The sequence below is a fragment of the Neomonachus schauinslandi genome, chromosome 5 (genome assembly GCF_002201575.2).
Source record: "Neomonachus schauinslandi chromosome 5, ASM220157v2, whole genome shotgun sequence".
Taxonomy (NCBI): Eukaryota; Metazoa; Chordata; class Mammalia; order Carnivora; family Phocidae; genus Neomonachus; species Neomonachus schauinslandi.
Window position 1 is genome coordinate 65,029,032 of NC_058407.1, and position 131,807 is coordinate 65,160,838.

At 49.9% G+C, this 131,807-nt stretch overlaps 2 protein-coding genes across 5 annotated transcripts; one reads left to right on the forward strand and one right to left on the reverse strand.

The window, feature by feature from the left end:
- Positions 1 to 10,532: 10,532 nt before the first annotated feature.
- TMEM106C (transmembrane protein 106C) lies at positions 10,533 to 15,865 on the reverse strand. Of its 4 annotated transcripts, XM_021704835.1 has the most exons (9): positions 15,733 to 15,819; positions 15,455 to 15,565; positions 15,021 to 15,232; positions 14,055 to 14,118; positions 13,407 to 13,566; positions 13,175 to 13,315; positions 12,677 to 12,726; positions 12,159 to 12,212; positions 10,533 to 11,278 (listed from the first exon to the last, which is right to left on the reverse strand). In XM_021704835.1, exons 3-9 carry the CDS (start codon positions 15,202 to 15,204, stop codon positions 11,182 to 11,184), a joined length of 750 nt encoding a protein of 249 aa, XP_021560510.1. In that variant the 5' UTR covers positions 15,205 to 15,232; positions 15,455 to 15,565; positions 15,733 to 15,819; the 3' UTR covers positions 10,533 to 11,181. The 4 variants fall into 4 exon arrangements, with proteins under 4 accessions (XP_021560510.1, XP_021560511.1, XP_021560509.1 ...); XM_021704836.1 differs by lacking the exon at positions 15,455 to 15,565 and having other exon boundaries at positions 15,807 to 15,865; XM_021704834.1 differs by lacking the exon at positions 15,455 to 15,565 and having other exon boundaries at positions 15,733 to 15,834.
- A 48,001-nt stretch (positions 15,866 to 63,866) lies between these two features.
- Positions 63,867 to 120,177, forward strand: VDR (vitamin D receptor). Its single transcript, XM_021704879.2, has 9 exons — positions 63,867 to 63,914; positions 88,263 to 88,410; positions 98,983 to 99,113; positions 105,699 to 105,883; positions 106,136 to 106,256; positions 109,373 to 109,544; positions 115,558 to 115,709; positions 115,929 to 116,045; positions 117,366 to 120,177. Exons 2-9 carry the CDS (start codon positions 88,265 to 88,267, stop codon positions 117,623 to 117,625), a joined length of 1,284 nt encoding a protein of 427 aa, XP_021560554.1. The 5' UTR covers positions 63,867 to 63,914; positions 88,263 to 88,264; the 3' UTR covers positions 117,626 to 120,177.
- The last annotated feature ends 11,630 nt before the right edge of the window (positions 120,178 to 131,807 follow it).

A 131,807-nucleotide genomic window follows, 5' to 3' on the forward strand; every position in this document is an offset into this window, starting at 1 on the left:
GGGGGGGGGGGAATCGGAGGGAGAGATGAACCATGAGAGACTATGGACTCTGAGAAACAAACTGAGGGTTCTAGAGGGGACGGGGGTGGAGGGATGGGCTAGCCCGGTGATGGGTATTGAGGGCACGTACTGCATGGAGCACTGGGTGTTATACAAAAACAATGAATCGTGGATCACCACATCAAAAACTAATGATGTATTATATGGTGACTAACATAATAAAATTCAAATTAAAAAAAAGAAAAGCTATCTCATAATTTAAAATAACCCTTCCATCTGCCAAGAGAGCTGATGCGGGCAAGGGGAGAACCGTGGGGTATACAGCTGCTTCTGAAAACTCCTTGGACAAAGGTGGAGCTGAGTGGTGGAACTGGGCTCCGCCCCGTAGCTCCCTCCAGGAATGCACACCGAAAGCCTGCAGCGGCTGCCTCGGTGGTCAAAGCGAAACATACAACCTTGGCTGCCAGTGCTGTGCTCCCTACCTCCGCTCCCTTGTCCCAACTTAGCCGAGAGGGGAAGGTGAGAATAACCAGCTTTGTTACTAATTCCTGTGATCCCTGATGCCCCAGGAAAGGCAAAAGTTCCCTCTGCTGAGAATAGCCTCCCTTGACCCCAGCAGGACTGAGTGGACAGACCTGGTTTACTAAAATGAGATCCCTCGGGGCGCCTGGGTGGCTCCGTCCGTCGTTAAGCATCTGCCTTCAGCTCGGGTCATGATCCCAGGGTGCTGGGATCAAGCCCGGCATCGGGCTCCCTGCTCGATGGGAAGCCTGCTTCTCTCTCTCCCACTCCCCCTGCCTGTGTTCCCTCTCTCGCTGTGTCTCTGTCAAATAAATAAATAAAATCTTTAGAAAAAAAATAAAATGAGATCCCTCATATCCATACAAATGTATGGCGTTAAAGGCTTTAACTAGGAGCTGGAGCTCAGATTTCCTCAAGTCACCAGGATCCTGGGTAAATCACAACTTCTGAAATTGGGTCCCCTTCTGACCATGTGAAGGAACACAGAGAGAAGGTTAAGAGTGCTGTCAAGGTGATGAAGGATTTTACTTACAGTTAGTTCTGGGGAAGACTGCAGAGTAAGAGGACCGTAAGCTCACCCTGTCCCACAGATACATCTAGAAACACCCACATCACTGTAAATAACCCAGAAAAGGACACAAATAGTAGTAGAAGAGACTCTGCATAGCTAAATGTAAAGAGGCCACATCAGAAACGGTAGAAAGGGCCAAGATGTGGTCCAGAGCTAAACAGATTTACAGGACTGTCCATGCGAGGAAGGGACACCAGGGGCATGGAGACGGGAGAGAACAGACCCTCACATCAGAAATCCCAGGCGTGGGGAACACGCAAAGGGAAAACAAATTCCCATAACATTTGGCTTTGAAAACCACACGGGCAAAACTTTGTAGTTCTTTACAATCAGCAGGAGCTTAATACCTGGAATTTAAAAATAAGCAGGCTCAGCTCTGGGAGAGCCGGGAGGGTGAGAGGGAATGGAGTCCCCACCCTTAAAGAGACAGCACACAAACAGCCCAGCTGAGACACAGCACAGAAGCAATAGTTTGAAAGATGCCTGGGCTGTATGGGAGGGAGATTCGTTTGCTAATCTCAGGGCATGTGCTGGAGGAGCACATCTTTGGGAGATCTTTGGGAGACTTCTCTAGGAACAAAGGAGCTAGCAGGCAGCATTTCCCTCCCCTGCCTCCCAGCCTAGACACAAGGACACCTGAGGGAACCAGTGTGACATCAACATTCTCCACCTAGCTTGCTAACAATGTCCCCACCCCAGTGTTCTCCTGTGGATATGCCCCCTCCAACCTGACTGGCCTTGGCCAGAGTTTTGAGCAGCTGCATATCCTCTCCCACAGCGGGAGGGTGCAAGTTACTGGCCATGAGCCCTGCTCCCATGCTGTCCTGTGGACCTGCTCCTGCCAATATGCCTTTGGCCAGAGCCTATCCAAAGTGGTGCCATAAGCCTGACAGTGTGCAGACAGCCCCCAGAGGGGCCAGCACCACTCTAAAGGGACTGCTGCCCTGGGGGAAGGGGAAGATAACCATACACACTAGTCCAACTGTCACCCCAACAGCGGGCTGGGGGCAGACAGCTGATGTGATTGCTGACCTCACCCACCAACAAAAGCTTCTCAGGGGACAACACAAGGAAAACACCCTGCTGTTTGGTGCTACCACATCACTGGCAAACATCTAGACTGATTCAAGCCCACGGTGGCCCCAGACTGGCCCCCTAACAACGCAGGGACCAAACCCTACCCACAACAGACAAAGAAAGCCACTGCAGAACCAGACTGAAGGCCAACGTGGCTCAGCCACAACAGCAGGGCTCACGCAAAACACATAGGAGACACCCCTGAAGCACCAGGTTCTGATGAACAGAGGACATTGCACTGTAGGGCACTGTAGGACCTCTTCTTCATAAGGCCACTACTTGCAAGAACAGGAGATGTAGCTGACCTCCCTGACACAGAGGAACTGACACAGAGAGTTAGGCAGAATGAGGAGACAAAGGGATATGTCCCAGATGAAAGATCAGGACAAAATCACAGAAAGAGGGCTAAAAAAAATTGAGATAAGTAGTATGACTAAGAGAGAATTTTAAGTAATGGTCATAAAGATACTCACTGTACTGAGAAAAGACTGGAGGATCTCAGGAAGACCCTTAACAAAGAGATAGAAAACATAACAAAAGAACCACTCAGAGATGAAGAACTCAATAACTGAAATTAAAAATACACTACATGGAATAAATAGTAGACTAGAGGAAGCAGAAAAATGGATCAGCAACCTGAAGGACAGAGTAATGGAAAGCAAGAGAGCTGAATAGGAGAGGGAGGGAGGGAGGAAGGGAGAGGGAAAGAGAGAGAGAGAAAGAAAACAGACTTAGGGAACTCAGTGACTCCATCAAGCATAATAACATTCGCATTATAGGTATCTCAGAAGGAGAAGAGAGAGAAAAGAGTGCAGAAAATTCGAAGAAATAGTAGCTAGAAACATTCTGAATCTGAAGGAAGGAAACAGAAATCTAGATCCAGAAGGCAAAGAGAGCTCCCAACAAAATCAACCCAAGAAGGTCCTCACCAAGGCACATAGTAATTAAAATGGCCAAAAAATAGTAATAAAGAATTTTAAAAACAGCAGGAGAAAAGAAAAGTTATATACAAGGGAAACCCCATAAGGCTATTAGAAGACTTTTCTAGGCCAGAAGGAAGCAGTGTGATATATTCAAAGTGTTGGAAGAAAAATCCCTGTAGCCAAGAATATTCTATCCAGCAAGGCTATCATTCAGAATAGAAGGAGAGAGAAAGAATTTCTCAAAAAAAAACCCCACAAAAGTTAGGGGCACCTGGGTGGCTCAGTCAGTTGAGCGTCTGACTCTTGGTTTCAGCTCAGGTCATGATCTCAGGATTGTGAGATTGAGCCCCGTGCTGGGCTCTGTGCTCAGTGGGGAGTCTGCTTGAGATTCTCTCTCTCCCTCTCACCCTACTCTCTCTCTCTAAAAAATAAATAAATCTTAAAAAAAAAAAAAAACCAAAACCCCAAAAGTTAAAGGAGCTCATGACCACTAAGTCAGTCACACAAGCAATATTAAAGGGAACTCTTTGGGTGGAAAAGAAAGATAATAAGTAGGAATAAGAAAGGTAGGAAGCACAAAAGCAGTAAAAATAGGTATACCTGTAAAAATCAGTCAAGCGATTCACAAAAGGATATAAAGTATGACACCATAAACCTAAAACGTGGGGTTGGGGGAGAGGAATAAAGAATGGGTTCAAACTTAAGCAACCATCAACTTAATATAGACTCCTATATGCAGAAAACATTACAGACAAACCTAACGGTAAACACAAATAAAAAACCACTGAGAGATATGCAAAGAATAAAGAGAAAGGAATCCAAGTATATCATTAAAGAATGCAAGCAAACTGTGAAAGAGAGCAAGAGAAGAAAGGAGCAGAGAAGAACCACAAAAACAAATATAAAACAAGTAACAAAATGGCAAAAAGTATATGCCTATAAATAATTACTTTGATTGTAAATGAACTAAATGCTCCATAGAGTGATGGAATGGATAAAAAAGCAAGACCCGGGGCGCCTGGGTGGCTCAGTCGTTAAGCGTCTGCCTTCGGCTCAGGTCATGATCCCAGGGTCCTGGGATCGAGCCCCGCATCGGGCTCCCTGCTCGGCAGGAAGCCTGCTTCTCCCTCTCCCGCTCCCCCTGCTTGTGTTCCCTCTCTCGCTGTGTCTCTCTCTGTCAAATAAATAAATAAAATCTTTAAAAAAAAAAAAAAAAGCAAGACCCATCTATTTGCTGCCTACAAGAGACTCAGTTCAGACATAAATACACATGCAGATTGAAAGTGGAAGGATAGAAAAGCATTTATCAGCCAAATGGAAGTAAAAAGAAAGCCAGAAAATAGAGTAGCAATAATTATATCAGACAAAATAGACTTATGAACAGACTGTAACAAGAGACAAAGAAGGGCACTACATAATCATAAAGGGACAATTCAACAAGAAGGTATAACAATTGTAAATATTTATGCACCCAACATGGGCGCACCCAAATACATAAAGTAGCTATTAACAACAAAAAGGAAGTAATGAAGAGTAATACAATAGTAGTGGAGGACTTTAACAACTCACTTACATGAATGGACAGACCATTCAAACAGAATGTCAACAAGGAAGGAGCTTTGAATGACATACTGGACCAGATGAGTCTAACAGATATACTCAGAACATACCATCCTGAAACAGCAGAATACATATTCTTTTCAAGTGCACATGGAACATTCTCCAGAACAGATCACATATTAGGCTACAAAGCCAGCCTCAACGTATTCAAGATCAAAGTCATGCCATGCATCTTTTTTACCACAATGCTATGAATCTAGAAATCAACCACAAGAAAAATATCTGGAAAGAACACAAGTACGTGGAGGTTAAATAACATGCTACTAAACAGTGAAGGGTCAACCAAGAAGTCAAAAAGGAAATAAAAAAATACATGGAGACAATCAAAACACAAGGGTCCAAAATCTTTGGGATACAGCAAAAGCTGTTCTTTTTTTTTTTTTTTAAAGATTTTATTTATTTATTTGACAGAGAGCGAGCATAAGCAGGGGGAATGGCAGCAGAGGGAGAGGGAGAAGCAGACTCCCTGCTGATCAGGGAGCCCGATGTGGGGCTCCATCCCAGGACCCTGGGATCATGACCTGAGCCGAAGGCAGACACTTAACCGACTGAGCCACCGAGGCATCCCAGCAAAAGCTGTTCTAAGAGGGAAGTCTATAGTAATACAGGCCTACCTCAAGAAGCAAGAAGAATCTCAAATAAACAACCTAACTTTGCACCTAAAAGAGCTAGAAAAAGAAAAACAAAAAGCCCCAAACCAGCAAAAGTGAGGAAATAATAAAGATTAGAGCAGAAATAAATGATATAGAAACAAAAACAAAACAAAACAAACAGATCAGTGAATACAGAAGCTGGTTCTTTGAAAAGATCAACAAAATTGATAAACCTCTAGTTAGACTCATCAAAAAGAGGGGGGGGGAGGGAGGGAGGGAGAGAGAGACAGGCAACCTAAATAAAATCACTAATAAAAGAGGAGAAATAACGACCAACACCACAGAAATACAAACAATTGTAACAGAATATTATGAAAACCTATATGCAAAAAATTGGACAACATAAAGAAATGCATAAATTCCTAGACAAATATAACCTCACAAAACTGAAGCAGGAAGAAATAGAAAATTTGAACAGGCCAATTACTAGCAATGAATTGAATCAGTAATCAAAAAACTCCCAACAAACAAAAATCCAGGACCAGACAACTTCATGGGTGAATTCTACCAAACATTTAAAGAAGAGTTAATACCTATTCTCAAACTATTCCAGAAACTAGAAGAAGGAAATCTTCCAAATTCATTCTAAGAGGCTAGTATTACCCTGATACCAAACCCAAATATAGACACCAGAAAAAATGAGAAATATAGGCCATTATCTCTCATGAATACAGATGCAAAAGTCCTCAACAAAATATTAGCAAACCAAATCCAACAATACATTAAAAAAAATCATATACCATGATCAAGTGGGATTTATTCCCAGGGTGCAAGGGTGGTTCAATATTCAAATCAATCAAGGTGATACATTACATCAATAAGAGAAAGGATGAAAACCGTATGATCATTTCAATAGACGCAGAAAAAGCATATGACAAAGTATAACACCCATTCATGATAAAAATCCTCTACAAAGTAGGGCTACAGGGAACATACCACAACATAATAAAGGCCATATATAAAAAACCCACAGCTAACATCATACTCAGTGGGGAAAAACTGAGAACTTTCCCCCTAAGGTCAGGAACAAGACAAAGACGTCCACTCTCACCACTTCTTATTCAACATAGTTCTGGAAGTCCTAGCCACAGCAGTCAGACAAGAAAAAGAAATGAGGCATCCAGATTGGTCAGGAAGAAATTAGACTGTCACTATTTGCAGATGACATGATACTATATATAAAAAACCTTAAGTCTCCACCAAAAAACTACTAGGACTGATAAATGAATTCAGGAAAATCACAGGATACAAAATCAATGTGTAGAAATCCATTGCATTTCTTTTTAAAGATTTTATTTACTTATTTGAGGAAGAGAGTGAGAGAGAGAGAGCACAAGCTAGGGGAGGGGCAGAGGGACAGGGAGGAGGAGACTCCCCGCTGAGCAGGGAGCCTGATGTGGGATGACCTGAGCCAAAGGCGGACATTTAACCAACTGAGCCACCCAGGTGCCCCCCCCCATTGCATTTCTATACACTAATAATGAAGCAGCAGAAAGTGAAATTAAGAAAACAATCCCATCTACAATTGCACCAAAAAACTAAAATATCTAGCAATAAACTTAACCAAAGGGGTGAAAGAGCTATACTCTGAAAATTATAAAGCACTGACAAAGAAAATTGAAGACGACACAAAGAAATGGAAAGATATTCCATGCATAGATTGGAATCTATGTTCCAATAGATTGTTAGTATATAGTTAGATTTTATTTACTTATTTAACTACTAACTACCCAAAGCAATCTACAGATTTAATGCAATCTCCATTAAAATACCAACAGAATTTTTCACAGAACTAGAACAAACAATCCTGAAATTTATATGGAACCATAAAAGATCCTAAATAACCAAAGCAATTCTGAAAAAGCAAAGCAAAGCTGGAGGCCTCACAATTCCAGACTTCAACTCACATCATAAAACTTGTAGTAATCAAATCAGTATGGTCCTGGCACAATAACAGACACAAAGATCAATGGAACAGAATAGAAAACCCAGAAATAAGCCCACAAATACATGGCCAATTAATCTTTGACAAAGGGGGAAGGAATATCCAGTGGGAAAAAGTCTCTTCAACAAATGGTGTTGGGAAAATTGGACAGCCACATGCAGAAGAATGAAACTGGACCATTTCCTTACACCACACACAAAAATAGACTCAAAATGGTTGAAAGACCTAAATGTGAGGCCTGAAACCATAATCATCGTGGAAGAGAGCATAGGCAGTAATTTCTCTGACATCGGCCGTAGCAACATTTCTCTAGAAAGGTCTCCTGAGGCAAGGCAAACAAAAGCAAACTATTGGGACTACATCAAAATAAAAAGCTTCTGCGCTTTTTTTAAAGCGAAGGAAACAATCAACAAAACTAAAAGTCAACCTACAGAATGGGAGAAGATATTTGCAAATGACGTATCTGATAAAGGGTTAGTATCCAAAATTTATAAAGAATTGATACAACTCAACACCCAAAATACAAATAATCCAATTAAAAAATGGGCAGAAGACATGAACAGACCTTTCCCCAAAGAAGACATATGGAAGGCCAACAGACACTTGAAAAGATGCTCAACATCACTCATCATCAGGGAAATGCAAATCAAAACTACAATGAGGTATCACCTCACACCTGTCAGAATGGCTAACATCAAAAACACAAGAAACAACAAGTGTTGGCAAGGAGGTGGAGAAAAAGGAAACCCTCTTGCACTGTTGGTGGGAATGCAAACTGTGGCAGCCATGGTGAAAGACAGTATGAGGGTTCCTCAAAAATTAAAAATGGAACTACGATATGATCCAGTTATCACATGAGTGGGTACTTACCCCCAAAATACAAAAACACTAATTCAAAGGGATACATGCACGCCCACATTTATTGCAGCATTATTTACAAAAGCCAAATTATGGAAGCAGCCCAAGTGTCTACTGACTGATGAATGGATAAAGAACATGTGGTCTATATACACAAATGGAATATTATTCAGCCATAGAAAAGAATGAAATCTTACCATTTGCAATAATATGGATGGAACTAGGATAATGTGAAGTGAAATAAGTCAATCAGAGAAAGACAAATGCCATATGATTTCACTCATATGTGGAATCGAAGAAATAAAACAAACAAGCAAAGGAAAAGAGAGAAAGCAGGAAATAGAGAACTATAGAGAACAAACTGATGGTTGCCAGAGGGGAGAGGGGTGCAGGGATGGGGGAACAGGTGAAGCGGGTGAAGAGTACACTTAGGATAAGCACTCAGTAATGTATAGAAGCATTGACTCACTACTAATGTACACCTACAACTAATATAACAGTGTATGTGAACTATACTGAAATTAAAACAAAGAAGCTTACTTATAAAGGCAAAGAATAAGAATTACTTTGCCCAGAAGAAGTATCTGGGATGCTTTAGATTCATGTAGAGCTTTTACAAATAGGCTCAGTTTTTAATTTTCATTATTTATTCATTTTTTTAAAGTAGGCTCTACACCCAGTGTGAGGCTTGACCTCACGACTCCTGAGATCAAGAGTCGCATGCTCTACCAACTGAGCCAGCCAGGGCGCCACCAAATAGGCAAAACTTTTAAAGTAATTTGGTTCACACCCGAGGCTAGAGTTCCTAAAACAGCTGATCCAGGGATCTTGGGGATCCTGCTTTGGGGAAACTGGGGTTGCAGAATAGACTGTGGAGGCAAACTGTGGCCTATATGGGGCCTGGCAAATATCAAAAGCTTGTGATAGATATACTTCTAGCTATGATTCTTGACAAAACGCATCAGACAAAATGCCATCCTTGGCGTACAGCAGGTGCTCAATAAACGTTTTTCTGGCTTCAGTAAGTGAACAAATGGAGATTTCCACCAGGTGACAGAGAAGTAGTTTGAGAGCAAGAAAGATCAGAGTACAGGCCAAGCCAGAAACTACAGAGATCTCTAGTAAAGCCTCATCTCTAGGAAACATATTCTCCCCAAATCTCAGGGCACTAGAAAAACAACAGTGACAACAATGATGTCCAAGCCAACCGCCTGCCCTTCTATTTTGGTGTTGCTGACAGCAAATTACATGCATTTATTCAGTAATTGGCAGATAGCATAATAAAACTATGCAGAACTTCCCAAAGTGTCATTTGGGATGCCAGGGATATAAACAGGCACAAGAATGCATATAGCATTACGCAGTCAGATGTGTTTAAAAGTTGTAAGTGCTCTCATTTGAATATCGTAGCTGAAGCCTAAGGTACTATGTAGTAGAAATGCTACTGAGGCACACGGCCATAAAATGTGACTCAAAACTGAGTAACCTTTTCAAAATTATACGGAAAATATGCTAGAGGCTATTTGGGAAATGGGAAGACGAAAGAGAAGACGTCTAACTGTGACCATCTTCATGCGTTCAGGGCACGCCCTGTTTGGGACAATGTTCTCACAAATGACGACGTGGTCCCACACCGCTGCACCCAACACGCATCACTATCGCGTACATACATACACACCACCGAAGGATCCGGTGGAACATGGAACCGCGGCTTTCAACCCTCAGCCTTGGGTGACTCAATCATGGTCAACATCGGCCAAACAGTCATGAAATTTAATGGTTGTCTGAAGGTTCAGAGTGCAAAAATCATTAAGCAAATCGTGAGCAGCGAGCGACAGGAATGGGGCAACAACTAATAGAGACTCCCTGCCACCATCTATTGCTCTGTTAGGAAGCCCACCTCAGCCGAGTTCTGAAACCTAACTACTCAACGGGATTCACTGCAGTCATGGGGCTGCGGCCCATTCCTGGGGCACCAAGAGGGTGGCCACACTTTAAGCTTTCAGCCTCAAACTAGGTCCTCTCAGCGCTACAGCCAATGGGTGCGGGAGGTTATTCCTCCGTAGGAAAGCAGCTTCTCACTCGCCAGGCGTCTGCCCTACTGCTAGCTACCTCCCGGGGGGAGCCCAGCACTCTGTCCCGGAAGGGCAGGGGGGCGCAGCCTGTCACCACCCCAGCCAGATGGAGAGAAGCAAGGCTGCTTTGGCGGGAGGCTGCGTTCTGCGAGGGGTGCTCCCGGGGACAGTGCAGTCAGGGCTCCTCTCCCTCCCTCCCCTCCTGTGCTGACCCACTTAGCAGGCAACTAGTCTACAGTCCCCCGGAGGTGGCTCCTAAGACATCCAGGCAATCAGAGGAAACGCAGATGAATCAAAAGCAGGTTTTATTTTTCTACCAAATCCCCAATCCATGTTCCAGCCAATGGATGAGGGGTAAATCAAGCCTCACATAGACTCTTGGTAAAAACAACTGTAACTTTCTACAGGAAAAAGTTGCCTTTTTTTTTTTTTTTTTTTTTAAAGTTCCTAGGCATTTGAGAGCAGGCAAAAAAATTTCCCATATTAAAGGGTCTGTGCTTTCTTAGGTATTCCAACGTTCCCGCCCTGCTGCCTCTTCTGTGCAGAGGAGTGGGGCCAGTCCGCGGCTGCCCTCACAGGCCAACCTCCATGTCTCTCTCATGGTCTGCCAACCTAGAACCACGGTAGGATTTCAGGGCGCAATGCCCCAAGAACAGCTGAAAAGATCGGAATTCAATTCTCCAAACTTGCTCTGAGTGCCTGCTATTTGCTGGGCACAGGCTAGGCACTGGGCAGTGATTCTGCTGGTTCTGAGAAACATGGGTGGTGCCACTGAGAGGAGTTCTCCCCTCAAGTAGCAGGAGGATGTTTGCTGGGGACTAGAGAACCAATTTCTCCTCTACTTCTACCACCAGGGATAGGTATGAAACTCAGGCCCTGGGAACAGATGCTGTGTCTCTTCTGGCAGGTGCTGCCATGGAAGAACCAAGAGCAGTTTCTAAACAGCTGTGGAATTTGCTCCACAATCCACATAGTGATGGGTCTCCAAGGAGCTCTGGGTCATGTGGCCAATGTACGAAATCTTCACTGAAGTTCTAGGTGGGAAAAAAAAAAAAACAAGAAGAATAAATTCTGTTTTTGAGATGAAGTAAGAACAGTAGCCTAAATAAATTCTTGCAAGCTCAGGCAACAATATCCATGGGTCCCAGATGTGTGTCTTCATGGTTACATAACCAGGAGGTCAGAGGATCTCCGTACCTTCACAGAAATGCTATGCCATGAGGTGACCTTCTCAAGAAGTGACTCTCAACCCAGGACAATTTTACCCCACAGGAAACTTCTGGCATTGTCTGGAGACATTCTAGGGGTGTTACAACTGAGGGCGGGGGGAGGTGGTGACTGTTACTGGCACTTAGCAGATAGAGGCCCAGGATGCTGTTAAACATCCTGCAACACACAGGACAGTTCCTCACAACAAAGGGTTGTGAATCCTTTGCTGAGGCTGAGAAACCCTGCTCTAGACCCTCATGTTTCAAATGCCCTCAGCAGGTGCTTTTCATTGGTAGATTTAACAGTCATGGTTCTAGGCCGAACCCTGAAGATCCGTGACATAGGGTCACTTGTGTGGACAGAAAGTAAGCTAGCCAAATGCTCAGTACTTACACCTTGAGAAGCTTTTCCATTCTTTACTAGTCTCACTAGGATTCTAAAGGGACCACAAAACTAGACCCGACTTCATGGAGAGAACTGTCTAGCTGCTGACTGTGAATCTGGGGATTTGTGATTTGGACCCTGCATCTAGAGGACACCCAAGGGTCTACTGTATCTGTATGGCACTGGGTGTCCTCTCTTTGGTTAGGTGCCTCTGCCTGGTGGGTCACACGGCACCTCCCGAGCAATGGTGGCGAGGTCACACAGTTTGATGGTCCAGAAGCAAACACGAAGGCCATGGGGACAGGAAGAAGAGCCACATACCGCATGAAGATCACTATGTTGTGCACCACGATATCGGGCAATGTGCAGAAGAAACTTCCAAACAGCAAATATGGAGACAGTCAGTTTGGTTTAAAAAAAAAAAGAAAGAAAGAAAGAAAAGAAAAAAAAAAGAGAATCATCAGAAGAGTGCTGAGTTACATGGTCAGTCCTGCTCGGGGCCCCTTCCCTCCCCTCCCCACCTAAGTGCTGCCAAGGCTCACTAGCTCTGAGTGTCCCCCCACAGTGTCCCCCTCCACGGTGTCCATGCACCCTCCCACATCATGATCCTTTTTGTTTTTTCAAACCCACCATATAAATGCTGGAGCTTGGAAATGTTTCTAGTGGCTTAATGTTCTCTTAGAAATTCCAGCAAGTCAGTCGCATATCCAACAACATATCCTCCAAATAAACCTCAAGATGGCCAAAGCTTAGGGAACCTATGGGCCAACATCAGCTGAGTATACTCCGAATCCCTTTCACCCAGCAGAGAGCACACATACAGAGAACACAGTCCTTACTACACATAGGAAAACGGTCCTCCCATGTCAGCCTTCACAGTGAAATTCACCTGAAAGTAAGACAGCAGAGTCAGTCTGTGGCCAGGCAGGCTTGACACAGAACAGTACTATTATTGGCACTCCATACACCTGGGAGCCTTCTTCCGTCACATACAAAGTACTTCCCCAAGACTGTCCCTGACACACATCATGTCCCTCTAACAACGCCTGCAACCTCTTCCCTTCTGGGAGGCCAATGGACCTCAGACTGTAATACCTCCTCTTCTTGATTTGTAGCGAATTGCTTGCTCTTATAAATTCTTTTGTTCCCCTAATACTTAAATGCTTATTTCCCCCTCTAATTTCTCATAATTACAGGGCATGTCAGATCTTCCTCACCAACCAGTTCCTACCAGTGGGAATGAGAGGGGAAGCAAAATCATGAGGCTACAGCATCCCACAGCCCTTACTCCTCCTCCCTGAAGCCCGAGGAGCAAGGACCCTAAGAGAACAGCATACCAGTTGCTCGCTCCGAGGTGGAATGAGGGAGACGTTAGCAGTCACATATGTGCCAACCACTGTGTTCATGTACTGAACCTGGCTGGACAGGCTGGTCACTGCCACGGAGTAGAAGTTGGAGTTCCTGATTTTCAGAGTGGCCTGCATCAGGGCAAGTGAGGAAACAAGGATGAGTATCCTGGGTCCAAGACCTGCAGGTGCACGATCTGGGAAGCAAGGCCCTACGTCTTACCGTGATGGCAAGGATGACAAGGGAGTCCTGCTTATTAAATGTGACTTTCACCACTTTGATGCCGTCATCATCTACAAGGACCGAATGTGGAAACAGGAAGAAAACCACCAAGCCAGATGCCAGGAGACAGAGCAGGACAGACAGGAGGACGTACTGCTTGCTGCAAATGACACAGCACATGATTGGCCAGGCAGTCAGATACCAAGGTCCAGTTACTCAAGATTAAATGCAAAACCAGGAATGAGGGGAAAGGGAAGGTACAAAGAGCCAGGAACCACAAACCAGGCAAGAATGACTGGAGGGGGAGAAGTCTTTAAAACCCGCTTGAATGCTGTCATCTGGGAAGAAAAGCTGAAGAGAGGAGCTCTGAGCACAGAAACATTCCCTCACCTCCCACAAACGATACCCCTGTTCTCCAACGTCTTCCAAGTCAACTCTTTCCCTTGGCCCTTAGAATGTTTCTAGCAGTTTCTCCCCCAGATTAGGATAGGGAAGAGATATCTTGCTTGAGCACACAGTATTAAAGGAAATGGGACATTTACAAGAACAGGTAAAAGTTTTTGAAAAGTTAGCTGGTGCTCATAAATATATGGGACTGGGGTAGAAGGACAGAAGTAGGCATTGATAGGAGAGAGGCACGAAACTCACGTTCTCTGAGGGCGCAATCTCTGATCACTGTGTGGGATCAAAGCCACCAACTCATTTACTTGTTCTAGGAAAGAACCGAACAATTATTTTCGTAAAAAAAAAAAATCCCATGCGCTGGTGGCACTCTCTTTTACATCACACATCAACCTGCCGCAACACATGCTTGTCTGGAATCAGACATTTCTATAATACAGGTTTCACATTTTGGGCCTAAGGAACAAGAAACAAGTACATCTATAAAGTGTGCCACAAATTACAAAACATCTATCAGTCCTACCAGGACAGTGACATGGAGGCTGAGAAATCTAGGATCCTGTTCTGGTATTACTACATGGCCTGGTGCTGCCGAATGGCCTGGGGAAGTAATCATTACCTCTCTAGGTCACTGTCTCCTCATGTGTCATATGAAGGCTTGGGAGTAGATGGTTTCTAGGGTTCTTACCAGCTGTAAACATCTGTGACTCTCCATCTAAACTCTTAAGATTTTCTGAGGGCCAACTTAGTGACAGATGATCCTGTCCTTAATCAAGGCCCCACGCCTGAGCATGTTTTTCTCTCCCCACTTGAAATATTTTCCAGACCTTAGGCTGTTAATGATTTACTACCTGCTTCCTTGAAAAGAAGCTTCCAAGATGGCTCCCCTGCAAAGCTGTGCCAGGCCTTATGAGTGAAAGCAATAAAAAGATGTGCCTGTCAACAAATCCCACAGCGCAGAGCAAATTGAATGTTCCAAAGCAAGGAAACAAAGAACAAAAGAGTGGAAGTGAAGAAAGGCTTTCAGATATAAGGAGACCAACAGAAGTTGTGGAACCTACCCAAATTTATCAAGTCAGCTCAACTGGCTCCTGTTCAGGGCACTGTCTCTGACTATGGCACCACTGCCTAAAAGAAAAGCTCTGTCTGGGAGGCTGGAGAAGCCCTGTGGGTACCTTGGGAATTCTTCCCATGATTACCAAAGATTCTCACCTGTTGGAATGTAGCCTGTCCCCTGGCATGTGAGACAGGTGATGCTATCTCGACCAGTGAACTCCACATAGGGGAACTGAGCAATGGCTTCTTCCTGCTCCCTGTCGGCCAGCAAATCCTCCCTGTCCTCTTTCTCTCGCTTGCAGTAAGAGGGGCGAGCAGAGGTGGAATGGTGGGACCCCATGGCCGGGACGTGCCACTTGTGTCATGTCCTAGGAGGTACAGAGGCAAGTGAATGCAGGTTAGTGGCCACACCAAACCAGGAGAGAAGAAACTGCATCTTTCTATGAGAAAAGTGAAAACACAAAAATGACCCAACTGCCGTCCCGTGATTTCAAACAGCTGCACAATTTCCACCAGGATCATTTTGCAGCAACGTTCCCCACCTCCCTCCCACCGGCTACATAAAGCCAGAGAACAGCCCCCTCGCCAACCTGTCCAGCTCCTCACGGCCTGCGGACTCGACGCACCCCAGCTCCCACCTGGTCCCAGCCTCGCCCCTTCCTGTCCTCTATCTGCAAACTCTGTGCTCTCCTCGAGAAAACCTTCCCGGACAAACAACAAGCACCAAATCAGTAACAGGGCTTCGAGCTCCCCATCCCCCTCCTCTCCCGGCCCCGGGAGGCGGGCTCAGGTCACGCCCCCTGGCAGAGTGACACTCTGAGCCCACGAGAGTCGCCCAGGCGTGAGCGGAACGCCGACGTCCCCGGACCTGCTGGGCGCCAACTCCTGGCTGCTCCTCTCCGGGCCGCAGCCGCCGCCACCTGCCCGCTCCGGCGGGCTTACCTGCCTCGTCAGTCCTCGCTGCTGCCGGGACTGGCTGCGCACGCGCCGAAGGCCAAGCGCCGCGGCGAAGGGGGGTGGGGGGGAGGGGGACGCCGGCGTGCGCTCGCGCGTGCGCTCTTCGCAACCCAGCTGCGGCGCCGGCAGAGGGCGGTGGAGAGCGGCGCCCCGAGTGGTTTGGGGGAGGCGGACTGGGACAGAGGGCGACACTCCGCAGTTCCTCAGAAACGCCGGGAGGGGCCTGAGTCAAGTTTCCCGAGCCGCGTTGTCTCTGCCTAGGGACGAGGAAGGAGCCGGCGGCGGCCAAAGCCGTTCTCAACCACTGTTAGAGTGCAGGGGCTGTGTGGACGCCGAGGGTACAAGGATGCAGAACACACGGAACCTGCCCCTCTACTGCTTTTAGTCCTCCCCTTCGCGAGTCGTCCACACACACAAAGGCATGCACAGAAGGGGTTAGAGAACACTTTTTTAGGGGTGGGTTTCTTTGTACGGACTACCCGCTTGAGCTTAGCCTGCAGCAGAGGGCAGACATTAATCAGGTGACATTGCTTAAGATGATACTGGGGAGAGGAGAGATTCTGAACTGGGTGGCAATGGGAGCCAAGCTGGCGACCTCCGAGGTCCGCCACCTCCGTATCTCTCTCCTCATTCTGTGGGGAAGGCTGGGTGCTCCTTCTGTTGTCTAGCCACCTGCCCAACTGCTGGTCACAATCGGTCCACTGAGCCTTTTAGAGTAAGAAGGGCTAAAAAAGAAATATCGAATGACACTTGTTAAAGACGGTGAGGCAGACTCTACTAAAGGGGGCCATGGCAATGGGTGTAGGAACAGCTGCAACGGGGACTTGCTGTGGGGGAGAGGGATTGGGCACAGCTCTGAATACAACATGGGCAGGTAGGAATTTAGAGCCAAGGAGCAGGGTGGGGGTCAGTGGATGGAAAATTACTAAGAGGAAACATTAGGGGTAAGGAGAATTCTGGCTAAACTGACCTAACAGGATTCTTGCTGAAGACAGGACAGAGTCATCAGACATTTCCTAGGGGATGGTGGAGAAAGATCAGGTATCCAGAGTTGGGAGTTTTCTTGCTAAAACTGGATTTTACAATAAGCACACCGATGGGACTATGAGAAGTTTTAGGAGCCTGACTAAAGTTTGGTCAAGCAAAGAACTTTATCAGAAGCAACAAGGAGCCATTGTTCCTCTTTTTCTACCTCCAGCCCATACCTTCTCCTTCCTGAAATCTGGTCTTCACCTCTCTCTTTGCAAGCTCTATACCAATTTATATGCTTTATACAAATCTGATTGTGTTTGGGAAAACAATATTCTCAATTAAAAATATATCTCCCAGCCTTTCTTGCCATGTGACACAGTTTGAGCCAATGAGATATAAGCAGAGGTTGTGTGGTGCTTCCCAGAAAGCTCCTTAAAAGGGACGGAAACTCAACTGGTCCTTTCACCTTCCTCTTCCTGTTTGTAATTTGGACTTGATGTTGGAGACAGGGCAGCCATCTTGTGACCACGAGGCAAGAAGTGCATGCTATGGGAGGCTGGGTAGAAGCATACAAGGAGCCTCAGTCCCTGTAGCATTTGGAGCCACATTCAGGCCCTGGACTACCTATCTTATGACTTCGTATTACATGAGAAAAATAACCACTCCCCACCAAAATTGTGCTTTTTGGCGTGTCTCTCACTGTGGGGTGCAATCCTAAAAGATACAGACACAGACCTAATTAAGGGTAAAGCCTGGGTTTTAACACAGGCAGCATGACGACTTTAGTCATACACTACATAGGCCACGCTTAGGTTTCTATCCTCTTCTAACATCTGCTTTTTTTTTTTTTTTAAGGTTTTATTTATTTATTTGACAGAGAGAGACACAGCAAGAGAGGGAACACAAGCAGGGAGAGTGGGAGAGGGAGAAGCGGGCTCTGAGCAGAGAGCCCAATGTGGAGCTTGATCCCAGGACCCTAGGATCATGACCTGAGCCGAAGGCAGATGCTTAACGACTGAGCCACCCAGGCGCCCCTAACATCTGCTCCTAGTAGGAGGGAGGCCTCTTTCCTGTGTGAGGCCTTTCTTCCAAGTTCAGCTTTCTTGTCTGAGGACCCACTTCTGACAGGGAATTCACCTGGGGAATCTGGGGTATGAGCCCATCCTCTTGTCATATGGGTGTTGCCTCACCTTGTGGCCTCTGTTGGAACCCTGCCAAGAACTGATGTCCACACTACAGATGGACATTACAGAGGGTCCAGGCTGTCCCAGGAGCAGGGAGGGTGAAGAGGCAGCAGCCTGATTTATACCAGCTTAAGAGGAGGTGGAGACCAGAGCAAGATGGAGGGCTGTGGATGCTTCGAAAAGGGTAGGGAACAGGCTAAGCACTTGGGCCTGTGGTGAGGATAGAAAGGACTTTGGGTTGGTAGGGGCTGTGAAGGGGGCTGGGGACTCAGCCAGCAGAACCCCTGAGGCTTTCTGACAGTCTGCTTCTGACAGTGTGTCTGGGACAGATAGACTACGCTCTCCAGTGTGGCTCTTCTATCTCCTCATCTCCCCAGCTCCCAGCTCGACACCTGCGTAGTAGGCTCTCGATAAATGCTTGCAGGATGGCTCAGCCTGAAGGCTGGCCAGCACTGCCTGGGGGAGTAGTCCCAGCAACCGCCCGTGCCATCCGGGAGGCAGTTTTAATTGGGCAGCACATTCCTGAGGAGCCACCCATCACTTCTCACCTTTGCCTGGCTTCCAGGTTTGTCTCACCATCCTGGTTATGAGCAGTGAGGTCACTGCAGACATGAGCTCACTGGGGCTCTCCGGGTGGGCCAGGGCACAGTGGGGCCACCTGGGGATCCCTGCACTCCCAGTGTCTCCATGTGCTCTAGGGAGCCCTGGCCTCCCAGGCTGAGGGCAGTAGAGGTCCAGGGGCTGCTCTCCTGCAAGGCCCCGAGGGAGAGGGGGAGGTGGGGGACCGGCTCTGCTCAGCCCCGTACCCTCCCCTCACACCCACGGCCAGGACCGTGCAGGGGAGTGTGTAGGACTCTGGTAACCTCCCTCCGCACTGACATGGAGGCTGAGGGTGTAGAGCTAGGAGCACTCTTCAGGGTCTTCGTTCTGCTCCCTTTATTCACATTCGGGAGAACGTGCTTGAAGTTAAGTGACACCCGGTACGTGAAAGAGTCGGCACTTGCTTCATTGAGCCCCGGAAGCAGGCCAGCGCCGTGTCACGCTCTCCGTCCTGTCCTCGTACAGAGTGCCACGGGCCTCTGGTTTGGGGGATGTGACTGCTTTCCTGGGCCGCGGGCATCTTTGCCTGGGCTGGCGGAGCTGGTGTCCAGGGACCGGCAGGCCCAGGGCCCGGTGCAGCTGTTCCCTACGGCGATGCCAGGGCCTAGGTCTCAAATCCTCACGGACCGTCCAGCAGGCTGGCCGGCCGGAGCTCCCTCCCCTGCCTGGCGCAGGCCGCGTCTCTCCCTGCCCACCCCATGATCTCCCCTTTCCCCTCAATGGCACTTCAGGAACACCCGGTGTCATCTCTCCAGAGAGCTGAGCCATTGAATAAAGACAGCTGAGGGGATTTGCTTAAAGCAATCTTTTAAGAACTATTTCCACCCCACAGAAATCAAAGAAACCCAAAGGACCGTTATCTCTTTGGAAGGCAGGACTGTCATACAAGGAAAACCGAAACACAAGCTAACGTCTTAAAACAAACACCAGAACCAAATTCCCTTGTAGGGGGACTTGCAGATTGAGGAGACGAATACCTGGCCCGCGGACACTGGTAACAACTGTCCCCAGGGTCCGTGTGAGGGCTGTGGGGGTCTTGGGCCTTAGTAAATGCCAAAAGGCCCTCCCCCGCTGACAACCTCCGAGGAACACACGCTGAGTCACGCCTGTGTGTGCTATAAGCCCGTGACGTACATGCCTGGCCTCCACCGCTCCAGGACCTGCCACCCCTCGGCACCCCTGCCTGGAAGTTCTGGACCTCCTGAATGGACACTGTGTTGGGAGCTGGCGGCCTCAGGCCAGATGTGGGAGGAAGTTGCCGAGGCCGGGGAATCAGGAAGCTGAGGGTGGGCTTGCTGGATTTTAACTCCTCAGCAAGTGTTTGATGGAAGGCGAGCAGGAGTCAGCCAGTCTTCCTGGTCAACCTCCCCCAGCACTGCCTTTCTCCCCCCGCCTGTGCCAGCCTCAGGGGCAACCCTGGTGGCCAAACAGATCCACACCTGATTGTTGTCAGAAACTGCCGTTAAACTCTTGTCTGCGTATGCCGCTGTGCTGGGCATTGAGCCTCTGCCCCCAGTAGCCTCTATCTGAGACCCACCAGACGAATGGAAGAGGGACGAGCCGTGAATGAGTGGACGCTCCGTGCAAAGCAGGCAATGAAACCTGTGGGCGAGGAGTGAGGGAGCCACAGGGCAGAACCTGAGGGCAGACGGCCGAGGTGAGCTCCAAGAGGATTTGAGAAAAAACAAAATGCATACTCAACCCCATCCCCAAAGTCAACCGTCTGAAATTGCTCTTGGTGTCTTCTCCTCTCCATCTACAGTCAGGCCGTGTCGATCTTTTGCCAAGGCAATGCAATGGCCTTCTTAGTAGGTTTCCTGCCTTAAAAAAAAAAAAGTAATAGTTTCCTGAGTATCTTTCAGGCACTGTAGTAAGCACTAGCTTCACGGTTGGTTCTCTCAACAACTCTGCGGGCTGGGTATCAACACTCCCATTTGATGGATGGGGCATCTGTGGCTTGGAGAAGTGAAATGACTTGCCCAATGTCACCCAGCTGGAATCCGAACACCACACCATGTCTGGCCACCTGCCCTTCCGGCTCTTCCCCCACACTCCATTGAGGGAGTGGTCTACTCTTGTGGTCCTTTAATAAAATGCCAGTGGAGTCATGTCATTCTGTTTCTTTTTTTTTTTTTTAAGATTTTATTTATTTATTTTTGCGAGAGAGTGAGTGAGAGAGAGCCAGCACAAGTGGCCTGGGTGGTGGGAGGGGGTGGAGGGAGAAGCAGGTTCCCCGCCGAGCAGGGAGCCCGATGCGGGGCTTGATCCTAGGACACTGGGATCATGGCCTGAGCCAAAGGCAGACACCCAACCGGCTGAGCCACCCCGACGTCCTTTTTCTTAAAACCTTCAGAGGCTCCTCACAGGCTTCAGAAAAAGACCCAAACCCCTTCCAGAGCTTGCAAGGCCCTCTCCACTCTCCTGCTGCTCTCTTCCCACTAACCACACACTCTGACCACAGAGGACTATTTGCAACTCCCTGAACATGCCGGCACTGTATGTGCTTGCTCATTCTGTCCTCTCTGTGTAGGACATTCTTTTCTCCCTGCCCCACCCCACTCCACACCCCATTTCCTGCACCCACAGACATCCTCCACGCCATCCAAGCCTAACCCCGATGCCACTCTGCAATCTTCCCTGCAAACCGATCTCCCGCTGTCCCCGTACACACCCCGCTCAGCGTCACTGCCGCCGCCGTCCCATCCATCCGTGGGACTCGTCTCCAGCACCTGTGCTCTCCCCGCTTTATGATAACTGCCTGTGAACCAGGGTGGATGTCCTGTTAGACTGTACACTCCCAGAGGGCAGGGATGGTGTCCCTGAAGCCTAGAAGAAAGCCTGGCAGAGAGTAGGAGCTGCCTAAATATTTTGTTGAGTGAAATGAGTGAATGAGTCGGGGGGGGGCACCTTAGGGCAGGGACAGTGTCATAGTCACAGGACACATTTTGTGTCCCCATCTCATGGCATGTGCTTGGTACCCAGTGGACGTGCAGTCAAGGTGAATGACTAGAGGCAGAAGGAGAGAGGACAGAGGGCAGGAGAGGGGAGGGAAGGGGGCACTTAGGTGGCAGTACAGGCCTGGGCACAGCTCTGTTCCTTCCGCCAGGGGGCGCGGGAGGCCCAGCACCCGAGGCCTCCACCCTGGAAGTTCTCTTCCCCTTGAGGCTCAGCCTTAAAACCTGCAGAGGTCTGGCGTTGTTCTCCTCCACAGAAGGGTCCAGGAGGCGGCCAGCTTCTAAGGGAAGGAGCCCACCCAAAGCTGGGTTACTGCAGCAGCAGGCCTGGGACTGACTGGCCAGATGGGACAGCAAGGCCCACCTTGGTACAGATAGGGGCTTGCAGCTGGTGGCTATGGCTGGGGCCGAACTGGTTCAGAGCTGGGAATGGGCTCAGAGCCCCTCACATGATGGGCATGGGGGTAGCTAGTTTGCACAAATTCCTGGACGCTAGCAACTCGTTAGAACTCACAGCTCTGTCTCCCTGCTCTACCCCATGCCCGTGAAGCCCAACCCAATCTTTCAGGGAGTCTGGGGTCCCGGGAGACAGTGACGAACAGGACGTAGTCCCCACCCGTCAGGTGCTCCCCATGTTCTCCATGAAAGCCCGGCACCTGCCTCCTTCCAGTGGCTTCTGGAGCCATACTGCTGCATGGGAATCCTGGCTCAGCCTCTCACTAGCTGTGAGACCTTGGGCACTGACCTTAACCCCTTCCGTACCTCAGGTTCCTCATGTGCAGCATTGTTAAAATGATGGAATAAGTTATTCCATGACAGACTCTATCAGGTGGTAAGCATTCAATAAATCACAGCTATCGTCATGACGGTGATTCTCTATCAGCCGGCCCTCAGAAGCTTACGGTTGAAGGCATACGGGAGAAGAGCTAGACCTGTGTCCTGCAGTATTGTCACCATCTTTGGACTAGCTTGGAGCATCCCCCCAGCTGGTCATTCCAAGTCCTTAGGTGTGGACAAGAGGACCCAGGGACTCTGAGCTCACGGGGCTTTTGGATCTGAAAGGAAGCACGCCAGACAGATCCAGAGAGAGAACTGAGGCCCAGAGACGCCAAGTGACCTGGTAAAGGTCACAGAGACAAGTAGAGGCAGGGCAGGGAGGAGGGTCCAGTCCACTGACCCACTACCCTGTCTCTTGGGGTCTTTGGGCCACGTGGCTGTGTGGCCACTCTAGTGGGCCATCCGTCCCAACCAAGATAGCTTGGTGATTTTTGTCTAACTTAAATGGCACCAAACATTTGTATTATAAAGAGTTTTTGAGTGTTCTTGTTTTGTCTTTCACCCCTCCTTATGGACAGGTTTGTAGAGGACAGTACAAAGAGTAAGAGTGAGAGACCCGGGCAGGTAAGGGAGGTGTCAGAGGTGAGAAGCAGCCGAGGGTGCTGGAGAGGTGGAGCGTGAATCCAGATCACTGTCCACAGTGGCGGCCTGGCATCCTTCTCCTCTCAGCCCTGGGCTGCTGTGAGGTCAGCCTCTTGCGTCATGGGCGCCATGCGTTGGGAGCTGGGCCTCTTGGGTCCTGTTTCTGCCTCTGCTCGTGCCTCCGCTTTCTCTGCTCTTACGGTGTATCCCTGCCCCTGAGCTTAGGCCCTCAGTCCCGCTCTCCTTCCAGAAGCAGCACATGTGTTACTTCCTCCATGAAGCACTTCAGTCCTGACCCTCTGCCAGGGACGATCTCACGTTAATTTGTTTATACTTCTGTCCCCCGGGGGGTTTTGCCTCTCCCCTTGCGTGATCCTAGAGAGGCAGCATAGCCCAGGGGCCGAGAGCTTGGATTCGGGGCCCCCTGGGCACAGAGCCCGACTGATATACCAGTTGTATGGTGGTGTGTGAGTTTCTTAACTTCCGTGTGCCTCAGTTTGCTCCTCCGCAAGATGGGGATAACAATAGTACCTTCCTTACAGGGTTGATAGGGCTTTGAGTGAGCGGATGCGTGTGAAGTGCTTAGACCAGCACCTTGTGCGCAGGAAATCCTCTCTCAATGCAGGCTGTTGTCATTGGTATGTTCGCGTCTGTGCCCTACCTCCTCCTTAAGCCCACAGCTCCTTGAGGGGAGGGTCCTCCTCTTTTACTTAAGCCAATTTGTGCCTCCCCCCGCCCCCGCCCCAGCAGGTCCTTGCAGACTGTTTGTGGAACGATGATGGGACCCGAGTGGCCTCTCCCCCTCCACCAACCCCGCCCTCTGAAGCCCCTGGGGCTGTCTCCGTGGCTGGGGCCCTTCCTCTCACAGCCCCGCCCCAACTCCGGCAATTTTCCCTGGCAGCTCCCACGTTCTCCACTAACTTTAGGGTTGGTTTCCAGCTGTGGTTGGATTTTTCTGTTTGAAAAAATATTTTAAGCAGCTGGTGGGGCAGGGGTGGAGAGGTGGGAAAAGAATAATAAATAAACTAGTGAAAGGAAGATTGTCCAAGTGACTTGAAGCTGCCACTGCCCACAGCTTGGTCTCCGGGTCGTGCCAAGGACTGGGGAGCTATCAGGTGATTGGGAGTGGGAGGCGACACCCTGGTGGCTTCTCAGGCTGAGGAGAGAGGCTCCTGCCGCTCACAAGCACCTCTTGCGTTGGCTTTCGCTTTATGTCGCGCATGAATTCTGAAGATGCAAGAACTAAACAGATGGAAAGAGTTGGCTCTGCAGCAGGCAGGATTGAGGTTAGACACTGAGAAGAACTTAATATCAGACCCTATCCCTGAAATCCACCCTTATTTCGCCCAAGACCTGTTTTACTTCAGAGCTCGACTTCCTTCTCAGCCTTTGTTACACAATATCTCAGAGAGCCCCCACGCACCCCAGTTGCTTTTCATTCCCCCCAACCACACCCCGTGCTCCTGAACTTCAAAGAGAAGTGCCATCCGCCCATAACTCCAGCTTCATCAGCGGCCTCTTCCCTCTCAGTTCTGTTCTGCCTCTGAGGCCCACAGGCTCTTTTCCAAAATTGTCACCTTAGTCACCTCCCCACTGGGGGGTGGGGCCTCAGCCAGGGCGACCTCCTCAGCTGGCAGAGGCCCAGGCCAAGGGCCAGAAGCAGGGGCCACAGGCTGCCCCACACACAGATGGAAGGTTCACGCTGCCCCTATGCTGGCCGGGGGGCGGGGATGGCTGAGACAGAGACCCACAGAAATTCAGGGATGGGAGAGAAAGTAAATCACAGAGTTGAACAGAAGCCGAGTCAGAAAGAGACAGGGAGCAAGTCAGATGTGAGGGTAGGGAATTGACAGCCCCTCGGCAGTGCCCCTGGCCAGACCCACATGGAAATTCCTGTGGCCTCTGATGGCAGGGTGGGCTCGGCCCTGAGGGCTGCCTGGTGCCATCGGGGGCGGGTGGCCGGGGGGGGGGGTACCCAGCATGGGGTCTCAGGCCTGGGCGGGCAGGGAGGTCCTGCCCTCCACGCCAGGTTCTCCGGAGGGCTCCCTCCACTGGAGTCTGTAAGGAGGGTGATGCCCCTGTGCAGACTGGGCTCTGGAGCCTTGTGGAGCTATGGGGGGAAGAGTGCCTCGCAGTCTCGGGGAGCCAGTAGCAGGGGTAGGAGAGGCTGGGGGCTGGTGGTCTGCCTTTTCAGGCGCGAGGTGGGGTGCCAGCCGAGCAGGACAAAGAAGTGGCCAGGCTGTTGAGGAATAAGGGGTGGTGGGTGGCGGTGGAAAGGAGGTCATCTGGGTTTCAGAGCGCTTGGCTCCTTGCAGGGTGAGGATTACTCTGGCCAGGAAGTCTGGGTGGGAGGATGTGCCAGCAGTGCTCAGCAGTCTGCAGGGGTGAGGAACCATGGGGAAGAGCCGGCTCAGGACTGTGAGTGGACTGACAGCTGTATTCAAGACCTCCCTCATAATGATGTACACCCCTGAGGCCCATCTGCCCTCCTAGGTCTCCCCTGGCAAGGAAGACAACGCAGGTCTAGATTTGTAACTGAAATCGTCACTGCTTAGGTGATCCTTACTGCTTGGCTAACTTGGACCAGAGCAAAATTTAGAGTCCCAGAGGCTTCTCAGGGGGTATGAGAATGGGAATTTGTACTTCCTAATACAATTTTATGTTTATACTGAACATGAAACTTTGCAAAGCATTTTTTTCTTATTAGGAAAAGTAATATACTTCTACTGAACACATATGTAGGGTTCAATAAATAATTTAAATCACAGACCCATGTTTCCACAGGCCAGGTCGAGAGATAGAATACCATCAGCACCCCAGAAGAACTGCGTGCCTCCCTCATCAGCCCCACCCCTCCACCCCGGAGGGAACTGTCTCCTGACTTTTGTGATCATCATTTCCTTGTTTATCTTCCAAAGCATTTAGTCTTTTTAGATAGTATCATCTTTGAGTTTCACAGTAACCTTATTATTCCCACTTTACAGATGAGAAAACTGAGGCTCAGAAAGGTTAGATAACAAGTCTAAGGCCACCCAACCAGTAAGCGGACAACCAGGAGCATATTTGGATTGGCTGATGCCTGAAGAGGTTTCTTAGTCAAATCAGAATCCCTGGGACAACCCCGGTGTTGGAGAGCGGCACCCCAGTGCCCAGAGCAGGGGGAGGCCCTCTTCGAAGCCAAGCCAGATGCTCCCCTCCTGGATCCCTAGGGCCCTGCTCTATGGGTACCTGGCAAGAAAAGATGGAGGCCCAGGGGAGAGTAGCCGGAAGTTAGGGAAGCTACCCTCTAGCGAGAAGTCCATCTGGGATGGGATGGATGCCTAGAAAGGGCCCTGCCTGACACATGCCAAGGGAGCCCGGGACCATGAGGATATTCCTGAGCCAGGTGTGTGCCCAAGTTGTTGCCAGACTTACCAGGTGTGTCCTCCTTGGTGGGCCAGGTGTGTTTGGTGTGAGCACATGCGTGTGAGTATGTGTGCACCTGGCATGTCTGTACGCCCAGCTCTATCTGCACACTTGGACTGCTCGGAACCATTCCCCCCACCCTCAGCTTTTTTCTTTTCATTAAAAATTATTCATTGTAGTTATAGAAATTTCAAATACAAAAGTCTCTCCTTTTTTCTAATTCTAATCCAAGTGATCCCAGACATAATTTCTTTTAACCATTTGCCCCATGTGTTCTTCCGTACTTCTTCCATACTGTTCTAAGCACATTCAAATAGTTATTTAGATTTACATATCTAAAGGCAACTGTTGTTAATTAATTAATAGTTGTTAATTAATAATTATTTCTAACAAAATAGCATCAGAATCTACATATTGTTTTTCAACTTTTTTTCCACTGACTGTACTTTGGTCATCTTCCCTGTCAGTACGTATGGATTTATTTCACTTTTTTATAACAGCTGAAGAGCACTCCACTAAACAGATGTACCCTCATGTGTCTAACAGGGTTGGCCCCTCTGTGTCCCAGCTTGCCCAGTCTTCCTGAGGTGGGGAGTATGGTGCAAGGGGAGCAACGGACCAGGAGACTGGCCTGACCCTGGGACCCAGCCCCCTCCCAGCTGCCTTTTCACCTCCAGCCACCCTACAACCCCACCCACCCCAAAGTCCCCTGTCTCCATCTCCTTCCCTTTCTCCCTCCTGAGCCTTGACCTCTGCCTGGTGCTGCAGGCTCAGCAGCTGCGGGGTGAGCTCCTGGCCTCTGAGGCTGTCCGGTCTCAGAGAGCTGGGAGGAATTGGGGCTGGAAAGGCCCAGGGTTCAGAAGACACTGCACCGGACAAACTGCAAGGTCAGCTTGCCTCCTGCCAAGGCCACCCCAGGAGAGGGCACCGCACGGATGGTGAGGCCGGCACTGCCCCACGCCCGCATGGCAGCTTCCTGCTTCCCAGAGGGCATGGGCCATGGGAGCTGTGCCAGATAGGCCAGGTGCCCCTGCCCCTGCCCAAGTGTCATGGAAAATCCAAAGCCTTGATCTTTGTTCTTGATGGCTCCTCCCCGATTTTTACAACTGGAAACTTGCGGCCGCTTTGTTCCCATCAGCTTAGGAAAGAGGTGTTGTGGGGTGGGGGGAAATGGTTGAGTCAGCAGCTGGTACAGATCTCGGGGCTCCCAAGGAACCCCCCACGATCCCTTCCCTCTCACTCACATTCGCTGTGCACCCATAGCCAGACCACACTTCCGTGCTGGGAGGCAGAGGGGGCGGGGGTGGGCATAGCTTTTGTGTTCCATCCGGACAAGCTGCCTCCCCCTCGCCCAGGATCAGCGCCCCCAGGGGTCCAGCCCATGACTCCCCTTGCTCCAAACACCCCTACCTCTTCTGATGTCCTCGGTGCGAGCGGTGCCCAGCCCTTCTCATTCCTCAGGTCAGGTCCAGCGTGTCTGTTTACCATGGGATTCAATTAGAAGTTTATGGTAAGGAAACCACTTTGTGAGGTTGCTTCCCTCCCCCTGCGCTTGGCCCTGCTCCTGCTGCCCTCTCCCTCCCTTCTCCCCCATAGCCAGAGTTCATGGAAACTTCCCAGGTCAGTGATTCTCACCTTCTTTTCCTCCCCAGCAGAGAGGGGCCCAACCCCCTTCTCTGGAGCCTGGCACCTTCTTTCGCTCAAACCCCTGCTTTCCTCAGACAAGGCCTGCCGCGGAGGAGGGGCAGACCTGGGAGCTGAACCCAGAGCAGAACGTCCCCCTCGGGCCTCGCTCATCTCCTGCCATTGTGGGCGCATGAGATGTGATCTTCGAGGTGAGCCTGGGCAGCCTTCGCCCCAAGGTGAGAGAGGACAGAGGTGCTGAAGCTAAAAGTGAGAAGGCCCAGATCCTGTCAGCAGCTTCTGCACTCCCAAGGCAGCGCACCCCTCAGTCCATCGCAGATGCTGTGAGGCCACCTGAGGAAGCTGTAATCTAGCCGGGGTGGGGGGTTGGGTACGTGACACAAACTTTGGGACCTCAGAAGACGGAGGCCTGTCTCCTGGGGGCTGGATGGTGAGTTAGGACTTGAGCAGCTGGGGTGACTGGAGAGGGAGTGGCCCGTGGGGTCGAACAGAACCCTGTACTCAGGCTCCTCTGCCTGGCCGGGGCTCGGTGGGGCGCTGCCCTGTCCATCTGTCCGTCTGTCTGCGTGGTGAGCTTGCCTGGGGCCTGGAGCAGGCAGTGGCTGTCGGGCAGAGGGAACCGAGCTAGCTGGCCTAGGCACCGAGTGCGTGAGCTCGGCTTGACGATGCTCTGCCTACCAGGCTCCACTGCTCCTGGCGGGGCTGGGGGTGGGGTGGGGCGCAGAGTAAGCCTGACAGGAACAGTGCTTGCCCTGTGGGCCGAGGAGGGATGCTGGGGCTGAGCGACCACAGGCCGGACCTCTCCGCCCCCCGTTGGATCTGCCTCACTGCCCAAGTGGGACAGATGATTTTTGCTCCTTCAGAGTCTGCTGGTGCCTTTGCCCCCCTCTCCAGGAGTTACTGAGTTACCAGGGTCAGTTTTCTATTTCCAGGGCAAGACGGGCCCTCTCCTCCCAGCTTCCTTTACCCCAGGCCTTGGGCACTGCCCCTCCATCCCACTCCGGGGAGGGGCCAGGTGCCTGGGTCTGGGTCTAGGGGCAAGGTCGCCCTCATCCCTGTTGGGGGGAAGCTGGGCGCACCTGAGGGTGGGTTAACCCCTCTCTCCTTGCGTCTTTCCTCTCCATCTTCCTGCCAGGACCTTCCTTCCGGTCAGCATGCGAACATGCTGGAGCTCTGGTCTTTAAAAAAAAATCCTCTCCAAGACCCATGCCCTTCCAGCCACAGCTGCACAGCCCTGCCACTTCCACGGTCACACTCCTCCCAAGAGCGGGCGACAGTGGCGGCTTCTACCTCCTCCCCTGCCATTCCCCCTTCCCTCTCCCCCCGAGTCTGGCTTCGGCCCCACCACACCCACTTGTAAGAAATTTGCCAAACCCAACTTCTTGGCCTTGCTCCCCCTCCGTCTGCAGCTTAAACTCAGCTGGCCCTGCCTCGATGTGCTCCCTCTCTGGGTTTCCCCACACAGTGCTCTCCTGGTTTTCTTCCTGCAGGTTCCTCTCCAAACTGGCTCGAATGCCCGTGACCCTGGACCCGGTCCTGAGCTCCTCTCTCCGTGGTTCCATTGCTGTAGGCACCCCAATGTGGTGGCAGGTCCATGATGCTGACTGGCCCATTCCTCCTCTTTGAGCTCTGACTCCCAGAAACAGACGTGACATTTTTACTTGAGGTCTCCCAGATGTTTCCAACATCACCTGTCGCAAGGAGAACTCTTGATTTTCACCCTGTTACGCCCCAGTCTTGCCTGCATCCCCTCCACCTCCCTAGTTGCTAAAGACTGTGGTCCTTGAGTCCTCCTTACCTTTCACATCCAATTTCCCATCAAGTCCAGCAAATCCTTCCTCCAAAGCGGGATCCTCCGCTTGTAATACCCCATGTCTCTCAACTGCCACCACCCCGTTTTCTTTTAAACTACCATCCTCTCTTACCTGGACTCTGCGGTGGCCTTGTAACTGGTCTGCCTGCTTCCAGCCGGGGCTCCTCCATTTCAGTCTCAATGAAGCATTAAGAATCATCATTCAGACCATAAACCCTTTCCCCACAAGCCTTTCAATGTGCATGCATGTGTGAGTGTGTGGTATGTGTGTGTGTTTAGAGCAAGACCAGAGCCTACACTGCCTCAAGCATTGTTTTGTTTTGTTTTTCTCATTTCCCAGCTTTGTCTTGTGTCCTCCCCACTGGCCTGGCACCTGGGGGGTCAAAGTTCTTTTCCTGCCTCGGGGCCTGGAATCCCCTCACCACACACACAGCCAGCCCCGTTCTCATCCCTCAGATTAGCCTAGGTGTCTCCCAAGAGAGATTTTCCTGTCCTGTCACCCACTCCAGACCAGCCCTCCTCTTTCATTTCAATTTCAACCCTCTACTCAGTTTATTTTCCTAATCCCTGGTTTACTACTAAGCTCGTAATCATTTTATTGCTTTGTTTACTCTAGAGTATAAGCTCCATGGGAGGCAGAGACTGTGATGTTGTCACCATTGTGTCTCCAATGCTTCCCAGAGGCCTGGGGGCTCAGTAGACAGACACTAACGTCGGCTGAATGAGGGACTTAGTACATGCATGTGTGAGTGGTCCCGGCTGTTACAGAGAGTGAGGTTCTGGTGGGCTTGGAAGAAAGGCATGAAGGACCGGAAGCCTGAGGTTGGTAGAATGACCCTCCCTACGTGGCATTGCCAGATTAGCAAATAAAAATATGGAACACCAGGTTAAAGTTGAATTTCAGATAAACACCAAATCATTTGTCAGTGTAAGTATGTCTGAAATTAAAATGTAATTGGGCATCCTGCATTTTATCTGGCAAGCTGGTGAGTGAGGAGCGGGCTGGTGGAAGAGGGGTCAGAGCCTGGCGTATCATGGGGCCGAGGGGCAGTGTGCAGAGCAGGGGGCCAGCTGGAGCTGAGACCCGATCAGTCAGGAACAGAGCACGTCAACAACACACCAGTGTACAGCACCTGCGGGGGGAGGTAGAGAGGAAGCTCTGAGACACTTGGGCTGAGGTCTTGGTCGGGGTCGGGGGGGAGCTGGGTCCTGGCGTGGCAGTGGGGACTCAGGTCCTCGACCTTTTAAGGTCATAGGCGGAACCTGTCACACCCTTCTTTTTCCATGACCTTCTGACTTGTCCTCAATTTTTGTTCATTTCAACACATACTTACCGGATACCCTAGGGCTTGCTGGGCACGGGGCCAGGTACTGAGGGCATAAAGATGAGTAAGACTTGTCCCTGAGGACTGGACAACATGATCTGGCCCTGGGAGGAAAGCCATCACCAGTACCCACTGTCCCCAGACACAGGGCTGGGTGCCTTCCCTGCTCTATCTCATTTAATCCTCCAGACTCCCACACAAGGTAAAGCATTATTGCTGCCATTTTATAAACAAGGACATACATGTTCAGGTAATTCTGTAACTTAGTGAAGGTCACAGAAGTAAGTGATGGGGCTGGATGCAGGCTGGGTTTTCTAATCCCCTGGAAGAGGACTCATCCCTCTTGGAGCGTCTCAGCTGTCAGAACCAGATTAGAGGCTAGTGGGGCAGAAGGAGGCAATCAGAGGGAGGACTCACCCAGACAGTGCTCCCCACAACAGGGGGTAGGGCACAAACTTCCTAACAGCTTCTTTACACCGAGGCCCAGGGGAGCTGGGCACATGGTAGGGCAGGTCGTCAGCACATGGCCACTGGCATCCTGGTCTCACCAGCCTCTCCCAGTGACATTAAACATACGGTCTAGTGACCTCAGTCCTCCAGAGGTAACTAAGCGCCGGGGGCTAGAAGCAGGATGGGAGAAGGTGCTGGTGAAATGTTAACCCCACCCTGACCTCTCTTCCATTCTGGGGGTCCTGTCCCTTCTAACTTGGGCCAAACCTGGGCTCACATTCCTTTCCCTGAAACCCATGGGTCATAGACTCTCAGCTCAGGTTGGGTTCCAAGAGGGCCATTCTTGCCTTCCTTCTCCCTCTGGGAAGGCCAGGCCCTTCCCCCACTTTGCCAAGGAGGCTCTGGGGGCATCAGAGATTCCTGGAAAGAAGAGGTGGCACAGCCCATCTTGCTTACCCTCCCCAGGGCCTTCTATGCCTAAGGAGTAGAAACTTCTACCCAGTTTTTTCCCTCCCAGTGGTGTTTGAGGCGGGTTGCTGTAGTCCAGGTCTCTGAGAAGCAAGATGACCTCGGAACATTCTATTCCACTCATTCTTTTTGTCTTTCCTGTTTCCCATGGTTCTGCCTCTTACTTTCCTTTGTGTCTACGTTGCCCCAAGGAAATGTAGCTTGGATGTGGGGAATCCCCTCCTTGAGTCTTTTACGGGACTGACACATGGGATTTCCCAGCATTGGCTCCAACACCTAATGAATGGATCTAGACGCACTTGACGCATTTTCCTAATTGCATTTGGTCTAATTCCCAGGGCCGCTCCCTACCTGTGCGTGTCACACACGTGCACGCAGGCACATGCACATCCTCTCACCCAGGCTTGTGTGTATATTCACACACACACTAGCACCTGGATGCTGTCCATCTATTTATTCTGCAACAGAAGGCGTTGGTGTGTCAAGAAAGAGTCCACTGTCACTGACAGTCTGTGAGAGAATTCATCCTGGGCCCTCTGTTGAACAAACATCACGACAGGCCATTTGGGTGGTGGAGGCAGTCGTGGAATGGGACAAAGAGATACCCAAATAGGGATTTGTGGGGGAGAGCCGTTTAGCGTAGGTGGAACTTGGATGAACAAGGAACCACACACAGTAGGAGGCTTGAGCCCAAGTCAAAAAAGACAATTCTGCATGGTGGAAACGTGGAGAAAGGGAATAGTTGCAAGCCTTTTAAGGACAGAGATTCTAGTAATCAATATTATGATCTATTCTATTGTGCTGCAAAGAACTGCCCCTCGGTCATGTCCACGTCTATAGGGAAAGTCTACTGCATCCACTGGTCTTGATGAGTGATGTTTTGGAGAAATCATGGAAAATGGATTAAATTAGATGTTTGATTCAATGCAAGTAGAGAGTGGATATGTGCACAGGAGACAAGACATAAGAGGGAGAGAACCTTCCACAGATGCAGGAACTGAGAGCCAGAAGTGACTGGGTAGGTCAGGGAACATAAGGCCAACCCCAGTGCTATCCCAGACATTTCTGGCAATATTGAGGGGAACCCTGAGTTTCCCACCACCTGTGGGATGAATGTTGGAGTCAATATTATTTCCTCTCAAAGAGCAAAATGACCCAAGTGGAATTACATGTAAATAAATGTATGTATTAAAACCAGTGTGCGTTCACACTCACATGAGGATTTCTTTCCCTTAGGGCGCTCTCAGTGATTTGGTAAGTATCAGGTTAACTTTATATAAATGGAGATAGCCAAACCAGAATATTTGGGTTAAAAAATTGACCTCTGGCCTGAATTATCTGGTTTGGCCATCTAGACTTAGCAAATTAACCAGAAAATTGCCAAAGTCCTGCATTTGTGTTGGACAGACACAGGTTTTAGGGTGGCCTGTGTCTTGCAGACACAGATAGTTCTTCACACATTATTATTAAGTGTATCTCTTCGCATGTTATTATATCTAATGTATATTTGTAACCACCCCGGTGATGGCTCCAGTTTCCCTAGGATCAATCCTTCATATCAGGCTGGTTTTTTACAGCTGCCTAGCATGTGACTGAACCATGGGGACAAAAACACTGAAAAAGCAGCACATACCAAGCAAAGAAAATGCCATCATTGCTTTGGTTCTTGTTCTTGTCTTCATTTTCTTTTCTTTTTTTTTTTTTAAAGATTTTATTTATTTATTTGAGAGAGAGAGAATAAGAGACAGAGAGCATGAGAGGGGGGAGGGTCAGAGGGAGAAGCAGACTCCCCGCCGAGCAGGGAGCCCGATGCGGGACTCGATCGCGGGACCCTGCGATCATGACCTGAGCCGAAGGCAGTCGCTTAACCGACTGAGCCACCCAGGCGCCCCTTGTCTTCATTTTCTAACGACGTGCGCTCAGGAAATGCAATGAAATTTACCATTAGCCTGAACTGCACATAACTGGCCAAGAAACCTGCCTTTGAAACAGAACCCTAAATGAAAAACACCAAATATAAAAATTAAAAAAAAAATAAATAGGAAGAGGGCAGGTGTAATGGAAGCCTTTTGAGCCCAAAGAGAGGAGACTTGGGTTTGTCACTTCAGTTTTGCTGGCAACTTGCCTCTGAAAATTTGTCCGTGTCATCAGTTTTACCACAATGGGGTAGGAACGGGTGCTTCTGAGAAGCTCCTTCCAGCTCAGAACTACTGAGACTTCCCGAGGGTGTATAACTCAAGGAGATCCTCAGATGTTTGTGAGGAATGGTCTGATAGGGTGGAAATAGTATTTCTCGCATTTTCATGTGCATATTAAATGTGAATATCCTGTGAAGATACCGAATCTGTTTCACCATGTCTGGGTTTGAGACTCCTTATTTCTAGCACGCTCCCGGGGTAGGCTGATGCTGCTGGTCCGGGGACCACCCTCTGAGAAGGAAAGGCATAACCGATGTGGGGCTGAGCGAGAAGTCCCAGCTCTGCCCTCGTTTCTTATTTTTTGCTGAGCCTCAGTTTCCTCTTTTGCAAAATAAAAACAGTCTTAAATACATACTCCCAGAGGATGTTGCGAGGCCAGAGCAGATGACACATTCGAAAGCCCTGTCTCTGTTGTCATGTGCCTCACCAATGTGTGTTATTACTGTCTGGGGGTTGCTGGTTGCCGCTGACATGGTAGGTAGATGAGGGCGAGATAGCTGCGTGCGTCCCTGCAGCCCGTCGGCAGCACACTCACGTGAAGCCCTTCCCTGGAAGCTGTGAACTTGCAGAGCCAGATGTTGTGTGTGTGTTTCCCTCCGCCCTCTGATTGCTGGTTTGCTCGTGCTCCTGGCCCTTGACCCAGAGAGGCCACACGGCTTCCAGCAGCACTGGGGCGTCCGGAAGCATCTGGCTCCCAGCCTGTGGGCTCTCCCTTTAGCTCACCAACAGTTCAGGACTGGCCCTGGGCAGAACTCTGCGCTGGGCAGTTTTAACGCCCTGTTTTTCCCTCAGACAGCCTGTGTCCTCACGCCCTCCCGCCCACCGGCCCTCAGCTCACTCCACCCAACCCGCCCCCATCAAACCTCAAGTCAGGAAAGCATCTGACACGCAAATTCACAGAGTTCACAATGGCTGATAAGGCTTCGGGGTGACCTCTCTTTAGGGGACAAAGCCAAGTTGGGGGTTAGAGCCACAAAGGAGTGGTTCAGGCCTCAGTGCCTGGAAAGGGTAGTGTTTTGGGAAGGGGTTGGGAGGCCTCTCGACTACCTCTGAAATCCTAGACTTCCGCATCCTGCATCCTTGCCAATTTCCACGTCTAGCAGAAATATTCCATCCTTGCCTCGTGCGTTCTCGATCTTGCTCCTGACCCACTTTGGGTGTTTGTGCAAACTGAGAGCAACTCTTTGATTTCATAGACTGATGTGAAAATCTGTCAGATCCAGGTTTCTGGGCCATACAGAGCTTGGGCACAACCATCATCATCAACCAGGGGTTGTCAAGCACCCTGCCCCTCAACAGCTTGGCAGACATGTGGGACACAGTCTCCCGGGCATCCTGAGCAATGAACACCCCTCCCTCCCCTGCCCCAGCCCTGGCCAGATGAAGTCTCTCCCTCATCCCGGCTCGTCTCACCCAAGTAAGGCAGAAAACTATTACGATAAGGATAACTTTAATTTGATTATTATTATTTTTTAAAGTATTCCTAAACTTGGGTGCTTTATTTAACATTAGGAACAACCAGTGACATGCGAGCCTCTGTTGAGAATTCTGCCCACAAACTCTTTTTGTTCCAACACTGGGGCCAGCGACTGTCTGCTCAAGAATGGGGTTTGATTTTAGACCACAGACCCACTGAATACCTATTATGTGCTAGACAGCCAACCTGTGAAGATACAAAGATGAATAAGACACGGAGAACACGCGCGGCCGGCTGAAAAGCGGGAGGGAGATGTGATCCCCCCCACCCCCTCACGGCCAGGAGAGTCCTGCAGGCTTTGTCCTAGCTACCTCACCGCTGGTCGACCTGAAGGCTGTTTCTGCCACCCCCTTCTTTTTTATCCCTGGATGAATCTTGCTATTTTATTGTTCTTTTCAAGTCTGTCAGGTTAAATAATCTCAGAAACCAGCTTTTGAGTTTGTCTCCTGATTCATTTGTTTTAGCTTTTATTTCTGTTTCTGCTCTCTTTGAATGTCCTCTTGAGTCTATCACTGAATATGTAGTCTGTTAACATTCAGTCTTACATGATGATCGATATATTTTAAGCTGCACATTTTTCAATAAAGACCATTTCGCTGCATCCACGTATTTTGATGTGTATCGTTTTCATTATTATTTGGTTATAACTTCTGTGACTATAATTATTTTTCTTTGACCTATAAATTATTTAGGAGAGTACTTGAAGTTTTCCAGATAAGATTTTGAGATTGGGTTTGTATTTTGCTTCATGGTGGTCACAGAATATATAAAAAAATTTTTTGGTCTTTTCTGAGACTTGCTTTATGGCCCATTTTTGTAAATATTTTGTCATGTGTTCTTGAAAAGGACATGTATTCTCCAGTTTGGGCATGCACAGATTTTATATATATCAATATTTGAATTCTGTTTTTGTGATTTATGATTTATGTTCATTTTCAGTTTTTGACTTCTTTAAGATTTTATTTATTTATTTATTTATTTATTTATTTATTTTGAGAGAGGGAGAGAGAGAGCATGAGTGCAAGCAGGGGGAGGAGCAGAGGGAGAGGGACAAGCAGACCCCATGCAGAGTGTGGAGACCGACCTGGGGCTCAATCTCACCACCCCGAGATCACGACCTGAGCTGAAACCAAGAGTCAGATGCTCAACGGACTGAGCCACCCAGGGGCCCCATCAATTTTCGACTTCTTAAGCTTTGAGTTTCTGGAAAAGATGAATGGAAATCTCCCACTCTCGCTTTGGATATTTTATTTTATTTATTTATTTATTTTTTAAATTTTTTTTTAAAGATTTTATTTATTTATTTGAGACAGAATGAGAGAGAGAGAAAGCACATGAGAGGGGGGAGGGTCAGAGGGAGAAGCAGACTCCCTGCCGAGCAGGGAGCCTGATGCGGGACTCGATCCCGGGACCCCAGGACCATGACCTGAGCCGAAGGCAGTCGCTTAACCGACTGAGCCACCCAGGCGCCCCTCGCTTTGGATATTTTAATTTCTTCTTGTAATCCTGTCAATCTTTGCTTCATGTATTTCCAGACCATATTGCTAACTGTATGCAGATTTAGTTATTAGTGTAACTTCCTGGTATAGTTTCTTTAAGTAATGATCCTCTTTGGTCCCTGTAATGCTTCTATTTTTCTTTTGCTTTAAAATCCATTTGATACTAATTACTAATTAATGATATTATTATTGCTGATATTAATATTGTTATCTCAACTTTCTTTTTGTATCATTTCACTTTCAATGTTTCTGCGTTATTATGAATTATGGACAAAATATAGATTGACTTTTAACAATCTGAGTCTCTGTCCTTTAGCAGATACACGGGGTCTGTTAGCATTGTCCACATTGACTTTACTAGGGTCGGAGGCATCCAGAGGAACCGGGAATAACATCACCATTCCCAGAAAGCCAACGTGAATTACTTTCTCACACATTTCTTGGTCCTGGCCCTGGAAATCACCTTATCTGCGCCTTTATCTTCCGTGTAAGATGCAGTCATCCTTACTGCCTGCTGCATCTGTTGACCCTGGATCTGTCCTGTGTACCTCTGTCCTCCGCTGCCTGGCTCACACAATCGACAGGAAGGCTTTGTACTGGGGGTGTCCATTTCTTTTAGCACAAATGTGTGGTCTTGTTTCAGCACCGGCACCTTCAAGTCGGAAGCACACCGTCTGTTCTCCCAGGCTTTGTCCGCCTGGATCTTCCTCTGTCCTCCTGTACTTGTGTCACTGTGGTTTCTCCTATCTAATATTTCCCTCCACAACTCCCCCTTCTTGCATGCACAGGCGCCCACGCACACGCGTGTGTATGCACACACACACACACACACACAAGTTCCTATGCTGGCTCCAGTGTAAACTGGTTGGGGGGAATTTTGCTCTGATGTTTGGGGTAAGAGTGTGGAGAGGGGAAGGGCAGGGAGCAACACTGACCTGGTGTCCAAATGGTGTCAGTGCAGGAGACTCATGAAGCCATACTTACTTCGTTGTAAGTCCCGCGTTTCCTGCCCACAACGGGGTTGGGCTTGAGGTGTCCAGGCTCTCTCCCCATCCAACCTGAGGTTAGACCTCAAAAGGCTGAGTTGAGCATGAGTGGAGAGGTGGCATCATTTCTGAAAGTCCCACCCCCGTGGCTTAGGGGTTGGAAACTGGAGGCTGTGTCTGTGGTCTGGGGAAAGCCCTGACAGGTAGGAGCCAGGGGCCCCGCCATGCCCGCAGCAGATCAGGAGTCTGCAGGCGGTGCCGTGTGGGCCAGTCAAAGGGGGCCCCAGGAGACCTTGGGAGCAAAAGAGCAACCTCGCCTTTCCACAGTGCCATGCTACCCTCTGGCTCAGCAAGGGCCTGATCGCATGCCAGGTGAAGTACAGAGACCCAGGGAGATGGGATGACAGAGTCTGGGGGTGGGAGTGATAAAGGGGACATTGTGAGTATCATCAGGGCCATGGCCACCATCCAATCCACATCAAATTTGCAGGATCTGAAGACCAGCTCATCAGAGGCCCCTACTGGGGGTGGGGGTAGGGGATGGCTGCCATTGCTTGAAAGCCTTCCTGCTGGGGTGGGGGAAACAATCTAAGAGGCCAGGTTTTCTTGGTAACAAGAGGGTTCTCAGAAACTATAATCTATGCTTAGGAACCAAACAAACCATTTAAAAATATATGTTCACATAAATCAGTGACCTTTGGGTACACTGAAACAATTTCTAAACAATGACTTACGGCCCATAAACCAATTTTTCAGTCCTCAAGGGTGGGATAAAAGGCAGTAACTGTGTGGGTGGACCCATCCATACAAGACCTTGCACTAATTAAGCCAAGAGATCAAAGCTTCCACAAGTACTAATCCCAAGTGAGCTTTTTGGCTCTCATTTACAGGAGTGGGAGCATATTCTCACCTGGCAACTTCCTCCTCTACTTCTGTTCGTCCCCAAGCACATGCAGCTATAACCAAGCTATTGAGCATCAGTTGGCCCAGACTGACCTGGATGGACAGAGCTAGATAAGGACAGCATTCTTGGCCGTGGGAGCAGGGCAGCAAGAACCCCGGCCTGGGCGCAGCAGCCCTCGGCATAGGGGGGTATGTGTCTCGGGCAGCTCAGCACAAACCCCAGTCTCTCGGTGGGCTCTGTGCAGACATCACCCTTGTGTCGCCCACGTGCTTGGCTGAGGCAGATTCAAGGTTTGTCTGTAGCATCTTGGAGACAGAGAAGTGCTCTCTGTCTCCCTTGACTTGCCTTGAGCCCTATCTCCTCTGGTGGGGTGGGGAGGGAAGTCTTTGGGAACAGAGGGCACACTGAGTTCCCAAAAAGCACCTAGGTGTCAGTCCCACTCGGAGGAGGGAAACAGAACTCTGGAAGAAAGTATCTCAGCTGCGGGTGGGTGGGCGGGTCCCTTCCTCCTAGCACCCGGCAGTTAGAGTAATTGCCCGATTACTGATTCCCGCCATGGCAGGTGAGGTGTATAATTGGGCGGGGGTGTGCGTGGTGGGGTGACCTGAACTTAGCAAAGTGAGGTTAGGAAATTGAAAGCTGGTTTGTTGGCAAGGAGAGCACCCCAGCACCTGGTGCCTCCAGGAGAAAGAATCTGCTCCTTGGGAACCTTAGGGGCTGGCGTTGGGGGTTAGGGCAACAAGGATGGAGGCACCAACGGTCCCCAGAGAGCTCCAACTTTGTTCCCAGAGGGCTTCTCTTGCTTAGAGTGAAGCTAATAAACTCTCAGCCACGTCTGGCCCTTAGTTTATCTTTGGACAGCAAACCAGGGAAGATCTAATGATGGCTGCCATCCCTGGTCAGCCTCCCCGCCCCCCCATCTCTCCAGCCTGCATTTAATGAGTACAGAGTCTGGCTGAGGGCTTCACGCCAAGCCCATGGGCTCCGGGAGTCCCTGGGGAGCCATAGAGGGCCGGATGGAGGGGCTATGACGCCTCGGTGTGTGTCTCGCCTGCAGTCTCAGGCAGGCTGCAGATACCACAGGGCAGCGTGGTCTTGGGTTCGGCTTCCACCCTCCCCACTGGCCAGGCTGACCCGGGCCTCCCACACTCGTCTTGGCCTGGTCCCACTGTGTCTGGGGACCTGGGGAAGAGAGCCCGGTTGTGTAAGTTTGGGGCCAGACCTCTGCTGTCGGGGCTTTCTTTGGACTCGAGAGGGAATTGGGGCCATGGGGGTAGAGTAAACAGGCTGTGTTCCTGGGAAGAACAGCCCTGGCCAGCTGCTTGAGGTTGAGGGAGAGGGCCCAGTGTCCAGACCCAGAGTCGGTGGGCCGGGCCACACAGAATCATCTGGAGGCAGGAGAGACTGTACTCAGCCGAAGGGTGAGTCCTCTCCTCTCCTCTGCCTAACACCTTCCCTGGCCCTTCATCTGGGGTTTCAGTCTGCTTTAGCTTTGCTGGAAGTCCGTCTACCTGGTCCTTAAAGTCCCACGGGGCTAGAGAGGCTTGCCTCAGTGAGCCCGGCGGACTGGGCCAGCTGTGGGGTTAGGCCAGAGGTGAGAGATAATACTTAAACTTTCTGAGCCAAATGTTGCCAGGGAGAAGGGGTTGTCCAAACCGGACAAGGAAGACTGGTGGTACATGTCGTAGGGTTTGGGTGGCTCCAAGACTCCCTCTGTCCTAATAACACTGACTGTGGCTCTTCACCAGAATTCATTTTAAAGTCTCTGGTTGGTCAGAAACTTTCCTAACATCATTCTAAGCCCAAGGAGAATATTTTGGGAAAAGAAAGTCCTTATTTAAAGCTGAAAAAAAAATGTGATTCTTGCTGTTCTAGTAAATTTATCAATTCCCTATAATTTTCTTGACCCAAAGGATAACAAGCTGGGCCCCAAAAGAAGGACTTAACCACATCCTTCCCCTATGTGATCTCTTTGCTGACCCTCTCCCTCCAAAACACAGCCTTACAGCCCTGGCAGAAATGGTCAGTGTGGCCCGCAGCTCTAAGCCTGATTTCCCACCACTCTGAGTCTGTAGACCCTAAATAGTTCAGGCTGGGATCTCTGGAAAGCCCCTGATGTCCTTGGGCTATAAGCTCCCACAGTGACATATGATACCCCTGTGTTTGTTCCCCCAAACCTTCTCCTATTGTGGGAGGTGATTGCACTCACAGAGGGCCCTGAACTAGAAGGGCCAGGATGTGAGCTTTGCTGTCATGGGATCTTTCCCCCTTTCAGATTGTCCCTCCTCTGGGCCCCACCAGCACATAGAGAGGATCCCGGGGTTCAAAGTGGTTATGACTGAGACCATACATGGCCTAGGTCATGGCAAAGTCAATGTCACAGCAAGGCCAACGAGCTTCTTGTTCTCCTTATACACTAAGTATTCTCTGTTCCTCACTCCTACCTGTCCCCTGGATCTGTTCTCCATCTTTCTTTGTTCTCTTCTATGCCCCAGGAGGCTGACCCCCTGGACCTCATTTCCCTGGGCTCTCTCACCTATTGGCTTCTGACTGGGTCCAGCTGGAGAGGCCCTTTCAAAGGATCAGAGGGAGAAGAAAAAGGCTGGGTATTTCTCCCTGCTCCTTTCTACTTCAAAGTACTTCTCCGGCAATCGTTCTGTGCCTTTGTGGCTTTCAGTTTCCACCAGGTGGCTGGCTCTTCATGGTTCCAGCTCCCATTGGGCTCTGCTTACTATTTCTTCCCTTATCCCTTGGGCCATGGAAGTCATGGTGGCAATGATTTCCTGCCATTTCCACACTCCATTTTTGTCCCCTTCACCTTGCCCACACATCTGCCAACTGACCTTTCTTCAACATCTCTTCATTTGACCCTGTGGGGGTGAATTACATTTCCTATTAAGGCCCTGACTAATGCATCTCACTTTCCGGATTTTCTGAACAGATAGCACTTCTCTGACTAATAAGAGGCTTGAGTCAGTGCTCAGAGCCTTGCTGCCCATACTTCTTCTGTTAGGGTCTAAGTGAGACCCCCCCCATCTTCTAGTCCCAACGCTGTTCCTTCTGTTTAGGGAAGCTGATTTCACTCCCTCTCACCATCAGCCAGTCCCCTTCATAAGAGCTTTGTGGTGGTCATTGGTGGAGTTGGGCGGGAGGTCATTGTCAAATCTGTGGCCACATAGTTATGTCTTCTTCCTACCACATCATCAGGCAGGACTCCTGGGCATCCTCTCACCTGAAGAAGAAGAGCACTAAGAGTGAAGAGCAGGTGGATATTCAACAGAAAAGAAAGAAGCATAAAAAACTGTATGGACATCCCAGACATTAGTCAAATAAGAGGAGTATTTCCATGCTGGGCAGGAGATGACGTAGCTGCTGGGGGGTGGGGGAGGGGACGAAGAAGGTGGTGCTCGAGAATAAAGCCCAAACTCCTTTTCTTTTCTTTCTTTCTTTTTTTTTTTTTAATTAACATATAATGTATTATTTGTTTCAGGGGTACCGATCAGTGACTCAACAGTCTTACACAATTCACAGCGCTCACCATAGCACATACCTTCCCCAATGTCCATCACCCAGCCACCCCATCCCTCCCACCCCCTCCCCTCCAGCAACCCTCAGTTTGTTTCCTGAGATTGAGTCTCTTATGGTTTGTCTCCCTTTCTGGTTTTGTCTTGTTTCATTTTTCCCTCCTTCCCCTATGATCCTCTGTCTTGTTTCTCAAATTCCTCATGTCAGTGTGATCATATAATTGTCTTTCTCTGATTGACTTATTTCGCTTAGCATAATACCCTCTAGTTCTATCCACATCGTTGCAAATGGCAAGATTTCCTTCTTTTTTTTTTTTTTTTTTTTAATAAAATCCAAACTCCTTGACAGGCATGAAATGCCATGACTTTCCCGATCTGGCTCAAACTCAACTTTATAGATTTCCCATGCCCCTCTGTGCACTCTTGCACCCTGAGTTTCTGAGCTACTTGCTCCATCCTGCTCCTGCTATTCCTTCTGAATAGAAGACTCTTCTCTTTTCGATTTCTATTGCTGGGTAATAAGTATCATGTATGCAACCACTTAAAACAATGCCCACTTATGATCTCCCTGTTCTTCAGGTCACAAGTCCAGGTGGCTCCATTGGGTTCTCTATTTAGAGCCTCACAAGGCCAAAATCAACCTGTTGGCCAGGGTGGGCTCTTATCTGAGGTTCTAGGCAAGAATCTGCTTCCAGGCTCCTTCAGGCTTTTGGCAGAATTTATGTCCTTGTGGCAGAATTCATGTCCTTGCTGGCTGACAGCTGGGGGTCTCGTAGCTCCACATTCTTTCTCACGTGGTCCCCCACCCCGCTCCCCGCCATCTTCAAAGCAGCGACGGCATGTCAAGTCCTGCTCGTGCTTTAGATCGTTCGGACTTATTCTTCTGCTGCCACCTGGATAAAATCCTCTGCTTCGAAAGGACTTATGTGATTAGATGAGGCACACTTGGCTATTTTCCCCTTTGCCATATAATCATGGGAGTAGCAACACCAGGGAGTAACGGTCATGGGGACCATCTTAAAATTCTGCTCACCATACCTTCTCTCCTGAGTTCAAATGTCATCACGTTGTAAAGCCTTCCTGGTCTCTTCATTCAGAGCTAAGTGTCTCTTCGCACTTGACTGGCACTCCATTGGTCTTGATGAGCAATTTGAGAATAGGAATCTGTCTTATTCATCTTTGTATTTTCTATTGCACCAATGCCTACCACTTAGTAGGTACTCAATAAACATTTGTAGAAAGAAAGAAAGGGAGGGAGGGTTGGACTAGGTAGAGGCTATAAGGACCTAATGACAAGTACCTGAAAGGTCACCTAATCTGAAGGATACACTTCCATAAAGATATCAAGGATACAAGGACCACTTCATTTTTTTTTGAAGTTTCTTCTGCTTTTTCTTCCCCCTTCTCTTCGTCCTTTTCTTCCTCCTCCTTCTTCCTCTTCAGACTTGATTTGCAGTTTTCACATTCAACACTTGTTTACTACCCCAGGGGGCAAGAACTAATGTTTCTATACCTTTGCTTCCTAGCAGAATGCGTGGTCTATTCATCAAAAGAACCAATTCAAGAAGCTGATCCTGAATTGTGTATGCCCAGTGGTCCTTCCCACATTTACAGGGCAGGGACCAAGAGGACAGGCCACAAAGGACACAGTCTGGGAGCTGTGGGAATTTTTCCAGTTCAGACAGATAAGAACCAGGCAAGGTCTCTGAATTTAGCACCAAGGTTCTGAGGGAAATGAGAAAAATCCTTTTCTTCAGAGGATCATACTTTTCAACAGTAAGGTATAAGATTTCCTGCTTGTATTCTACCAGTCAAGGAGAAGGGGGGCAATGATCCCATTAATACAGTTCTTCTCTTTTTTTAGTAATAAGGTATGGCTTGCCACATACTTCAGATAACACCAGTGGTGCCAAAAGCCTGGTTGGCTTAGCTTGGCCCCAACTCCCACAGCAGTTCCAAGATAGTCCTTTCTGGTTCTTTCCACGTTTTCCAGTTTCCTCTTCTTCTTACCCCAGACCTATATACCAAAATGTAGAGAGGCCACCCAATTAAGAAATTCATCCTTCTTATGCATTGACACTAAAAAAAATAATAAATGCAATACATGTATATGGTAAAAACCTAAGCAGAACAAAAAAGCCAGAAAATAAAATTTCCCTCCACACATCCCTCACCCACCCCAAGTTCCTCTTTCCAAAGGCTGTCACTGTTGACCGTTTTTTATACCTCCTTCCAGAAACAGAGCACGATACCTGCATTTTAAGTTCCATCATAATACTTCTGCAGCTAGTACATGGTTTAATTGGGGCCCGATTTCCGTAACAATCATGTTCTCTCCTCTGAACTATTAAGCTAATTGAGAAGTGTTTAACAAAAACATTTTTCAAGCAAATTAAAACATTGAACCTGTTTACAGTTTATCCAAGATGAAATAAGGTGTTATTTTCAGAAAAGACATTTTCTTTTTTTTTTTTTAAAGATTTTATTTATTTATTTAAGAGAGCGAGAATGAGAGAGAGTACATGAGAGGGGGGAGGGTCAGAGGGAGAAGCAGGCTCCTCGCTGAGCAGGGAGCCCGATGCGGGACTCGATCCCGGGACTCCAGGATCATGACCTGAGCCGAAGGCAGTCGCTTAACCAACTGAGCCACCCAGGCGCCCCTGGAAAAGACATTTTCAAGGACATTTCAATATTGTCTCTCCAGAAGATGGAAAGTGGATAAAACTACCTCCCTGGCATTTTCCCAGTCAGCCCTGATTTCAGCCCTTGGTGCCTGCAGCAAGAAGGCAATCGCTGAGACATTCGGGTGAGGGACAGCCATAATGTTGGAGAGGCAGGAATCCTCGCTAGTTACAAAATAACATCCTTGCTGGTTACATTCTAATTCATCCGTCAGGAGGTAATTTGGAGCATTTATGGAAGTTGTGTATGTTAGGTGTGTGTGACTCTGTTTTTACTGAGGGTGGCAACCTTCCTGTTTATAAATAAAGCTTCAGCAGAAGCAAGTGAGTCCAACACGAGGTATGACGAGGTATGAGCAAGACCTTAATTCAAAGACATCCTAAGAGAGATCTAATGATCTGATGTTGGGGTCAACTTGGGGCAAAGGTCTCTACTACTTCTGGGATCTCTTTCACCCCCACTGTCATTATCTAGACACCCTCATTCTGTTTCCAGCCTCAGGAATCACATGGACTCTCCAGTCCTCTAAACCAATAAACAGACAGAATCTAAAATTCATTTAGGTATAAAGTCATTTATAAATGAGTCAGTGTCTCCAAAAGCACAAACAATGAAAATATTTTCCGCTAGATGCTCCAGGGAACACTTAGGTTTGGAAAACCCTGCATACTATATCTTCTGTGTGGAGTTCCAACATGGATCCACACATGAAAGGCCCTGAGAAGTCCTGCATTGAAGAAATCTATTTGATATTGGTTCATTCATTCATTCAAATATGTGCTGAGTTTCTACAGATGTTATTTTAGGTACCAGAGCTCTGGCAATAAATAGAATACATATTGTTTTCGGTTTTAATTGGGGGGAGCAGATAACACACAAGTAAAACTATTAAAGATTGCAGTGAAGAGTGATTAAATGGTGGCAGGGGGAAGGATCTAAAGGGCATGGTCAGGAAAGACCCTTTCTGGGGATATGACATTTGAACTGAGACCTGAATGATCAGAAGAAGGCAGCTATGTGAAGATCTGGAAAAAGCATCCCTGGCAGAGGGCGTTGGCAAATACCAAGATGTGCTCAGGCTGGAGTGAGCCTTTGCATGTTGGAGGTCTGAAAGATGGGAGGCAGGTGCACCCGGACTGGAGAGAGCCAGGAGTGCTACAAGGTGAGGTCTGAGGAAGGGAGGGGCCAGATCAGTCAGGACCTTGTCATCTACAGCAAGGTCCATTTTACCCAGCACTTCCCACCATATTTGATTATAGAATATTTTTCCAGTGTAAAAATAGCTATTAACTTCCCATGGAACTAGCATGCTGGGAATCATAGTTTAAAAACCCAGCCCAAAGCATTATCCCTCTGAGAATATGTTCATCGTCTTGGAGGCATTTGTGTTCTAACAGGGATTTAGTCTAACAGAATACAGCCCAAAAGTAGAGCTACAGACTTCCACTAGCACATGGGAGAAGACATTCTTTTATTTCCTCTTTTGATGTTTATTTTAATGATCAAACATGTCCTGGTTGCCAGAGGTTATTTTAAAAGTTTATAAAAGGTTATTTATGTAACATTTGTAATGTTACTTATGTAGTGTATTTATATTATTCTAATTTTTGTAAGTTTTAAATATTTTAATGCCAAAGCTTCTTGAATGTTGGCTTTTTTATTACATCCTAAAAAGTTTTGAAATCAGTGTCATTGGACAATAGAAAGAAAGGAGGGACAAGCCAATTATGATTTTTTTGTGTCGATGAGAGAAGAGCTAGGGGGATAGGGAATTTTCAGCTAATACCAGAGAGGTAAAGATTAAGGCCACTGAGGAGAGAATAAGCGAGTGGGCATGAGCCCAGTAAAAGGAACTGATGTCAGAGATCAGGAAGAGTCTCAAGACTAGCAGAAGAATGTGGCACTGTGGAAAATTACTGAAAAATAGTATAGAATATTCTGGCCACTCAAGGGCCTGTTAGGACCTGGACAGACTCCCCATCTATCTGGGGAGATTTTAGGTTAACTTCCTGGAATGTCATTTTGGTGCCAAGGGGGTGGAAATGACTGTAGGAGGGTAAGAAATTTGGGGAAAGGACTATTTCAGAGTCTAGAAAAGTAAACAAGAAATAGTTTTACCATGAAGAAGAATGCAGCTTTCAAAACAAAACGATGTTAAGATAAAAAACAAAGGAATAATATCTGACATTTATTGAGTGCTTGCTATATTTCAGACAACGTGCTAAGTGCTTTGTGTGCATTTTTAATTTAATGCTCATGACACATTTTGAAGTGGGAAAAAATTATCCTTATTAATAAATGAAAAAGCTGGGCAGTTGGGTGGTTAAATAAATAGCTCAAGGTGGCAGTTGTTAAATGGCAGGTCTGAGAGTCAAACTTAGATAAGTTTGAGTCCAGAACCATGATATTTAATCATGACTCTATGCTGTCAAAACACAGAGGCAAAACACTGTTAACTTTTGAATTTGAAGGTAAGGTGGGAAAAAGGAATCTTAGGTCAGGATACAGAACTCTAAACTAAAGTTTCTTTCTTTCTTTTTTTTTTTTTTAAAGATTTATTTATTTGGGGGGAGAGGGGTGGAGGGAGAGAATCTTCAAGTAAACTCCCTGCTGAGCACGGAACCTGATGCGGGGCTCCATCTCACAACCCTGAGATCATGACCTGAGCTGAAACCAAGAGTCAGCAGCTTAACCGACTGAGCCACCCAGGTGTCCCCTAAACTTTTTTCTTGTTTTGAGAGGGAGAGAACACAAACAGCAGAACAACAAGAAGCTTGGGAGGCTATGAGTAGGCAAGAGTCCCGCAAAAGAAGGCGACCAGAAGTTCACATAAAACATGGAGCCTTCAGCCTTGGATAACAGGACAGATCTGGAAAGCAGAGCCTTAAGCCTGGGGACTTGGAGAGAGGTCCATTAATAAACCCAGTCCCAATGGGAATGGAGTAGAACAGATTTGATTGTGCAGCCTCAGGAGGAAGCATGTGCCTAGGAAGGACAGGGAAGGTTACATTGGAATGGCCAGATAGAAAATGAAAAGACTTTTAAACACACATTTAAAATGAGAAATTGGGTGGATGGGGTAATGGAGTCAGCCCTAGTGAGAGGATGTGGAAAAGAGATTCTACCTACTGAACCCTCCCAGCTCACTCCCACCATCAGCAATACGTCTACATAGCTTGCTCATCAGCATATCTTTCATTAAGCTAGTTAGTTGTTATTGACTAATGGGTACACATATAATACACAATACACAAAAAAATATTATTACATGCACAGTACTACTGTTATGAGTACTACTGTTACAATGAATACCCATGCATCTAGATTAAGAAATGTACTTATACATGAGAGAAGAGCTAGGGGACTTGGAGAGAGGTCCATTAATAAACCCAGTCCCAATGGGAATGGAGTAGAACAGTATCAGTACATCGGAAGCCCCCTGAACACTCCTCCCCTGATGGTTCACCATCATTCTAAACTTTGTGTTTAATCATTTCTTTGTCTTTATAGTTTTGCCAACTGTGTATTTAACCCTAACAATTAGATGATCTAATATTGCATGTTTGGGACATTAAATAAATGAAACCATTCTGTATATATTCTTCTGTCACTTGCCTCTTTTGTTTAATATCATATTTTTGAAATTCACCCATGTGGATATGTGCTGTTGTAGTCTCATTTTTCATTGCCGTATGGTATTCCATTTTTTGGACATACCACAGTTTATCTATTCATTATACAATTGATGGATATCTGTTTTCCTCCATGGTCTTTTGTTTGTTTGTTTTTTGCTATTTTAAATAATTTTTAAGTGAACATTTTTTGTACCTATCTCTTGGTGCACATGAATAAGAGTTTCTCTGGAAACTACCAATCTAGGAGTGCATTTGCTGGCTTTTAAGGCTTCAGCATGTTAAATCTCACTAGGTACTAGTAAGCTCTTCTTTATGGTAGTTCCAATTTGCCCTGCCTTCTGCAGTGAATGAGAATCCTGATTGCCCCACATTTTTGCTAAAACTTGAGTTGACTGACTTTAATTTGGGAGATATGAAGTGGTATTGTATTGTGGTTTTAATTTGCATTCCCCTGATTGCTAATGCAGTTGGACTTTTTCTCCCCACATAGTTATGGACCATTTGTGTTTACGGTGAAATGCCTATTCAATCATCTTTGTATGTAATTGTTTGTATTTTTCTTATTGACTCAAGGTTGTTCTTTATATATCTTTGACACTGATCCTTTATTGGTTATCTATATGGCAAATATCTTGTTCCACTCTTTGGCTTGTCCTTTTATTCTTCTGATGGTGTCTTTTTATAAATAAAATTTCTCCATTCTAATACAGTCAAAATTGTTAGTCTTTTTTTTTTTTAGTTTTATCTTTTTTTCTTTACTCTTTGTTCTTAAGAAATCCCCCCTTCTAAACATTCAACGAACTTTTTATTTTTGAATAGTTTTAGATTTATAGAAAAGTTGTGAGAGTATTAGAGACAGTTCTTTTGTACTCCATGCCCAGTTTCTCCTACAAACATCTTACATTACTACAGTCCATTTGTCACAACTAATAAACCATTATTGGTACACTGTTATCTAACGTCCATATTTTATTCAGGCTGCCTTAGTTTTTCTGTTTTTTCTGTTCCAATATCCCATCCAGGATATGACATTACATTTAGTCATCAAATCTCCTTAGGCTCTTTTAGACTATGACAGTTCCTCAAACATTCCTTGTTTTTTATGACATTGAGTTTTAAAGAGTACTGGTCAAGTATTTTGTAATATGTCCTTCAATTGGGTTTGTTTAATGTTTTTTTCATGTTGGACAGGAGTTATGGGTTTTCAGGAAGAGGACCACAGAGGTAAAAGCCATTTTCATCATATCATATTAAAGGTATATGCTATTAACATTACTTATCTCTGATGATGTTAACCTTGATCACCTAGCTGAGGTAGCATTTGCCAGGCTTCTCCACTGTAAAGTTCTATTTCTCATCCCTTTCTATACTGTACTCTTTAGAAAGAAGTCATAGTGTGTGTACCATACTTAATGAGTAGGGAGTTATGCTCCACCTCCTTGAGGGAGGAGGATCTATACATTATTTGGAATCTTTCAGTATGGGAGAGCTGTCTATTCTCCCCTATTTATTTACTTATTCAATTACTAATTAATATTTACTTATTTATTGTGGATATTTGTTTATAGAACGTGGATTGTGGGAGACAAATTTCTCACTATTGGAGAGGGAGGTTACAGACAAGCAAGTTAACAAGGCTAGAATAAACCACATGGTTCTGGATGAGAGCTGGAGACGTTAACATGAATTGATGCTTAGCTTAAACATAAATACTGATGGATAAAAAAAAAGAAATAGACATACTTATAGATGACCATATACACATACATAATATACACACATGTATTTCCTAGCTCTGTCTTCTGAGAGGATCTACAATACCCCAATAGCAATGGGCATACCAGGTGCCCAGATCCAAGAGTCTTTTGGAGAAATGGCTGATTCAAGCAGTGGATAGGAAATATGCAAGATGAGCCTGGAACACCTTACAGTGCCAAAAAGTAAGGGTGTGCTCAAAAGCCCCCACAATGATGAGGGTATGTCAAGGGGATACAGAAGCCTTCAGAGCTCTCCATGGCCGAGGTTAGAACAATTTGAGCAACAATATAAGTGATGGAGTATTGGTGTATAAAAGAAGTCCCAGAGTATAAAAGAAACCCCCTTTTAATGTCAAAGCCCTATCAATATTCTCCCATATTATCTTCTAAGAGTTTTCTAGGTTTGTGTTTTCCCATTTAAGCCTTTAATCAACTTGCAATGGGTTTGTGTATACTGTTTTTTATTTTATATTATTTTTTATTTTTTTAGAGTTTTTTTTTTATTTATTTGACAGAGAGAGACACAGCGAGAGAGGGAACACAAGCAGGGAGAGAAGGGAGAGGGAGAAGCAGGCTTCCCGCTGAGCAGGGAGCCCAATGCGGGGCTCCATCCCAGGACCCTGGGATCATGACCTGAGCTGAAGGCAGACGCTTAATGACCGAGCTACCCAGGTGCCCCTTGTGTGTACTGTTTGAAGTGGAGATATAACTGAATCTCTTTCCATATGGATAACCAGTTGTCCAGCTTCTTGTATTGAATAGTCCATCCTTCCCCCACTAATATGCAAGACCCACTCTGTCACAACTAAGTCTCATACATATGTGTGTTTGTGTTACAGTTCTGATTTCTTGGTCTAGTTGTCTTCCTTTGCCTTTCACACATTGCTGGATTTGGTTTGCTAATATTTTGTCTGAGACTTTTCTGTTTATATTAATGAATGAGATTAGCTTGTAATTTTCCTTTTTTATACTGTTTCTCTCTGGTTTTAGTATCAATGTTATGCCAGTCTAATAAAATGAGTTGAGAGATAACCTTTCTGAATCTATTGTCTCTAAGTGTTTGTATAAGATTGAAATGAAGGGCTCCGTGAATGCTTGCTAGAACTTACTTTGTGCATCACTCTGGTGCCCCACCTCACATGCTTTTGACTCTCCTTTTATTCCAGCGGTTGCAGTGACAACTGGCTTCATACAGGTGCAACCTGATGGCATCTGGCCTCAACTGCCCCACCTATCTGTCGCTTTCTGTCCTAAAGCTTTTCCACCACCGCTGTGAGGGGAGCTTGGAGCCTAGCACTTGAGGGTTTGCAAACCTGGAAGTTCAAGGAAGTTAACACCCACAGGGCCAACCTTGACAAACAGAGGATGGAAACTGGGGGATAAATGCTTTCCTCTTCCATCCCTTGGGCAAACAATGCTAAGATACATTCCACCTAGCAGTGTTGAGCTTTACTTGTCCATAGTGGTGACACCATCATGTTGGTTGTTTCTCCTTCCGTGTTTCACTTTCCTGGTTCCCCACTCCCAAAATAAAACGCTTCACTTTCCAAAATAACCAACTACATTCAAGCCCCTGGCTTGGGCTCTACTTTCTGGGGGAACCCGGACTACCAAGTGTTTTGTCACCAAAACACCAGACAAAACATTGATTAGGCTGTTTTGTCTGGTGTTTTCTTGGTGGGAACATATTAAACTGCCAATTCAATTCTTTTTCCCCTACGCTTACAGAACTATCCGGGTTTCTATTTCTTCTTTAGTTAGTTTTAGCAAATTGTATTTTTCTAGGCATTTATCCACTTCCACAACTTCAAATGTATTGGCATAAAGAGACCCCTTTAATCCCTCCTATTGTTCCTTTGCATCATCTTTATTTTGTCTTGATTCACCTTGCCATAGATTTGTCTATATTAGTAGTGGCTTTAAAGACCCAGCTTTTGATTTTATTGATCTTTCTCTTTTATATCTTTTTCAACTTAATTTTTACTTTTTTTTTTCTTTTCTTATACTGCTTTTTGAGTCATTTTGCTTCCCCACCCTCCCAAGTTCTTAAATAAGATCCTTAATACGTTAATTCTGGGCTTTACATTTTTTTCTAATGTAAGCATTTGCAATGATAACACATGGACTCTGCAGCCAGACTGGCTGAGTCCGATTCCTGGCTCTGCTGCTCACCTGCTCTGGGGCTTCAGGTTGCTTCTCTGTTGCTCGGTTTGCTCGTTGACACCTGCCTCAAGTGTTGTTATGAGAATTAAATGAGTAATATATGTAGAGCATATAAAACAATGCCTGTCATAGTAAATGCTAAGTAAAGGTTAGTATTGTAGATGACCTCTAAGTACTATTTTACCCACTTCTGTAAGTTTGGATACATAACACTGTTAATAATTATTAAGTTCTATGTATTTTCTCTTTTATATTATTATCTATTCTTAAGAAGTATGCTTTAAAATTTCCAGTTATAAAAGTTTTTTTCCTGAACTTTTTGTTATTAACCACTGTGTTCATCTATATTTCCAGTGCTTCCCTCTTCCTGGATCTTTGGGAGGATTACACTTCGCTGACCCCTGACATTAGGCACAGCCAAGAGACTTACGCTGGTCAATGAAATGTGAGTAGAAGCATTTAGGAAAGCAGCCTGCAATTTTCCATGCTCTCTCCCTTTCTCCATGCTCAGTTCCCCAGGGATTGGAGAAACACATATTGAGATGCAGATGTCATCAGATAAGAGTAGTCTGGAACACTGAGCCCCACACGTGGGCAGCTGCCCTGGAGGGCTGTCTGCACCTTGAGCAAAAAGTCAATGTTATTGTGTCAAGCTCCTCAAGTTTTGATGTTGTTACTACAGCATGATCTATACCATTCTACCTGATATTATTTCTATTTTAATTGAATTATGGTCAAAGAATACGATCTGTCTGAAAGCAAACTCTTAAAATTGTTGAGACTAGCTTTATGGCCTAACGTGGCAGATTTCCATAAACATTTCATGTAGAGCTTGAAAAGAGTATTTATTCTCTAATTGTTGTGTGCTATGTTCCTTTAGTGAACATTAGATCAAGCTTGTTAACTGTCTTCTTTATCCTCACTGATTTTTTATGTCCTTAGTCTATCACTTCTGAATGATATGTTAAAATCTCCCGTTATGGTAGTGGATTTATTATTTAATTATCATCCTGTTAGTTTGTTCCATATTTTTGAGGCTACGTTATTAATGCATACACATTTAGAATTATTTTAGCTTCTTAATTATTGTCCATGTCTTCATCTTACTGGGCTACGTTCTAGGTAATTTTTCAGTCCTAATTTCCATGTTACTAATTCTTTCCTCAGCCGTGGCTAATCTGCTATTTAATCAATCCACTGAGTTTTTTTTTTTTTTTCAAAGATTTCATTTATTTATTTGACAGAGAGACACAGCGAGAGCAGGAACACAAGCAGGGGGAGTGGGAGAGGGAGAAGCAGGCTTCCCGCCGAGCAGGGAGCCCGATGTGGGACTCGATCCCAGGACCCCGGGATCATGACCTGAGCCGAAAGCAGCCGCTTAACGACTGAGCCACCCAGGTGCCCGAGTTGTTTTTTTTTTTTTAATTTTATTATGTTATGTTAGTCATCATACAATACATCATTGGTTTTTGATGTGGTGGTCCACGATCCATTGTTTTCGTATAACACCCAGTGCTCCATGCAGTATGTGCCCTCCTTAATACCCATCACCGGGCTAACCAATCCCCCATCGCCCCTCCCCTCTAAAACCCTGTTTGTTTCTCAGAGTCCATAGTCTCTCATGGTTCATCTCTCCCTCCAATTCCCACCCCCCATTTTTCCCTTCCTTCTCCTAATGTCCTCCATGCTATTCCTTATGTTCCACAAATAAGTGAAACCGTATGATAATTGACTTTCTCTGCTTGACTTATTTCACTGAGCATAATCTCCTCCAGTCCCATCCGTGTTGATGTAAAAGTTGGGTATTCATCCTTTCTGATGGCTGAGTAATATTCCATTGTATATATGGACCACATCTTCTTTATCCATTCATCTGTTGAAGGGCATCTGGGCTCTTTCCACAGTTTGGCTATTGCGGACATTGCTGCTATGAACATTGGGGTGCATATGGCCCTTCTTCTCACTACATCTGTGTCTTTGGTGTAAATACCCAGGAGTGCAATTGCTGGGTCATAGGGTAGCTCTATTTTTTAATTTTTGAGGCACCTCCACACTGTTTTCCAAAGTGGCTGTACCAACTTGCATTCCCACCAACAGTGTAAGAGGGTTCCCCTTTCTCTGCACAACCTCTCCAACATTTGTTGTTTCTTTCCCTGTCCATTTTTGCCATTCTAACTTAATCCACTGAGTTTTAAGATTCAACACTTACTACTTTTTATTTCTAGAAATTCTTTTTGGTTATTTTCCAAGTATGATTAGTTACTTATAGTCTCTTATTCCCTGATCACTTTTTTGAGCTTCTTCTTCATTTCTTTAAACCTATTAAACTTAGCTATCCTATATTCTGTGATTAAAAATTTTTACATCTGGGGGTGCCTGGGTGGCTCAGTTGGTTAGGCATCCATCTTTGGCTCAGATCATGATCTCAGGGTCCTGGGATCAAGCCCCACGTTGAGCTCCCTGCTCAGTGGGGAGTCTGCTTCTCCCTCTCCCTCTGCCCTTCCTACCCCCCCATCATTTCTTTCTCTCTCTCAAATAAATAGAAAAATAAATAATCTTAAAAAATTTAAACATCTGAACCTATTGTGAACCTATTTCTGCTGATTCCCACTCAGTGTGCTTTGTTCCCATGTGTATTTTGTGACTTTGAACATGAGCTGTAAATTTCCTCGAAATTTCACCTGTGACAAGTCTTGAGTGTTGTGATGAGGATGAGTTCCCACAGAGAGGATCTACATTTGATTCAGCCAGTTACCTGAGTAGTACCAACCTAAGATCAATTTAAAATTTCTGCCCAAGGGTTTTTTTGTTTTTGTTTTTGTTCTTGTTTGGATCACACAGCATATGAATTTGGGTTGCATACTCAGGTTTGTGGTTGTGAATTCTGAGGGGGTATTTATTATTTTTCCCACCATCCGGAATGACTCAGACCAATTTCTTTACTGTCTCTTTCTATGTGAAGGTTTATTTCTCATTCTCCTTACAGAGAGTTTTGGGGTGTACCCTTTGAGGGCCCAACTTTATGCAGGATAATACCTTGGCTGTATCTCTTGTCCCCACACCCTGTGAGGCCACCAGAGTAAAAGCTCAAGGTTCCTAGGGTTCTAAAGACACTCTCTAGGTAAAGACCCCCTTTGGTCGTTGCTCACCAATCTCTGCTCCTACTTTCACTTTATTTTGAGTTCTTTAGATTGCTTTCTTTTGTGCCAGCTTGGTGATACATTTAAGATTAAACGTTTAATTAAAAGTGTTGTTAAAATTGTTATTTCCACTGAGAGGGTCACTCAGGGTATCTAATCCATTGTACTGTTAGAAGTTAAACATCTTTTTCAAGGCTGGGGTTGAGATGAAGTTAATGCAACCTGACACATACGATTCTTTGTCAATTGTTCTGGTTCCAACACCACTTGTCCTCGGATGCCCTCTATTTGAAGGGTGTGTGCTGTTTGGGAGAAAGAAACATGGCAATAAATCCTCAATTATTGCAGATCAAATGTCAACGGATAGCCTAAGCAGTAAGATAACAAGTGATTAGAGGGGAAACTATTATTAATCACAAAGCAGGGATTGTGTCTACTCGAATTCAGGGCTTTGACAAGGAAGTAAACCAGCTGCAGGCACCAAATCAGCCTATCAGGCAGATTGCGGTGTCACAACTGACAGGATATACTGTATCAGTCCAAAGTTTAAGTCTCAGGGAATGGGGGAGGAAATGGGGGAGGGGAAGGTGATGTGGAGGCATGTGTTCCTCCAGAGTTCCAGTTCCCAGCATGGTGGAAGGGGTTGAATTACTGCAATCATCTCTAGGAAGCAAGAGTGAAGATTTTGACATTTGCCTTTGGGATTCACTTCTGATTCCTGTCAAGATCAAGCATAAGGTTCTCAGGGGGAGGAAAGAGGACAGGAAACTGGGATACTGAGATTCCTTTGAGGGTATAGAACACAGACTCAGTTGCAGTAATTCATCATTTTGGGTCCAGCATCCTGTTCAGAACCTGTATCTCCACCTGGTGAGGAGACAATAGTGGGCACTTTCAAGACCAGGCACCTGAACTACTTGCTTTAATGTTTTCTCCCAACCTATCCTCACCCGTGTTTCGGGTTTCACCAGAGGGAAAGGCACAGAGAATGAGGGGAAGTGTTGGCAACTGGAATATTATTCTCCTATTTGGGCAGATCCAAGTCATAGACTCACTGACCGTCAAAACTCCCCACCACTTGACAGATGAGAAGCTTGGTGATGAATAAGAGACAAAGATATGTGAGGTAAGCTGGGAGTGGAGGGAGGTCAGGAAAGGAAGTTCTGGGAAGGAGTACTTGGCTTGTCTGAGAGCGAAGACAAGGCGGGGAGGAGGATGGTTATGGGTAAAATGTGCCACTGTGGTGAGGCCTGTGAAGAAGGTATCGAAACCCCTGGTGGTGCAGCCCTCCTCACCATGTTCTTTCTGGCTTGGCAACTACCACTCCGAGGTCACTCAAGCTGGAGGCACAGGTTCGAGGAACCCTAACTGAGCGAAAACTCTCCTTGAGGATGTGGGTTGAAGGAAGGTCTGTGGTGGTGGCCAAGCTAAGAACGTAAAGTCTCCTCTCCTACTTCTCATTACCCACAAGTGGGCACCACAACCTTTCCTGCTAATAGCCAGTGCTGGGAGAGCATGTCCTGTTTGCCTCTCTGGTTCAGTCTGTTGGGGGCCTGTGGCGTCAGACTATTGGCAGCTGTGGTTCCAGACACAGTCCACAGGAGATTCTGCCTGGATCTTGCCTCAGGTTTTGCTTCAGTAAGCCAAGTGGATCAAAGAATTTAGCTTCTTAGCCTTCAAGAGATTCTCTCTCTCAAATATAATGTGCCTCCATTTCTTCACAAAGCAGGGGAGAGATGAGGCACAGGGTGATGCGAAGAAGGAGACCTGGACTTCAAGGCAGTCGATTTGGCCTCTGGTCCCTGCTTTGTAACTCACCAACTGTAAACTTGGATGGGTCACCTACACTTGCTGAACCCTCACGGTCTAAATCCTACTTCTCTGTTCTCTAGCGCAGAGGTCTCCAAGGGAGGATGGACTACATGATCTACTGGGTACTGGAGGACAGACCTTTTTTTTTTTTTAAGATTTTATTTATTTATTTGACAGACAGATACAGCGAGAGAGGGAGCACAAGCAGGAGGAGTGGGAGAGGGAGAAGCAGGCTTCCCGCCGAGCAGGGAGCCTGATGTGAGGCTTGATCCCAGGACCCCGGGATCATGACCTGAGCTGAAGGCAGACGCTTAACCGACTGAGCCACCCAGGTGCCCCTACAGGAGGACAGTCTTAAAGGCTTTCTTTTTTATTTATTTTTCATCTTTTAAAAATTAAGCTTTAATACATTTAATACATAGATTGACCCCAGCACCCTCATTTGGTCTGTTTCCAAGAAGGTCACACATCAGGTATGTTGGCTGAAGCATCTGAATGCAAAGATGCAGTGTCAGGGAGGTAAAAAGCTTCAAAAGTATCAAGAACATCATTTGAAATACAAAATATTATTTGAAATCCTTACATTTGCTAATGTTGATAAGGAATCTCACTGCTAACTGTGTGGTGTGACTTGACCTATGAGCTAATGATAGAACTTTAAAAACCATATTCATGTATAGGGATGGCAACTTTTTTTGCCAATAGGTTTTTATAATCAAAAATGTTTAGAGACCACTCTTTGGTTGGAGGACATGTGGATGACATAAAGCAACATGACACCACTATCAAGACTTTTTGGAAGTGGAGGTGGACACCAGAAACAACGGTTCTAACAATGGCAGCATTTCTAATGACAAAGGACAATGAGGCACATGCAACAGAGGGGTATCCGTGCTCTGCAGTGCTTGTCCTAGGCCAGAGGCCAAAGACAAAGGAGAAGAGCTGTCAACAGCCACATCTTTCTGGAGTTGGGGCCCCGGGGGAGAGTTGTTTAATGCATTCCTGGGCTGCTTACGGAATGTCCTTCCTGTTCTTCTGGAGAAAGAAGCAGGCGTGCCCAGGATGAGGCTTGTGGGGCTTCTGCTCACTGGTATGAAGGAAAGAAGCCCTTTGACTCATTGCCTTAGGAGACTCCCCTCTGTGGAAGGGGGACTTCTTTTGAGAACAGTCAGCTTTCCCCTACTGACCTTTGTAGCAGTGATGTGACAGGGCCTGTGTTCTCACCTGCTCCCAAGACGCCTACTCCAATGCTATGGGGCCCTCCATTTACCTCCCCTACGAGGCTCTCCCACAAGATACTCTTCACTAGAGGAGCAAAATAAGAGTTCTGTGAAGACTAAGGGCCAGGGGTCTCTTCATCTCCTACTAGGGTAATTGTAGTTGTTGCAAAACTTATAGCCACAGGCAACTGTAGGTAAGAAAGGGCCCTGAGCTTTGCTGGTCTCCATGGTTGAGGTTGGGGCTTGAAGAGTCATCATTGTCTGCTGGGGTTTGGATGGGAGCCCAGCAAATACCTGGGAGCCTTGGAGAGCTCTGGAGCTGCCTCTGTTCGGAGGTGCAGGTCGGAGTCTATACCTTCCTTCATCCGGCCCCTAGGCTCTGCTTTACCATGCCAGCAGACACTGTGTGTGGGCCAGCAGGCTGGCAGCCTAGGGCTCAAGGATGTGGGAGCAGGTAGGAAAGAGAAGTGCCAAAAGCCCCAGGGATGGAGACATGAGCTGGGCTACTGGGAATGGAGCCCTGGAGCCAGATGAATTTGGACTGAATAACCATCAGTGCCCTACTCTCCCTGGGCAAGCCGATTCTGTGGCCACTCACATATGGCATTGCACACTCCTCCAGAGCTGTCCTGTTCTGGAGAAGTCAGGATTTCTAAGAGGCCATAAAACTTCCTAAGGCAGAAAGAACCCCTCGAAGCTGGAAAAGACTGGAGCATGGTAAGATAGCTGAGCTAAAGGCCACAAAAAGTGAGTGGAGACATGCTGTCTCAGTGACCTAACCCTGACCACGTGGCCTTGGAGACAGAAGCCTCCAAAGCCTTGGAGCCACCACAGGGTTCTGAGGGTGCTCTGTATAAGCCAAGCTGGTCTCTCAAAGGGAATCTCATGGTGCCGGTTCTAAATGCGGGACCCCATGGTGAGAGGGACTTTTCAAACTTCAGGCTAACAACTCGTTGTTGGTTGTGAAGTCAGTTTGATGGATCCAAAAAGAAAGAAAGACAGAAGGAAGGCAGGCAGGAAGGAAGGAAGGAAAAAGGAAGGGAGGAAGGAAGGGTGGAGAAAATAATGGAAAATACTGCAGGGCATCTCTTGTTTCATAAAATATATATGCATGGGTATACTAGGTCATGATAAATACTTATTTCTTACTTTGGGTTGCAGTTAAAATTTTGAAAAACACTGTCCTGGGAAGACCCCTTTGTTCAGGTTGCTTTTGCTGCTTACAGCTTCTTCCATTTATTCATTCCATTTGCACCATCTGGAACATAAACAGAGTGAACATTCCTGGCATGGATTAGAAAAGACAAATGAGTTAACCTTTCTGGACTTCATGTTTTTTAATCTCTAAAACAAGGGAACTGAGAAGGTGTCTGGTGGCTTCTGTCTCTATGAATCCATGGATCTCTGTGTCACTCAGAATGTTCTTTGGGAGTTTGCTGAGAGTCTTCCCTTCATTTCCACCAAGCCCATAACTCTAAAATATTTAAGGAGGGAAAGGGGCCCTAGAAAATGGAAAAGCAAATAGTTAGATGGGCATGCTCCAGGGAGTTCAAAGGGCATATTTTTACCTGGAGTGTCGCCTCTGGACAGCATAATCCTCTGTTCATTGGCACAGGGTCTCTGGGAACCTCACAGGGACAACACGATCCACTCTAGCTCTGGCCCCACGGCAAGAAGTTTGGAGAGCGCCAGCCAGCCTCAAGGAGAGTGAGCAGGCTGCAGAAATGGAGAGCTCATCAGCTAGGGGGTGGCTGCAGGCCCGCCTAGGCCAGCCAAGCCACCTGAAGTCTGGTAGAGAGGTCAAGAGGCCAGGCTCCACCTCTCCCCACATTTCATGGAATCACGTGCATAGGGGTGACCTCAGCCTGGCACTTCTGGAATCTTCCCTCGAAGGTGGATCACACCTGGAAGGGCCCTTTTGTTTCTCTACAGACCCTTGGCAGCAAGTGCCTAGGAGATATTCTCTGATGTAACTTTTCAGGGATGAATACTGACAAAAACACAATGTGAACACCCTCTAAGGACCATCCCCCCCTTTCCGGGCACAAGTGAGAATACCAGAAATGTGAACTTGGGGGAAAAGAAAGAGAAAATTAGTGTTTTCTATAGAGGTTCCAGAACACGTGTCAAATAGCAGTCAAGTGAGAGGAGTTAAAAGCTATTCTGTAGCACAGGAATGCTGACTGTCACCAAAGTCTTCAAGAGAACAGGGTCTGGAGAGCAACCACCCTTCCTAGTTGCTGGCTAGGGCACTGTAGGAGCAGGAGCCGATTATTGATCACAACAAAACTGGGAGAAGTGAATCTCATGTATTCTTGCTTTTCTACTATCACAAAATGACACTCCTAAGAAGCAAGCTGAGGTGAAAGATCCATCTTTGTTCAATAGACATGCAAGCTGGCTCATTATCAGGTGGTCAAGCATGCCACACAGACAATACATGCTACTAAGACCAGAGAATTGACAGTCACCTTGGCCTAGAGATGTCACGAGAGGTCTCATATGAGAGACGGAACCTGACTGGAACCTGACGGAGGATAGGGCTGGAGAGACAGATGAGAGAGAGCAGTTCAAGTATTGGGGGAAGATAAAAAGAACTTGGTTAGGGACAAGTGATAGGGCTGATGGCAGCACATGCTGGGGACTCTGATGACACCTATGATCTACAAATCTGGGTTATCTAGATGGTGGTCCAACAGGTGAAAAGCCCATGGAAGTAACTGGGGTTTTTTGAGCGGCACCATGTAACAATGGAAAGTGCAGAGAGAAGACCTGGGTTCAAGTGACTGTCATTCCCCAACTGCAAGAATTTTGACCAACTCTGCCTGTCATGGTGCAATGGGGAGAGCATTTTCTACTCTGCCCAACTCAAAAGGTGGTGATGAACGCCGAAGGGCTGTGAAAAGAGACTAATAGTCAGTGGCTATGGAATACTCAGTAGTTGTCTTCTACCACTTTTTTTTTTTAAAGATTTTATTTATTTATTTGAGAGAGAGAGAATGAGAGAGAGCACATGAGAAGGGGGAGGGTCAGAGGGAGAAGCAGACTCCCCGCTGAGCAGGGAGCCCGATGCGGGACTCGATCCAGGGACTCCAGGATCATGACCTGAGCCGAAGGCAGTCGCTCAACCAACTGAGCCACCCAGGCACCCTGTCTTCTACCACTTTTTGATAAGGTTTATTTTCAAGACGCCAGGTTCACTCATCTGGCCAATTAAGCACCACAAAAGTGACTTCTTCCAGAGGCTCATGGTACTTCCTGAGAACGTCCCAAGGTGTTGGTTATTAGAGATTTCCTCTTATATTTTTCTTCCCATGAGAATCACTGCTGGCTTTCCCCTGATGCTTTGGGCAAGGGGATTCTTTCTTTTATTTTCATGACAAGCAGGAAATCCACCCATCAGTCTGGCAGGACCTCCAAAGGGGCACTTCCTTTCATCTGTTTCTCAGAATAGATGGTCCATTCCCAAATTCAACCAATGTGCCTCTTATATATATATTTTTTAAACCTTTCCAGCGGGAAAGTTTCCATGATTTTCTCTTCATGAACTGTTTCAGTGCTTAACAGATTTTGCTGTTTGAAGGTTGTTCTGCTTAGCCTCGGTCCATTTCTCTTGATCCACTTATTGAGGGGTTGAGAGGGGCTGGTTATCTCATACAGTCTAGCATGACTGTTTCATAAATGGTTCAGAGGCTATGGTACCAGCAGACTGGCTGGGCTCTAGTACTGTCCTTCATTGACTAGCTGTGTCATGTTGGGCAAGCCACTTAACCTCTCTGCCTCAATTTTCCACCTGTTCAGCTTGTCCCTCTGAGCCATGGTTTCCTCCCCTGCCCAAAGGAGCTCACCAACTGCTGGATGGCTTTGTGGCATCTCCATTATAGAATACTATGTTGTAATGACTATTGGTTTGTACATTCCCCCACTGGACAGTGAGCTCTAAGAAGGAGGGGACCACATCTTTTTCATCTCTCCTCTAGCATCTAGAGCGGTGCCTAGCACATAGCCAGGGAAGCAGGGTAATTTCTAGGCAAAATTTCCTATGGCGTTATTTTCCCCATCTACCTACAATTCCAGATCTCATGATACACTCTAACTCCTCTCTTCTCTTCACACCAGTGTCATAAGGGGCGGATGGCGGGGGCCAGCGCCCATGAAAGCTGAGACTAAACTCGCTTGGATGAGGTTCGCGACGCGACCAGCCGTGGTCGCGGGCGAGGGGACTTCGAAGGGGACAACGACGCAGCTCCAGGCTCCACTTGGGCCCCGTTTTCCGTTTGCTCTTCTAGCCTAGCGTGCAGGGTCGGGCTGAGCTCCCCGGCGCTCTGCAGAAGTAACGCGACCGCGAGCGGCGCCCGGGATTTCCCACGAGCGCAGAGGGAACGGATGATGCCCGCGACAGGCGCCCCCAGCCCAGGAGACGAAGTCCCGGTCAGGTCAGCCCAGGTGGAGGTGACGCACCTGGAAGAGGCGTCCGCAGCAGGCTGGGTAGAACCATGGCGGCGGGAGGTGGGCGAATGCATCACAGATTAACGCGGGCACAGCGTGGAGGTGCACACCCATAACCATCGAAAACGCACAGAGGCCAGAAGCATGTCTTCCCCTGTGCACCGCAGTCGTGGAGGACTACCCCGGGCAGAGCCTCCCAGTGGTTGATTCCAAGTCAAGATGGTTGCAGTGCCGCCGGCGCTCTCGCCCGGCGAGGCAGGTCCTCTGGGCCGGGCCAAGGGAAGGGGCGGGTCCGGGGGGCGGGTCCTTGGGAGGGGCGGGGCCAGGTGCTGGGCTGTCTCTGCTTGTCAAAAGGCAGCCGCGGAGCCGGAGGCGCCAGGAGCGCGGAGCAGCGTGCCCACCCGCCGGACCAGGTGCGGACCCGGGAACGGCGGGGAAGGGGGTCCCGCGATCGGGATTGGGCCCGGGGGAGGGGCGTCGGGGGTACCGGCCCCGAGTGCCCGGGTGCAAGCACGGGAGTCTAAATCGCCGGGGCAAACTTGGCTACCTGGGCTCTCGTGCCATGAGGCTGAGGCACTGACGGGACACTGAGGTCTGAGGAAGAGCTAAAGTTCGTGCCAGGCTGGCGAGAGGAGCAACGACCTCCTCTGGCAGTTTAACACACAAATTCTCTGCTAGCACAGCGCTCCGCACTTGGACAACAAGAAGCATTTGTTTTCTTCCTCTGTTGGGGAGCTTGGCATGGAGTGGAGGAATAAGAAAGGGAGATTGGCTGTCGATGGTGCTAAGGTCTCCTGGAGGTGGTGTGTGTGTAGCCTTAACATTTCTCGGACCTATGTACGGTCACCTGCGATGGTGGAGTTGGATCTTTTAAGTAGAGTGGTTTTTTCTTTTCTTTCCTTTTCCTTTTTTAAACCACCAATGATTTTAGACCTACTGGACCCTAATGCACTGGATTTATTTTTTCAGGAGAGCCTATCCATGGAATTAGGGGCAAGCATTGAATCGAGGAGGGGGCTCAAGGAGTGGTTTCTGTTTGGGGAGTGAGGGGTCCCACATCTGTGAGTGGTGGGGGAGAATTCAGGAGAAGTATCTAGGAGGGAACAACGTGGGGTCTGGAGGGAGCAGTGGACACTGCCCCCCCTCCCCCATGGACCACTGAGGCCGAGACCCAGGCTGCCTGGGCTGGGAGAGCACTGTGTCTCCCAGCAGAGGCCCTTCCCGCATCTCCTCCTCCTCCTCCTCCTCCTCCTCCTCCTCCTCCTCCTCTTCCTCCTCCTCCCTGCGGTGAGTGAGTCAGCCTCCTGTCTGGGCTCAGTTGCAGCCAGAGGGGCCAGAGCCCAGGCAAGCAACTGGGCAGGCATTTTCTGAGCATTGCAGAAGCTCCCCTAGGCAGAGTCAGCTCCACTCCAGCTCCCTGCTGGAAGGCTGTCTTCCTCAAGGCCAGTGGTGGCCACTCCTGTGAAGGGGACACCCAACACAGCCATGATTATGGGATCGCTATGGTATGACTGTGAAGAGATTTTGGATTTGCCGTAAATCCACATCTCTTATCCTTTCCAAAGATCAGGAGGTGCATCCCAACCCTGTAGACTTCCAGCCTCTCATTCCATGTCTGCCTAGTGATCTTGTTAGTGGCCCATCTCTGTTAACAAGGTGGGTGTGCCCAAGAAGTCAGGAAGATTCTAGGACTAGGGAAGCTATGGTGTTGTCAAAGAAAGTTTTAAGCCAAGCTCAGAAACGGGGGTGGTTTGTTGAGGTGGAAATGGATAGTCTGGACACTGGAGCCCTCAACTCTGTGAACTTCAAGTGTTGTGTATTGGGGGGCCTTCCTCGTCCCTTCCCTGTCCAAGTGCTGGAGGGGATTGAGGATCCTTCTGGAATGGTATGCAGCCGGACCAGGAGGTAGTAAGACTGTAAATTTCTCTCTGGCTTTTGTTTTGGGTGGTTCAGATCCTTGAGCAGAAACAGGAACACCCGAGTCCATTGCCCCCCTGTCAGCGGCCTCTCTGGATCCATATGACATGAGCCCACAACCAGGGTGTGTTGTGGGGCTGACGCAGATTGCAAAATGCTGGGACTTCACAGTCTGTACTCTTGCTGGGTCCCATGGCTTCAGTTTGGCTGGTCCCTCTTTAGCCACAACGTGGACCCTGTCCAGGGTAAAGAATAAGAAAGGAGGGAAGAGGAAAAGGTAAGAAAAGAGGAGAGTGAGATTAGGAAGGAGGGAAGGAGAGTTAGGAAGCTTTCCTGACCCCTCACAGCACCTTGGTCAAGGCCCTCACACTCTATTTGTAGAAACATTGTGGAAGGTCTGGTACAGTTTGGGGTGCCCTGGTTATTTGTGTTTGTGGTTTCTCAGTCTTCTTCCCCATCCCACCTCAGAACTCATCTCCTTTTGGGATTAAGTCCCAGAGCAAGCACCAAGAGGACCTCCTGGACCCCCACCCTCCACTCTCAGAATAAGTAGCCAGTGTCTGAAGCCAGTGTCTTCCATGTTTGGCCTGGGGCTCAGGGGCCAGACCAAGCAGTCATCCAAGCAGGAGAGGGAGCTGCAGCTGTTCAGTTCTGCACCTCACATCCTTAGGAGGCAGTGGCCACCTTGGCCGAGATCTGCTTCTGGAACCTCTGCTAGAAACCTGCTGTTGTCTTTGTCTAGCAGTTGGGTTCTGGTGGCTGGAGGGCCAGAGTCAGGAACACTGGAAGTCTGAGCTCGGATGACATCCCAGTTTGTTGCTGGACAGGATGAGTTCTAGCCCCCCGGCTTTCGGTTTGTCACCGCTGCGAGCCTGTTGTGGATGCAGGTAGAGGGAAGCAAGGAAATGATAAGATTTGGTTAAGAGCCTCTTAGGCACCCAGCTTGGTGTTAGGCCCTCTGAGGGATGACAGGAAGCGGAACCCACCAAATCGGGCCTCTTCCCTGAGACGGCGTGAGCCCCAGGAGGGGCACTGCCCTCGCTGTCTCTCCACTACCGTCCAGTTCCGACAGGATCGAGCTGGGCGGAAACTAGCGTGGCTGGCGCTCTGGACCACAGGGCCTTGCTTCCAGCCATGCTTTTCTCTAATTCCCTCTTCATCCTGTCCTGTGTCAGTGCCCTCTGGGTGGGCTAGGGACAGTGCCATACAATTTACTGTCCAAACTGGGAGACTTTGAGTGTGACAGGGGTGTTGTTAATAAGTCAGGACAACAGACACACGCCGCAGCTGTCAAGGCCTCACTGGGACATTTAGTCACTCTCCAAACCCAGCGGAGGTCACATGGTGAGGGGAAGATGGGTGGGAGCGGGTTTAACGAGGAAGAGAAGGTGGGGGAAGTCCTTCATGATGAGGGGAAGATGGGGTAGCTTAATTCTGAGGGCAGCCCCAACACCCCACCTTATTCCCAGGTATTATCAGCCAATTCCAGGCTCTTCCCTGAGGACAGCACTGCCCCCAGCCGCCTTCTCCCACTACCCGCAGCCGCCTTCTCCCACTACCCGCCACCCAGCCTACCACTTGCTCGTGTGACTTCCCTTCACCCTTGACTTATGACTGGCTTCACCTTTGGTTTTCCTGCCCCACCTCTACCTCAGATGGGGACAGGAAGGCCTGCCAACTCCCCTTCAGCTGCCCCTAGGGGAATTGGGATTTATAATGGAGCCAAGACTTGGCCTCATGCTTCCTCTTCCCTCTTCCCCCATATCTGCAGCCTCTTCATTTTGTCTGTCCAGCTTCCCAGATCTCTGGGGGCCACACCATACCACAGGGAAGTCCAGCTGTCAAGCAGATAAACAACAAGAAGGGGAGGTAGTCAAACCTTGCTCGTGTGGATAAAGGGCACAGGTCACTTGTAGTCAGGTCCTGGGGAACTGGTGAGCAGAGTGGAGGTCAGAGCCAGAGAAAAACTGCTTAGCAGGGGATGGAGTCAGTCCTCCTGGACACTGGAGTTTGACTGTCTCCTCTGGTCTGACTGTTGGGGAAATGGTCCAGGGCGGGGACAGACTATTCTTGCTCAACCCAAGCTCTAGGCGTTGGTGGCAGCGACTGCATCCTGCTGCGGTGACATGTAGAAAAGAAACTGCCCTCCCTTCTGCGTTCTTGGTTCTCGTGGTCCAGATGCTCAGGGTGGGCTCCCTGGAGAGCCCTCAGGGGGCCAGCATGAGAGTGACTGGGGAGCCTGGCATGGGGGTGGAGCCTCATCGGTAAGGTGTAGGGACCGTCTACTCTGGCAGGAAGGAAGCTGTTCTCCTCACCAACAAATGAAGAGGGCAGGTGAAGACCTCTTGGGAAGTCCCACCCTTTGAAGCAACTTGTGGGGCCAGCGAAGGGAAGAGGCGCCCTGGGCTGGAAGGGGAGGAGGGGGGCGGCTGGTCAGTAAATGGCAAAAGCAAGAAACAGGAGCAGCAGGTGCTAGGGGCGTCTGAGCATGTGTCATGCTTTTGCAAACCTGCCCTGCAGGTCCCGTGCCAAAGGAATAGGCCAAGCAGTGTTTCCAGAACCAGATGCCACACAAAGTCCCCATTCTGCGCAGGGGAGAGTCCTGGTCCCGAGCAGGGCGTGGGCAGAGGCACCAGCGGGCAAGTGGAGCTTGGGCAGGACCCAGAAGCCAGTTCCTGGGAAGCTGCTGCCTCTCACTGGCCTTCTGACCACAGGTTGAAGCTTTGAGGTGTTGTGCAAGGTGTGACATTCCAGGCACTGTGGGGCACCTACGAGGCGCAAGGCTTTGCTGGCGACACATCCAGTGTGTGCCACCTGCTGGCACTGGATTTGTAGCTCCAAGAACAGCTACTCGCTGAACCCTGAGCTCAGTAGTACCAGGGGCTGTGCTAAGTACATTGCGTGCGTGGCCTCCCAGACCCACCACAACCTTGTGAGATAGGAACCACTGTTTTGCTTCTTTTACAAATGGAAAACTGAGGCTTGGTGAGGTTGAGCAATGTGCCGAGGCTCCACAGCTGAGGAGTGGGACAGTCAGGACTCACGCTTGGGTCCGTCTTAACCTCCACGGAACCCTACCACTTCAGCATTCGTGGGAAGCCACAGGGCATTTAGCATCATGCCTTGTACATAATAGGCCAGCAATAAATGTTTGTGAGTGGCAGAGTTAGATTTACTAACTGGTTTGAACAGGTTGACCTGGGTGCAAGCTCAGTTTGCCCAAAGGTTACTCTGGGGACAGTGGCCTCTCAAAGGAGGCTCCCTCTGCCAGCACCCTCAGGCCTCAGGGCCTCTCCAGCAGTCTTGGGCACCTAACTTGGGTAAAAACAGCAGACAAGAACCTGAGAAAGAGAGAGAGAGAGCTCCATGCAGAGAGATCGCATGGGATCAAATAAGATTTGAATGGTCTAGAAGGCAAATAACAAACACTCTCTCAATGTCACACAAGCCACTCTGTTGATAACCTACTATGTGCTAGGGGCACCAAGGAAAGGTCATTGTCCCATTGGCCAACCGGGAGCTAATCTCATCTGTCCACCCGTCCCCCGCCTGGCCACGCCTTCAGAAACACTCCTGAAGCTAGCCTACCTGGAAGGAGAAATGGACTCTAGCCGCATCTAACAGCCTCTGCCGGGCACTGTGCAATTTCTTATCTCCTTTAACCTTGACAGCTTCCGCTTGGAGGAAACTGCTGTTACTCCCTCCAGCATGTGTATGGGAAACCGAGGCTGGAGGTGATGCAGCAGCCTGCCACGCTGCAGAATTCGCCCGTGACCACTGCTCTGCCCTGCTTGTCGGTGCCGGGCCTGGCCGGGGCCAACCACTCTCGGTGCCAGAGCCCGGAGACGGAGGGAGAAGGAAGAGAAAGCGCTCAGCCCACCCTTCAGCGGGGGCCTCTGGGGTTCCTCGGCAGACGACTGAAACGTTAGGTAGCGCTGTTAGAAGCTGTGCTAGCGCCTCGCCGAATAGGAGGAACACGAGGTTTGAGCTGGACACCCTTGGGTTCAAATCCTGGCTATGTCACTTTCTAGCTTGTGACCTTGGGCAGGTCTCTTAATCTCTCTGAGTCTCAGTTTCCTTATCTGTCAACGGGGGTAAGAATAACTCCCTTATGGAGCGTGCGTGAGGACGAGAGGTGACGTAAGTGAAGTGTCTGGCACGAAGTAAGGCCTCCAAAAGCATGAGCAGACAGATGGTCATTCAGTAGATATGCATTGAGGGCCTACTGTGTGACAGGCTCTATTCAGGACGCTGGGAATTTAACAGTGAAAAGTAAAGACTCTGGCAATTGTTCTCAAATTGACTAGACCAGAAACTCATCATTGCGAGATGTCCCTTTAGAATCCAAGAACGGCTGTCTTGGTAGCGGGCTGCGCTCAGATTTGGTAAATTTCTCTTCCTGCCATTTGTTAGCTGATGAGCTTGGGAAAGTTATTTAGCTTCTCTGGGTCTCAGATTCTTCCATTCTCTTTATTTTGTTAACTGTGAAATGTATCATACACACAATATGCTTATGTATAGATTAAAGAATAATATAATATATATGTATTATATATATCCCGTACACATCACCTAAATTCGGAATGGAACATTGGTAACACCTTAAAAGCTCCTGTTCCTCTTCCTATTTGCATCCCCTTCCTCCCTCCCCACCCTGCTAATATTTTGAATGTTAGTTAGTTATTTCCTTCCTTTTCTTTTTAAGTTATCATCTACGTGAGCTTTGCCAAACAATGTATTTGCTTACCTTCTCATGTCTTTGGGGCTTTCCAACACGCATGCTCTCTGCAATGTAAGTCTTCTACTCCGTGTCACGTTTCTGAGATTCGTCCGTGTTGACGCACCCAGAGGTAGTTCACTAGTTTTCACTCAGCGTGGTGTGCACGATAAGGATGTGCTGCAATTTGTACATCATCCCTCATGGTGATGGACGTTTGGGTTGTTTCCAGTTTGGAGTTAGCATGGTGACACTGCCCGGAGTATGTCGTGCTTGTCTCCTGGTGTGCGTAGGTGTTTTTCCGGGGCCCGGCCTGGGGGTAGAGCTGCTGGGGCACAGGGAATTCGGTTGGGCATTGCTCTACACTACCCAACCCTTTTCCACAGTGCTGGTTCCAGAAAGCACTCACTTCAGCAGGGGATAAAATTTCCCGTTGTTCCCCATCCTTTTCAACACCTGATACAGATGTCATTTCTAAAATGAAGAAGTTGCGCTTTCGGCTCTCGTAATTGAATCATCCTCGACTGGCTTTTGTGTACACCCGTCCGATGTGTCGTTTGCAGGCGGCCCCAGCCTAACTCTGCGGGCGCCGCGCAGGGTCTCCGCGTGCGGTTGAAGCCTTCCTTGCTGGGCTCCCAGCAACAGTGAGGGAGGGATCCCACGGCTCCACACCTATCCCAACACTTGGCGTTCTGTTCGGTTCAACCAAGAGCCTGGTGACAGTGCTGAGCACATACTAGGTGACCAAGTAATACCCACTGAATTGCATTTTGCCAAGGGTGTTGGGATGGTAGATTTTTTCTGGGCAGTGATTTTGAGAAAAGGGCATGGAAATCTCAGAACTCTGTGCTTATTAGCTAATCAGAGTTCAGGGCACTGGGGGCAGAGATGGGATTCACATCTGTCCAGGGCTTTTTGAACTTTTGAAGGCTCCAGGTGAGGTAAACCGAAGACTAATTGTTCAGAGTCTGGCCTTGATCTTTGACCCTCTGACTTGTCCAATCTGAGGAGCGGGGTCAGGGGATACTTGAGAGTTGGGGTGGAGAGAACAGAGGAGGTGCCCTGGGGAAAGGAGCAGAATGCCCACAGAGAATCCTTTTCCCTTCCAAGGTTGAACACTCTGCCTGGAGGTGCTAGGTTGAATAGGTGTTAGATAGACCCTGTGTCCTGGCAGCCACATCAACAGCCAGCTGCCCACTCACCCAGCCACCCACAAAAGAATGTGGCTGGCTGGGCAGTTGCATGGGCCACCCCAGGCCGCAATCCTGTAATTACCCATCTAGTCTGTGCCTGTCAGCTCCAGAGGCAGGCGAGTGCCTCTGCCCTGGGCCTCAGCTTGGTCACTGGGCCCACGCTGGGCTCCGTGGTAGAGCCCCACCTAGTCTTCAAGCACCTCCCACCCCACTCTGCCCCATTGTCTCTCTTTACACCAACCTTTGACCTCTGTGAGGCTAACATATCAGATAAAAGCTGACAATCGTAATAAACCAAGGGCTATTATAACTTACACTTTCCAGGCAGCGTGTTAAATTTTTTCATGCATTTTCTCATGTATGCCCTTCAATAATCCTCTGGGGTAGGTAATATTGTTATCCCCATTTTACAGAAGAGGAAACTGACGTTCAAAGAAGTTGAGTTGGGGGTCACCTGGGTGGCACAGTCGGTTAAGTGTCCAGTTCTTGGTTTCAGCTCAGGTCGTGATCGCAGTGTTGTGCGATTGAGCCCCGGGTCGGGCACCATGCTCAAGTGTAGAGTCTGCTTAAGTTTCTCTTTCCCTCTCCCTCTGCCCCTTTCCCCTGCTCTCTTCTCTCTCTAAAATAAATAAATACATCTTTAAAAAAAAGAAAAAGAAGAAGAAGTTAAGAGGTTAAATTTCTTTCCTAAGTCAGAACCAGAACTTAAACTCAGATCTCCTGAAGTCCAGAATGTCTGCCCCTGCTTCACCTGCCCACAATTTGCCCTGCGTGGTGTCCTGGTTGTTCAACTCCGTCTTCTCTTTCCCCTTCCTTTCTGAGGAGGGCTGGTAAAGAGGCAATAGGTGGTGCCAGTGGAGGGTGAATGGGACAGTTCCAGGCTGGCCAGGATGATGCTGGAAAACACCTTCAGGGCAGAGTTCTTTGTTCCAAACAACTCTGACTTTCCGGACTTCTGCCAGGGGCGGGAAGGTACCTCTGCCCAGCCTATTTGGCAAGCACACCAACATCTTGGGTGCCATGATGTTAAGAAGTGGGGGATGACAGCCTCAGGTAAAATTCCATTATAATGAACTCCATCAGAGATCTGAACAGCTTTGTTGAGATGAAATTCTGTTAACCAGTGTGCCGCGGAAGAACTCAAGTGTGGAGCCTGAGAACCCGGAGGGGAAGTGGAGCTAATTTGCCATTTAGTGTCTTTTAGTAAAGTTCTGGAAGGTTTTGGAACTTGGAAGGAGAAGGAGAGTCAGGGGCACCCCTGGTTCCTTCTTGAAAGCCAAGCTCCTGGCTGGTTGGGACAGGGCCGAGTGGGGGTGTGTGGAAGCTCTGTGCTCAATTGCACCTGACAGGGCTGAGCCTGTCTGTTCAATGGTCCATGTCCCCGCTGTGTTGCCAGCCCCTGAGAACAGGGCTGGAGCCCATCTTGGAAGTGTCCCGACTCCACACAACACCTAGCTCATCACAGCTATGCTCAGTCACTGTTTATTGGATGGAAATATGTTTCTAGGTAGCCTGGGTCCCCTGAGCTAGAGAAGAGAGTTGAAGGGCAAGTGCTTCGTGTGACTAAAACATTATACGAAAAGCTGGGCTGCAGCTCAGAGGACTTGTCCCCAGTTCCCGAAGCAATCCGGATAAGAACAAGCACTAGCATTCCCTGAGCAGGTGCTGCTACCAGGTGCTGTGCTGAGTCCTTGACATGCATTATCTCATGGAGTCTCACAGACCAATGAGGTAGGTATTGTTCTTTTTCTCCTTTTGCAGGCGAGGGAACGGGAGCTTAGAGAGCTCTGGCCAGTGGTTCTGGGATGCAGCTGGGGGAGGGGTGGAGACAGGGTTTGCGCTCCTGCAGCTGCGTGCACAGTCTGTTCTCTCACCTGTGAGGCTGGAGGGCTGCAAACCCGGGGCCGGTGGGATGGAGGGCGCAGCCTGGTCCGGAGGGGTAGCTCTACCTCAGGCCAGCAGGGTTGCCACGGGGACTGCAGCCCAGTGTGGCCAGATTATCCCATTTTTTTAACAGGAAGCTGGACATCCCAAAGTGAAATCTCTCTATTTTTCAGAAACATTGACAACTAATTTAAAAATTTATGATGACCAGTGGTGATGGTGGTGGGGGCACACAGGCCCCACTCGTGGCCAGGTTTAGCCTGTGGGCCTCCGGCGTGTGTTCTGGGAGTTTCTTTTTTTGAACACGTGACTGTTAGACGGAGTGGGACCAGGAACGCCCTTGTGGATACCGAACTCCTCACTAAAGGCATGATGGCTCTCCAGGGGCCCACTGTGCAACACACCATAAGACTTTATAGGGGCCAAGTGTTTCTTTCTGGAGAGTTATCGTGAAATCAGGCTGATTATAGTCCATGGGTGAATCCCCTCCCCCCCACCGACCCTGTATCCCCGGCAGATATTTTCCCCTAGGTGTTAGAAGGAAAATTCTGTGTAGAGAAATCAAAAAGAAACTAATAGTCAAGCAAAGGGTCTCTAGGAAAAAAGGAAGGAAGGAAGGAAGGAGGGAAGGAGAGAAGGGAGGGAGGGAGGAAAGAAGGAAGGAAGGAAGGAAAGTGGGACTTGGGGCTTGGGCTTGGGCGGCAGTGAATGACGGGTACGCTGCAGTTTGGGCTCTCCCGGCTGTGAGGACCTCGGGGTGCCGGACAGGGTGCTCCCAGCACTACTCCAACGTACTCTCACAGCCTTGGACTTTCACACCTGAATTTTGTCCTCCTTTTAAAACCTGGAGGAAATAATTGTAAATTAGTAACATTTTTATGGAGTATCGCAATTTGTATAAAACACTTTATTTTTAGATTTTATTTATTTATTTGACAGAGAGAGAGAGAACACAAGTAGACAGAGAGGCAGGCAGAGGGAGAGGGAGAAGCAGGCTCCCCGCTGAGCAGGGAGCCCAACATGGGGCTCAACCCCAGGACCCTGGGATCATGAGCTGAGCCGAAGGCAGACGCTTAACCGACTGAGCCACCCAGGTGCTCCTAAAACACTTTAAATAATTTATCTCTGCTGATACAGCAGTGCTATGAGATAGGCGGATGGGTGGAGAAGCTCCTTTCCCAGGCTTGGTAAATGAGCAGTGTTTTCTCTTTCTTCTTCCTTCCATTCCATCAGAGAGGAGTAGCCATGGAGCATTGAAACCCAGCATGCAGGCGGCACCGGGTTCCCACAGGCCTGCCCTTCCCTGCCGCCCTCCCTCCTCACCTGGGGTTTACCCACCTAAGGTCCCCCCTCCCTGAAAATCCCACTCCAGGGGGAGTGTGGAGGGGGCATGGAGAAAGCCCTAACCCAGTGGGTGGCCGGTGGCCAGCTTCCTCCCCAAGGCTGCCCCCACTGCCTGCCACCTTGAGCTATTGTTCCCAAAGCTGGGCAGAAAATAGCTCACTCCAAGGAATTATTTTTGTCTCTGTTAAACTTCAATCCTGGGCTACTGAAGAGCCTGGCTGCAGAGTTGTTTTTCAGGTCAGGGGGAGCTCTGGCAAAAATAAGGTGTGGGGGGGGGGGAGCGTGTAGGGGAAGCGGTGGGTGGAGGGGCTGCCCCCTATCCCCGCCCCGAGGAGCAGACATGGGCCCCAGGCCCCTGCCTCTTCCCCTAGAACGCTGCCCATCCCTACCTGACTAGCAGCAACTGCAGCTGACAGAGGGCGGCCTGCCCCACCAGCGGGAGTGAGGGCTCCTTCACAGCTCCTTCAACTGAGTGCAGGCTCCCAGCCGCCCCATCAGGCGCCTTTCCCAGGGATGTTTGCTGCTGCGGAAGCGTGTGAAGTAAAAGCAGTGGCAATTCTGTCCCCTGGTGCCGAGGCCCAGGTGGGGGGGTGGGCCAGGCCCGGCCGCAGGGCAGCTGAGGGCTGCAGACAGCTGACGAGGGAGGGAGGTGGTTCCTCTGCAGACCCGGGTGTAGCTCCTCCCGAGCCCTGCAGCCGCCCTGAAAGGTGCTCTGTGGAGCAAATCTGTTCCATTTTTGTCCCTGGGTGTCAGAGAAGAACAAGGAAAAGGAAGATGGCCAGTGGATAGGGCTGTGGGAGGGGATTATAGTTTGGAGAGGGTTCAGGGGTTAGGACAAAGACAGCTATTTCCTACAACTTTGTGGCTCTGGGGAAGAATCCTCCAGACAGATCTGGCCATGTGGGCCTGAAACATAGAAACAAGGCTGTCTTCAGCTCTAGGTCTGAGGGGAAGGCCGGGCTGCTTCTGTTGCCAGCAGTGAGCGTGGACATTTCGACCCAGGGTATGGGTTGGCGTGTGCCCACACAGGTCGGGGACTTGCCGCAGGTGTGCATGCTGCGAGTTGTTTGTGAGTATTGTGTGTCTGTCTGTGGCTGATGCCCTTCCTTACAGCGATTCCTGGCAACGAGGAAGTGACCTTGTTGACCGGGAGAGAGCAGTGAGCCAAGTGGCTCAGGGGAGGCAGGTTTGGGGACGGGGTGGCTGTGTGCACCTCAGCTCTCCCCATGTCCAGCAACCGTATCTGGCCGCCCCGGACAGAGTGATGCATTCAGTAAGGATTGAACCAGTGATGTGCGGCTGAGCTGTTCGCCGACTTCCATCTGTCCTTTGTGAGGCTTCTGTTCTTTCTTTGATTTTCTCTCAGAAAACATCTATTTTCCTATTCAGCTGGGCTGAGTTTTCTAGAACTCTCTCCTTTATCTCTGCCTTTCAGCTCGGTTGTGATGGTCCTACTCCGGGGGTGGATTTGCCCCAAAGGAGGACGGAGGTGATGGTGGCTCTGCGTGTGCACCCGCCGGGACCTCCATTGTCTGAAGAAGAGGCCACTGCTCTGCTGACCTTGGGGCCCTTTCTTGATAAACCAGTGGCAGAGAGCCCTATTTTTATTTTCTGCGCAACACCCGAGCTCAGTTCAGGTTGGAATGGGAATCAGACTGGAGTCTGAAAGTCTTCAGTTTAAATATCATTACAATAATTTAAAATTCCTGGTATTCAAGACTCAGTGGGTTTACTAGAAGAAGTAGTCTGTAGAAGGAAGAATGGAAGATACTTCCTATGCCAATGAGTGTGGTCAGTTGGTTCATCTCTTCCTGGTGACCTCCCTGTCTCCGGCCGTGCAGTACTAGTCTCCCTGCCTCTGACATGCCCTCTCCCCTTTTGCCTCTCGGTCTCTGCACAAAGACTGTCTGCCTGGAAGCCTCATTAGCCTTCCTACCACTGCCATGTTGAACTATGATCCTTCGTGTCTCCGTTGGCAGGCTGATAAGTGACCTCCTCTGAAGAGCCTTCTTTACCTTGCGAGCACAAAGCTAGGGGCTCTCCTGCACGCTCTCGTCCTGTGGGCTTACCTGTATGGTAGCATGGACCCTACTCACTTGTCCTTCCGTTTGTTCTCCTCCGTGGACTGGAAGCTTCAAGAGGGCAGGATCGCTGTGTGTCTCTCCATTGTGTCTCTGACTTCCGGGATGGGGCTTGCCATGGTGTCGGTGCTTAAAACCAGCCAGGGGTCACCATCGAAGATAAGGCATCAGAGGCCAGAACCAATATGCCCACCACAGTGTGAGGCCACGAAGAAATGTTACAGTTCCCTGGCCATCCAAGGGCATCCCTGCGAAGAAATTTCTGGGAGGATGTCTGGAACCCTGACAAAGCTGAAGTTCTGGGAAAGATCTTTAGGGGGAAACTGTTCTGATCAGAAACTGAGGAACAGCTGGTGTTACCTTGGGGTAACTGCTCTGTGCTCTAAAGTGGATGGGAACTTCTCTCTTTGGCCCAGGCCCTGAAAAGCTTCCTGAATACCCGAGGAGTGTCCACCCCCTCACTAAAAACCCAGAAGTTAGAGAGGATGCCTCTGGGTGGATCAGGACCTTTGGGACTGGAGCTGCCCTACCTGTCCCAGAAGACCCGGGATCCTTCACTGTTTCTGGCGCAGGCCTAGCCGCCTATCCCAGCATAAGTGAAAGGCTTTGCAGGGCCCCTAGGAGCTGGGGGCAAATAGGAGTGCAGGCTCACTGAGCCAGAGCCAGCCCAGCGTCTGGGTTGGGGGCCATGGTGTGCCCCCTGTTGCCAGGGCAGCTGCAGCTCCCACAGCCACCTCTGGGCCCCAGCCCCCGGCTCTCAGCCCCAGTCTTCCCCTGCGCTCTGCACCTGCACATGGGCAAAGCAGGTGAGGAAGTACCACGGCCCCGATGACACACGGGCCACGCATGTCACGGGGCCACTGAGCTTCCGGTCCCACTAGGAGAGAACAGATATGTGACAGATGCGTGACCAGCCCTAGGTGACAGAAATGGGAGGAAGATGGCACTGGAGGGCAGAGGGAAAGGAAGGGAAGGGTGATAAGCAGAAAGGCTCGGTAATCAGTGGCACCTAGGGAGCCACGGGTCTTCGCTTCCTTGCAGAGGAAAAGTCCTGATGTAGCTCAGCTTCTCTGCTTGTAGGGGAGAGATTAGAACGATCCATTTTTCCCCACCCCGAGCAGCCAGATTTTTGGAAGCCAACAGCCAATGGGTGTGTTGGTTGGTTTTTTCCCAGTTCAGTGGAAATGTGGCTTTCTAGACAATGTTTGGAGTGGTATGTTCGGGACCGAGAGCAGGCTTTCTGCCCTTCGTGCACCTCTCTGGAGCCTTTTCCAGGCTCCGGACTCTCCAGTGACTATACCGAGAGCAGTTAGAGCTCTTAACAATGAGCACAAGCTTCCATCAAACTGCAGTGTGCCAGGCACTAGGCACGGTGCTGAGCGCTACACAGAGATGTGGGTCCCTGCAACAGCCCCGTGCCCCAGGTGCTATCATGTCCCTGTTTGTAGAGGAGGATGCAGGAATGGGCTTTGGGGGAAGCTGGATGGTAGGCAGATTGCCCGGGGTGTCAGGCTGGCCAGGTTGGTTGTGGAGGTAAGCAAGGGATCTGATGCTGAGGATCCTGAGTATCTCAGAGCTGGTGGGACCTGGGGTACTGACCTTTAGGACAGTGCAGGAAGTCTCTGAGTGAGGCAAAGACTGCATTGGTCCCAGAGGAAAAAGGAAAAGAAGGCTGGCCAGGGTGGACTGGAATGGGGTAGGCCTCAAAGCCATCTGTCTGAGCAGGGGTGGACTCAGGCCTACACGGACTTGGGCCGGGGGCCCGGCAGGAAGAAAGATACTTAGTCTTGGTAGAGGCCCACAGAGACACTAGAAACTGGGCTTGGGAATCTCTTGGGAGGGAGGAGCAGCCATCTTCCGTTGTCCTGAGGCCATCATTGTTGGTTTAAATCCCATTCAGCCATCAGCTGTATTAGCAATAGTAGGAGTTCAGGTCTCCCCAGAGGAGAGCTAGAACCACTTCCCCTGTATTCTTGGTGTTCCCCATTTGGGCTGCTCCAATGTCTATTCCTTGGTCTCCAAGTCACTGGACCAAGAGTCTCCTTGTCCCATCAACTTTGGCCTGGCACAGATACCCCACGGGAGTACCCCCATCCTCGTATCCCAGGAGAGCCTCCTAGAGTAGGGAGAGAGCAGACCAGGCACATCCCACTTCCCTCTAAGATACTCCCTTGCTGCCTTGACCTGGTCCATTTCTTCAGGCCACAGAGGCCAGAGCCAGGAGCGGGAGCTGGTGGGCAAGAGCAAGTGGGTAACCTTTACCCACTTTGTTCCTTTGTGTGGCGTGTCAGGATGTCATCGGTGTTGGGTGGTCCCACTGCAGTCCACATCAGGGCCTCTTCCGTGGCTTCCCACAGTTCCCCTCTTCCCATGACCCATTTCTCTCCCACTCCACTCTGACCCCCTGGAAGCTACTCAGGCTGGTGATGAGAGGTTTTGAACTTGCCCAGGGTGGAGGTGGAGAAGCACTCTTCCTCATTTGTGGCCTTGGGACAAGTCCCTCCCCCTCTAATGGCCGCAGTTTCTCTGCTCTAAAACCAGAGAGATTGGGCTGCAGTTTATGAATGGGCCGGTTCCCTATGCTTCACCAAACACCGTCACTGCCCACACTTTCCAGCAGCGACAGGGCCTGGCCTGCTTGCTGCCTGGAGAGTTGTAATCAACCCAGAAATCTTGTTGACAAAGCTAAGGGCAGAGTTTCCAGTGGAAAAAAGCAGCTTGCAGGAATAATTGTTGTTGATAAGAAGTGGAAATATATCTCAGGAAGTTATGTATCTCCAGCCCCACTGTCTGGGGCCCTGTGGGCTCCTGCCTCTGGGTTCTGCGCAACTCCTAGAAGCTGCCAGTGCTCCCAAGAGTAACAAGACAGTCGGCTAAGAGAGAGTCTTGGTAAATGGCAATAGAGTGGGGGCTGATAGCATGGTTTCATGGGGTGACCCACTAACCCTTGACCCTGTATGGGGTGTCAGCCCATGACCTTTATCAGGTTCCCAAAGGTGATGTATATTCTCCAAATTTTGATTAAGAAGCACCCTCAGGGGCACCTGGGTGGCTCAGTCGGTTAAGCATCTGACTGTTGGTTTCCACCCAGGTCATGATCTCAGTGTCGTGAGATGGAGCTCTGTGTCAGCGGGGAGTCTGCTTAAGACTCTTTCCCTCTCCCTTTCTCTCTGCCCCTCCCCCTCTAGAATAAATAAATAAATCTTAAAAAAAAAAAAAAAAGAAGCAACTTCAGGGTAAACTCTTTCCTGCAACTGCTGGATCACCAGTCACTTAATTTCCCATTTTTCAGTCAGTTGTTAAATAGTTTGGGATGCCTTGCCTGTGTTCTTAGTGCTGCAGAGGTGAGGGCCAGCCTCCCCTGGACACAGTGGAGCCAAAGAGAGGAGGCAGGCAGGCTTGGGGGTGCTTACGCAGCTACTCACACTCTCCTACAGAGCCCTTTTCTTGGACTGGAAACTGTTCTCTCTAGGCGAAGGCCACGGAGTAAGACGCTGCACTCCCCCCCCTCCTATTTACTGCCCTTGTGGGAGTCACGGTCATACCTGGAAGTTTATGAGGTCTAAGCCAAAATTAAATGTGGCCCTGTTATCTTTTCTCCTTCTCCCCTGCAACCTCACTTACATCATAAATATTCTAAATTTTTCTGCTTTTTACAATAGTTTTCTAGCAGATGAGGAATGGGCCCTTGTTTAATTTGCACGATGATGCCATGTGGTGGTCCCACGAACCCTTCTTCCAAAAACTCTGTGGGAATGGCCTAGTAGCTTCATCTTATTTCCACCTTAGATGGCTGTAAAGAGTTGGTCTAGGGCCAGTGATTGAAAGCTACAGGGACTATTCCATCTGTGCATAGTGAAGAACTTTCTAAGCATACAGCCATCCAAAGAAAGTAGATTGCCATGGGAGATAGTTCTCCATCAGGAAAAATATTCAAGTACAAGTTAGAATATTACAGGGGGGATTTAAGATGGTTGGACTAGGTTTTCCTTCCAATCTTGAGAGGTCTGAGGTGACGGATATCTCTTGGGTTTTACTTTGGACATTATAGTCTGCAGAAAATAATTTCAAACCATTCTCACTGTAATTTAAAATGTATGTGTGCGTGCGCGTGTGTGTGTGTGTGTGTGTGTGTGTGTAGGGGCTGGGGAGACAATGAGGCAAGAAATAGTTGGTTTTTTTTTTAAGGAATTGACAGAGAGATAGGCAGAGGGGCAGGCAGAGGGAGAGGGAGAAGCAGGCTCTCCGCTGAGCAGGGAGCCCGATGTGGGGCTCGATCCCAGGACCCCGGGATCATGACCTGAGCTGAAGGCAGCCGCTTAACCAACTGAGCCACCCAGGTGCCCCAAGAAATAGTTTTGACAAATTCTGTTCATATGGTGCACTTTCCTCTCCCCTTTCCCTCTTTTTCACTCTGTTCCCCCTCAGCTTCTTCTGGGAGGTAATGCTGAGACTGTTCTGGAAAGAGAATGTAGACATATATTGGGGATGGTGGAAAGGAAGAAAAGGCATCACCTTAGCTGACCAGTACATTGCTGTGCCTAAGTTACACTAGAATAAAGAGATGGCCAAAAGTGAGGTAGGTCCTATAGCGTTCAGCACCCTGTGGACAGAGTTGAAAGGATGATGAAGTGAAAAACACCAAGAAAAGGGCGAGCACACACAAGCTCGTGCTTGGTGTGGCGGGTCTACAAACTGACCCATCTACTCCAGAGAGAGCCCCACTTGTGGTTCATTCTGTGTATGCCAATTTCAGGAAGAAGAATTTTCTCTCCCTCTTCTGGGAAATCACTTAGGTTTCCATTTCTTTCTAGAGGGAGGGGGAGCTCTAAGCCAATGTCAACAATTAGAAAGCTCAGTTTTGATCCCTCTAGTCCTAGCCTGGCAAGCAAGCCCCCCCCCGGTCCCGGGCTCCCCTTCTCCATGGGGCCCGTGAGGGGCCACACCACTCATGCCCTTCCTGGTCCTTGGCTTCTGAGGGTGAGGGAACTTCACTTGCACTAGCACGGTATTGGGGCTCAAAGGGGTTCCTGAGGAGGTCTGAGAGAAAGCTCAGTAGGTGGTCTTTTTTTTTTTTTTTTAAGATTTTATTTGTTCACTCGACAGAGACAGGGCGAGAGAGGGAACACAAGCAGGGGGAGTGGGAGAGGGAGAAGCAGGCCTCCCGCCGAGCAGCGAGCCCAACGTGGGGCCCGATCCCAGGAGCCCGGGATCATGACCCGATGGATCATGACCCGGGATCAAGCGCCCAATGACTGAGCCACCCAGGCGCCCCTCAGTAGGTGGTCTTAAGGCCTCATCATGATGGGAAATCCAGCCTTGGAGTTGCACACTCTCAGATCTGGAAAAGATCTTAGAAGTCAGACCTCTCGTCCACTGCTTATCGGATACTCCAGGGCCATAGCTTTACTGCCCTCAGGACTCCCAGGATGGCTCAGGGAATGTAGTGGGGTTAAACCGAGCCCAGTGGCACTTTGGTCCCGGTTTCCCCAGGCTCTGCCCAGCACACTCTGCAGCCACCACCCCACGAGACTGTTCTAGGCGAGCCTGCCCCAGGGAATGCCCATTTAGCAGAAGTCCTGGAAGATGAGGTGCGGGGGGTGTGAGCTGACAGGCAGACATGTAGGAGGGGCAGTGGTTGTGGCTTCAATGACTGGAAGGAAACACGTTATCTCCTCACTTCTTGCTAAGGCAGGGTCAGGACTGGGTCAGGCTCAGGCAGGGGTTTTGATGTGGGATGCAGTCCCCGGAGGAATGGAAGCCAGGGGCTTTCTGCAGAGTTGAGTTCCCCACCCAGTCTCTCCGAGGCTCAGTGCCAGGGGTTTGGGTATTTCTACAGCAGAGCAGGAGGGGGTTGCTCTGGGGACAGTCCCAGCCGAAGCAATGGGATGTTCTATGTACTCAGAACATGAATTGCGGGGAGAGCTGGGGGCTGTATGATGTGGCAAAGGGGGGTGGTATGAAGTGCTTTTTTTCCACTGGTCCTTTTTCTACCCTGTGTCTTTGCCCTACTTTCCATGCACTTGAACTTCAGGCTAAATCTAGGTTAGTCTCTCCTCAAAGGACCATCCAGTACTGCACAGTTGCCCAGGGAGGAGAGGCCCCTCTGTCAAATGGGGCTTTCCCGGTAAGAGGGGTGCTGCCTGCCATCCCCTAACTTCGAGAGCTGGGGAAGCAAAAGTGCCATGACATCCTTCCATCACAGCCCGGGGATGGTTCTCTTCATTGCCCCCTGACTTAGTGGAAGTGATGAGCATGCAGGACTTCGGGCTGGGGTGATGACTGAGCTCTTTCCCTTAGGAAAGGCAACGGAGTGGGGAGTCAAGGCTCAGCTTTGGGCTTCAAAGACAATCGATTTCTCTGTGCCTTAGTTTTCCCATGGCTAGAATAGGGATCATACCAGGGCCTGCCTGTTGAGGTTGTGAGGCTTGAATGAGCGAGCACGTTGGAGAACCTGGAGCAGGGCTCGGTAGAGAGTTCGGTGTCTCTGCTGATGATTGTCGCTGGAATGGGAGGGGTCAGCAGGAGCAGGGGAAGCATCTGGGCCTTGCACGCAGCTTGTCTTTGTTTGGCCCCTGGCCCCACCACTTGGCTGGCCATGGCACCCTGGGCAAGTCACTAAAAGTGCTCTGGACTTCGGCTTTGCCATCTGTCAAATGGGACAGCTCCCCAGCTCCCAGGACTGTTATGAGGCTTATGTAGATGGTACGTATAGAGCCTGCCAGGTTGGCACACGGTAGATACTCCACACATTCTTTTTTTAGCTCAAGGGTGGTAGTCTACCTGGATCTCAAGGCTGACTTTTGAAAACCTTAGGGGTTGAAGACAGGAAGGCAGTGGTCCTTTCTGTACCAACTCAGCCCTCACCTCAGCCTCTGAGGAGCACACAGGGACTCCGGGAAATGGATAAGGCCATGGGTAGAGTCCAGAAGAGTGTGGTCAGCTGGGGGCCTTGGGCAGTACAAGCAGGGGGAGTGAAGGAGAGCCTGGCTTGGGGTAAGTGACGACATGTCTGTCCCCAGCAGGTATGCTTCCTCCCACCCACGGCCCTTGGGAGCAGGCCAGCCTGGCTCAGGTTATTTCTACTCATTGTCCACCGGCATTTTCCTCGGCTGTTCGTTGGGAGCTGCCAGTGCCCAAGGGATAGTAAGTGGGCTCAGTGGGCTGACTGTCCTAGGGCCCACATCTCGGAATTCCCTTGGGCTCTTCCCTTCCCTGCCTAGTTGAGCCTCAGGGAGGCCGAGAAACAAAAGCTGGGGGTCTGGACCTTCCCCATCTGGGGATTGGCTTACAGGCCTTCGCCAGGGTTCAGGGTCAGGCACCTCCTGTTGGCATCCGGGAAGGAAGGGTGTGTGCGTGTGCGTGTGCGTGTGGTCTGTCTGTCTCTATGGGTAGACGGGCAGGGCTGGGTGTGGGTAGAAGTGGGAAGGGTGAAATTCTGCCAGCCCCACCTTGATGACCCAGCATGCCACTAACACATAGACTCTGGGCACCAGAATCGGCCCACCTTCAGCCTTTGCTGAGGCCGGGGGTGTGGAGTGTGTCTCAGGAAGAGCTAAAAGTGGCAGAAAACATCCTGTCTGAAAGTAGTAAGTTGCTGTATTTAACCCCTGCTGTACTTGTTCCAGCCGCACCCAGTCTGCAGACAGGCATCCCAAACACCTGTCTTTCAGGCTGTCCCAAGAGGCCAGGCCCCAGCCTGTAGTCTCCGCCTGCACCGTTCCCAGCCCCGCTGAGGCGTCTCGGCGGTACTCCCCGGGGTGGGGTCTTTTCCCTGCCATCAGCAGCATGCCAGGCCACCCTCTGGCTCTGCTCCCCACTGAGCATCCCTCAAATCTGGGGGTGGGGGCCGTGGGAGCAGCAGAGCTCCCTTAGAAAAAAGCCTTTCCTGGGCTCCCGGGTGGCTCAGTCAGTTAAGTGTCCACCTGCCTTCTGCTCAGGTCGTGATCCCAGGGTCCTGGGATGGAGTCCTGCATCGGGCTCCCTGCTCAATGGGGGGCCTGCTTCTGCACCCCCCCCGTTCATGCTCACTCTCTCTTTCTCTCTGTGTCTCGAATAAATAAATAAATAGATAGATAAATAAATAAATAAATAAATACCTTTAAAAAAAAGAAAGCCTTTCCTCCCTCCCAACATCCTCTGCTGTGAAAGAAACAGGAGAACCTACAGCAGGGACCACATGCTAATTGCTGCCCCCCCACCCCTTCCTCACTGCTTCTCGCTACTCCCCACCTCAAGGGAGGGCCTGTCCTGGCTGCTGCCTGGCTCCCACCCCCTCGCCCCTGCCAGGGATGACATGGCACGCCTGTGCCCAACAAATCACTCTGTCACGTTTTCAGTCCCTGATCTGGAGACTAAAGTCCCTGGAAAGACTCTCACCTACTGCATATTGGGCTTGCTAGAGGACTGGCTATGAGGTCAGTGCGAGCTGTAGATAAAGTCTTCCCCTTTTGTCATTGCAGGGTCCTTTTGGTTGGCTGTGTCTGTAACCTCACAGAAGGGCATCCCTGGGCTCACTTACCTGCCCCCCTGCTCCTTCAGGTGGGTGTTTAACTCATCAGCCCCAGCCTCCCTGGCCTTCTGTCTTCCAGGGGCAGGTGCAGGCCATAGTAAGGAGGGGGCCAAGGGAAGGAAGAGAACACTACCCTGGGTTTTGCACATGAGGGACAGGCCCTGTGTCAGCAGAACCCACAGCAGCCCACGCCTGAGACCCAGAGCCAGCTGGAGGCCGGGTGGGGGCTCAGAGGGAGGGGCTTGCTGCCTCCCAGGCCGGGGCCCCAGGGGACTGTCCAGCATGGTTATGTTTCCTACCCAGCTCTAGTCTCCTCTTTCTCCCTCCCACCCTGCACAGTCTCTGCCTGCCATTCCTGGGACTGCCAGCTCTCAGGCCCTATATGCCTGGGCCTCTTTTCCACCTCTGGACTCTGGTCCTGGGCCCTGGCTCCTTGGTAGCAACAAATAACTCCAAACAGGGCTGAGTTTTCTCTCAGCTCCCCTGAAATGGTCCTGTTTTTTTGTGGGCCTCTGGCTGCTGGGTCCAGCCTTCTGTCTGGCCTGACCAGGGCCCAGGCCCCCACCCCCTGGCCAGCAGCCTTCCCAATGTCAAGGTAGCAGCTCACGCAGTTGCAGGAAGGCACTGTTGCCATGCTGGGGTATCCTGTTCTTCCAACTCTCCTGCATCATGACATCCCCAGTGAGCCCGTGTGATGATGCACTCTTGTTGGACCGATTTGACTGGTATTCCCTCCACCGCCGGTGCCCACATTTGATTTCTCTTTTTTCCACCAAAGCCAACAGATGGTTGGTCGCCTGGGTGACACAGACTCTGTAGCAACATCATGATGACTGAGAGTTGCGACATCTCAGCTGACCTGGGGTTAAGCCACAAGCATCCTAGACAGTTTCTCCTATTGCCCCACGATGGTATTGGACCTCTGGGATCCCTGCCCCCGGCTTGGATGTGTGCGGCGCTCTAGAAGCCCCGGGGGGAGTCAGCTTGGACTTGGGATGGGCTACCGGGATGATGTTGACAAACCCACGGGGGCTTTTTCTTCTATTTTTAATTGTTTAAAAATTGTGCAATGTCTTATATACACAGGCATATAAAACATAAAATCATGTTTTAATAATAATAACAAAAGTAATAAGATACCATATACTTACCCCTCGAAGAAATAGAGTATAGTTACTACATAAACCTGTCCCCAATCTCAATCCCTCCAAGGTTTCTGTTAATCATTCCTTTGTTCTTTTTTTTTTTTTAAGTCTCTGTCTCATTCTCTCTCTGCACGTGTATATATATAAACATTGCAGTTTAACAAGTATCAGTCTAGCTGTGGTAAGGATGGACCATAGTACTATTATTACATTACATTACAGTTCCCAGGAAAAGAAAAGCTGAGACAGTTAGGGGGTCTACAGGGCTCCCTCCACCCCTATCCTTATCTGTCCCACTTTCTTCCTTGGGCTTGAAGCTCTTTGTGGAATTAAAAAGAAAATTAGTATCTGCTTTGGGCATGTTGTAATCATAGTTGCTAGAGATATCTCAAGCTTTGGGCTTCTCTGGGCCTCATTTGTAAAGAGAGTGAGAGTAAGAACATTTATCTCGTGGGGTGATAAGAAGAGTAAATGGGATAGGACTCGAAGGGGCTTCGATATGCCAAACTCCAGCTCAGAGACTGCATTGGAAAGAAGCTCAGAGCCTCCCAAGGACCCCCCAGAATCTACCCCTGTCACCTGCGGGTAGGAGAACATGGCATTGGCTCATAACTGGCTTTCCCTCTTATGTTTCTTCTGCCCTGAGGGCCCCTCCGGCCCTGGGGCCTAGGGGCCACTTAAGCCTGCAGTGGGCCTTGTGCGGACCCAGATAAAGGTGGGAGGTAGCAGGGTCTGAAGCGTTTGGGGGAGGCCTGAGGAGCTCTGAGCCTGACAGCGTGATGCCGAGGGCTCAGTATGCCTAATGGAAGAGTCAAGTCAGCTGCTTCCTGAGAAGGGTTTCCAAAAGCTATTAGTTTTGTTCCCTCCGTCTCTCCTCCCCCCTCAAGTGTGAAATCCATCTCGAGATGATAATGCCTATTTATAAAAGCCATCTCGGAAAACAAAATTAGTTAATTGTCTATGACTCACTTCATTCAGAAGGATGTTCAAATCAAGGGGTAAAATTTATACTGGAAAAAAAAAGAAGAGGGAACAGGATTCTGATTACGTTGGTGCCAGGACGGCGGGGACATGGGCCTGTCAGTGCTGAGTTGTGTGGCTGGGAGGAGCAGGGAGGGAAATAACAGGGTCTGATTTGGGCATGTGATTGATTTACTCCATTCCCCTCACCCTCTAGGAAGAGTGGCTGAGGGCTTCTGTCTGCCTGTGAGGCTGGGGGCGGGGGGGGTGGCGCTCCCCTTTTCTCGTGGAGGGGGCACTGGGCAGAATAGAGGCCTCTGACTTGCTGCAGTTCTGCTACGGAGATGAGCCCATGCCGGCAATAGGCGAACGTTCACTCAGGTCATCCTTCCTCACACCCTGGAAAGAAAACGCCATTCTTCAGGGGAGGGTGGTAGGGCACAGACAGGCTAAACGCGTCACCCAAACGAGCCCGCCTGGTGGGCGGCAGGTGTGGCCTTTGAACCCAGACCAGGCTGTGAGCGGCTTCACCGCCGTTGTGCCCCGGCAGATCACTCCTGACATGGGGAAGGGAGCCCTGCCTCTGCTCCCCAGAGAGTCAGGAGGGGACGCTGCCGCGTGGAGAGTCACGAGGTGAGGGCGCCCAAGAAGTCCTGCTCCAGGGGCGCCTGGGTGGCTCAGTTGGTTAAGCGACTGCCTTCGGCTCAGGTCATGATCCTGGAGTCCCAGGATCGGGTCCCGCATCGGGCTCCCTGCTCGGCAGGGAGTCTGCTTCTCCCTCTGACCCTCCTCCTTCTCATGCTCTCTGTCTCTCATTCTCTCTCTCTCAAATAAATAAATAAAATCTTTAAAAAAAAAAAAAAAAAAGAAGTCCTGCTCCAGCCTGGGACCTGGGGAGCTGCCCAGCCTCGCTGAGCTTCCGCCAGAAGGGGGTGGGTGAGCAAAGGATGCTAGCCAGCCTTGGCACTGACCCCAGCTCTGGCCTTGGCCTCCTTGCTGTTGTTGCAGGGATGGAGGCAATGGCAGCCAGCACTTCCTTGCCTGACCCTGGCGACTTTGACCGGAATGTGCCTCGAATCTGTGGGGTGTGCGGAGACCGAGCCACAGGCTTTCACTTCAACGCTATGACCTGTGAAGGCTGCAAAGGCTTCTTCAGGTGAGTCCTCCCCAAGGGCAAGGGGACAGAGAGCCCTTCTTGCCCATGAAGAGAACCCCCACATCTTCCATGTCTCCTTCCTTCCCATGCCCATGGGACATGCTAGCTCTTACAGCCACTGGGAGTGACGGGGTCTTGGGGAGGGTACTCCGTCCTCCCCTCCCCTCAGCTCCAGCTCTGTCCTCTGCCCCTGTCAGAAATGGTTTTCATGAGACTGTTATCTAGGTCCCCATCTTTCCATGACCCCTTTGACCCACGGCCTTAACCCGTGTGTCTGTCCTGGAGTGAACCTCCTAACAGACTGATGATCACAGGCATGTCCTTGGGGAAGCCCCAGAACTTGGCCTCAGAGCTCGTCCTCTGATCCGAATCAAACCATTCCTTGGAACAAGGGGAACTGCACCTGGGCTGGATCTCCATTCTTGGTCTGTGCCCATGTCTTCACCCGCGGCTCGCTGTCCCGGGTTGGAAAGCTCGAGCCATATCAGCAATGTGCCAGCACTTCCATTCGGTCAGGGCCAGGTTCTCTACCGGCTGCCTCTTCTCTCCTCCAGTGAGCCCAGTGTCACAAGCGCCAACAATATGGGGAAAGCACTGGAAAGGCCGGACGAAGGGTGTTCCCATCGAAAGCCAGGACAGGAGGATGGGAACGTGATGCATTACAGTATAGATCTGGGAACCAGGAGAAATGTGCATTTGGCATATGTAGGAGAGAGAGCAAGAGGGAGAAAAGCCTGGAAGAACCCATCAAAGAGCGAGCTTCTGTATAGTAGTCTTAACTGGAGGTGAATAAAGAGAACGGGGCCTTTGGCCATCAAGAGAGAAAAGAGTGAATCAAGTCCAGAACAGGGATGCGGAGGTCGGCCTGGTTCTCTGAACTGAGGGACTCACCCAGTGGCTTCGAGGGCAGAGTGAATCAGAGCCTGGGACTTGAACGGTACCTGCCCCCCCACCCCCAAGTCAAGGGCCCGTGGGCCGTTGTGAACACAGCTCCCAACTCACCTGCCCTCTGTCCCGGGAACCAACAGGCCTGGAGTTTCATTGCCTTGAGCAGTCACTGGGCAGTGGGGTTTCTGTGGGTGCTAATTGACTGTTTGGCCTGGCGCGGGTTGCCCACTTGGCTTCCTGGCAGGCTGCTCCCCAGCTTGGGGAACCAGACGGGCAGCATCACTGGCTCCAGATCCTGTTGCCATGTCTCTCATTCCTCTGCACTTCCTGCAGGGTGGGCCTTCCAGAACCCACGTGCCACCTGGCCCTTTCCTTGCCAGTGGCGAAGGGCGGTGGGAGCACCTTCGGGCTGCTTCCTATCATAAGAGCAGGCAGAGATGCATGGGCTATTGAGCGGGCTGTGCCATTGTATGTCCTGGCTCAAATCTTCTGACTTCTCTGTTTCGGTTACCTCAACTAAGCGTCTGAGTTGAACATGTGACCCCTTTCGTATATAGCGTTAATCTGAGGGTTGATGAGATGACATGTATAAAACCACTTTAAAAGACATAAAGTAGGGCGCCTGGGTGGCTCAGTTGGTTAAGCGACTGCCTTCGGCTCAGGTCATGATCCTGGAGTCCTGGGATCGAGTCCCGCATCGGGCTCCCTGCTCGGCAGGGAGTCTGCTTCTCCCTCTCACCCTCCTCCCTCTTATGCTCTCTGTCTCTCATTCTCTCTGTCTCAAATAAATAAATAAAATCTTGAAAAAAAAAAAAAGACATAAAGTATAGTTGCACCTGGGTGGTGCAGTCGGTCCCTCTTCCCCCTGCCCCTCCTCTCTCTCTCTCTCTCTCTCTCCAGTTAATAAGTAAATAAATCTTTTTAAAAAAAGACATAAAGTACAATATGCTATTCTTGAGACTGATGGGTCAATACTTAGGTCCTTAATGGAACACTGTCCTAATAAAACAAACACAAGGCTCTCCAGCCATCCACCCACCTTTTGTTTTTTTCTTTCACACCCTCACTCCCCAGATTTTAATGAGCATCTACGACCAAGGCACTGGGCTAAGAGCTGGCAATATGCGGGCTCTCACCAAAGGTTGTCTGTCACCAGTCTACAATCCAAAGATCTCCAACAGTTCTTGGGGCTGTTTGGTTAATCCATAGAACCCTGCCCCCAATCCACTCTTTCTAAGCCATCTATCCCCGGGGCTCAGCTCTGAGAGATGGGACTCTTAGGCGGCTGCTCATGGGGTTATGACAGATTGAAGGTCACTAGAGTGGCTCCAGCCCCGTGCACCAGTGCATCCCGCCTTCACATACACTACTAGGCTCCAAATTCTTGAGACGAGACCATGTTAGGGTCTGGGTGGAGGGAGGACAGGTTCCCTCACGCCCAGGGCCCGGTGTGGGAAATGGCCAAATGGACAGGGATGGTATGTTTGCACACCCACGTCACCACAGTGTGGCTCTGATGCCCGTGGGCACATAATGCTGCTGTCACCCACCCTGGGCCCCTCCCTCTGACAACCCCTGCTGGCATTACGGGCAGCGTGCTGTTTTTGTCGTGTTACCCTGTCCTTGTCTACCTTGTATCTTTACCGTCGCTGCCTTGATGACAGGGCCAGAGGTGCTTTCTGAAGAGCCAACATCTCTTATTGTTGGTCTTGATTTTGTTTGATAAACACACACACACACACACACACACACACCCCCCGATGGTCGATCTTCATAATTCGTGGATTCTGTCTTTGCAAATTCGCCCACCTGTTAAAATTTCCTTGTAATCCCCACGTCAATACTTCCAGCAATTTTGTGGTCATTTCCAGATGTGCTCAGAGTGGTGAAAAATTCAAGTCCCCTGAGGCACACATTCCCAGCCACGGAGGAACAAGGTGATGCTCTGCCTTCTTGTTTCAGCTCTCATGCTACCAAAAAAGTGTCCTTTTGGTGGGCTGTCTAGTGCCATGGTTTTTGCGTTTTTGAGCTTTTCGATAGTGATCTCACTGTTTAAGATGGGCTTAAGCGTAGTGCCGAAGTGCTGTTAAGAGGTCCTAAGCACAAGAATGCTTCGATGTACCTTATAGAGAAAACCTGTGTTCAAGAAGCTTCGCTCAGACATGAGCTATAGTGCTGTTGGCCGAGTTCAGTGTTAATGAATCAACAATATATATTAAGTCAGGTGTCTTTAAATAGAAAGCACACATGAAACAAGGTGATGTATTGATTGATTGATGAAAATGTTGTGACCAGAGGCTCGCTGGAGGCTAACCCTAGGAACAATGGTTCAGCGTGTATTGATTCAGCATTCACGTTGACTTCACAGAACATAACTGCTGCCAATAAGAATCAACTAAATATACATAATTGCTCCTCTTTTTTCCCCCCTTCGCCTGCTTCTTCTTTGCTTCACCCAAATTCTATTCGATGTTTATCCATCTTACTCTAGTTGAAATAGAGCCCTCTTGTCACTTATGTCTGTTTGCAAAATCCTGATCCCAGGAAGAAAAGTCTCTACCAGTGGGGTACCTTCTCTGTATCAGGCTCCACATCCTTAGGAACACAAAGATAAGTGCAACCGAGTCCTTGCTCTCAGGGAGTGCACCCTGCCCTTTCATGATCGTTCTCAAGGAAAGAGCATCCCTTTAGTGCTGGGTCACTGATGATTTTCCAAGCGCTGAGGACCAGTAATCTCATTTGACCTTCAGTGTTTGGTTTGACTTCCAAGATAGTCAAACTAACCTGCCCTAGGAGCTAGTTGTGGTCATCCTAGCAGGTCCAAAACTCATAATCAAACCAAAATGGGATCATGAAGGTTGGACAATGACCACAGTTCTATTGATCAATGGTCAGGAATTAGAGACCATCACTGGCCCATTCCTCCTACAAGTTATTTCATGCTGTTTCTGCTTCCTGCTCCCTGGAATGCGTGGACATCCTCAGGGAAAAGGGATATTTCCAGTGTGAAGAAAACGTTGGCATAGGCAGGCTTCTAAGAGGTTATATGTCTTGGTTATGTTAACACCGGAACATAAGTAAAGGCCAGAGGGGAAAAATATGTAGGTCTACTACAAAGTAGATAGTGGGTGATCGATGGAGGTGAATGAATCTCTGGTCATGGGTGGCTTAGTCCAGCCTCTAATATAAAGGGAAAGGTATAAAGGACAGAGAAGAAAATCAGAGGGACCACTTTGATGAAGAGAATGAAGAGTACGGTGAAATTTAAGAGGTGGTCCTGGAAAGCAGGGTTGAGAAACAGATCAATGTTAGCCTCTTCCTCTTCTTCCTGCCTGTTGATACCTTCTTAATCCAGATGTTGCCCTGCCAGCACCGAGCTAACAAGTACGGTGTGGAGAAATGTCTTCTCGTTCGCTGGCCCCAAGGTTCTCTGGGACCTTGTTCATTATGAGTCCTGTGGAGTGCAGGGGGCAAAAGGCAGGCTGGTGAGGATCCGGGAACACGGGAATGTTCTGGCTTTCAGGAAGGCCACCCAGCTGATACTGCAGGAGCCGTGATGTGAAGGCGAGCAAAGAAAGGGGGCAGATGTCCAGTGACTTAAAACTCAAAGTGCGCACAAGCACTGGAGTAATCAGAGAGGAGAGAGGAGCATCTGTCCAGGGCATTCCATGGGCGCAAGTAAATGAGTCACCACAAAGTGAGTGTTGCTGGAGAAAACTTTGTCCAGTTCAGCTTGGCAGCTGGCCCCCTTCCATGGCGGCTCAAGGCTGTGAATGAAAGAGAACAAGGAAGGTGATCTATGGACGGGCCAAGAGTAGTTTTGGAAGCTTGGGTAGAGGAGGCCAGAATATTTAGAGAGGAAATGTCACTGGAGTTGCCAAGAAAGGCAGTTGCAAGCATGTGAAGAAGATCTTGTGTGTCTTTGGGAACTCAGCACTTTCATCAAGGCTCATTGGCATGAAGTCACTCTCAGCACACGTCGGGGGGGGGGGTCCTCTCTGTGCTATGGCAGTAATGGGGCTGGTGGAGAGGACCACCAGAGGTCACCCCACACTTCCAAACTGCCCATCTCGGGGACTGCTTCTATCCCAATGGCTTTGTCCTAGAGGAGACCTTCAAACAGCCTCTGCTGAATGCTCTTAGACTTTTTTTTTAATTTACTTGAGAGAGAGAGAGAGAGAGAGAGCAAGTGAGAGAGAGAGCACAAGCCATGGAGGAGGAAGGGGCAGAGGGAGAGGGACAAGCAGGCTTCCCGCTGAGCAGAGAGCAGATGTGGGGCTTGATCCCAGGACCCCAGGACCATGACCTGAGCTGAAGGCAGATGCTTAACTGACTGAGCCCCCCAGGTGACCCTGGACTTTTAGGGGCATGTTTGGACTGCTGCTCTGGCTTGGATTGAAATATGGTACATTCACAATGAGGACCATATTAGGGAAGAATACCAGAAGCTTTGGAATCAAACAGACCTCGATTCTGATCCCACTTTCATACTTATTAGCTGTGTGACATGAAGCAAGGGATTTAACTTCCCAGTGCCTTTTCTTACCACCTGTAGAATAGGAATAGAGCCTATCCTGCAAGGCTGTTGAGAGAGTTGGAGGTGATGCATGAAGTCCAGGCACAGAAGGCTCTCAGCAAGTGCTCGCTGTTATCCTCGTCCTTCTGTAGAGTTTGTGTCTGAGAGCAGACAGTCCTTTTCTCTCCTCTATCACGGAACCTGGAATGTGTGTGTAAATAATCCCTGTATATGGTTAAAAAAAAAAAAGAAGCGGCAGCAAATAGTTCAAAAGGGCATCTAAGTGAAAAGTAAGTCTCCTTCTCTACCCAATTCTCACGTGCCTACCTCCTCCAGAAGCTGTCACTGGGACCAGCTCATTGCGTTTGCTTCCAAGTTCTCTATATAAGAGCGCATATATGGGTTTATGTGTGCACACACACGCACGTGCACAGGAAGATGGGAGTGTACTATCCTCGCCCCTCTGCGTCTTGCTTTGATCCACTACAGAACGCTTCCTCAGGCTGGTTCCCGTGGCCACGGTCTTCCCCTGTCCTTTCCGCAGCCCCATCATTTTGTATGGAGCTACTGAGATGTAAGGGACCAGTTCTCCATACAGTGCTTCAGCGACCACCTTCATGCACGTGTCTTTGGGCCCACGGGCTGATGTACTCACAGGATGAACTCCCGGAAGTAGGTTCACTGCGTTAGAGGCTCTGTGCCTTTTACGTGTTGGTGGATATTGCCCAACTGCCATCCAAAAAAGAGGCTTGCGCTCTTTACCACAGTGTTAACTTAGCTTCCTGTAGAGTTGGCTTTTTAAACTCCCTGAGAAGCCCTTGATGCTGCCACACACAGATGTGCCGTGTGGGGTCCTCCCTATCAGACCCTGTTGGTCTTTCCCATCAGGAGCTCCAACAGACTCCTGGATCCACTCCGGGCTCTGAGATTTCCGTGATACTCAGGGCAGCAGTGGAGACAAAGCCAGAGCTCCCACTTGGGCCCCAGGCTGGGGTTTTTCAAGGTGGGTCTCTGGTGATGGGGCCACCTACCCGAGAAGGACCCTACGGTCCCAGGCCTGAGACCCTGGCCCCAGGCACTTCATGCTCTGTGAACAGCTTGTCTGTCATGTTTTGATGAATTGGTCAATGTCCTCTCTCACCCCTGACTTTCTAGAAACTATGTCTATATTTAACCTGGTTGCACCACCCTAACCCCTCCTTCCTGAGCTGGGGTATAATTGCCAACCATCCAGAGGATGACAGGGTCCAGGCTCAGAGAGCAGCTAAGGCAATGGGCTCCCATGGAAACTCGAAGCTCTTATTTCTCAAAACCAAAGCCACTCACAAGCAATTAGCATGCAGAGGAAGGCAGGGCAGGGCGTGGATCTTCGGGACAAAGCACAGAGCCAGGGCTGGCCAGTCTGGCTGCCCTGCCTGCTCACGGGCAGAGGCTAGATGGCAGCCGCAAGTGTGGAGTGCCCTTAGAAGGCTGGAGAATGGGGAAGAACTGGGCCCCGGAGCCTGTGGGACCTGCAGCCCTGGCAACTATGCTGGGCGGGACACACTGGCTGGGGGGGCGGGGGGGAGGACCTGGGTCTGCCTGTTGGAGCTGGCGAGGGAGCATTCCCTCCCCTGAACACTGATGGACACTCCAGAGTGTGACAGTTCTTCGTGACGGCTAACCTCCATGTTCCTGGCTACAATTCCAGGGTCTTGCCTCTGATTCTGTATTTCGAGGAGCCAGGGAAGAGCTGCTTAGTATAATTTTTCATAATAATAATTCAAGAGCTCCATAAATTTATAGGCTGCTTTCTGCATCACTCAAATAACGTGGAGACATGTGGCAAAGTTGGTGTTCTTTGGGATAAAGTATGGCAATGGGTGAAAGGCATGGGTGTGAGCCTTGCCATGGGATAATGTGTCTGGCCAGAAGGACTTGTAACATTTTCTTTCTTCCTTCCCTCCTTCCCTCCCTCCCTCCCTCCCTCCCTCCTCCTCCCCCTCCTTCTTCTTCTCCTGCTTTGCTTCTCAGTATTCATGAGCTTCCTACTATAACTACAAAGCTGGAAGCAAGGACACAGGGGTTTTTTCCCCCCAGTATTTTCTTTGAAGCCAGCTCTGCATTTTTTTTTTTTTTTTGGATTCCTACCCAGCCTCGTTAGAGTCCATTTCTGTTGTCCGGCAAAGCTGGGCTGAGTAGTTATCTCCAGCGCTCCTGCGTGTGGAAGCCTGGGGTGGGCTTCAGATTTACAATGAGGAAGATCCAAGAAAGACGGTGAAGTGCTTCCTTCTGAGCAAACTTGCAGCTGGGGGACGTGCCCCCCAGTGAGAGTCAGAGGCAGGTGCACTAGAGCCCAAGGAAGGAGAGACAGGTCCCTGGGGGATGTGGGGCTGCCTCCCACCTGGGGCCTCAGGAAGCTCTCAATCCCCAGCACAGGGCTGGTGAGAGGGCTTGGCTCATGTGTCTGGAGGTGCCACACATAAGTTATGCTCCTCTTGGTGCCTAAAGCCCTAGAGAATTAACAGGAAGAGCCCTGAGCCAGACAAGACAGTGGGTGGGAGGATAGAGCAGACCCTCAGCTCCTGGGCAAAGTGCCTGGTTGTAAAAAAAAAAAAAAAAAAGGAAATGAGAGTTTACGCAGAATTAGAAACTTCTGGCCCTTGAGTGAGTTTAGAGAATTACAGGCATCCTGGGGCCTGAACATTTGTGGTAATAGGTGGAGCCTCAGGAACCATAATTGGGAAGGAGGGAAAGGAGTAAAGGGGTGAATCAATCTCATATCCTGTGGTGATGATAGTAGCTCATTTCAGGGTAGCCAAGGTACTTCCATATTTGCCTGTCCCTCTGGAGAGCTACAATAGATGGATGGAGGCTCAAGGAGAAAGGCTTTCTCTTTCCATAAAGGTAGGCAAAAGCCTGGTATACGATCTCTCTCTGGGTAGTCACCACAGGGTGGGTGTGGCCGTTGGTGGGCTGGACTCGACGCCCATAGCCTCGTGTTGTTCTACCTCCCCATGGAGCCCAGTCTACTGGGGGCCCCCTTAGGTCAGGAGAGGGGCAAGAGGAGGGTACTGGGGGCCAGGGTCCAAAACCAAGAGCAGCTACCTCGTAGGCCACTGAGTCATCCTTGGCCTTGAGTTGTTCTCAAAGGCCAGCTGCCGGAGCTGTTTGCCTATAGGCTCTACTTCATTGAGCACCTTGAGTTTCTAGGGATGAGAGCGGTGTGTTCAATCCAAGAAGCCAAAAGCCGAGCCTCACATCTCTAACAGCCAACTGGGGAGCCTCCACTTCTTGCTGAATCCCCTCACTGATAAGTTTCTTCCCTTCAGTGGTCTCACCTAAAAGATGAGGAGGTACACCAATAGTCTCTTGGGTCATCCCCTAATCTTAGAGTCTGATTACCTGTGACTGGTGGCAGGCCATTTCTGTGTTCTCTTCTCCACTATCCCATGGGTCCCCATCTGTCCATGTCGACTGATGAGTATGTTTGTCCCAAACCCCATTTGTCTTCTAGTGAATGTGAAGAGTGAGTCATTTTTCACCAAGAAACATAACTAGTGTGTGACTAGCTCATCTCTGAGAGAGGGAAATAGTTGGGCCTGGGCCTTTGCTCACAAGGTTTGAGCATCTCCTTGGAAGATGCTGCTGGTCTCAGAGAAAGTGATTCTGCCACCATCTTTCCCCAACTAAATCCTGTCACCTGTCCCTGGGCAAAAAAACTGGGGCCTGCTCCTACTGGGGCTGGGAAGAGTATGAGGAACCCCTAGGACACAGATGATGTAGCCTCCTGAAAGTCCCATGTGGTGTGGCTGGCAGCAGAAAGCCAGAATTAGGAAAATGAGCGCTCAAGCTTGCACATGCACGCATGGGCACACACGTGTGTGCACGTCCCCCCACACACATAATTTTACATAGAATACCAGGGGCCCGGGGCTACTGGCTTCCCAGCTAAGAACCTTCAGTAGGTTTCTGTCCTGCCACAGTCCTTGCTTCCTCTGCCTTTCGGCGTGCAGGGTGCGGGTCTCTATGATAATCACCTGTGACCAACAAAGAACAACCAGCCCCTAAAAAGGAAGTAAGCCATCGAAGGTGTTATCAATAGAGATGTTAAAAGGATTGAAGTTCCCTGGTTAGCTTTCTATAAAAAACCAACCCTAAAGGCCCTCATTGCCACCCTGTCGGGACCCCTTTCACTCTTGAGAGCTTTTTCTGTATTTTCACTTAATAAACTTCTATCGCTTTACTCACACACACACACACACACACACGCAAAGAAGCCCAGGCCAGACCTCAGGGCTCCCACGCACTCATCCGGCCTTTTCTCTCTGAGCGTGTGATCTGGAGGCCTCGAGCTATGGTCTGGGCCCCTTCTCCCTTCGTGCACCCACGGACATGTCTGTCCCTGGACCAGGGATGCTCTAGCCATAGATCTCCAGACTCCGGATCACAGACCTGCCACCAGCGTCCTCACCTCCCCTAATGGCTCACTACAAGCAGTATTTTAGTATTTTAAAAAATGTCCCTAATTCACTCATGTATTTCCTGTGTAATAATAATAATAATAAAAAGAGTGAGAAGTAGAGTACCATAAGAGTAAATCAGGGGTGCCGGGCTGGCTCAGTTGGTAGAGCAGGCGACTCTTGATCTCAGTCAGGGTCATGAATCCAAGCCCCACGTTGGGTGTAGAGCTCACTTAAAAAAATGAAAGTGATAGGGGCGCCTGGGTGGCTCAGTCGTTAAGCGTCTGCCTTCAGCTCGGGTCATGATCCCAGGGTCCTGGGATCGAGCCCCGCATCGGGCTCCCTGCTCCGTGGGAAGCCTGCTTCTCCCTCTCCCACTCCCGCTGCTTGTGTTCCCTCTCTCGCTGTCAAATAAATAAAATCCTTAAAAAAAAAAAAAATGAAAGTGATAATAAATAAATCCTTTCAAATACTAAAAAAAAAAAAAAGGTAAAGCGATGATGGGAGCAGAGTAGGCAGTGAAAGCCTAGAGCGTGGGGGAGGGGAGTGGTGGTCGCTGGGAGTGGCAGGGGCTGGGCCCCAAACCCTCTGTGGGAGACAAGGAGATCGGGGGTGGGGGGCAGCCTTGTGGGCAGGTCTCAGTGGTCACAGCCCCACCAGGCAGCCAGGGCTGTGGCTGGAAGGCGGGTGACCCGGAGCTGGCATGTGCTCTCTCTCCCCGGGCAGGCGAAGCATGAAGCGGAAGGCGCTGTTCACCTGTCCCTTTAACGGGGATTGTCGCATCACCAAGGACAACCGCCGCCACTGCCAGGCCTGCCGGCTCAAGCGCTGTGTGGACATCGGCATGATGAAGGAGTGTGAGTGTCCGGGGCCAGGGCGGGGGTGGCACTGGAAGAGGGCGGTCGGAGCTACTCTTTAGGCAGGTTTGGCCCAAGAGGTCTTCGTGCCTTTCCCCTGGGGCTGCCGGCACCCGGGGCTTGGAGCTGGGGCCCTGCGGCCAGAACAACAGGGTCAGAGGCCCCAGGGTTGTTTGGACTTTGGGAGAGTAGGCTGCTGAAGTTGGGGAGGGGCAGGAGTTTTGGGGAGAATAGGTATTCAGAGCATCCGGGTCCTGCCCCGCCCTGGCCTTCGGGCCACCCTGGGGCAGATCTGTGGGCCAGAGCCCAGGGGAGACCAGGGGGAAGGACTCTGTGAGGGGAAGCACTGGACTCTAGGATGGCCCTCCAGATCCAGATGGAGAGAGAAGAGCGGTCCTATAGGACTTCCTGTCCGGCTCTTGGGGTAGAGGAGAGGACCAGTGGCAGATTGACCTGTTCTAACCCTCGGTTAAAAACGACCCCTGGACTTTGCATCTGAGCTCTGGTGCCAGTTACTTGGTAACCAGAGTAGCCATTGAATTTGGCGGACCCTGGGAGGGGCGAGCCAGGCCCTCCCTGGGCTAGAGACCAGGACCCTGGGCTGGCCTGGGCACAGGTGCCCTCTGCATCTTCAACCCTGCTCAGCCTCTTGCTCACTCCTGTCTGCAGTGTGCACACCGATCCCCTCCTTGGCCCCGGGACAGAGCCTATGCCTTGCTAAGCTGCGGACCTGAGGAGGCTTAGGAGGGGTGCTCAGATGCAGGCACGCCTGGAGGCCCTCCTAGCTATGGGGCTATTGTTTTGGGGGTGAGGGAGGCAGGTACAGGGAAGATGTGTCCACAACAAGGGAAGAGTCACAGGACAGGGCTTAGGGGATGGAACATTTCTTCCCTGATGGGAAAAAAAAATTCTCTGTTATTGGGGAACAGAGACAGAATGAAGACCTTCATGGGGGGCCTCCTCCTTGGGCCTTGACAGGCTCCCCTCCGGTGGGTCACAGCCCTTCACTCCTGATCCCGGCTCCCCCGTCAACACTGGCAGGGCTTGAAGAAGTTTCCAGGCTGTTGTTCCTCCTCACCCCCATGGGAGTGTGCAGGCCTGGACATGCTGATCTCTCCTAGCGCAGTCCCCTGCCCCGCCCAACTCCTGTGTTTATCCTGGAGCAGAGGAGGCCAAGGCTGAGTGCCTCATGGGGCTTCTCACACACTGGCTTAGTGTGGTCCGCCCTGTGCGAGGCACTAGGGTGAACACAAACAAGATGCAGTGGACACAGCCTCTGCTCCTGCCCCCAAGGGGCACACATCCTCCACAGGGAAGGGAGCCTGGCTCTGGGGCTCTGCCAACCAAGAACAGCACAGTTCCACCACTGGGATTCAGTAAGACTCTGCCCTAGAAGTTCTGGGCAGGGCCAGCCTCACTGAAGTCCCAGACACTCCTCTCCTATGTCTCAGGACGAAGGAGATGTCCCATCAGCTAAGAATAGGAAGAACACTTAGAAATCAGCTGAGACTCACAAAGGTTAAAATATCAGGATTGGAGTCAGAAAGCAAGTCTCCATGTCTGCTTCTAGATCTCTTCTGGTCCCCAAAGACAGCACTGTATCCATGGTGATAAACAGGTCTTGGGTGCATCGGGGTGCCCCTAGGAATACCGTGTGGTGATGGGAGCCAGCAATCCAGAAGTGGATGCCCACCCCAAACCCCAACAGCTTTGTGCTTCAGTCACCCAAAACACAGCCCCAGTCTTCCCCAACAGAGCCCTGTGCCCCACCCTGCTATATGCCCGGTGCAGCCCTGTGTCCCCCACACTCAGGATGCCTGTGTGGGGAGCTGTAGTGAGTTAGCTGTGGGCTAGTGGAGTCTGGGTAAAAGAAAACCTGGAGCCAGCACTAGGCTTGTTCCTCTCCACTACTCCAAGGGGAGGTCCTTCAGGAAGGGCTGTAGTTCTCAGGCTCAAGTCAGCCAGCTGAGAGAAGTCTGTCAGAGTGGTCTGGGCCTGGAGCTCCCAGCTCTGAACCCTAGGAGAGCTGCTCATTTATCATGTGGGTTGGCTGTTGCCTTAAGGCTCAACCTCCCAGAGACAATTTTGTGTCAACATTTGTAAAACCATAGGACACCCCAAGACTCCCTCTGAAGGGACCTGCGAACACAGGCTCCCTTCTGGCAGAAGCAGAGCTAATAAGATGGTATGGTATCGACATTCTAACCTGGGTCTGTTTGCTTCCAAAGGCCAGGCCTGGGGGCTCTACCCGGGTGCAGCCTGCCAGGTACCCCCAGCGGGCCAGAGCTCTTCCACTGAGCATTTCCAGGCACATCTGGTCCCTAAGGGGGACCCCTAAGGGATGGGCTCAAGAGACTGTTCCCACCGAAGACTCCCTTTCTCTCTCTTCAAGTCCTAGTCGACTTGAGCATGTCCTTGGAGCCCAAGAACTTTCACAGTTGAATTCTTGCTTCTTATTGACCTGTCCTGCCCAAAAACACCTCTATGTGACTTTAATGTTTTTACAGATGTATGTCTTTCCTGCCCCACATTAGCACAGCACCTGGCACAGCATAAGTGCTCAATAAATATGTGTTGAATGACTCTTAGCTCCCCATGATGCTTCTTTGTACCTCTGCATCTCCCTGTAGATCAGGAAGATCTCCCAAATCTGATATTGCCTGTGTCATTCATTTGGAAAGACGTTACGTTCTCTTCTCTGATGTTGTCCTTAGGCCACCAGGGGCAACTTGAGGTGTTTTTAAGTTGTTCATGCTTTCAGATCTTGACTTCCAAATGCAATTCTAGACTTCATGAGGCAGGGAACATCTTGCATGGGAATAAACGGGTGCAAAGCCATTTTAGCGCTCAGCAAGGAGCCTAGAAGGAAGGTGGAGAAGCTACTGAGCAGCCATATGGGTTTCACAAAGTCCATGGACACAGCTCATGCATCTTATTCATTGGAGAGCCCATCAAATGCTCTTTCAGAACCTGTTTGCTCTTCTTCTAGGTCAATGGCTTTCAAGTCCAAAACATGTGTCCTCCTACATGATAGTAACGGGCATTTTCAGTAGTGATTCATTGAGAAAATGATTTTTAAAAAATTTCCTGTGAAATTAGTAACCCCCTTTAAAAAACGACTCATTTCCTAAATCACAACAGCATCTGCACATGTGAGAGCCTGATGACTTACTCAGTCTCCAGACACTGTTGCCTGGAGGGAGGCCCATGGATTGGCAGCCCGGGGAGAAAATGCCAGATCTCAGCATTTCTTTCTCTAGTACTGCACACCGGATGGCAGTCACCATTTGATGCAGTGATTGCGAGGAATAATGTCATAAGGTTAACCTTGAATCTTCTTAACTTTGTCCTTTTAGAGTAAATCATTTACAAACTTTGCTACTTTATTTATTTTTTCATACTCTTCAGATGGATTGGAACATTTTGTGTGTTCCATGGCTGAGGACAAGAGTCCTACGGAACAGTCATAGCCAATTATAATCAGAGGGGATATGGGGCAGTAGTTACAAACATGAACTCTTAACCATATCGCCCAGGCCTGAGTACCAGCTTCACCACGTGTTAGCCATGTGACGTGGAGCTAGGTACACAGCCTTGGGTCCCTCATCTGCAAAATGGGGATAATAGCACCCGCCCTAAGAGGTTGTTATGAGGACTAAATATCTGTGAGTTAATATTTAAGAAGCATTTAGCGTAGTGCCCGGTACATAAAAACTTCTATATTTTTTAATCCATTTTTATTTCAGGATTTTTTTTTTCTTACCTAAAACTTGATCACCAGGATTCCCAGCTCCCCAGCAGACTAGAAGTTAACTGTTAAGGGGAAGAAAGGCACCCTTCTAGAGGGAGGCACCAATAAGAAGAGACAACATGGAGCTTGCCAGCGCTTCTGCCCACAGAACTGGGGAGTTTCACAAGAGCGGGGAAAGCAACCCCCTCACCAGAGAGGGGGAGACTGAAAGCTATGAAACGTAGCACCAGACGTCCAAATCCTAGCAGGCTGAGTCATATAGTGCCCGAACACAGCCCTGTACCGTCCTGAGGTCATAACCTTGCTCCTGCAAAGTCCAATAATTGTTCCGAATGATGCCTCTGAATCATCAAGTAAAGGTTACATGATGTTACAGGTGTTCTGTTACAAGGTAGTCTGTCTTGAAAATATTTCAATCACAATTATTTAAATTGAAAAGGTGAGCAGGGCTCAGGTATCTAGTGGACTGGTATCTGACGTGTGCCATCCCGACATGATAGGACACACGTATTGGTGCACTTCTCACTGTCATTTCCTGAGCAGAGGACAATGACTAGCACACAGGAGGTACAATCAGTGTGGATGTGTTAAGTGTCCAGTCTCTCAGACTACTGAGCAAACACCGTGGCCAGGAAGCTTCGCTGGGCTAGCCATTAGGGGGGAAACACAGGTAACTTATCATTCTAGTGAAAGAGATCTTGAATATCTTAGGTTCTCTCTATACGGGCATTTATTGGAGCCTGTACTAACCATAACTATTACAGAGAGGAAGACAGCTGGGTGCCAACGTGTGTGGGAAACAGTAGACATACCACAGAAATAAGAAATGAAAGCTCAGTGCAGATCGGGGCAATCCAGAAAGGCTTCACGGTAAAAGAGGGCTGAAGGCTGGGTGCTAGAGAACGGAGAGAACTTGCCCAGCTGTTGGGGAGAGAAGACCCAGTTGGACAGGCAGCCAGCATAAGTGGAAAGGCAGTGACAAGACTGAGCAGGTCATGTTCGCAGGTCAGCAGTCTCAACGTGACTAGAGCAGAAGCAGAAGCAGAATGAGGATGGAAAGTTAGGAAGAAGTAAAATCATGGAGAATCTTGACTTTAACTTGGACCGTGGTAAGCAGGAAGGATCCAGAAAACGTTTCTGAGCAGGAGAGTGACATCATCCTCAGAATCACACGAGATTATCAAAGCCCAGTCAAGCTGAGAGGCATGTCCGTGGATGCCTGTGGTATGCCACCCTCGCCCCCCAACTCCAGCCCCAGCACCTCCTGCATCCACCCTCAGGGGAGCAGGAAAGACCAGACACCTAATCTTGGATTCCCCAGGCGAGGGCCCCACACCCTGCCTTCAACGCAAAGCTCCCTGCTCCTTCCTTTTCTAACCCGCTTGACCTCTTGGGGTCTGAGCAGACACCCACTGTGGGAGAGGGCTGGCAGCTTTCTGGGCAGGTGAGTCAGTCAGCTGGGCGTGGCCTCCTCCAGGCCTCCTTTTAGTAGGGCTTACCTCAGCTGTGGAGGGAACTTGCCATCCTTTGCCACAGGCCTCCCTTCCTGCTGTGCCGGAGGCTCTGGTTGCCCACTCCCCATCCACCCACACCCCATAGGCTCTCCCTCCACCTCCCGCCAGCTTCTTTCATTCTCCGCCCACCTGAGGGGTCTGGGGCCAGTGGGCCTCTCTTGAAGCCCGGAACCCAGCCATCCTGGGGTTCTGGTTGCTTTGCCCGCTCTTGTGAAACTCCCCAGTTCTGTGGGCAGAAGCGCTGGCAACAGCGGCGCAGTTGAGCAAGTAGCTACAGGCCAAGGGCCCCAGTGCCCACTCCTGCCGTCAGCACTCGGCAAGCCCCGGCCAGGAGGTCTGTTTGCCCGGCTGCCGTGCCAGGCATCCCTGCTCACAGCCCCGCCCTCCTGGGCAGCTGCCCAGCGCGGTGAGGTGGGCGCCACCCCAGAAGCCCCCGCACCGCCCGACGACGGTGGCCTAGGGTCTCCCCGTCGTCAGACACGCGGGCTAGTGGCTGGAGAGGGCTGCAAGTGAGGGCTTTGAGGTGTTATCTTTGGGACTTTTAGAGGGCTCAGAAACTTCCCTGGGCAGAGCTTTCAAGACTGGACAGGCTGGAGGAGGGGTTGTTTTGCAGAGAACCAAAGACGCAGAGTCTTGCTAAGTTGGTCAGAGTAGATCAGACGCCAGAGTTCCATGCCTGGAAACTTGGACGTGGGAATGCCCGTGTAGAGGGCTCTTTCAGCATCTCCTAGCTTCCGACACTGGGACTGGCCACACAGTGACTCTCGCCCTTCTTCCCCCCACCCCATGTCTCCGTCAAGATCATGGGCAAGTATCTGAGGGAGAAAGACAGGGCTTGACATTTAATGAGCAGCTGCTCTGTGTTACCCATGCATTCAGTTCTCAAAACAGCCATCCTCCAAGGTCGGTGTTGTCGCTCTGCCACCCCACATACCCACGCTTTCTGGAGGAAGGAACCACAAAGGACCTTAGAAGAGGTTTTAATGGAGCAAACTGCTTGTTTGATTAATGAGATGACAAAAGCCCAAAGAGTTCAAACAGTTTGCCCAGAGTCTGATCACTTGCTCCTGAGAACCCAGACTCACTAATAAGGCCTGACCATCCCACCTCTCAGATCCCTTTTCCTCCAGTCTCATGCACCTGCCTTTTCAGTAGAAACCCACTTTTCCATCCATATGGTGGGCTCGGAGTCCCCCATGGCAGGAAGCGCCCCCCAACCCTGTGAGCCCCTCGCATCTTTTGCCTAAGAGCACCTGGAGGGAGGTTTCTCGGAGGAGCTCCAGGCCCAGCCCTCCTGACATCCCCCTTCCTGCCCCACAGTCATCCTGACGGATGAGGAGGTGCAGCGGAAGAGGGAGATGATCCTGAAGCGGAAGGAGGAGGAAGCCTTGAGGGACAGCCTGCGGCCCAGGCTATCCGAGGAGCAGCAACGCATCATCGCCATCCTGCTGGATGCCCACCACAAGACCTACGACCCCACCTATGCCGACTTCACCCAGTTCCGGGTACGTCCGCTCCCCGGCTGGCCGGGAAGGATGAGCTGCGGAGTGAAGAGCCGCAGCTGGGGCCGGGGCATGGGAGTGGGGACGGAGGGCCACGGCCAGCCAGACCCAGGGCAGGGGTAGAGGCTGCTCTGGAATGGGGGAGGCCTCCCCCTCCCGCGGGCCTACCTCGAAGCCACTCCTGTCAGAGATCGGGGACAAGGTAGGAGAGTGGCCCCCAACGTGAGTTTCTGATACTCCATCTCTCCCTTCCAGCCTCCAGCTCGCACGGATGGGTATGGAGGGAGCCATTCCTCGAGGCCCTCCTCCCTCCACACGCCCAGCATCTCTGGGGACTCCTCTTCTTCCTGCTCAGATAACTACACAGCCTCTCTAGGTGAGTCGATGCATGCCCCCAGTGAGCCCAGCGGTGGGAGAAGACCTCAGAGCTTCCACAGCCCACCTGTCCTTGGCTGTGGATGGGAAGGTAACACTTTCATACTGTGTGCCACACAGTGTCCTCAGAACACCGCCCCCCCCCCCTTGTTTTTACGGAAGAGCGCTAACTAGCTGAAGGGCTCATGCTGGGGAAGAGGCCAGGCTGGGGTCTGGCCGGGCAGGGTCTGTCTGCAGAGTCCCTGCTCTTTCCTCCATGCCAGGTTTCTGCTCCTGCCTTCCTCCCTGTGGGTAACCTGGTTCCTTTAAAGGATATTTTGAGCCTGGGCCTTTTGGGGGGTTCTGTTTTTGTTTTTTTTCCAGTTCTATTGAGATATAATTGACATAGAACATTGTATTCGTTTCACGTATGCAACATAATAATTTGATACATGTATATATTGCAGAATGATTACCGCAATAAGTATAGCCACTATCCATCATCTCTCAGAGTTACAAAGTTTTTAATTTCATTGCGCTGAGAACTTTTTTTTTTTTTTTTTAAAGATTTTATTTATTTATTTGAGACAGAGAGAATGAGAGAGAGAGAGCACATGAGAGGGGGGAGGGTCAGAGGGAGAAGCAGACTCCCCGCCGAGCAGGGAGCCCGATGCGGGACTCGATCCCGGGACTCCAGGATCAGGACCTGAGCCGAAGGCGGTCGCCCAACCAACTGAGCCACCCAGGCGCCCGCGCTGAGAACTTTTAAGATCTACTCTCTTAGCAACATTCAAATATACAGAAGTGTATCATTACCTACAGTCATCAGAGCCTAGAAGGTGACATCTGGAGTGGAGGGAGAACATGTAGGTCCCCCTGCAGCCTTCTTTCACCTCACCCTGAGCTCTGGGGCATCACCACAGCACCGGAGGACTCGCCATCTCCAGCTCATCCTTGCTTTCCTTCTTATAGTCCTTTTCCACCTTCTTCTTCGTCTTCCTGCTCCATCCTCCCCCCCCGTCCTCCATCCCTCTGCCTCTCACCCAGCCCTGCTGCCCTCTGCGTGGATCCAGCAGGATGGGAAAACCCCTTCCCTCCGGGGAACTAGAACCCTCAGATACGGTACTTCTGTACTTACCGATGGATCTGGGCCCAGATCCCCAAGAGGTGGGAGGGGTCTCCGTGTCAGCTGGACAAGGATGGCAGCGGAGCCAGACATGGTGTCTACCCACCCAGGAGTGACAGGAGGGAGGTGGTCAGGGACTAAAGAGAAGCAATGACCATTGCAGAGATTGACCCTTTGAGCCCCTCGTCTTATAGGGATTCTTCCCAAGTGTTAATTTTCTTTTTTTTTTTTAGGATTTTATTTTTTTATTTATTCATTTGAGAGAGAGAGAGAGAGAGAGCAAGCAAGAGCATGAGCGGGGGGGGCAGGGGCAGAGGGAGAAGCAGGCTCCCTGTTCAGCAGGGAGCCCGATGCAGGACTCGATCCCAGGACCCTGGGATCATGACCTGAGCCAAAGGCAGACGCTTAACTGACTGAGCCACCCAGGTGCCCCCCAAGTGTTAATTTTCTCTCCTTACTTTGTTGCTCTTTCCAATTGGTGGGGTATTTATTTGCACCGATGAGGATCAGTCTGCATGTTACACATTTAGCTTTTAATAATTCCGTATTATTTAATAGTTTTGATACCCTCATAGGTTAATTGATATGAGGTGCTCAGCCCCACCAATGTTAAGTTCAATATAGCATATATTGATTTAAAGGAACACCTGGCTGGCTCAGTTGACATAGCATGCAGATCTTGATCTCAGGGTCATGAATTCGAGCCCCACGTCGGGCATAGAAATTACTTAATTTAATAAATAAATAAATAAATAAATAAGATTCAAACTAGTTAACATTTTTAATTTAAAAATAGTTTTTAAAGATTTTATTTATTTATTTGACACAAAGAGAGAGAGACAGCTAGAGAGGGAACACAAGCAGGGGGAGTGGGAGAGGGAGAAGCAGGCTTCTGGCTAAGCAGGGAGCCTTATGCAGGGCTTGATCCCAGGACTCTAGGATCATGACTTGAGCTGAAGGCAGACGCTTAATGACTGAGCCACCCAGGCATCCCTTTAATTTAAAAATATTAAGCAAAGGTAATACATGTTTACTGTGGGCATTCAGAAAATATAAGCTAAATAATATATATAAAATAAATATGTATTTTTATATATGTAAAATCTTTAAACCTACTACCCAAAGGTAATCACTGTTAACACTGTGATGTATCTCTTTCCCATCTCTTTTTTTTCCTTAAGTGCATATGTATATTTCCAAGTGGAATTATGCTATACACAATCTGGTAACTTGCTTTTTTCTTTTAACAGTACATCATATCATATTTTCATGTCATCAATATGCTTATGGAATATATGCTTAAAGGCTGATTAGTATTCTGGGGTATGAATGTACAATAGCATATCTAATCTAGATTGTGTTCCAGCTTTTCATTAAGATAACAGTATGCTTGTGGCTAAATATTTGCCCTTATTCCAGATTTTTTTTTCCTTAATGATGAATTTATGGAAGTGGGGTTACTGGTCAAAGAATATACATCATCATAGGCTTCTGATGCCTACTGTCAAATAGCTCTCCAAATTACTTGCACAAGTTTATGCTTCCTTTAGTACGCCATGGCACAAGCGTTGCCTAATTCCTTGACACTGGCATCCACATTTAAACATATTTGTTTCTAGTTTATAGGTGAAAAGCCTAGATGTTCTACTCTGTGGTTCTTTGATCACTAGTGAGGTTGAACATTGTTTTCCATAAGTTCACTGATTCCAAATTCATCTTTGATTTGAGGTCATTAGAAACAGGTGGTCTATAAAATCATGGCTCCAGGAAATCTCATTTCTTGGAGTATCTCTGATCTTTGATTGTACTGCCTTGCTCTGCTTGAAAGAAAAGCCAGGGGGAGTCCTAGAGGAAAGGCTGGGCTGAAGAGTGACCTTGGAGAGAGGCCGTCACTATGGCATTCCTGGCCAGCCCTGCGGCAAGGGCATGGGAGGTCCTCACAGGGCCAAGCAGGAAGGCATCTGGCTCAAGTATCCTTAAGTAGCTCTTTCTCTCTCCTCATCCTTCCCCAGATGTGATAGAGCCAACCAGCTTCTCCAATCTGGATCTGAGGGAAGAAGACTCAGATGACTCTTCTCTGACCCTGGACCTATCCCAGCTCTCCATGCTGCCCCACCTGGCTGACCTGGTCAGTTACAGCATCCAAAAGGTCATCGGCTTTGCCAAGATGATTCCAGGGTTCAGGTAAGAAGAGTCAGACTCCTAGACTGAGCTAGAAGAAGGCCTGGAGGTCACCAATCCACTGCGTCCCAAAATAGAGACCCAGACCCTACCTGAGGGCTCCTAGGTCAGAATCTCTGGGAAGTACGACCCATCTACATTACCCAGCAGGCCCGCGCTAGAAGAGAAATCCGTCCCCCTCCACACACACAGTTTCTGGATGACAGAACAGAAGCCCAGAGAGCTTCAGTGGCCAGCCAGGATTGTTTTCTAGTGCTGGAGCCAGGATGTGTGAGAGCCAAGGTCTAGAATTCCAAGTTCACTGCCGTGTGCACTCCAGCTGGCTTGGGTCTAATCCTCATGTTAACCCTTTAAATTGAACCTCCATTAACCCTCCACATCCTAATCTGAAACCAAAATGAAGTGATAGAGAGGAGAAAAGGTTGCGCAAGTGGACTTGTGAAATAATTTAGGGATCCCAGAGGAAGACAGGTTTCCTGGAACACATAACCTGGGCCTCCATCACCCAAATTTCTGTGAAAAGGCATTTTCCTAACCATACTGAGACCTTTGCCAAAACAGAGTTCTACTGGAGTAAAGATCGTCTGTTATAGATTCATTGATGCAAATTTCATTCAACTGTTTTCTTGTTTTGGTAATAACGGCTCATATGCTTCTATTTACATAGCCGTGCAGCATTAAATATTCTTAAAGTAAGAGAGTGTAGATGCTTTTAGTAGAATGTCGGGAGGTAGTTATATCGATATTGACACATTATTTATATCATTTGGAGCATTGCCGTACAATACATATACAATGCGGTTGAGAAAGAGAAAGAAAGAAATCACTAGCAATTACTGCTGGCCTCAGGTCAAGGAGCAGTATTTGCAGTTGCCAGCAGAAGGGGCTTCTGAGTGCTTTCCAGATGCCAATGCTCAGATTCAGGGCTGCAATTCTGGGAGCCCCAAATTATTTGACCTTGCCTAGCTCTGAATGGGAACTAACGTGATGTGCTAGTTATTGTTTCGTGAATCTCTCTGCCGTGCAAGGAAGCCATCGGTCACTGTCTCAATGACCTCACTGACAGCTACATGGTGATAATTCAGAGCGCCCAGCCCAGTTCTTCCCAGTTTGTGTCTGCCCTGAGATAGCTGGCTCGGTGTGATCTTATGCCCCTCAGCAGCTCAGAGACCGGGGGCTCTCCTGTGCTCTTCCACGGGAATTCGTGTGAAAATCATAAAGAAGAGAAAACATCAAACTCGCTTACTGCATCGAGACACCCTTGAGATGCCCCTGCCGCACCACACATTTTGGTTGCGGAAGGAGCCAAGGCCACTGTGGCATCCAGCAAGAATGTCATCTGTGAGTGCCGTGTCACGCTGGGCCTGGAACTTACCCTCCAGAGCCTTTCCTTGGAGCTGACAATACTTTCCGCTTAGCCCAAGTTCCAGCTCCCTCCCACACTCTTCAAGTTAGTGTTTGCAAACTCGGGCTGTCCCAAAGTCTTGTTTGGTGTAAATAGCTAGAGACAAAAACGCCTCATGGTGCTGAAGGATGCGCAGGAGCACCCGGCTTCTGTCCCAGCTCCAGAGAGCAGTCCTCACCTGTGAAGGGTTCGTCTTTCCTAGCCTGGTGGAGAGCTGGGGCACAGAGCCCCTGAAGCTCCGTCCAGATGCTCGGGTTTGCTGATTCTAAATGGTGGCTGGGATGGCACACATGGCAAAACTGTCCTTAAAAAAGGACATTTATTTAACCAGATGACCTCAATGCAGCACCCTGTAGTGAGTAAACCAAAATCCCATTTTTCTCCCATGCCCTTGGTTACCCTTGCCACATATTCTCTGACACAAGTAGCATGAGCCCGCCCTTAATGTCTCTCTCCAAGGATGAGTTGTAGTTTGCCCCCTTCCTCCCATACCCAGCCTCATTTTCCCTGGTTCCCCAGTCTAGCCGCGCAGTCATGGCCCAAGTAAGTTATATAGGAACAGACACTGAATTGATCCAGCTACTGATCCCAGATCGGTTACATTGATCCTGCACGTGCTTGGGTTGGCTTCTCTCTCTTCAGAGTGACTTAGGAAATCTCAGAATGGAAGGTGTCCCAGTAAAAAGGGAGCAGGCCTGGCCAAGAGCTCTGTGGGTGGGGGGGCACTGATGGGGATACTCTCTGTGACTGGACAGAGGTGACACTGAGCCTGGACAGAGGCCAGAGCCCCGGCTCTGGTGGGCCCCAGGTGGGGCCAGCCCCACAGCTCTCCAGCTCTGCTGGTTTCTGTGTTTAGGGGTTCTGTTTTTCCTAGAAGTGAGAGAACAGTGGCTATGTCCCTGGTGGCTTTGATCCTGCTGCCTGTAGGCAAGGGTGGAGGGTGTGGGGAGGGCAGGATGAGACTTCTGTGTGGGTGAGTGGGGGGCGGCGGGGGGCGGGGGGGGGGGGGTGGTTGGAGGGGGCAGGCTGAGACTCCAGTGCAGGCACGGGACCAAAGTGGGGCAGGACTGAATAGGCCGTGCTGGGTGTGAACTGCACTGTGGTGTGCCTTGGCCCTGCTCCTGCTTCCCACCTCCCCTCGTCAGCCTCTCCCTCTGCACCCCACAAATCTCCCGCCCTCAGCGCTTCACCTGGAGGTGGGGTGCCTGGGTTGAGCATCTGCTTTCAGCTCAGGTCATGGTCCCAAGGTCCTGGGATCGAGCCCCACATCGGGCTCCCTGCTCAGCAGGGAGCCTGCTTCTCCCTCCCCTGCAACCCCTCCCCCTGCTTGTGTTCTTTCTCTCTGTCAAAGAAATAAATAAAATCTTTTAAGAAAGAAAGAAAGGCATGGAGGAAGTGAAATCAGGAGCAGCATCCAAATGGCCAGGAGCCAACTTGGACCTGAGAACCAAGGACCCCCAGGTTTCATTGCCAAGAGAGGGGTAAGACAGACCAGGCCAAACCAGCCAAAGCCCAGCCCTCTGGGAGAAAGACCTTTGACATCACTGTCATTTCTATTCCCAGGGGCTCCTTCCTGGGTCAGAGGCCTGAGGCCATAGCGTGTTTCCCTCCACCCATGTCCTCTCCTCTGTCTTCACTTGCTCATTTATGTAACAAATAGCTTTTTTCCATAAACTGTGAAGGATACAAGTTGACTAGGACACAGTTCCTGACCTCCAGGGCTCAGTGTCTGATGGAAGAGATAGACATGAGACAATTGCGGTGAAGAGATAAGAACCAAGAGAGGTCTGCTGGAGGTACTGTGGGAATGCAGGAGAGGAGGGGCTGGGCTCTGCCTGGGGGCGGGGACAACCAGGCAGCCGCTTGTCTCCAGAGCACCCCTCAGGTGCCCAGAAGCAGCCGGCCACCGGTATGGAAACTAATCAGGGGATAGAGATATTACACAGGTCCGGCGAGGAGGCATAGAGCCTGACCTGGTGCCTGTCAGCAGGAAAGAGCTCTCTTACCGGTTTCCCCTTCATTTCCACCTGTCCCCCACCTGCCACCATCCCCTCTTCTGGCTGTGACTTGCACTTAGAAAATCCCTGGGTTTCTGGCCATAATCTGAGGTCATTCTAGGTTTGCTTTCATAGGAGCCACGTGCCTGGATCACAATAAGAGAGGTGCCCCTGAAATCTCTCTGGCAAGTTCACTTCCGGCCATCCACTTCAAACGGGGCATTGAACAAAAGGTTATGTACAAAGAAATGCCTCACAGAATTACTTATAATGGCAAAAGTTAGAAGCAACCAAAATGTCCCGAGATAGGTGGATGGGAGACTGATTAAATAACTTATAGTATGTTGATAAGATGTAATTTTATGCAACTCGCTATGGACTGGGCCAAAGAATTGCTCATGATGTAGGAAGTGGGACACAGAATTACCATGAACTCAAGTATGTTTGAAAAAGAGAGATTTGCGGCTCATCTGGGTGGCTCAGTCGGTTGGGCATCCGACTCGGTTTCTGCTCAGGTCATGATCTCGTGGGTCCTGAGATTGAGCCCCAACACAGGCTCCACACTCAGCAGGGGGTCTGAGGATTCTCTTCTGTCCACAGGTGTGCACTCTCTTTTTCTCTCTCTCTCTCTCTCACAAATAAATTTAAAAGAGAGAGAGAGAGATTTGCATTTAAAAAAAGATAGGAAGGAAATAGACCAAAATGGTCATTGTGTTTATGAACAATTTTTATTTGCTTTTATATTTTTTCTGTGTTTTGCAAAGATTTCATAATGAGTATCTTTTATTGTATAATGAGTTAAAACTAAAATGAGGCATTAGTTTTTATTTTTAAAATGTGTACTGAGCATCAAGAGAAAAGTGGCAAGGGTGGTGAGATGTCTAGGCACCATGTCATCAGGGCTGTCTGTCCTGGAGAAGAGGCAGGGGCTCATGGTAACTTTCTTTAAATGGTTAAAAGATGCCCCATGGCTAATGAAGTCTAGTTCTGTGTTCCTTGAGAGGACAGAATGACAAGCAGTGGATGAGTGTGTCATCCTGTGGGTGTAGCTCAATAGAAGAAGCTATTAACCCAGGAGTTAACAACCTCATGGCTAGATCCAGAGACCTCAAGTATCCTGGCCCCAGAAATATCCTGCATCTGTAGGGAATGCTGAAGAAGGAAATGGATCACATAGCTTCTAAGGGGGGCCTTCCAACTCGAGCGCTTTGAGATTGTTTTCAATGTAGACCCTTTGCGGCCATCCTAGCCATCATCTATCACCTGCTGATACAGAACTCTCCGTCTGTCAACATCTGCCTCCCACCTCTCCATGTGCCGAAGTACAGCCATGGGAGAGGGCAGCAGCCTTTCCATGAGATATCCAGGTGGAAATGTAGTCAGGAAGAGAAAAGGAGAGAAAACTGGAAGCAAGTTGATCTGTGGGTGCTGCTTTTTCCTTGTCATTGTTCAGGCAAGCCCAGCTCATGACTCAGAATAGTGGAACTAGTCATTGGCCTCTTGACTCATCAGCACATATTTATTGACCTTGTTGTGCTCAGGGCTCAATAATCATTGTGCGGGCAACACTGAGGGAATTGGGAAGTGGTGCTGGCCCTCAAGGAGCTTGCCTGTTCAGAGCCACAGACAAGCACGTTAAGAGCAGAGCTGAAGGGGGAAGGGCAAAGTAGGAGTGCAAGCTGCAGGCTGTGAAGAAATGGTTCTAATCCTACAGAAGGTAATGGGGGGGGGGGGTCCTCCGAGGGAGACCTCACCAGGTTCAGAGTCAGGAAGATGAGGTGGAGCAGTAGAAGCAAGGCATTCTTGGCTGAAGCTGTCACATGCCCAAAGGCAAGCTGGTGTAAGAACACACGACACTGTGGAGTAGTGTGAAGTTGCGAGAATGGAGGGTTGGTGGAGTTTGTGAAGGGAAGTGGGCTGGAAAGACAGGTTGGAGCTAAGGGATGGAGCATGGGCTTGATGCTGAGTGGGTTGAGAGTCAGGAAAGTGGTTCTGAGCACAGGCAATATCTCCCTGCAGGAGCCGTAAGCACCATGGAGGAGGCACCCGAGAGAGACTTGGTTCCAGAGTTCTAATAAGAGGCAACTGAGAAAGATGGTGGAGCTCTGAACCAGAACAGTCCTGATGGTAGTGGAAAGGAGGTCAAGGGCTCAAGAGATGTCCTGGAGACAGAGTTGGCTGAGCTTTACTTCTGGGAAGGACCAGAGGACAGGAAAGGGAGAAAAAGAAGGCATGAGAGGTGTAGAAGATGACTGTGGCCATACCCTTGCTGACCTCCGCATTCATGCTCTAACCCTGAGAGCTCCCCCAGGCTCTTCTTCCTTCCCCTAATAGCTCTGGCCACTTAGGCCTGGGGACCCTGGTAAGTCCCTGGGTTTTCCCTGCCTTCGTAACTGAGCTCATTTACTTCCAGCCTTGGTGCACAATCACAGTCTTGAGATGTTCTCCCTCAGGGATACAGTTTTTTTCCTTTCCGATCAGACCACCAGCTCTTCAGTGAAGGACCCAGGGTACATGCTGGTCACCTGGCAGGCACCTGTCAAAATGCTACAGTGATTTGCGTGACTTGAAATTCTTGACCAGTAACCTGGCTCCTCCCTGCCTTCCCTGGCAGAGACCTCACTTCTGATGACCAGATTGTGCTGCTGAAGTCAAGTGCCATCGAGGTCATCATGTTGCGCTCCAACCAGTCCTTCATCATGGACGACATGTCCTGGACCTGTGGCAGCGAGGACTATAAGTACCGCGTCAGTGATGTGGCCAAAGGTACCTTCAGGCTCCACCTCCACCCCATCCTCTGCTCCTAGACTCTGGCTCCGCCCTTCCTGGGGTCATGGGCTCCGATCAGGTGCATCGGAGGGGGCTAGGCAGCAACAGGGTGAGAAGGGTGAGAGGCAGGCCCAGTCAGGGTTGGAGGTGGGGTGGGGTGGTTTGGGTAGGCAGCTCCTCAGTTCTGCACACAGCATCTGGCCATCTGTCTCATAGCTGGACACAGCCTGGAGCTGATTGAGCCCCTCATCAAGTTCCAGGTGGGGCTGAAGAAGCTGAACTTGCACGAGGAGGAGCATGTCCTACTCATGGCCATCTGCATTGTCTCCCCAGGTATGGGGCCTAGCAGTGGGGACCTGGGAAGGGGGAACATGAAGCACTAAGCCCAGCTGAAGGCCAGCAGGGCAGTCTGGAGGGAGGAGGGAGCAAAAGGAAAGAGAGACAAGGAAATACCCACTTTGCTGGGTTTGCACAGCCCATATGATATGTGTATGTTGAGAGGTCCTTCACTGCCTTTGGCCCTGAGACCATAGGTGATTCATAGGTAGGACTCTGAGGAACCAGATAAATGGGGTTTCTTGGGCCATAGACAGGTCTGGATGTCCCCAGTCCTCGGGTTCTGCTCTTGTATGAACTGGACTGAACTTTGCTGACACTTGAGGTCACCTGTGGGGTAGGGTAGAAAAACTTGGGGCTTACAGACACTTCTGCCTCGGAAGCTTACCCGACGGATTTTGGAGGCAGTATGCTGTGACCCTGAGCTCTTCTGTCTGTTGGGGTGGGAAGAGAGAGAGAGAGGCTCAGAAGGAGGTTATTGTGATCTTGGGGATGTTATATTAGTGATGAGGCCTAAGGGGGGGGGCAGCCCTGCCTCTACCTATGTTGAGGGAACAAACAAACGGCCTCTGATCAGGGTTGAGCTGAGGATCCACGGAAGGAACGTGGGCTCCCTTCCCCCTGCCCAGCCAGCATTCACTCATTCATTCCTTCCTACACTCAGCAATGATTTATTGAGCACCTACTAGGTATCAGGCACTGTGCTGGGCATTGGGATTTAGCAGCAAACAGGACACAGACTTCTCTTCCATGAACTGTAGGAGGAGACATTAAACAATTACTATTTAATGACTGATTTTAATGTGATGAAAGTTTTAAAAAATAAGTGTCTGATACTATAGCAGGGTATAATAGAAGGAGAGAACCTTATGCAGTCTGGGGAATGGAGGTAGGGGGTCATCGGGAATGGCCCTTTTGAGGAAGATCTTTTAAGCTGTTACCTGAAGGATCAGTAAGAAGCAAAGACACAAGAGCTAAGTTCCAGACAGAGGGAACACAAATGTGAAGAGTGGAGGCCAGAGAGCACGGCACATCAGTTTACTCAGGGAAACATGGAGCCTAGAGATGGAGGGAGAGAGTTGAGCTGGAGACAGGGCCGGACGGGACCTAGGACACTTGATCCGAAATGCAAGGGGAAAGGGTTGAGAGGCTTTAGGGGGGACTGTGGTGTCACAGGTCAGCAGCCATACAGGGGTGACCTAGGAGGATGCTGAGGTTGGGTGTCTGTCTGGGCGTAGGGGTCCTGGGGAGATGGACTATTAAGGGACCTGGCTCAGAGCTCTTGTGCCTTCTCCTCCCATCTCCCTGTGCGCCCAGACCGTCCCGGGGTGCAGGATGCTGCCCTGGTTGAGGCCATCCAGGACCGCCTGTCCAACACACTGCAGACCTACATCCGCTGCCGCCACCCGCCCCCGGGCAGCCACCTGCTCTACGCCAAGATGATCCAGAAGCTGGCTGACCTGCGCAGCCTCAATGAGGAGCACTCCAAGCAATACCGCTGCCTCTCCTTCCAGCCCGAGTGCAGCATGAAGCTCACACCCCTCGTGCTGGAGGTGTTTGGCAATGAGATTTCCTGACTAGGCCAGCCTGCCCGGGCCCCTGGGCGGGGCTGCTCCTCGGGGGCCTTGTGCCCTGGCCTGGGGCCCGCTGCTGCCCCGCAAGCCTCCCCGCCCTCTCCGGAGCCCAGCCCCTCCTCCCGCACCTCCCCTCCCCAGCCAGCCCACCGGGTCTCCTGCGCGACCTAACAGCAGGTCTCCCCTTCCTGCTGGCCACAGGCTGCCCGCATCCCTTGAGACCTCAGTCACGAGGAGTTGCTGTTTATTTGGCCAAGAAACTCCAGTGGGGGCAGAGGGCAGATGGGGAAGGTGGGGACTCACCCAGGGACGGCCCTACGGCTCCAAAAGTGGCCCCTGGTTGCTGCTGAGGGAACAGTGAGGCACGAGAAACGCGCCCATTCCTCAGGGACAGAGATACCCACACCTCCCCACCACGCCCGGCCCGGGCGCCCAGAGCCGAGGGGGCTCTCCTTCCCGCTGCCCCACCCACGATGAATAACTCGCCACAACCCCCTCCCCTCGCCCCCCATCCCATCCTGCTGCCAGTCTGTGCTGTTTCGTGCCACGATGGGGCCCTCTCCCTTTGCCTTCCCAGCCCCGGCCTGTCTAGGACACTCACTGCCAAGGATGACCAAACACAAGGTGACAAAGGTCACACCTCCCCCCTCCCCCACCTCTGCTGGCCAAAGGGCACTCGCCTAACACATCAGTGCCCACCTTCATCCCATTGCTATGGTGACATTCTTCCCGAAGTAGCGATGGTCAGGCGGGCTTTCACCCCACGGCAGGGACCACTAGCCCAGAACCCACCACCGAGAGGCCCAAGGAGGGAGGAGAGCAGGGCCCAGGAAGTGGGGGACGGGCAAACCCGGCCTCACAGGAGAGTGGTAGATGGTGGCCACAGCTGTCCCTGTCTCCAAGCCCATGGCTCCTTGACCTGGATCTGAGAGGTTGGTGGAAGCCAGAGCTCCCCTTCCAACGATCTACGTGGCAAGACGGAATTGCCCCCAGGTTGCAGAGAAATGCCCAGCAGCATCCTCATCCTCACCCTGCCAGTCCCTTACCTCCCACTCAGGAGAGAGAGAACCAGTGGCCGTGGGTGCTGGAAGGGCCTCACCCTGGGACAGTGGAGGGTGACCCTGAGATGGGTGCACTCTCCCAAATCCCCCATGGCCTGGAGAAGCAGTGCCCCTCTGCTCACCCGCAGTGCCACCTCTTTTCCACCTAGCAAGGTGGGATGGAAGAGAAGAACCTCAGACCCTAACAGCCCAGGCCCTGGCCTCCCGGGGGGCCCATCTAGGTATAGTTCCAAGACTACCGTCCCCCAGGGACCCAGGAGCTAGTGCTCCAACACCTCGCTGTGGGTGGAGGGAGAGCGGGCTGGCCTCGCATGGCTAGGCCGGGGGAGCATCCAGGGGTGGAGTCATGTGGGGCTGGTTCGCTTCTTATTCTCACTCCAGCACCCCAAATTCAGAAGGGGTGGGGGGTACTTAACTGCCAACTCCATTTTCCCTTCCATAGTCGGTCCAACCCGGGAGGTGGGAACTCTCACTCTGTTTCCCCTGGGGTGGGGTCCTCTGGTGAGTGAGTTGTAGGTGTGTGGGGCCACTGCGGAGGGGCTACCTCCAGGAGTCAGAGAGCGTCCCTCAGATGGTTGCTTGAGTTTGGGGAACGCGGCTCATTCGGTGTCTCACTGGGGAGGAGCTCCTGTCGGTCGGATGCTGCCTCCACCTTCCCTCGCTGTTCTCTGAGGACCCCGGGAGCAGCGAGCCTTCCTCTTTGAGCACTGTCCGCGTCCCCTGGGCCCGGTGTTTCTGCTGGTGGAGAAACCTCTGACAGCCCCGTTTCTCACGGCACAGTACCTTCGATATGGCCAAGGTTGACATTTATTAGCTAGGAGTTGTTTTCAGAATCAGACTACATTTTTTTTTTTACCACATTCTAATGTAGCAGGTAGTAGGCACCACTGATGAGGAGATATTTATGGGGGGAAAACTTACATTGTAAAAAAATTCTATACGTCAGCTATCGTTATTGTCCTTGCTGTTATTTCACGAATTAGGGAGAGGCCCTTCTTGGATTTTAGCTGCAGAAGACACTGGTCTAGCATGCTAGTCAGTGGGGAAAAAAAGGCTTAAAAATCGCTACACTAGTTAACTTCCTTGCTAAAGAAAACCTGACCCTTGGCGGAGGGTGTGGTCCCCCGAGCTCAGACAGCTAGTTAGAAAGAGCTCCAGGGATGGACCTGGTCTATGGACTCCCTGCCCAGTGCTCTATTCACTACACCACACTTGTGCTCAGACCCCATTTCCCGCCCCCCACCCTCCGAAGGCTGCCCTAGTCCCGTAGGGGAAGGTCTAGATTTTAGACAGCAAATCTAGATCCTGGACCCCTGCGTTCCTTCCCTGAGTTGTCACCCTGCTGACCCATCAGGAGGAGGAGGAGGGACACCTCAGCCTGTGTCTCAATGTGAATCAGAACCCCCTGCCCCAGTGTGGCCCTGGCCAGATGGGGTCTCTGCCTCAGCTCTGTATAATGTTGTTGTCTTATCAATAAAGTGCATTTGTCTTTGTAATGTTTCCACCTTCCCAGTTCTCCCTCTGGCCCTGCCTTCTCCAGGGCACCCCACTGGACACCCTGGAAACACCAGCTCCTCAGCCCTGGGGCCCACCACACCAGCTCACTACCGAAAGGCAGTCTAGGAGTGGGGGAGAAGACAGGAGGAAAAGTGAGGTTTCCCAGGACCGGAGTGGGAGAAAATATTATCATCTCTTCTATTTTAGAATGAGAGAATGAAAGTAGACATTTATAAGTCTAAAATGTTTAAAGCATATTATTGGAAATGCTGGAAAGTGCACACCTAGATGCCAAAGACGCAAGATTCTGGGAGATGGGAAAATCTATCTGCGGGGTTAACTGGAAGCAAGTGGGGTCCTCCCAACAGAGAAGGTCGGAATGTAAGACAGATCAGGGGAAAGGAATAAAGGAGCAAAAGAAGGCTTCACAGAGTGCCTCCTCAGGGATTTCCAAAGAGAATATCAAGTTGCCAGAAATTTGTCAAATAAACAAATGAAGAAAGTTTTGCTTATGGTAATAAAATGAGCTTATACTTACGTAGCACGTACTTTGCGGCAAGTCCTGCTGTAAATAAATCTTATGCAAACCAACTTGGACCCCAGGGGAGCTGGGCTGCTATGAACCCCATCTGACAGAGGGGTAACTCGCCCAGAGATAGGATTTGAACCCTCGGCAGCTGGCTCCGGAAGCCATTCATTAACTGCTGCACTAGTCTGCCTCCAACCGAGCTGAGGAGCCTGACAAATGACAGATAACAGTCTCGTCAGCAGAAAGCAGGGGGTCACATGTGTTGGGTCCAATCCAGTGCGGCTCTCACCTGAGACCCTCAAGAATGAGAACCAGGCCACTGTTGACAAAAATGTGCCTCATATTCAAAATGCTGTGTCGGTGACTTGGAGAATTGCAAAGGTCTCCTGTGCCTAAACGGACTCCCAAGGGACCCAGAGGAACTGATGCACCCCACTCCGTTCCCCAAGGAAGTGAGGAGTGTGATAAAGGCAGCACCCCTAAACGCAGCAAGCAAAAAGACCCAGCCAAAGCCACAGCACCGCGCTCTGTGAATGGGGAAATCATGTGCAACCAGTGCATTTATTTCAGGATAAATAGGTTAGTCTGGAAACGCGTAGATGTGATTTACTTTAATTTTTCAGAAGTATCTGTAAAGATTTCAGACGAAAGGCTATAGTGTGTCACCACGAGATGAGATAGTAGTAGAAGAATCGGGGATAGAGGCCAAGGGCTATTTTGTCATGAAAGATGAATGAGCTTCGAGAAGGAAGTCAACAGCTGCATAAATGGGCATGTCTCTGGCTGGAGAAGTGTGAAGAGGAAGGTCTTGAAAACTGTTAGGAGAATCTGATTTAGCATTTTATGGATGAACTAGAGGAATACAGGATCTCCAAGGCTGTGTGTTACCATAAACTGAGAGGAAGGCACTCCCAAAAGACCTTAGGGTTAGGATAAAGAAATAAAAAAATCTTAAAAAAAAAAAAAAGAAATTCATTAAAAGTAAATAAAAGGAAACATTTAGCTCTTCAGTGGCACTAGCCACATTTCCAGGGCTCAGTAGCCCCAGGGCTACGGGAATGGACAGTCCAGACTCAGAACATTTCCCTGGCTGCACGAAACTCTATTGGACAGTGCTGGTCTACACAAGGCGTTCTTATCGGTACTAATTGTGGATGACAGGCTTCTGTTGATCTGTTGGGCAGATAGCCACTCTACTAAACTCTGCTTTTCTTCCTTTTTTTTTTTTTTAAGATTTTATTTATTTATTCGACAGAGAGAGACACAGCGAGAACAGGAACACAAGCAGGGGGAGTGGGAGAGGGAGAAGCAGGCTTCCCGCGGAGCAGGGAGCCCGATGCGGGGCTCGATCCCAGGACCCTGGGACCATGACTTGAGCCGAAGGCAGACGCTTAACCACTGAGCCACCCAGGCGCCCCTAAACTCTAGCTTTTCGTAGAAGCTATAAAGGAAACATCCTCCCTTTACCCCAGGCAAGGCTGTAACTGGGCTGCTGTGAATAGGTCTGCTCCTTAAACGAGACAAAAAGGAAAAGCACAGGCCGTGGGGTTGATAGCTCAGAGCTTTATGTGGCGTAAATAGGTCGGAGGCTGTCGCAGGGTGGGGTCTGTCTCCCAGCGTGGCCAAGGGGAGGTCTCCTCCTGCCCATGTCCTGTCGGTGATCAGTACTCAGGGTAGGCAAGAAGCCTGTGAGGCTGCCGGGGCAGTCTGTGCGCAGGGGGTGAGAAGCAGTGGTTGGTGGAAGTCCCTGCTCCGGAGGGGTGCTTTGAATCTCCATATTCAGACAGGTTACATACAGGATATATGAGAGAGAGAGAGAGTGTGGCTAGTCGGGTCCCCAGGAAGCTGACTCTGAAATGCAGCATGAAGTAGAGAGGTCTCAGATCACCAGCTTCTGTGGCAGGGAAGCAAGTGGGTCAGGGAGAGGGAGAAGTCGGGCTGCAGTGTAATCTCAACCACCGTCTCAGCTAACCCTGATGGGGAGTTCTGAAACTGGGATGACCCTTCACGTGGCCCCAAGTTGAGGTGAGGAAGACGGCTTTTTTATTCTTGCATCAGCTAGTCATTGGATGCAGGCCAGTCCCCAGGAAGAGAGTGTGACCTTGACAGGACCTTGAGCTGGGTGGCTCTTTTCAGCCAAGGGCAGGTAGGGCTGGGGGTGTGTTTATCTTTACAGTTTGTACAACCAGGCGGGGCTTTTCAGAGTGGGCTGCTCTGCCTTGGGGAATGGCCAGAAGGCTTCCAGGCCCTGCCCTTTGGATCTCTGGAGGGGGACCCCAATAGTCCCTGGAGCTCCCTCCAGAGGATGGTGTTCCCCGCCTCTCCCCAGCTACGGACGATCTAGTGCTTTTTTCCTAAATCATTTTGAACTTCACCACTAGGTGGTGTTACTGCCCTACAGGGACAGGCTGGAGCTACTTGCTTGGCCTCTTCCCCTGTCCTCCCTCTATCTCCCGCTCCCGCCCCTCTCTCTCTCCGTGAAGGCGGCTGAGATCCAGCAAGGTCCTGACTCCCCGCCGCTGGAGACACCCGGTGCTGTTTCTGTCTCCTCATGTTGGGGGACCAAGCAGGATGGACAAGGGACCTGCTCTCTGGCTTCCCAGGCTGTCTCTGGAATCACAGCAGGTGGGGCGGGGGGTGGAGAATCTGACACACCTTAGCTAAGGGCCCCCCAAGATGGAGCTCTTCTGCCTCTGGTCACCTTCCGTGCTGGCTCCGGCTTCCCTCTGAGGTCCATCCTGGTTGTGCAGTCCTTTAGTGCGTTCAAGCACAAGCACTGAGCTCAGTGCGGGAAATACAGAGGTGAATAAGACATTCACTGTCCCCAAGAAAGGTGCAGTCCAAGAGGAGAAGACAGCCCTACAGACAGAGCATCCCCCAGCAGCGCAAGCAGAAGCCACCAAGTAGATGGCAAGTAGATCACTCGATGTCATAAACGGTTGGGTCATCCTCCTGGCCCTATGGGAACTTGGGCAATTTACTTACCATTTTTGAGCCTCAGAATTTTCACCTATAGAATAGCAACAAAATGGTGCTCCTTCTGGGTTTGTTGTTGTGATATAATCTGTGTAAAAAACCAACCCCACTACCTGGACGTAGCCATGACTCAGAAATGCTGGGCAGCATCATGACTAGGCTTCAGAGTGGAGGGATAGTCAAGTAAATTTTCGTTAGGCGTTGACATTGCTCCCATCCTCTGACCACTCATCCTTGCTGAGCCCTCTGGACTCACGCCAGAGGGTCTCCTTGGCCTCTCGTCCAGACCTCAGCCTCAGGACCCGAGGGCTCCTACTCCCCAAATAGCTGTTAGAGCCGGGGGAAGGCATCATTGTGCCATCTGGCCACCAGAGGGCAGGTGTGCAACTTAGTAAGCCCGAAGCAGCCCCTACCTAAACAGCCCTGCTGGGGAGAGTGGTGAGGTAGTGATGGGAAGCTAGGCACAAAAATCGGAAACACATGGAACTCCAGATAATACTGTCCCCAACTTCTTCCAATGACGCTCTTTCTCTGCCAGTGTCTACTAGACACTTGCCCCTCTGGCGAGGTACGTAGCCCACCACGATCCGGCCTGGCTGCCTCTGATGGTTTGCCTGTGCCCTGGGGGCCTGCCTCCACGCCGGTGGCTCTCAGTGCTTTGGTCTTAGGACCCCCTCACTCTATTGAAAATAAAGACCCCAAAGAGCTTTTATGCATGTGGGATTGTATCTATCCATATTGGCCATGTTGGAAATTTAAATTGAGACATTTTTAAAGTATTTATTAAATTTTTTTTAAAGATTTTATTTATTTATTTGTCAGAGAGAGAGAGAGAGAGAGAGAGAGAGGCAGGCAGAGGGAGAAGCAGGCTCCCCGCTGAGCAGGGAGCCCAATGCGGGGCTCGATCCCAGGACCCCGGGATCATGACCTGAGCAGAAGGCAGATGCTTAACGACTGACCCACCCAGGCGTCCCTAAATTTTTTTTTTAAGTTTTTTAAAAAGTAACAGTAATGAATGTAAGTTAACATAAATAACATGTTTTTTATTAAAAATAAACTTTTTCTGGGTGCACCTGGGTGGCTCAGTCGGTGAAGCATCCGTCTCTTGGTTTCAGCTCAGGTTTTGATCTGAGCCCCTGGTGGGGCTCCCTGCTTAGCGGGGAGTCTGCTTGAGATTCTCTCCCCCTGCCTCTCCCCCCATTCACCTGTGTGCTCTCTCTCTCTCTCTCTCTCTCAAATAAATAAATCTTTAAAAATAAATTTTAAAAAATAATCTTTTTCCAAAGCAAGACAATTTAGTGACAAGAAGGCACTGTTTTACAGTTTTGCAAATCTCTTTAACGTCTGGCTCAATCAAAGGCAGCTTGGAGTCTCATATCTGACTCTGCATTGTCTGTTAGGATATCACACATCATGGAACCTCTGGAAGACTCCTCTGTACACGGTGGAAGAACGAGAGTAAAAAGGCAAACCATGCCTTAGTTTTATAACAAAAGTAGTTTTGACCTTGCGCTGTCCCTACATGGGGCTCAGAGCCTCACGGGGACCCCCAGACTACACTCTGAGACCCACACTGTACGTTTGTCTATGCCGTTGTTTCCTGGGCCTGCCATGCCCTCCCCTCATCCTCGATCCCCCAGTTTTCTCCGAATACTCCTGCCATTGCCAGCTCAGATTTCAAGTCTTTCACAAAATCTTCCTGGAACTTCACCGAGCTGTACCCCCACCCCCCGCGCGCCCTCTTGGGTGGAAGTGTGCGCCCACCCTATTGTCAAATGAAGCACCCATCGTGGTGTGTTGTAAGTTTCTGTTTTGCCTTTGGTGCTCCTTACCAGACTGGAATAAACGAGGGATTCCACAAAGGCTGGAATAAATGGACCAATGAATGAATACGGGGCAATGTGCTACCCACTTCTGTGAGCCTCCAAAAGATCTGGTCTTCACCATAGATGTCAAGTGAAAAAAAAAAATCTGCTTGGGTCCCTGCTAGAAAATGAAATGCAAACGGACTTATGCAAATTTAAACACCTTCCCTTGAACTTTGGAAACTGAGAAGTTAAGTCCCTGTGGCTTCAGAACCCATATGCTCACTAACTACCTCTCCCTACAGCATCTGACACATCTCCCTCATTCTGCATGTGGATGGACAGTTTGTTTTTGGACCAAAATGCCGAAATTAGCATTTATCCCGATTCCTATTTATCTGACTTGATTTATCCCACACCTTAGCCGGCTCAAATCCTTTGAATCCTCATTTTGTCATTCAGTATTCTGACCATCTCCCCTGGTCGTATATCTTCCAAAACTTAGGTCTGCAGACCATGTGCAGAGTTCACTGAGACTGAGCCAAAGGCTCTGCCCTCCTGCCCTTGACATTAGCACACTGACCAGAAACACTTCAGTTCAGTTGTTCCCTGGGAGCAAGGGGATGGGGCGGGCAATGAGACATTATGTCTCAGGAGAAAGGAGTAGATGGAGAGACCCAGGCATCCACAGGAATCGGGGGAACTTGTCAATGCTTCCACAGCTCAGCCCTCCCCGAGACCCAACAGTCTTGCCCAAGTCTGAACAGACTCTTACAGAATCAGACCAGATCCGAACCCTGGATCAGGGATCCAGGGATATCTGATACAGAGAATGCAGGCAGAGATGGATCGAGTATCACATTCCCAGCTGGATTGTTCTGCAAACCCTATCTGAGCTGGACTCAAGGAAGAAAGGCATAGTCTCCGAGGAGAGGAAGGCTGTAGACAGCGGGCAGAACTCTCCCTAGGCGTCCCTACCCCGATGGAGAGTGGAGAAGTCACATGTAGCCCAGTCCAGCCCTTATTTAGCTTCACGAGGCCGCCCCACTGTCCTTTGCACTTGTGTGCAGAATCCTACAGGGCTTCTAGAAAGGCCTGGGCCTCTCTGACCCAACCCCATCTAATTAAAAATCCTGCCTGTGAACACCTGTGGCATCAGACGTGAGGCTAGGGCAAGGAGGGGGCTGGGGTCCTAACTGTGTCTGTGCCTGGCTCCTCTTTTTCCATTTGCCTACCAGGGTGGGCCGGGTAGATCAAGCAGCCCATCAGAAAAGGATTGGCAACCCAGGTCAGCCCAGCCTGGGTGCGGAGGACTGGGAGCTCCAGGTTCAGAGTGCCAGGGAAACCCCTTCCTAGTGTCCCCTCCATTTCTGCCAGCCACCCCCAGCCCCACCCCCAGCTCCTGGGATTTAAAGTTCTTTCGTCTCCCAGCCTGGAGCCCCAGGGGAGTGGCCCAGAGGGGACGGTGGATCAGCCAGTTGTGTTCGAGTGGGGATGGGGAGAAATGATAAAGGGGATGGGAGAGAAGCCAGCCCCGCTTCCTCTCTGATAGGACCCCACCCCAGGGGCTCCCTGCCTTTTGCTGTGTTTATGGGGAGGCCTTGAGGTGGGGGAGGAGTGGAGAGGAGGAAAGGAACACTGTCAGGGGCCTTTGGAGAGGACCTGTGCTTGGTTGTTAGTTCATTCTTTGAGCAAATGCTTACCCAGTTCCTCCTCCCCTGGACCAGCACAGTCTAGGCTAAGAGGGCGGCATAGACAGAGGGAGCTCAGGGCCTCTCCCACCCCCTCTCCTGCCATTCCTGGCCCGGGGGGAAGCCAGGCTAGTGAGGAAGAACCTGGACTTCAAAAGTGGGTTCTTCCTACCTGGGGGGAGTGATTTGAGGTCTCTGGGCCCGGGTTTCCTCACCTATGAACGGTGATGCCCGTGAATAGGTGTTGTGAAGACGGAGTGACTGCACACACACAGCATTCAGAGCAGTGCCTGGACTGAGCAGGTGTTTGATAATTGATTATTATAGTTCTCGTTACCGTCTGGGGACCCTCTCCTCTAAGCGGATATCCTCTTCCTTATAAGGAGCGCCCTCCCCTCAACATGCACACATGGCCAGGGCAGGGTTGGAGGAGGTGGACGTTGGGACTGGCAGGTGGACACCTCTTGTGGAGGACCAAGCTGGCACCCCAGGGGCGCTCACAGCCCGGCTCAGTCCCCCAGCTCCGGCGCCTGTGGCCAGGGCAGCTTCCGTCCGTCCGTGGCCCCCAGGGCAGGAGGAGCTGGGGTGGAGAGCCGGTTGACCATGCCCGGACTGAGGGCACTCTGTTCCAGACCGGGACTCTGCTCCACCCCATTATCTCCTCCTGCAAAGCCTCCTCCACCCATCAACCCCCAACCGAGATTATAGACCCTCAACTGTCTCCAACTGCTCTGATTCAGGGATAAGGCGGGACCCTTGTCCCCGCTGCCGCACACACCCCCGGCCACCCCCCACCTCTGTCCCATGGAGGGGGAGGCTGCCTGTTCTCTGGGTCCTGGGGAGCTGGGAGGCTGGTGTCCCCAGTGGGGAGAGATCTAAAGTCTCCCTTCGTCTTCCTCTTGAGTCAGTGCTGCTCGGTCTTTCTGTCCCTGCCTCTCTGTGTCTCCAGGCTGCTCTGGCAGAGTTTCTGCCTCGGGCGGCTCTGCACCCACCCCCGGAGCACACCTGGCTCCTCACATCAGATAACCCAACCACAGCAGCTCCCCTCACCCCCACTCGGCTTCCAGTAGCCCCCTCCTCGCCCCTTGCCCTCTTCCTCTCCCTCTTCCTCCCCTGCCTCCCCCACCTCGTAGCTCCCTGACTCACCTAGATTCTGGGGTAGGGGTGGGGGGGGGGCAACAAAGCTTTAAGGTCCTACTGGGTAATGAAGGTGTGAGAAGACAATTCTTTCTACTCCCCAACACATTCTCTCCCTCTCTCTCTCTCTCTCTCATACACACACACACACACACACACACACACACGGTGGAAACTCTATACCCCTGTGCCCTGTAGGAAACAGAGTGAGGTATGAGGAAAATCCAGCCTGAGGAAGTGAGGGGGTGGTGATTGGGGCGGGGGGCTGCCTCTGGGGCTGGGGGCTCCACAGCTTCTAGGCCAAGAGAAACTTCTTCCCTTTTCCAGGGCTTCCTGTTTGTGAGCGGTCACCTCCAGTCCTAACGCCACGGGCCTTCCCAGCAAAGCCTCCCTCCAGCCAGGTCCTGGGCTGGGGAAGCGGATGGATCCCATCTGGGCCATTCGCAGCCCCTGCCTTCTGCTCCCCACCCCAGGCCAGGGAGGGCAGAGCTGGGGTGCGGGTGCTGTGGAGGAAGAGGCGCTGAGGGTGGGGGTACGGCCAGAGCTGGGAAGACCCAGTGGGAAGAGAGCAGCGGCACACAGGGGTGCTGGGCCAGGGGACCGGTAGGTGCCTGGGGGCTGGGGATGGAGGTTTTAATGCCTCTTGACAACAAGTGAATCATAGGCAAATTATGTGGAAATGATGGCATAAATAAAGATGTGTTATTTCAAGGCCCCAGTGTGTCAATGTAGGAAGAGAGCTGGGGGGTGGGGGCAGGAGGCTGGCCAGGCCGGATGGTGCCCATAGGTGGGGCCCAGGTGGAGTTCCTGTGGGGGGCTGCGGAGGTGATGGCCCACTCCCATCTCCTGTCACCTTCGGGGAGACATGAAACAGTAGGTGGCAACCACAGCCCAGCAGCTCCTCCCCCCGGGCAGAGCAGTCTTCACAGCCCCCACATCCCTGGTGATCCCTCCCTGGGGCCATTGCTACCCACACACACTGCTCCCTTTCCCCAGCGCCTGCTCTGGACTTGCCTGGGTCCTGTCCTCTGGGGTCTGTCCCTCCGTGCCCAGGACTAGGTCTTGCCCCCATCGGTGACACAAGAGCCAGTAAAGCTCCAGGAGCTTGGAACCCAGACAGGGAATCTGTGCTTTTCCCACCAGGAGAGGGCTGAGCTAATGCCCCAGTGACAGCACCTGGCGCGTGCGCAGAGCCTCATAAATAAACCAGGTGGATGAATGAATTCATGACCTCCAGAAGGTGGTCAGGGCCCCCTTGTAGCCCAACCTAGGCTTCTGATGGACCTTCATCCCCACTCTCCTTCACAATGTTGACAATCTTTAAATGACTAGAAAAACATGTACACTCATACCACCCTACCTAATCAGTACCTACTGCGTATTTCCTCTCGATCTTTTCCTCTATGCCCATGTTGGGTTTTTTTTTTTTTAATACAGTTGCCATCACAATGCATACACAAATCGATACTCTCCTGCGATGCTATATTACATTCATAAACATCTTTATAACAGCTTCATAATTTTCTATTAAGTGGAAATATAATTTGCTTCACAATTTTCCAGTTGTAGGTGTTCAGATTGTTTTTAACTTTCCATATTCTAAATAGGGCAGGGGTGAACGTCATTATGCACATATTCCACTCCCCCTCCTGAATTCTGGCTGTAGAAATCTAGTTTAGGGTACATTGGGTGGTGTAACTGGGCAAAGGGTGAGACCACTTTACAGCTCTTACTGTCTATTGCCAAATTGATTTCAAACATGTAAATTTCGCCGCACTCTCACTAATGTTGGAAGACAGCGTCTACCTTCCTCTTATTTTTTTTTTTTTTTTTTAAAGATTTTATTTATTTATTTATTTGAGACAGAGAGAAAGAGAGAGAGCACATGAGAGGGGGGAGGGTCAGAGGGAGAAGCAGGCTCCCTGCCGAGCAGGGAGCCCGATGCGGGACTCGATCCCGGGAACTCCAGGATCATGACCTGAGCCGAAGGCAGTCGCTTAACCAACTGAGCCACCCAGGCGCCCTACCTTCCTCTTATTTTAATTGGCATTACTTTGATGGAGATCAAGCTAAACATTCCCCTACCTCACCTACTGGCTATATCTCCTCTTTCCCTGAAGAGTCTTTTGCGCTTTGAACTTCAGTCTACCACTGTTTTCTTGTTCATTATCAGTTTGTGTGAGCTCTTTCCGTCAGAATGGTTTTAAGGCATCATCATTCGCAATCGAGGGCAAATCTCCCCTTTTGCCCCTTCTCTCCCACTTTGGATTCTGACATGGCACCTGCTCTTGCTTCATTTAAATCTCTGCCTCCTTCACTGGCTGCCAGACCTCTGCCCACCCAGAATCTTTGTTCTCTCATGTTCCTATAGTTAGCCATCTTTCAGGTTCCCTTCCCCTCTTTTCCCTGCTCTTATGATCTCATCCACTCCTACCTACAACTCCAGTTCTCACTGGTGACCGCAGATCTTTGCTTTGCCTTCCCTCCTTGGATGGCAACAGTCCACTCAACATCTAAACTCCACACATCCTCTGCTTGACTCTGTATTTCCCTCCAAATTCACTTCTCCTCCCACACTGCCTAATTTTGCTGCCTGAATCCCTTTGGGTTTGGGGTTGTGTTTGGAAGGGGAAAAAGAAGGGTTGCGGCTGACACATTTGAAGAGGAAATAGGTTTCCTCCAACCTTCAGCTTAGAGCAAGAGGTTGAGGAAGAGGAGGAGAAGGCCCGTTGTCTAGGAAGATGCTGCTCTGTGACTCAGTTTCCCTGCTTGCCTGTATGTTAAGACTGGCTCCAGGTCTAGACCTACACACTTGAAAATCAAAGCGGGTGGCCTCCCTCCTAGAGCCAGTTAACCCTTCATATGGACCTCACCTGCCCCCTCCTCTACTTCTGGAGCCTCTTCCCCAGCAAGCAGCTGAAGAAGCAGCTCAGCTACGAGCCGTGTAGACCCGTGCTGTTCACTACAGCGGCTGCTCGCCTGGAGATGTGGCCAGCCAGGCCCGCAACGTGCGGCAAGTGTGGTATACACATGGCTTTCCCAGACTGAGTCTGAAAAAAGGATGTAAGACATCACATTAACAATTTCGCTGTTTCAATTACATGCTGAAATGATACTATTTTACATATATTAGGTTAAATACACTATTAAAATTCACTTCGTCTATTTACTTTTACTTTGTTGCTGGTGGTGGTGGACAATTTCAAGTTGCACATGTGGCTCACATTCGGTTTCTATTAAATGATGCTGGTCTAGACTATTCCAGCAGGCAATGCACGGGGCTCCAGGTTGAGAGGCAATGATGGGTCATTGCCCACAGACCCCACTGGAGACGTGGACCAGCCAAAGCTCCAAACAGATGTCATCAACCAGTCCGACATCGAAGGACAGGCTCTCGGTGGCCAGTCTCTCTCAGGCAAAGCAAAGCAAAGCAAAGCAAAGCAAAGCAAAGCAAAGCAAAGCAAAGCAAAGCAAAGCAAAGCAAAGCAA

Excerpts from the sequence above, each read along its gene's own strand:
- TMEM106C (XM_021704836.1), bottom strand. The coding sequence starts at position 15,204 with ATGGGGTCCCACCATTCCACCTCTGCTCGCCCCTCTTACTGCAAGCGA. Across the intron at positions 14,119-15,020 it reads GACAGGCTACATTCCAACAG|AACAAGTAAATGAGTTGGTG; the intron begins GTGAGAATCTTT and ends GTTCTTTCCTAG. Across the intron at positions 12,213-12,676 it reads GGACCGTTTTCCTATGTGTA|TTTCTTCTGCACATTGCCCG; the intron begins GTAAGGACTGTG and ends GCTGTTTGGAAG.
- VDR (XM_021704879.2), top strand. The coding sequence starts at position 88,265 with ATGGAGGCAATGGCAGCCAGCACTTCCTTGCCTGACCCTGGCGACTTT. Across the intron at positions 115,710-115,928 it reads CGTCAGTGATGTGGCCAAAG|CTGGACACAGCCTGGAGCTG; the intron begins GTACCTTCAGGC and ends TCTGTCTCATAG. Across the intron at positions 116,046-117,365 it reads CATCTGCATTGTCTCCCCAG|ACCGTCCCGGGGTGCAGGAT; the intron begins GTATGGGGCCTA and ends CTGTGCGCCCAG.